Source organism: Homalodisca vitripennis, chromosome 5 (assembly GCF_021130785.1).
Source record: "Homalodisca vitripennis isolate AUS2020 chromosome 5, UT_GWSS_2.1, whole genome shotgun sequence".
NCBI classification, from domain to species: domain Eukaryota; kingdom Metazoa; phylum Arthropoda; class Insecta; order Hemiptera; family Cicadellidae; genus Homalodisca; species Homalodisca vitripennis.
The window spans coordinates 48,365,342-48,505,862 of NC_060211.1; the positions used below are offsets into that span (position 1 = coordinate 48,365,342).

The 140,521-nt window shown below is 34.7% G+C and overlaps 1 protein-coding gene across 4 annotated transcripts; it reads left to right on the plus strand.

Moving 5' to 3' along the window:
* Window positions 1-42,599: 42,599 nt before the first annotated feature.
* Window positions 42,600-121,663, plus strand: LOC124362114. Of its 4 annotated transcripts, XM_046816314.1 has the most exons (34): window positions 42,600-42,735; window positions 50,576-50,758; window positions 53,806-53,905; window positions 54,680-54,759; window positions 55,787-55,939; window positions 59,223-59,342; window positions 61,956-62,021; window positions 64,631-64,708; window positions 70,213-70,299; window positions 71,569-71,661; window positions 73,834-73,966; window positions 75,405-75,532; window positions 76,254-76,342; window positions 78,317-78,478; window positions 78,673-78,850; window positions 80,081-80,156; window positions 80,264-80,363; window positions 86,876-86,955; window positions 89,243-89,439; window positions 91,249-91,357; window positions 94,215-94,351; window positions 95,238-95,785; window positions 100,105-100,227; window positions 102,307-102,506; window positions 103,771-104,179; window positions 104,719-104,905; window positions 106,193-106,321; window positions 107,921-108,123; window positions 108,677-108,776; window positions 112,647-112,775; window positions 113,839-113,946; window positions 116,569-116,646; window positions 116,776-116,881; window positions 121,279-121,663. In XM_046816314.1, the coding sequence occupies exons 2-34, from the start codon at window positions 50,603-50,605 to the stop codon at window positions 121,293-121,295; spliced, it is 4,659 nt and encodes a 1,552-aa protein (XP_046672270.1). In that variant the 5' UTR covers window positions 42,600-42,735; window positions 50,576-50,602; the 3' UTR covers window positions 121,296-121,663. The 4 variants fall into 4 exon arrangements, with proteins under 4 accessions (XP_046672270.1, XP_046672269.1, XP_046672267.1 ...); XM_046816313.1 differs by lacking the exons at window positions 42,600-42,735; window positions 50,576-50,758; window positions 73,834-73,966 and adding exons at window positions 51,459-51,641; window positions 73,675-73,807; XM_046816311.1 differs by lacking the exons at window positions 42,600-42,735; window positions 50,576-50,758 and adding an exon at window positions 51,459-51,641.
* The last annotated feature ends 18,858 nt before the right edge of the window (window positions 121,664-140,521 follow it).

Sequence of the window (140,521 nt, forward strand, 5' to 3'; positions counted from 1 at the left end):
CGAGTTTTCAGTACTTTGTTAAACATATAACAGGCTATAAATTTCATTTATTCTAGTGATAGTATAATAAAGGCTATAAATTGTCAAAACTTTATCAAATATGATTTTGATAACCTCCAGACAAAGCCACCTATCGTAAGAAAAGTGAAATTGTCTTTGTACTGATGATAAATTTACTAACAAATTTGTGCTGATTTTGTAGGCCGAACATACCCTATCTGTAAATTTAAAAAAACTCCGAAAATGTTCTACCTGGTAAAGGAGGCAGACATTGGCTCTGGGGGCCGCGCTAAGACGGAAGGGGTGTTCTAGAAGCTAGGGGAGGGTAGCGTCTTATCGCGGCCGACGAAAGATTGCCGGTCCGCAGCGCATTGCCGGGCCACGCCGCGCCGCACGGCCGCTCCATGCCCCAGTTCTCAATTAACTCGGCCGATGATGAAAGTGAAACCCCAGAGGGAGTTATGTCTGGTACCACCACCAGTCTCGCCTCATCAGTATTTATTACGGGGTAGCCGAGTCTGCGGGGGCGACGCGTTAGCCACGCTTCCTCACTCTCTCTTCGATTGGAAGCTTCTTTTTTGCCCCACCATTGCAATAAACACAGTGGTTCGATGAAATCATCTCTTCGTTTGGAAACCTGTGATTTATGCTTCTAACACCAAGAAGGCAGCTGAAATTACTAGGATGGAGTCACATTTGCAGCAGAAATGTAGAGTGGTTCAAGAATACCTGGACCGAACGTCATGTGTACAATATTAATAGTGGTTAGTTTGATTTAGATTGTGGCAAAACTAAAACAAAGCCGTCAAGTACACCACATTACGTGTCGCGTAACAGGCTTCGCAGGGGTTGCATGCAAAATTGCAAGTATAGATAGCTCATTTCATTTACGAGATATCCTGCTGACATATAGGCAATTAGAACAATCATACAGAAAAGGGATTTCTACATAACCCCTGCAGACAGAAGAAAATTTGTGTCAACCTACTAATTGATAGGGTCAGCCGAATTAAAAGAGTGGACCCGCATCACAATAGGATCTCATTCTTGTCTATGTAGAAATTAAGTCTCATGCCAAGTCTACATGAAATCCTTCTCGAAATTTCTTGCCACATGATACACTCATATTTTGATCATTAAGACTGGTTTCATAGCAGCGTTAATATGATAAAAGTTCCGGTGAGACAGGGAAAGTACTACAACCTAAGAGTGCTCTAAAATCGAATCTTATCTTCAAATTTGAACATGACTTTCCACTCTATAATCTTTTCCTTTTACTCTACGAATGTTACATATTACAATCTCATACGATTGTACTCATTGTATTTACAAATTTATTTAATCTGCTTTTTCTCGGTAGAATCATTGTTAGCCATAATACCGATGTAAAATATTCGCTAACGCAGAACCAAAACCCACGGAGTGTTATGCACAATCTTCGAAACAGTGTTTCCTGTATAGAATATTGTATGCAGGTCAGTTCTTTTTTGAGACAGAAATTCTATTTTTCCAGCCCCTCGAGTGATGGGTTTAGCTAAGATTCAGGCAATTAAATAAAACTATTTGTTTCTTTTTTTAAGTTCATATTGTAGGTGGATGATTCGAAAGGAGGACAAGATTACTGACATTTTCTATAGTTGAATGATACAAAAATAGAACACTACGTTTATAGCATTATACGGCGATAAACTTGCCAAAGTAAAACTTGACAATGGAACAAACTGTTTGTCGAATTTTCAAGTATATGCCTGAAAATACAGAGTGATCAGTAGACCACGTCACTGCACAACACGTTCTGCTCACATCAGAGATGTGAGAGGACTGGGGAATTGATGACAGATTTCGAACATTTTCAATCGTTATGTGATAAAAGCATCGGCCGTACCACTGTATCTCTAATGCATGAAAATTCAAATTTATTTACAGTTCACCTCATCAAAACTTGACACTTAAAGATCAGGATAAATTCATTCCAATCTTCTATACTTATTGTTCTGTAATTATAACACATTTTGTTGGTTTTAATTCACTGTTGAATTTTAAGCTCCATTGGAAAGCAATACCGTACCAACCCTGACTGGTATCGTCTTGTAGTACAATAAAACTGCAGAATTAACAGGAACCCGTTATTGTAATCAAATCGTTCACTTAGACAGGCACGAACCCCGGCCAGGTACTCTGGGATGACTACACTCTATATTTAAGGGCCCGATGAAATCACAGAATTAAGAGGAGGAAAGCGACTCTTGTTGACCCTAACACCAACACAAGAAAGCAGAGTTCAAGGACCAACTGGAAGTACGACCTGGTAATTGCTATGCACCAGACCATCCTCCACACACGAGATAGCTCACTTGCTGTGCGGTCGGCACCCCTCGACTGTGCTTTGTTCTTGGTGTTTCTGGCACTTAGATCACTTTAATGTAGTAAATTAGATACTGGCAAACCATGGAAGTGTAAATTTTATCTCAAGGACCACAAAAAACTTACCTCTGAACTAACAAGATATTTTGCTAACTTTCAACGGAGGTTTACAACACAACCTTTGGTAGGGACACTGCAAATTCCATATCTACCCACAAACGTAGGAATGTAGGAAGTAAAAGCACGCGATGAAAATGAAAATTTTCCATTTTCTTTTTTGTTAATCATGCCATTGAGAAATTAGTAGTCACTTTCTTAATTAGAACAACCAAACCGTCTTGGACTAAATAGCAAATGGGGAAGGGTAAATTTAGCAAATTTGTCGTAAACTCAATTTTTCTAGGTAATTGTTTTAAAGTTCTATCTACTCATCTACAACTATGATGATCATACAGAGTGTCTTTCAGTGGAAATTCGAATAAACATTTAAAAATCGGCCTTGTTGATCTTGACTGGTGAAAAAATGTTGTGTCTGAAATACTTTTACACTCTATTTTTTTGTTATAGAATTATGGAATTTTTCATTTTAAGGAGACATCTCTAACTGACATCATGAAGAAATCTTAAGGGACGTATGCTAAATCAGAGATATTTTAAGAGACATCATTAATTGGCACCGAAAGGGATGTTTAGTTTTTCTATGTAGTTCTTTGTATTTCAGAAAGGTAGTCACACAGTTTGTTTCACGCCACAGTTTAAGTATTAAAACAGTATGAAACTTATCAGTAAACCCAGATAACCAGCGTTTGGATGAGCATTTGTCATATCTTTATAACGAGATAGCTACCATATTCGAGGACCTTTATAGGGTGTAAAGTGGCGACCGCGAATATGAGGCTCCGCTATTATTATGGGGATAAAGTTTAAACGGAGTTATGAATATGAATTCGTCTTAAACCCATAAATGTTTCACCATAAAAGCTAAGATTTTAGTATCTTCGTGCTACAACAAAATGCTCGAGTCTTATCTCCAAATTTGAACATCTGCTTTTTCTCGGTGGAATCATTGTTAGTCATAATACCGATGTAAACATATTCGCTAACGCAGAACCAAAACCCACGGAGTGTTATGCACAATCATCGAAGCAGTGTTTCCTGTATAGAAAATTTATGCAGGCCAGTTCTCTTTTGAGGCAGAAAGATTTTAGTATCTTCGTGCTACAACAAATACGATTATCTGTTAATACCAATTGTTTATCATTTATATTCAGTGTAGGTTTTCCCATCAAATTATCGTCCTATATCTTTACTTTTGTGTTTTTAAAAATCTACGAAAAGTTATTGAAACAAAGATTAAGGAACTCAGTGAGACGTCTGTGTTTGTAATCTTCATTTGTGCCATCGTTCAATTCAAGTCAATTATAAGAGATAACTGTTTTAAAAAGATATGTTAAGACGTAGTCTAAATAGCACTAATTTAACTCTTTTTGAATGCTGCAGTTCCGATTATATTAATTATCCAAGCATTCAGGGCGCGATCCCTCTGTAGACTCTAAATCAATATATCCTCCAGTTGACTGAGGCAAAGGCTACCAATTATTCGCCAAGTCCGAAGGCCAATCTAGAAGAAGTTCGACGGAGGTCTAGACGATGAAGAAATCTGCCGATAAGCATCCGAACTGACAGCCACGGGAGCCTTGCTATTATCCATTCGCTAGACCATACTATTAGTGTGCGCTATTCTCATCCCGGACTTAGACGAAACTTTAATTGGCCCCTTCAAAATGGCGATGTATAATTTCATTTCAATTCGCTTCAAAGTTTTTGCCGGCTGGAAGCAGCGGTGTCGACGTGGTGCGGATTAACGATCGACCCTCAGATCGAGATAGCGCGGCGACGACGTATTATTGATATCGCCTCCGGGGTCGAATTAAGGACGCCCGGGAGCCGATGGTTTATACGCGCGGCCGGACTAATGGGGCGGAGACGTCGCGACTCGGACCCAAAAACCCCGAACCCGCGGCAAATTTCCGAGTTATCAAAAGGAGATCAGAGTATTCTCTCGCTTAATGATGGTTATCTTGTGACAAACCGCAGAAGCGAATGATCACTCAGACCTCCCGGCAGCGAGGTCGCGGCTCGGCGAGCGGGGGTTGATTCCACCCCATCAATCCCCCACCACGGCGATTAGTTACCGACCTGCTCGTTAATAGTCGGGCGGCTCGCGTCCGATATTTCACTGGACGCTAAACGCTGGTTAATTTAAATGGGAGTAACGTACACGGTAAAGGGTTGGACCACCTTCGAGGAGGGGGTGGAGGGGGCGCTTCCTCTGCATTACCGAACGGGCGATTACCTTTCCATCCCCTACGAATTATCGTTCACTGTAATTAAAGAATATTGAGGAAGTAGGAACAGATTGGGAGTTATTAGGGGTTTTTGGTTTTCTTTGTTGTTTTCCTACCGAATTGCGTTGGGCAGGTTATCTTCCGTTAATCATTTTTAGTTTGTACGCTCATTCAGTTTATTGGTAATTTTAATTGTACCTTACCCATCACTTCTATTTGGCGAATATATTAACAAGTCAAGGATTTGTAAATGTTGTGTGTAAAATATGTAATGTATTTTGACTTTTTTATTATTATGCATTAGAATCATGCACTAGAGCACCCCGCACGAAAATAATCCTATGGTGTCTGGTGCGTCTAAATCCTCCTCTACAAATCCGAGCCAAACACTGTTGGCTGTTTTATGGATGATTACTGGTCTATTTCAATACTTGTAGCAATAAAAATACACCATCAGATGTTACCATGACGAAATATACAAAGATTTGACCTCATTCATAATGCAGACGGTAAATTATGACAATAGCACGTCATAGCGGAAACAGCTGTGGTCAGCAGCGATATGAGAACACCGCCTCTAATGCCATTGGACTATTTTCATACTGGCTACTTTAGTAACTATTTAGTAGCAAGGCGAAAATCTTACATTGAATTATAATTAGCATCCTAGGAAATCATTTGGTTCTTTGGTTTGGGGGAGACATCCAAATCAGAAACGTAGACTGTAATTTTCTCTAGTTATTTTAGGAAATGTTGTTTCAATTTCTAAATTTTTAGTTTGATTTTTTCATAACAATCACGTTATACAATAAAATTATGATGTGTAAGTTAGTTATTTATGGTTTTTTGTCGTTGCTAGTGTGTTATTTCTACAGGGTGTCCAGCAACCATTCGAACAAACTTTGCCACATTGTTCAGCAGGCCAAAACTAACTAATAATGCAATATAACAGGTGACCTATTTCGCTTCGTTTAGCGTCTGTCTGTCTGTATGTGTTTTTTGGTAAAAAATTACTACTCAAAAACCACTTAACATAAAGAATTCAAACTTAACAGTTATGTTAACCTAGTGTTGGTCCTTTTCAGTGAAAAAAATAAAACAAATATCTCATTGCATTTCAAAATGGCGGCCGTTCAAAATTTTCAAATTGTATTAGCTTTGAAACGGTTACTTTGACAACAAATTTGCCAGGATAACTTTTTTTAGCATATTTTATTACCAATTCAACAATTTTTGTTTCAAAAAGATTGAATAACAAATAACTGAGTTACAGCACCAAACGTAAAAACAGGTTAAATCCATGCATTGTAAGTACATACAACAATGTAGTGGATTTTTACGAATAAACTTTTTAAGGTTCTTTATTAAAATAGTGAACAATATTATAACCTGAAATTTAATATTTATTTTTAAATTTTTTTCAAGGTAAATTTTAAATAAAGTTCTTAACCAATTGTGAATCCTGGTTTTTAAATCTTAAAAAAAAGTTAATAGGGCTACGTTATGGTTGGGTATAGGGTTTTCTTACATGGCAATTGTGTGAAACAGCGTAATTTCAATGTGTTTGAAAAATTTTATTGAACATGATATTTTTTATTAAGAAATCAATGATTACATTACTGTATTTTACAATTCGTAAAAATCCACTACATCGTTGTATGTACTTGCAATGCATAGATTTAACCTGTTTTTACGTTTGGTGCTGTATCTCAGTTATTTGTTATTCAATCTTTTTGAAACAAAAATTTTTGAATTGGTAATAAAATATGCTAAAAAAAGTTACCCTAGTGAATTTGTTGTCAAAGTAGCCGTTTCAAAGCTAATACAATTTGAAAATTTTGAACGGCCGCCATTTTGAAATGCAATGATATATTTGTTTTATTTTTTTCACTGAAAAGGACCAACACTAGGTTAACATAACTGTCAAGTTTAAATTCTGTATCTTCAGTGGTTTTTGAGCAGTAATTTTTTTCCCAAAAAACACATACAGACAGACAGACGCTAAACGAAGCAAAATAGGGCACCTGTTATATTGCATTATTTGTTAGTTTTGGCCTGCTGAACAATGTGGCAAAGTTTGTTCGAATGGTTGCTGGACACCCTGTATATAGGCTTATATATATAATATATTTAGGCTTAGTTATGTGAGTGTGGTTCTAACATCTCAATCTTTTTCTAAATCTAAAATATTAAAGAAAACGATTGAACTATGAATTAGAATCAAGGACATTTCATATCTGAATAAGGGGCGTAATGTAGATCAAAATTTTAACCATCTTTAGACATTCAACTATTTTTGAGGATTTTGTAATCAAGAAAACTCGCAAGAGCCGCATTGGATTCCATGGTAATTTATTCATCCCTAATGGACTCTAAGGAATTTCGATAAAACATAAAATAAGGCTCCCCCACTGCGTGTGATCCCCTTCACCAAACGTCACAAGGGACCAAAATCCTTCCGGGGCCAGAGACAAAATCATAAATCGCGGCGGAAGAGGTCCGGGAATAAGGCGTCGTCCATCATACTCCTGGCGGAGGAGAGCCCAATTAGTCGCTGTACCCCGGGAATGCGGTACCTGTACATTTTTGCTGAAGAAATACGGTTAAGGAGGCTGCAGCAGATTGCCAGAGTTCGTTAGAAAAGGTCACTTTGTGATTTATAGGGCGCTGCATTCATTCACCGACGTGTAAATTTGATGCTTTAAAACCAAACAAAACAGTAAACATTGGGATATAGAATACTGATCGTCAGCCATACTTGGCTATAACCTGTGATCTTTGATTTCTCAGCACTTGAGTTGGCTGTCATTTAACAAACAATTGTGTCGATTTGACAAAGCTCTTTTGCTAAATTTACTTATATAGTATATATACAATTATACAGTATATCAACTGGTCTCCGACGCAAAAAATGATGGCGAAATGAGTGTTGAAAATATGTGTTGAAAAAGTGCATATTAAGATGGTGAAATCGGTTTTGGTTTTGGAAAATAGATTTTGTGTTAAATTCGTAGCTCTTTACGACAACTTCCCTGAATACAGAAACGGTTACAGAAATTTAAGTACGATATTTAGGCATTTTCGTAATCAGACCCAAATAATACAGCTGAAGACTTACGTCCAGGACGAAGCCATCTAAAGGGTCCAAGGGATCCTGGACTCCTCCTAATTTTCAACATTGAAACGGGCGAAGAACTTTTTAAAGAACAAAATGGGGAATAAGCGGGAATAATTGACTGCACTTGCCTTACTTTCTGTCCACTACGGGAAAATATCAGTCGTCCACCGCCTCCCCAAATGTTTTCCTGACTAAGTACTTAATTTAAGTGTAACATTTTTACAGTATATTTGAGTCCTACCTTCAGAGAGTGACATGTTTTGTTAATAAAATAATAATTTGGCGAAGAAAACAAATAATATGAACTATAGATTATTATTTTAAATTGGAAAATATAATTTCCGTAAGTCAAACTTGAATAAATCCACGTCGCTCAATATTCATGAACAAACTATAAATACTAAATTTTTATCTTCAGCCGTTTCTATTTGGACTCGAACCAAAATTTCTAAACCCCTAAATTTCCTAATTGCCTGTAATTTAACGTAGATCAACAAATACTTTTCTACTATATTGTACTCAAGTTATTTTAAAGAGCTAAGATTTTACATTAATAAAATATTTTACAGATTTAAAATTGATAGGGCCACCTCTAGAGGATTATGTAATGCCTATCGGTCCACGAGAAGATATTGAATCTAATGTATAAATCTGTTACCACGTGAAACGTTGTGTTTTATGCTGATATGCATGTAAAAATAAGTTATTACCCCCTGTAGACAAAATATAAATTGTGCTAGCTTACTCAGCTCTAGGCTTCAATGAGGCTCAGCCAAATCCCACGGATGGACATGCACCGTCATAGCACTCATTTTTATTGGCTCAGAAAATTAAAATTACCTAGCGTTTTAAATGTAATTCATATATATTATGTGACTAATATAATATTCAAACGGAATACAATTGTAAACCAGTATGGTAGCGCTATCTATGCGTCATTGAACAGAACACTCTTTACCGAACATGATTTCTGTCACGCAAAACTCATATGAAGGCAATGCAAGGTCTTCACTCAAAGTCAATCGTAATGATGAACTCTGCGAGTATGCTAATTCTTAAAACCTGCTTGATGTTTATTGATCCGAATTCTTGGTTGATATCTAATTAATGGGGAATAAAAGCTTTGGTTCCATTGTTTTACACCTTTTGTTTTTATCGATTGGTAGGTTTTATAGCCTTGTTTGATCTTTTCGTCAGATTATTTTAACGAAAATAATCAACGGGTTTTATTACAAGAATAAAAGAAGAAACATGAAACTGATTATTTTTAATCGCTTTGAACAGTATATTGAAGCGGTACATTTGTACTTGTAAGTACAGATGATTTTATCTTATCACAGAATTTGATATATCAAGTTATAAACATGATTGTACTATTTAGCTCGATAAATGATTAAAAAAAGTTATTTTATATTTTTAAGATAAATACAACGTAAGTTTAAACTTGACAGTAAACTGGTTTCCAGTTGTTAACTTTTGTTAATAATGATTGTTAATTTGATTATTGCATTCTATCTCTTTATAAACTGATTGTACCTTTAATAATTTTACTACAATTATAAAATACATAATATATCAATAAAATCTCAAATTACCTTATTTGATCACCAATAGCAATGTTTTCACTAGACACGTCAGGACAATTCTGACCCGAGACTTCGAAAAACGGTTGCAAAAAATTATAGGTTCCCTACAAAGTACGGTGGCAACCTTTGCACACCAGTTCTATGCTTGTTCTCTCCGAGAGGAAAATGTCTCATGCCGCTACCGATGCTATTTACTTTAACATAGTTCCTCCTGGAGCCAAAAACAACAAAAATAAAAACTTAAACAGTGTCCTGTAAGAGTTCTTCATTAAGAGGAATGCTACCGTTTCTCAATTTCTGTCAATCTGAGACTCTACTTTATCTCTTTTTACTGGTTAGTTTATTGTAATATTTCTAGTTTTAGAAATTAAGATATTTAGTACATTAGTGACGCCTGAATTTTCTACAAAATTAGTTATTCTTTTTTCGTTCCTTCAGACTACCCATGATTGTGACACTTTCGACATTGCGACCTAATGTCCACTGAATAATAATTATCGTCCTCTTTTTATTTTCCTGTTGTGCTTGAATAAATACTTTACCAAAATGTATTTCAATTGTATTTTCCCCGTTTCGCTCTTGTAACAGACTTTACAAAATTTAAAGTGTATTGCTCATTTCATTGTGATAATTAGGCTACACATAAATGTTAAAATAACGTATGATTGTATTCAGTTTGTTTACAAATTTATGTATTCTGCAATTATTTCGTTTCCATCATGGATACCCATAAAAGCAATGTAAAATGTTCACTAACGCTCAGCCAAATCCCATTCATATATGCACTATCACCAAGTGCATGGAAAATGTCAAGTCTAAAGGTCAATATGTTCTTGAGATATCGTGCGATAGACAGACAGACCAAAATAAAGAAATTAAATTTTCCTGTCCCTCGAGTGACAGGCTTCGATAAAGCTCAGCTAATTAGTAATGTGAAAGTTGAGTTTAGCGCTTCAGCTCACCTTCCTGTTAGTGCAGCGTCTGAGGGAAGGTGCAACAATTAGTATTGTGAATGATGAGTTTAACGCTTCAGATCACCTTCCTGTTAGTGCAGTGTCTGAAGGAAAGTTCAACAATTAGTGATGTGAATGTTGAGTTTAATGCTTCAGTTCACCTTCCTGTTAGTGCAGCGACTGCTGGAAGGTGCAACAATTAGTAATGTGAATGTCGAGTTTAGTGCTTCAGCTCACCTTCCTGTTAGTGCAGCGTCTGAGGGAAGGTGCAACAATTAATAATGTGAATGTCGAGTTTAGTGCTTCAGCTCACCTTCCTGTTAGTGCAGCGTCTGAGGGAAGGTGCAACAATTAATAATGTGAATGTCGAGTTTAGCGCTTCAGCTCACCTTCCTGTTAGTGCAGCGTCTGATGGAAGGTGCAACAATTAGTAATGTGAATGTCGAGTTTAGTGCTTCAGCTCACCTTCCTGTTAGTGCAGCGTCTGAGGGAAGGTGCAACAATTAATAATGTGAATGTCGAGTTTAGCGCTTCAGCTCACCTTCCTGTTAGTGCAGCGTCTGAGGGAAGGTGCAACAATTAGTATTGTGAATGATGAGTTTAACGCTTCAGATCACCTTCCTGTTAGTGCAGTGTCTGAAGGAAAGTTCAACAATTAGTGATGTGAATGTTGAGTTTAATGCTTCAGTTCACCTTCCTGTTAGTGCAGCGACTGATGGAAGGTTGCAACAATTAGTAATGTGAATGTTGAGTTTAGTGCTTCAGCTCACCTTCCTGTTAGTGCAGCGTCTGAGGGAAGGTGCAACAATTAGTAATGTGAATGTTGAGTTTAGCGCTTCAGTTCACCTTCCTGTTAGTGCAGCGTCTGAGGGAAGGTGCAACAATTAGTAATGATGCAATAGTAGTGTTGAACAAATTATTGGCTTAAGTGCCGTGAAGACGGCAATGCAATGGCTACCAAGAGTATAAATTGCGGATCATATTTTGTAGGCGTTCCTACCACGACAGTAACAAATAGTGTTTGGCATCATAATGTATCCGGCTATCAATACATACAACGAAGTTTTCGTACTGTTTTTTAATAAAAAAAACTAACAAATATTAATAATTGAATAATCATTGAGTTATTTATTAGTAAAAAGGAGGACATCGTTTAAAAATTAAAATACATTTTGTGGGACTAGTTTCATACAGCACTAAAGAATTCTTTGACTTGAACTTACTTAGTACATGTGTAATCCTGTTTGTTTTTGAATGGCTTTGTAGACTGCAGGATTTATCTTATTATATCTATTGTTAAGTTGAACACTGTTATTTTATTCTACCTCAAATCTGTCTCTATTGCTTATATGTATATTTTTTATTTATAATTCCATGAAAAGACTATTGGCATGTTTATATGTTTTTTGGTCAATAAAATCTTGATTCTTAACTGCAATATAGGTTAAAATAAGCAAATCAGGTCAGAGGGTTGTGACACGCATGAGTCTGGAAGAATCACAACTATGTTGTGATTCTTCCACAACCAATAACCTTACGCCATGAGACGTATGCCGGCGCCGTCAGATCCTCCGATCAACCAGAGACTTCCAGCCTCCAAACGACACCAAGTCAACGACAGACTGACTCTCGATCGACAGAACGCCATACTTTTTTAGGGCCCCCACTTCGGATCGACAGGCAGAATTGAATATATCAAAACAAAAACAAAAAACTATTGCAAAAGTTCCATTCCAAATTTCATTGAGACTGCTTCACCAAAACGCTCAATTCGCAACCAACAAACTGGATGCACTTCAGCTCAGGTGTGAAGATCTGAACACAGATGTACTTGTTGTAACCGAAAACGGGTTCAACAGTAAACACATTGAGCAATGTAAAATTCCAAATTTTAAATTGGCGAACTCGTACTGTCGTAATCACTCCAAAGGAGGCGGGGTCGCAATATTTTTGAAACAAAATTTCATTTCAAAAACTTTTCCTATTCAAGAAACAGACGAGAAACATTTTGAAGCAGTCGGAATTAAACTTAAAACCCAAAATTCTAAATTAATTGTCATTGGCATCTACAGGTCTCCCAGTGGAAACGAAAACATGTTTTTTACAAAATTAGAAGCCTTACTAACGGACCTGACGAATCATCACCTTGACTACATCCTGATGGGTGATTTTAATATAAACGTCTTGGACAATAACCAGCAAACCACAAAACGATTAGCAGATTTATTAAGGTCATTTGACCTCGAGTTTCTCGTCAAGACCCCAACAAGAGTAACAGCAACGACAAAATCGGCTATTGACAATGTTATTTCCAACCTTCCTAATGTCGCAGTGTCTGTGGTGAATACAGCGATTTCTGACCACTATGGCCAAGAGGCCGTAATTAGTGGAACAAAATTCATAAGGGAGCCCAAATTTTCCAAAACCGTAAGAGACACAAGGCCAGAAAATCTCGCTCTCCTCAACTCTTTCCTTTCGAAAGAAAAGTGGGACTTTCTAAATTTATCCAAACCAGTTGAGCAACAGTTTGAAACTTTTAACAGTTATTTAAACTTTTATTTAGATCTATGTTGTCCAAAAAGAACCATCAAAATTTGTCAAAAAATGACAAACAATAAGTGGATCACTAAAGGAATTCTGATCTCGAGAGAAAAACTTAAGTTTTACTCCGAAATTTATAAACAAACACAAGATGACAATTTTAAAACATTTTTCCGGAAATATAAAACGATTTATAGAAAGGTGATCCATGCAGCAAAAGCATATGATGTCTCTAAAGCGATTATATCTTCAAAAAACATTTCTAAAACTATTTGGGGCATCATTAACAATAAATCAAATCCTTCAAAAATAGCCCAGATCAAAATTGGGGATCGGCTTTTGGATGATGAAACTGAGGTGGCTAACGAGTTTAACAAGTTTTTTGCAACTGTGGCTTGTGACCAAGGCCCTCGGCCATCGGCTCCTCTAGCAAACTCCACGAGAAGACAAATTCCATCAGCCTCTATGGGCTTGGCACCGGTCGACGAGAAAGAGCTCGTCAGTATTATTCAGCAGCTCCCAGCCAAAAAATCGAATGATCTTAATTCAAACTCAATGTGGCTCATAAAAAAATGCTCGAAGCATATTGTGAGGCCTCTGACCGCCTTGATAAATTCCTCATTTCAATTGGGAGTTTTTCCCTCACTCCTGAAGATGTCAAAAATAACCCCTATCTTTAAAAAAGACGACCCTACACTCATGAATAACTATCGGCCTGTCTCTATTTTGCCTATTTTAAGCAAAATATTTGAAAAGTTGTTTTTAGTGCGAATGCTTCAATTTCTGAATAAACACAATCAGCTCTCAAATGACCAATTTGGATTCAGAAAGGGCAAATCGACAATAGATGCAATTGTGGGTCTTGTCGATATGATTGTAGAGGGATTGGAAAGTCGAAATCACACTTTAAGTGTGTTTCTCGATTTATCTAAAGCTTTCGATTGTGTTGACCATATTACACTGCTTGACAGACTGGAATCACATGGCATTCGAGGCGTGCCTCTCACATGGCTTAGTTCATTCCTAAGTCATAGAACTCAAGTTGTCCAAATTTCTAATCATATTTCAAATTCTGTGAATATGAGTTATGGAGTTCCTCAAGGATCCATTCTCAGTCCAATTCTCTTCCTGCTTTATGTTAATGACATAAAATCATCACTGCCACACGGGAAAATCGTGCAGTATGCTGATGATACGACTCTTTGTTTTAACGAATATTCGAAATCAGATTTGGAACAAAACGCATTTGTTGGAATGAACAATTGTGTCCAACATTTTCATAGCCTCAATCTAAATACAAATTCATCTAAATCTAACGTTTTAAATTTCACTTTAAACCCAGTAGACTTTGAGTATGGACCTAGCGTTATGTTAGCGGATACAATACTAGAAGAAGTCTATTCCTCAAAATTCCTTGGAATTTACCTTGATCCAAGGTTTGACATGGAATGTTCACATCGATCACGTTTGCTCAAAATTAGCCTCATGCATTTATGTTCTGAGGTCTCTAGCCAAATACTGCCCAAGTCAAGTTCTGATAACGGCGTATTATGGCTTGATTTATCCACACCTCACTTACGGATTGGTACTGTGGGGTGCCTGTGCAAGTAACCAATTTTCAAGAGTGTTTAAGTTACAGAAGCGAGCGATCCGCACCATTGCAAAATTGAAGTTTAGAGAGTCGTGCAGGTCAACTTTCAAAAGGTTGCAACTGTTAACTCTGCCTAGCCTCTACATTTTAGAAACAACGTTGTATTGTATGTCTAAATGTGCCTTGATTACGGGCCGAGACATTCATTCGTACGGGACTAGAGGCAGAGACAACTACCGAACTGGGAGACACAGGACGGTGGTTTATGAACGCTTGCCTTCACAGGCAGGGGTTCATTTTATTAACAGATTGCCTAATGAATTAAGAAAAGCCTCTACGCTCAAGGCATTAAAAACTCGTTTAAAACGCTGTTTAGCGTCAAATGCATTTTACAATGTAAAAGAGTTTCTGGAATATGACTGGGAGACCACACAATAACAAGACTGACTCTCGAACGAAGTGGGAATTATTGGTGATGGATGAACGTGGAATGAGTGATCAAATGTATGTCTGAATGAGAGCTCGATGTGGTATGTATGTCCAAATTTTAACATATTTGACGTTTGCCATACAAATGTATTTTGTCTCCGCAATAAAAAATTGACTATTGACTATGTTGTGTGTCACATCCAGACACACCATCTCTAAAACATGAACCCTAATAAACACAATTATTAAAATCGAACTAAATAGTGCATGTCACAATTATAGGTTTGTAATAAGTGTAAATAAGTGCCGAAACACTTTAAAAAAAACTTTCAGGAGCATAAAAAACCACACCAATTCTTAAAATCAGCAAATATATTTTACAGATTTTTCTAACTTCTTTTCTAAGGATGCAATCAGTTACAAAGTTATATAAAGCTGTTATATTTCATAGCTTAGCAATTTAATTATGAAGTGGGTCACATTACAGAGATATCTAAACCCAACATCTTAGTCAAAGCTAACAGACCTAAGTGCCATGAGACATTTTACTTAACAAACAACTTAACAGCTGGGGTGATTTAGTGAGAAAGAGCACTTACGCCTGTAAGCGCTGCTTGAACTTACACCACTTACATTCTGTTGGAGACTGTAGAAACTATATTAAACAGTTCTGGCAAATATGTTTCTTAGCACTGCATTGGGCCTTGACAATAGAATATTTAGTAGCGAAAACGTGAAAATTTTAAATATGGCACCTAGTGCCTTTAGATTGTTTTGTGAAAGGCGCAATTTCAAATGATGTGCTAGATGGTGGATTTCGAAATGGGTGTCGCTGTTGCCATAGCTCCTAAAAGTTGCGCCCCAAATACAGACATCCAACACCAGACGCCCGTTATGATTTCTTAGTTCAATTCGACTTTTATAGGGTGTATCCAGGCCTTTGCCTCACATTGTATAAGAGGATGATCACGTGGGCACTTCAGAATCAGAAAGGTCTGTGAACGTCTTGCAAACATATAAGAGTCTTTGAACCAGCAGTGAATGTGTTAATGTGTTCATGAAGAACATCTGACGGCAGGTTGGATACCTACGAGAAAGCCTCGCTAAACCCAAATCTCCTCGCAAAGTGTGCTGCCCCATTTTTTACACCCCGGTAGCAAAAAACCCGCCCAGACGCCATCCCATTAAAACAGTGGCGTTTATTATATCAATTCGGTCCGGAGCCAACTAAGGAGTTCTTGACCCCTCGGATCTCGCGGGGGTCAATCAGTGTCGATTAATTACCGGCCGATTGTTTGGCGTGGAGGGCCTCTGATTACAGTGCGTGCCGGTATCTCACGGGGAGGCTGTGATTATGGGAGCTTTCAGCACTGACCGGTAATCGGGAATCATTTGGCGGCCGGCCCCACGCACTGGCGGCTCATGGCACCTGGGCACGAAGTGCGGCGTGCGGCTCGGGCCGTGGGAGAGATCGTGGAGGGCGCGTGGCAGGAGCCGCTGGAGGTGGAGGTGTGGATGTGCCGTATACCGAGGACGTCAGTATGAACCAAATGGTGGCCTAGACGTTTGAAATCATACTCTACTGGAAATTTTCTAAAGGAAAAGGGGATTGCTGTTGAAGATATACCTACCGCTGCAACTAAACAACGAGTTTATAGACCTTGTATCACGCACGTCACTTTACACTTGGTATAACTTAAAAATGAAAATGGACATTTTCCAGATGTTAGAACATGGAGCTGGCAGTTTTAGATTTAACAAGAGATCCAATTAAAATCGATATGGATGTACTTCCTTAACACATTCAGAAACAGGACATCGACATATGTGATTCTGAAGTATTTGCGGAATCTAAAGACATAGATGTTGAAGATTTTTGGTTAAGTTATCACCCTGTTTATCTGCAAATTACTTTGGAACTTGCACAATTGTTAGTGTAATTTCCATCCACATACCTCTGTGGTCTGGATTTTCAACATTTGCTAATTTAACGCCAAATATCGACCACGACAGGACGTCGAAAGCATCCTGTGCTTTCATTTACAACCAGATATTTATAAAATTGTAAAAAATCAAACCGTGCCAATCTTCTCACAAATTTACGCAGTGAGTGATATAATAGTGCCATTAACTACGGTTTAAAGATTTCATAAAAAAATATTGTGGTAGTTATGTTTTTTATTGATTTATTATTATTAAAAACTTACTTGCAGCATTAAGTATAAGTAGTTCAAATTGTTTTTGAAGTAATATTAAATATTTTGTAATATATTTATTTAATCATTTTAAACGTGCAAATCTAACCTATACCCTAACCTTTAAATTGAAATTTTATACTTCTATTAACCACATAAAGTGATGTCAGTTTACTAATATAGGGTCAAAACCTTAAAGGTTGGGAACCCCTGCTCTAGAGCTGGGAATCGCTCTACATTCTATTCTCCCGAGGATGGATGTTCTTTCGAGAACAATATTGTAGTATGACTATCTTTATGGAATTTCTCTCTAAACAGATTTAAATAGCCTATTACATCAAGAGAGATGTTCATTTTATAAACGTTATCTATACGAAACATTTAAGTGAAAAGGTACAAATCAAAATTGAATTAATGTTCATTGCTCAGTGATATCACTGTTGGTTGTCAGTCAATCCTGGATGAGAATGAAATGATTTCTGTTTTGTCGGAAGATAAATTACGTGTTATTCCTAAAATATCATAAACAATTATTTTTAGATAATGCAATACAGCAATATACATTTTTATCCACAGTTAGGTATAACTAACTTACTTGGTATTTCTGAGAACGTACTTAGTATCGAAAGTTTTATATTCGTGGAAACGAAGAAATTGGTTGGCGTGTACCAACGGTACTATTTGTTTAAACATACTATACACATCGATAGGGTTCATTTATACATCGATTATATATGCACGGATATAGAGCATTTATACCAAATAAGTACAATACACAAAAGTGTCACTTAATTATGTTAGATGGCCCGTAGTTTAGAAAATGAGTTCTTCGTCATTAAGAAATTAATACCGTTAAAAAAACATTATATATGACAATTTTGTAATAGTTTTGTCAAGAAGGGCTTTTTAGTGTTCAAAATTACCAGCTTTAAAAATTATCCTTTAAAAATTATATGAAATTAATACCGTTAAAAAACATTATATGACAATTTTGTAATATTTTTGTCAAGAAGGGCTTTTTAGTGTTCGAATGTATATATAATTGGCAAACATATATATTGTTAATTTGAAAGAATAACACGATTTCTGATATTTATCGTAGTTATATGTTAAAAATGAATTCTGAGAATTTTCTGGAACGCACAAGAAAGGCTTCTTCTTCCTTAATATATTTAATCAACTATTGTGACAATTATACACATATATAGATTACAAATTAACACATACTCAGAATGGATAAACCTTACAAATATGCTTTGGTGGAAGAAATAAGAGAACCAGGTGAATACTGGGAAGTTGAGGTGGACTTTTTAGCCCTAACTTCCCCTCTAACAAAGCCAAGCCTACTCTGAAAACTCTGGTAGAAAGTTCCGAAGCTACCCTGCTCCACTAAGACGAATTTCGCCGACCACCCTCTCCGCCGAAGATGGTATCAAGTCGGTCACCCTCACAGTTGATTACCTTGCAATCTGATAACCGACCGGCACTAATGATCGGCAGTCACAGGCTTGTTAACAAGACATTTCGTGTTGTGGATGGTTTCGTCTTTGTTTCTGCATTTGTCACATCCAGTCCTCAGGAAGACGGCCAGCAACTAATGGTTGTTGGCGGCGATCTACAAGACCCAATACGTTGTAGGGGCCTTACAGACTTGGATGGATGAAACCAAAAGAAGAGAATATTAATACAAAGAAGTTAAAGCTCCCACGTGGCGGAAAATGTATGGTTTGGACATTTATAAACATCGAATCTGAATAAACTTCATTTGTGATTGATGTTTTTTTTTTAATGTTTAGGCTTAACTGACTATATAGGCTATTGATTCTTCTTGTCATATATCTACTTTCTTTAATTAATGAAACTTCATGAGGACCATCCAGTCTTCCCTTAAAATATCTACGTTTGTCGATCTCGTAAATTATGAACCAATAATTATTATAATCCACTAGCCTAATCTCTTAACTTTTTAACAAATTCTTTATCCGGTAAATATCCGTTCGTAACTTAATCTCCCTTTATACTCTTATCTTAATTACTTACATTTGATTTTATACTTTTTTCAGATTGAATCGTAATTCTTCTTTATTTCCGAATTTACTATAGTGATCGGTTTAAGTCCTTTCTTTACTCTTCGTTGTACATCAACATAAATAACAAAACGAAGAAGAATGTATGCGATTCAATTATTTAATTCGTAATTTAAATTCCGATATATTCCAAATGAATAAACAAAATACTTGTTACTAACAAATTTTCATTTCAATATTGGCCTCAGAAAAAAAAATTCGTATGTACTACGAACGGTAATATGTATTAATTTTTACAATCGTATTACCTATGTTAGAGATATATTTCATTGCTAAAACTGAACAATTTACTTGACACAGTAAAGTAATATTTTAACTTTACCTATACATTTAACACAATTTGCAGTTATGTAGTTAACTTACGGAGGTATCACTTAGCGATGGACTGCGTCGATCAGAAGCGAAAGCGGTGCGCATGCGTTGCGCCGTTTAACCCAGGGCGGGTCCAGGTAAGAAGCATGCGCAGCCGCGTCGGGAAGCGTAGGCGCTAATCTCGTGCCTGAGGTGTGAAACTGTAATGCCTGTGGTTAGAGAAGCGAAATTTAGACATCTCGAAGCTCCGGACTTGTCGGTTAGCAAATAGCTCACTGGACGGAACCTTTCCTTTTCGTCTATTACAGACTAAACGTGCTAATCTGTCTTCTGTCAAATATTGGCCACGTTCGTGTTACCAGCATTGCAAGGTTTGGAAGCTGTTGTAAACTTCTACTTGTCAACCACTCTACTCCACTATCAGCAAACAGTTTAATAAATAAATAAATATTAAAACCACAATATTAAATCACTATTGAACTAAATGTACACTATCAAAGCTATCTATGTATCTCTGTCAACGTCTTACTTAACCGTCTTTCCAAAGTAAATTTGAAGAAGGTGTACTGTCTGCTCTCCACGTGTTATACAAATCCTAAAATGATTCAAAATTTAACACGTCAAAAGTATATTTATTGCTAGTTTTTTCATGAAATTTTATATAACACAATATGCTTATACATAAATATGTATATAATATATGTATAAAATATATTACTGTATGTACAAGCAATCTTATGCCCGAGTCAAAAATTAAAAATACCTATCGTGGAGACTAATTTATTTTTCTGAATGTGCTCAAGTTCGCCGTTTACTAGATTCCATCTAGTTATTGAAGGTGTCGTATGGTTAGTAATTATTGAAACCCGGAAAATATCTCAGTATTCTAAGACCGCAACCAGAAATATACGTTTCCAAAAGTACTTCTTGAGATGTCCTGTGGACAGATCTATAGACATTCAGATAATAATTTTTACACCCTCCAGCAGGTAAAAGAGATATTGTTCAACGTAATGAGTAACAGGCTTCAATAACGCTGAGCCAATTTCCATAGTTAGACATACACCATCGTACAACGTATTTTTATCTATGTACAAATGAAGATTCATGCAAAATTAAGATACTTTTGATGAAATATTTCTCAACATAACTTTTCACATGATACATTCACATTATTGTTCATTAAGTCAGGATGTTACTGTTCATATAATAACAATTTAAGTGAGGTAGAGAGGACACTACAATGCAAAAGTGCCCTAAAATAAAATCTCGTTACCAAATAATAACACTGTCTTTCGGCCCAATTATTTTTTTCTTTTACCACTATGAATATAAATGTCACATGTTGAAAGCTCATATGCTTGTACTACATACATAATAAAGTCTACTCATCAAGTTACCATAAAATGATATTGGATGTTTTGGGATAGTATGTTAAAATCTCTTGTAAGTATATTTTGTTCACAAACTTACTTATTCACATATTTTCTCTTTGCCATAATGGTTATCCATAAGCCAATGTGAAAATATGTGCTGATGCTCAGCCAAATCACTATGGAGTGACATGCACCTTTAATGTACTCAGTGTTTCTCGTACACAAAAATGAAGCTTCATGCAAACTTTCAAGTCTGCATGATCTCACTATCAGTTCGTTTCCGAGATATGATAGACGGATAGATAGACGACCTTCACAAGAGAGACAGAGAGAAATTAATTTCTTACAGTCTCTCGAGTGATAGGCTTCGCTACCGCTCAGCCAACAACGAGATTTGTATAATAAGCGTAAGTCCAGATATGTAAGAGGTCAAAGTATCCTGCGCCCCGTAACCCTACTCAACCTTTTCTACAAAAGGTCACTTAGTGAGTAGTTTTCTCCTGATGATAAAGAACAATACCGTTTTTCCAGAACTCTCTTGCGGCGAGATTTTAAAAATACCAATACAATTACACACAGTTATTTACTAAATGCCCAAGATCGAGTCCAATTCGACGTCAATTGTTAATTGTCGCAGAATGGCCTGTAGCCCCAATCTGACAGCAAGAGTGTCCAACAATGATCTCGTGATTTGTTCAGTGTTCCTGGTAGAAGAGGCGTGAATGTTGACACCTCAATAGAACAAAGCCCCTGAAGGCACGAGCCGCCCTTGGACTACAATCAGCGTCAGTAACAACCGTAGCCTTTGTTTGCTTTCCCGACTTTCATCCCTGAACCAGGGAAGTGGTCGAAGCCCCCTGATGTGCTTTCAACCCACCAGCTTTTCACCTCGAACTCTCGCTTTTTGAAAGTCCCAATGTGTTTCCGAAACAGATAACTTCCCTGACAACCATTCTTCTCCCTTTGAATCCGGGATCTGTACTTCACTTGAATACTGCCACTCGTATATCTTAGGATGCATAAAAAAATGCAAATCCTTAGGTAGAATTACACCCTATAAAAAAAAAGATAAAAGGTAAGGTAGGTTTTTTTAGGTAAATCCTATATAGACACTTGGCTATCAAGAGGTTTTAATAGCAAAATCATTTAATAAGAGAATCGCACCATGTGGATAAAACACTAACAAACAGCCAATCATGACTCGTTGCACGTAAATAGAACCTTAACTTCCAAAGCCCCAAAGGGAATAAACTCTTCTGATTGGCGTGAAGATCCAGGTGTACAAGAGGTATAGTCCAGGAGCATGGCTCTCACCTCTATCTGCACTGTATAAGCATATAAACTGATTTTTCCTGAAAGTAAGATCAATTTTACCCAAGAAAAAAATCGATTATTATCCGTCCTAATTTTAGTGAAGGTTGAAATGGGAGGTATCAAAAGGGCTAAAGCTATGAAGTGATCATTATTCTCATATATTTTACGTAGCTTGACAAACTTAAACCCAACCGTCGAATACGTAATAATAAATATTGAAACAGCATTAGCTAACTATGTACAGATCCTTAAAGTTGCTACTCGCAGTCTCTTCATCTAATTGCCTGATGATATGATTATTAGTTACGGTCGGTTTTAAGTGGATCTATCTAAGAAAAATCTAATCTGAAAAATTTTATCTTTTTATATTTTTAACCCTTTTGATAGCTTCACATTTTGACCTCCACTAAGATTAGCACGGCTGACGATTTATATCTTTTTTTTAAGAATGTCTCTATCGATATATTCAAAAACCAGATTAGGTGCTTATACATTACAAATTGGGTCTCATCTTCTAGACTAAAACATCATTTTTATTGCCATATACACTCGTAACACTTGACACTTACTTGATTCTTGGCGGAGCATCCAACAAAAGTGTTGGACCCTCCCCTCCCCCCCCCCTATGCCTGAAATTCAAGCCATAAATTTCCCAATTTTGGAAAACTTCAGAGACCGATAGGTAGTGAAAATTTATGTTTACTGCGGTTGGGAAAAGTTAGGGAATCTTGTAAGCTATAAAATGACATCAGTTTTTAATTTTAGTTGGCTTAATTGTCCCCATTTCCATAGCCAATGATTGTAATTTTGATTTCAGAATATGTTTTTGGTATTTTTAATGGATGGACTCTGTAATTCTGAAAATCTGTGTTTTAATGTAGTATTAGATTGTGAGGTCTTTGCAAATTGGCGTAGACTGAAACCTCAAAGATAACAAACATGGTACACTTAAATTCCCAAGCTAACAAAAAATTCTTTGCGATGGGTACAATGAGGCAGCCTAAAAATAGCCCATTTCCCAGATAAATGTTTCATTCAGATTTGATTCAACTTCGCTTAGCATTAAAAATCAATAGCTCATTTTATTCTCGGGATGACCGGCGGACGGACAATAACAGGCAAACCTTGACACAAATATCAACAATATGAGAGTTCAATATGAGTTCATCATGCAAAATTTAAACTCAATATATGAAATCTTCCTCTACATAATTATCTTAATATGATCACATTTTCCTATTAATATGAATCTCATATACTTGTATAAAACTTATGAACACTTGTTGAAATCATAAAAGTCTTCACACTAAATCACTATAAAATGATGTATGTGTTATGAAAGTTAGGCTACTTTGGTTAATATTTCAAATGTTGACTTATGGACATATTGAGCTATTTACAAACGTATTTTCTCGTTGTAATTATGGTTACCTATAAGTCTAATGTAAAAATATCCACTGCAAAAATAGCCCTTTTCCCAGATAAATGTTTCATTCAGATTTGATTCCGCCCTCTCTTCCCCCGCACCACGACGCAGTACGGTAAGAGACGTATGTCTAAAGTAAGCAGTGGTAGACCGACTTCAGAAGTGGCAGATTTTTAAGATTAGTTAGGTTCTAAAGGAAAAACGCCTTTTGATAATCTAGATTCAATCTTAATAAACTAATCACTCAAGTCCAAACACTCGTGCTCACGCCAAAAAAGTCAACCAGGTGAGTGGATCTAAGCTGTATCTCATCGATATACTGTAGACATCAGGGGTTCGTGAAAATTTTGAAAGATGTTTTTTTTTTACTTATCTGGGTACAGATCAAACAATCACTAGACCCAAAACATATACTGCTCTAATAGATCAGATTATACGAATCAATTAATAAATAATAATATTTCCTAACGCAGGAGTTTACCATAGATCAAAACTTGAGACAACTATTTTCTATAGACACCTCATATATTATTGATAGCCTTCTTTCAAGTCTACAGCATAATAAATATTGTGTAGTGTGTTCCATCATTGGACACAGTGCAGCTCAAAGTGATCCCATCATTTCTTGTGCATAGATTAAACTGTGTACCATGAAACAAATATAATTTTTACAATCGGCGACATAAATGGTATAACTGATCCCAAAAAGATTAATAAGATTTTATAGCCATATAACCTTAAAACTAAATAGCCTAGGTGTGTCGTTTACTTTAGAACAGGAGTAAAATGGGAAACTATGAAATTTCATTAGTATTTTCTGTCCTCCTATAAATCGCTATCGTGTGTAATTTACTGCAGCACGTGTCAATCAGAAGGTCGAATCTCTAGTGTTGCCACGGCGGGAAACAAAGGTCTGCCAACTGCTGATCATTATCTCCCGGCCTCCTGTATCGCAATAACTTGGCGACCGTCGCACATATAAAACTACAGGCCACATTAGGTCCGCTTTATACGGTAGTTTGGGATATATTTTTGATTTTAATAGCGTGATGGCGCCTTGGAGGGTCTAGGTTATGGTACCCAAAGTTGCTATTTATTAATAAACGTTTTTCCAAAGGGCAGATTTAAATGATCAAATGGCCTTTGGAAATAAAAGTTGATAGTCATTTTAAAAGTTTTAGCTGGAACAAAATTAACCTTATCCGTATACACATATACATTTCGCTGCAAAATAATAATAATAATGAAAATTTGTAGGTTTGTATGTGTTTATTTTTAAATGTTTTGATCTTTACCCTAATAAAGATTGGATAAATAAGTAATATATGTAAGTGTTATAGGGTGAATCGAGCTATTAATAAATTAGTTTTAACGTAGTTTAAAGACCTTTTCCGACGAATTTGTAGAAAAGTGTTGCCAGTTTTGCATGATTTAACTATTTTAATTTTTAATAATAAAATAAATTTGCTATTGTCGATGGAAGGATTCAAAACATAATTGGATTATTGGACATTTGCTATCGTTACATGTTACACAACGTTTTAAGGATTGAAATCTATCCTCTTTGTCAAGTCAAAAATACCCACAAACTACTTGGAGTCCGGACAGGAGAAAATGAATTAACTTGCATTCTGTACAGTGTTAAGCACCTGGATTCATTTTCTTCTGTCTGGACTCCAAAAATTTTCCGGATATGTTTGACTCCTTTTCTTTCTTTTCTATGTACTAATTATCTTTGCACCTGGCAAAGAGGGTGGATTTAAATACAGTACTCGAAATGTTGTGTTATAAATTTTGTAACATATAACGATGGCAAATGTCCGAAATACTATTTTCCTTTTAAAAAATAAGGTTGTAACAAACGTCACAAAGACGGTTATGTCTATTGTCTATGTGTCTATTCGCTTATGTCGATTGATATCATGATGGCGAACAGATGCTTGAGAACTTGTCTGTCGATTTAACTCAATTATTTATTAAGCTGGTGCAATCGTTATTCGGTTGGAATTCGAATTCGGTTACAGTCCTCTATGGTACCTTTTCTGAAAGCAGTACAAATAGAAAAATATTTTTGAATAGTTCCATAAGGAGTGGTGGACATTTTAAGCAGAATTTAGAGATATCTTATAATCAGGCTCAAAGAAAAACTATTGAAGATAAATAAGGAAATTAGCTTTTTACAGTACGCAAATAAAGATAACTGGAAGTACAGTAATATCATTTTACTCTAAATAAATATTTTCCTTGAAGAACAATTTATTTTAGAGACGTAGTTTTCTTGTAAGATATTTTATTTTATTAAAAAATATTATCTCCTCAATTCGTAAATCATTTAAATGCAAATCACTCTCTAAATCGTTAACGCAGGTGCATGGTGTAAAAAAATGTATCTTTAACCATTTTTATTTCTCTGGTTACAAAATAGCTTATTGTTTTTATTCCTACAATCCCTCGTGGTTTAATAACAACGTGTTTCAGAGAAGATTTTTTTTAAAAGTATGACTTTAGAATAACAAAAAATTATCCAACAGAAAATTCAGTTTAAACACCGACATTTACCTAGCCCTGTTCAGTCTGTCTTCGATATATCATCACTTACAACCTGTGGTATTGATAGTATTCTGTACATTCAAGGTAGTATCCTAGTATGCGCTATGGCCCATTTGATTCTCGAAATGTCCTACGGTCAGATACACCGACAGCATTATGCAGAAAAAAATGTTTACATTCCCCAGCAGACAAAATAGAAATTAAGAGATTACGCTCAGCCAACTTCTATGGTGGAACATATACTACCACAGAACTCATTCTTGTCCATGTTTAATGGTGTTTCATACAAAATTTAATGCATACAGATGAAAAGTTTCTGTGAGCTAAGGAGTGTATTACACCACACAAAAGTGCGATAAATCAAATCTCGTCATTGAATTGTAACATTGACTTCCCACACGTCACACGTTGAAAGAGATTATATGGTTGCATTCAGTTTGTTCACAAATTTATTTATTCTGCTGTTTTCTCGTAGCCATCGTACCCATAAAGACCAGTGTAAAATTATTTGATACCGCCCAGCCAAATCCCGTGGAGTGACATGTACCATTATCGTACTCAGTGTTGCTAATATTAAAAATGAAGCTTCTATCAACATTTCAAATCTATAAGTTCGTTCTTGAGATGACATGTGGACAGATAGACAAACAGAATTTTTTCCCAGATCCATGAGTGACAGGCTTCGCTGACACTCAGACCATTATGAAAGGAATATTTTATATTACTTACAAGCAGTTTTATCTCATTCACCTGGAGCGTATTAAAACAAAACAGTATCGGATAAGGGGTTTCTTTAATCCTTTTAATAATGGTTTCACACCGATCCACTATTATTTATCAAATTCTCTAAATCTTGGATTAATTTTTGTTGCTGTTGTATATATTTAAATAATTCTCTGTATATTATTTTACAAAAGAGTTTGACTTCATACCTACACGCAAAGATTATTTAACTGCTGTTTATGTAGTTGAATGTTTGCAGATTGTGCAATGTAGGATGGGCTGTTATCATACTATATAAAATCTCGATTTTCACCAGAAGTCTGGCAATCTCTCTTGTCTTCTCTTTGTGGATGGCATAGAATTCAGAACATAATCGCTCACATAAATCTGTCAGGAAGGATAATTTAACTTTACTTTGTGAGGTTCTGGTAGTCTGCGAAGTTGTCCAAATCTTAAGCATCATAATGCTTAAAATGTTTTAGATTTCTTCTTTCTAAAAGACTCTACTAGATTTATCCAGAACAATGAACGATCAGTTTCACGTTGACATACTAAATAAGAATCTCATGAGTTGTCGACCATCAAACTCTTCATCGATTGATTTTCCTGGAAATTGGGTGAAATACGTAACCAATCACATTTTGATGACATATGAACATTATCCAATTTAGAAAAACCTCCAGTTTATCGATTAAAAAAATTAAAAACGTCTATTGATATACATTTTACAACAATTGTTTACTATAAAAATCTTTATTCCTCTCTGCATTTTGGAATCTAAAAAAATCCATTTTGTATGATTAAACTAAAGCGAAGAGGTTTTAAGTTATTAATACGAATTTAAAGAAAGCTATTTCTATACATATTAATATACAGGGTGGTTATAAATTATTGTACACATTTTAAAGATTGAATAAATAAATAACCAATCAACTTAAAAACATGGAAATTGTTTTATTAAATAGCAAATTTAAAACAGTTTTATTACCAATGAAGGACAAAAAAGATTGCTGTTATACTCATACTTTTACAAGGAAACTAAACTAATTCCACGTGCTCTCCGAGGTTTGCACGCAACGTTTGTAGTCTAAATTCAACCTCACACCATGTGTTTCTGAGCATTGCTGGCTGGAGTTATGCTTCCAATAATCTCTCGAACTCTATTCTTGAGTTCCTCAATATCTTGAACTTTTTTGGCGAAGACTCTGTCCTTGACATAGCCCCACAAAAAAAAGTCTAAGGGTGTAATGTCTGGGGAACGTGGAGGCCAAGGAATTGGGCCATCCCCGTCCAATCCAACGACAGGGAAACTTGTCATTTAAGTAGTCACGTACTATCTTACCCCAGTGTGGAGGGGCACCATCTTGCTGCCAATAAAAACATTTGGTTGTCTATGCTCAATTTGCGGTATTGCAAAAAGTTCAAGCATGTCGAGGTATACCTCTTTAGTGACTGTCGGTTCTGCGAAGAAAAAGGGTCCTATCACTTCATCTATAGCCAATGCACACCAAACATTTATTTTAGGGCTATCTCTTTCTTGTTCTCGAACATTATGAGGATTTTCAGTACCCCCCCAAATCCTACAATTGTGTCTATTCACCTTACCAGAAACATGAAAGGTTGCTTCATCAGAAAAAAATTACTTTTTTCAAGAAATTGCTTTCTCCAATGCTTATTGTTTGTTCTTCGAGGTCAAGTAATCTAACAACAAAATCGTAGCGTCGAGGTTTTATCGTTAGGTTTTAGTTCATGTAATAACTGAATTTTGTATGGATGGAGCTTAAGGTGTTTGTGCAAAATTTTTAAGATTAAGACTGTTGATCGAGGTAATCCTAATTCCAAACTTGCACGCCGAGTAGGACTTACCAGGGCTCCTCGTAAACAATTCTCTTACTTGATCAACAATAGCTTCAGAAACTGGAGGTCTACCAGCACCTTTTCTATGTTGGGACACTTCCCGTATGTTCAAACTGCCTATACCAGCGTTTTATAGAATTGTTACTCGGAGGATTGCGGCCATACTCTAAACGAAACCTTCTTTGAAGAGTTATTACAGATCTGCTTTCATGAAACCAAAGAACACACCTTGCTTTTTCTTGCACACTAGCCATTTTGATACTGAGGTTAGTTTAGTGTTTGTTTAGTCAACTGTAATTAACAGCTGGTGTGGAAAGATCCCATTGTTGACCAGCTCACTATGTCACAACACAAGTCATTAAGAAGAATCATACCTTACACCCCACAGTTTAAGTGACATTTTTACTTTCTTTTTATAACTACTTTTTATAATTATTGTAATGTGTGCAATTATTAATTTTCAGTCAGTATATAAAACTGTTTTTAAATTTACAATTTAATAAAACAATTCCCAGGTTTTTAAGTTGATTGGTTATTTATTTATTCAATCTTAAAATGTGTACAATAAATTATATAACCACCCTGTACATGAAAAAAACATTAAGCGTGTGGAACAAGATGTCCTTGAGGTTCGTCATAAAAGGATTGCGACTAATGGGTTGTGGCGAAGAAGACGTTCTGAAAAAAACTGCTGCTGACGTCTATAAAGGAAAAAATATAAAAACTAATTTCTTTTTAAGAAATTTAGCTTTTATACACATATTTTCGGCATCACCACATGATCTTACAGTTTTAAAACTAGAGCTACAAGTTACAGAGCGGTGTTGTAGATTTTATTTATTAGGTTCGACTACGCCGTATGATTTAATAATTATTAATGGCTGTATTCCATCGGAATGATTTTTTACAATAGCGAGGTTGACGCATGAGCGTATAACAGAATGCTTACATTTATCTCAATTTCGTGAGAAGCCTTTGGTTCTCAATTCTACAAGCGTTGATAGTTGAGGTCTCTGAGCTGATATGACAAATATTCCAGAGTCCTTCTGATGGAGGATTTTAGTCAATAAAAAAATCGTAGATTATAGGATTTACAGAGAAAGTTACACAATTTTAATAAGATAACTATAAATAAATTGTTCGAAGTTTGGCAGTTCGGCACAATTGGATTAAAGTTTGACCCCCAGCAGATTACAACTTAAAACAGTAATGTTTAAAGCCCTCACGAAATACCCTTGTATTACACATAGTTTGCGATAAATTATTATGTTGAACAATTATTTCTTCATTTGTTATAGTGAAAATGTAACATAATTTTTTGTATTTTGAATCAAGTATCGACAAGTGTGAGAGTCTCAATAGATAAATTAATTGATACCAAAAAACATCTCATAAGCCCTTATTTTTGCGTGAGTTAAATTGCAATAAAACATTTTTCCTTTCTTCAATGAAATTACTTTTCTCCATTCTTATCTCATTTACAAATTGTAATGAAAATTATGGCACTGCGCAAAAAAAGGTTAATATTTTTTACACTATTGGTAAGTATTTCCAGTTTTTTTAATAACTAACTCTTTACCAAAGGCATTGTACTTAGAGTGAATAAAAATAACAACATGAGGGTTTTCAAAAGTATTTTTCACAAATATTCGGTGCTAAAATCTGGAAAGCTGTACCTAATGAAAATTATTATTGAATTTCTATCCGGTCAATGTCCCAACCAGCGATAATTTTTATATGCTAATTATGTCATTTTACGTATGTTCTTTATATGCCATGACATTTTCCATAGATCTAATATTATCCTTAATTGTTCACTAAGAAAGTCTTTCACTCGTCTTCCTCATACTTTAATCCTTTTTACCAGTATACCATTTTAAATGTTCACAAATAAACTGTTCAAATCCCAGAAACTACAGAAACATGAATGGCGTTTTGTACTATTACATTGTGGCTACATAGAAATAGTGGAAACATTTTCACTATTAGGAGAATCTACTAAAGTTACACAGTTAATCTTTGGATAGCTGAGAGTTTCATGTTATTTGAGAGTTGCAAATCTCGTAAATATATAACGTAAAGGCGCATAAAAACGTCATTCATTAAAATTAACTGAATGGCTAGTACGACTCAATGATTATAATTTAACTTTGAAACATGTTAATGTAAAGATATCATCAGTGTGTTATTCAATAGACTATATTATTATTATTTTATTGTAGTTTATAACGCAGTCACTAAATTATTCAATGCTCGGTTTTGACTGTACCAATTATTAATTTCCAATATTGTGAGTAATAGTCAATTTACAAAAGTAAAAATCAAATTAGTAAAACATTCTATAGATACTTCATTACGAATAAGTTATAGGCACTTAAAACTATTGCGATATTGGTTTATAAACACATGGAACAATCAACTCGTCAAATCTGTCATCGTTCTTTTCACATATCGCCAAACATTAGATACTTTGACGGGTTTGTCCCACACAGCTGGGTCATCCGGGTGATGAAAGGACAATTGTTGATATTCCTTTTATCGTGGTCAGTGTGGTCAGACGCCTCCCAGACCAACAATGGGGTACAAACAGCTTCCCTTGTGGATCATCTGGCCAGTTACGGAAAGGGTGCAAGGACATGCAGGGTGGCCAGTGGTCACTCGATCTATCACCGCAGGCCACCCACCGGAGGCAGATTGAGCCGTTGTCCACCCATCCCGCCCCCCGGGGCCCTATCGAATGATCCAGATGTCCAAACTGGGGCATGCCAGGATTTACGTCCACGTATCTCGCTCGAACCATTGATAAAATTGGACAGATTAGGAAATTTATTCTCCTCACTCCAAATAGATATGTCGTACTGAGGCGAAAAAATATTTCCTTCTCTGGTTACAATACGAGGAATAAAAGTCAGTGGATTAACTACAATTGCATACCTTCATAATAACGTAATTCGCTGCGACCTAAAAGGTCACAGGTTGGATTCCCGGGGAGGTCACTAAAAATTTGAAAATGGGTTTGGACCGTTTTTTATCCTTTAAAACTGTTAATACAGTAAATTATGTAATTCCATTGGAGAAAACCCCCTTAAAACCCTTTTAAAATGTATCATTATATTATCCAGAACCCCACGCAGCTGAACATTAAAAAAAAATACGAGTGGTGAGGATGAGCACTTTTATCCACGTACGTGTGCCATACCCACTTCAGTTGCGTATGATTTGTTGATGCCATCCATAACAGTCCTGGTCGTGAAGAAGAAAAGATCTTTACAAAATCCATAAAAACATCATAAAGCTTAAACGAACATTATCTTCTGAAGCTTAGTTTAACTTGGAGCTTGAAACAGCACTATAGCGTTATAAGCAGCTGTATATTTTTTTTAGTATTAGTCAAGTTTTCTTGACAAAAGTATTTTGCTGGTTGTATACCTAAGGTTCTTGCCCTCTTCTGATTTATGGCATGATGTCCTAGAGAACCGCATCAAATATGTTACTGGACAGAGACCTTAAATTACTGTAAGGAGCAGTTCGAATCATCTGTGAGATCGCTCTCCATGGTAGTTGCCGAAACGATTTTCCTGCTGAAGGTATCTTAACTTAGCCATCTATTTTTATATACTCATTTGGTCTTCACTTTTAATAATCTGTCTGGTTCCCAGTGCAAAATCACACATTTAGGACTAGGTACAGGAGTGATCTTTTAATACCCTCATTCATATTGAACGTAATCGATAACTTAGGTCCAAGTTGTATAATTTCCTTTCCGAAGCCATAAGTGTGCGTCATAGTGAATTCTATTTAAAAAAGAACCGTCACAAAACTTACTAAGCTATGAACAATTAAACATTTGAAATTGCATATTGTTTGGCATAGAGTACACGAATAACAACATTGGAGAAATATATTTAGTGGAAGTATAGAGCAGTCCAATTTTTGACAATGATAAACGTACGTTGTTGTGGATATCATTTATGAAGTACTCGTATAGAAATACTGATCGGCATAATGTGAAATTGAATGATCTTATAAGTTCTACAGTGGGTCTGCTTCTTTTACAAACTCACCCTTACCTTCCTTCGTCCATGTCACATATCTTGCCAAGTTTGGGTGACCTAACTTACAAAAACGGAAAGCATCCAGATGATTTAAGAGAATAGTTGTGCCAAAAAAAACGAGTGTTGATTGTACATGTAGAAGTGCAATTATGGATGGTCAGAAACGGATTTGAAAATCTGCTGCACATGGTTTATGGCGATATCACTGTCCCCACCATATTTGATAATGTAAGAGTCTATGAGAAGGATCTCATCAAACGTCAAACTCTGTTGCCACACGAAACATTGCGCGCTATCTAGAAGCATCTATCTAGAAGCATACGAATTAAGAGGAATGATGAATATCAGAAACTATCAAACTTTTTTATTGATCAGAATGTAATTAATACCAAAAAAAATCCAACACTTATATGTAAATCAGTAACATGAGATCATTATTAGACGATTCAAATGAATATTATGAACCAACTCTTAATACGAGATTTAGTATGATACGGTAGCGTTATCTACAAACTGCCTCAAAGAACTGCTACTTACCTCACAAAATTAACTATCTAAATTAACTAATAATTCTATTTTGTGTTATAAACTATGAAAACACAAAAGTTTAAACAAAATAGCGAGCATTACATCACGATAGTTTACATTTTGAAAACTGCTTTAACATTCTGTATAAGCTACCGTATTGCTTTAAAAAGACATATTGATTATTAAGGATACAATAGTTTATTGCTACAAAACAGTTTTCATCGAAGTTATGTTCATTGAAGCAGCGGTAGCGTGGGATCGCCGATATAACTGGGGACATAAATCAAATCATCGTAGAGATCGTTGGTTAGATATAGCAAAATTCCGTAAACTGTGCTGCGATCGAATATTGTGTAGAGGGCTGTACAAACTATCGTGTAATGAAAATTGAAACTATCGGGCGACGTAATATATTATACTAAAATGAACAGTAGCCAGCGGAAGGATAATAACTACCGAACAGCAGCCACAGGTTATTTTAATTCTAGCAATGGTATAAGTAGATTCTGCTTTTGGGTTCCATATTGCGGTTTATTAAAAAAGTGCATTTAAATTAATTTTATGAAGTTCTTTTGAACTTTATTTTTTAGCTTATATAATTAGTATATTTTATTCATCCTCCAAAATCTGGTGCCCTGAACTTTTTCCTCTTTAAGCCCATATGGTAATGGTACCAGTATGCACTGGAAAACCAGACATCATTAAAAGTGAAGGTATAAATTAAGTATATAAGAATAGAAGGCAAAGTTAAGATCCTGCCATGTGGCGATAAGAGAGGCAATTGGTTGCGCAAGAGAGTATTTGGTCTCTAAAGCAGCATCTCGCAGCTAAATGCAGTTCCAGTAACTGTTATAGTCTTTATTTTGAAATAGTTCTTTCTCTACGTTTTCTTTTTTTTCTAAAGTGCGCACCGATAACCAGCCTTATCTACACTGATGATGGTTTAAAACTGAAGCACGTGTCTGAAATAAAATAATTTTCAAAAAGGGTTTTAGTTGACCATTCATCATTCTAATATCTAAGCATATATGGATAAATTGTATCGTTTACAAAGGTTGATATGTTTTATTCCACTCTAGATCACAATCAAGATGGACACCCAAGATCTTGGTTGCGTTTTCCATATTTAATTTATGGTGGTTTATTTATAAAAATAGGTAACTGACTGGTGTTTTGTTTAAGATGAGTATCAAAATATGTTTAGAATAGAATTAAACAGAGTTTGTTTCTAAAAAAAAGCTGTTCAAGAGTTTTGATGTTACAGTATTCAATTTCTCGGATAACAATAGTTGGTATTTAATACAGGGTGTCCCATGAAGAAACGGAGAAACTGTCAGGACTTGTTCTTACGGTGAAAATAATGAAAAAAGTTCATATACACATAGGTCCAGAAACGCTTAGTTAGCGAGCTATACAGGGTGAAAGATTTCGCCCAGATTTCAGTGCCACCGTTAAAAGGGAACCCTATTAAATTATTTTGGGCGTTACCCAGGACGTAAAATTTAATGTATATTATGCAAATTGAACTGAAAAATTGAATAAAATTTATACCAGACCTCTAGCTGCAGTAATTTTTAAGATATCTGAAGAAATACGCAAAATTCGGTATCCAAAAACAAGTTTCATTTAGGTTTCAAGTAGATTAACTTTGTTAAATGTGTAACAAACACGTAAAATTCTTTAACAAAACTTGTAAAGAATTAATTTCTTAAGATAATGATGTAAAATAAGCCAATAAAAATTATACGTAAACTTTAAGAAAATCAATTTTTAATTAAATAAATAACGTACGAAGAATAGACAAAATCGGTTACACTTTTTTTCTTACTGAATGTACATCCTAATATTTGTAGAAAACATATTAATTATTGAAAACATTATTGAAAATAATTATGTATAGATTTTATTTATAGAAATATTCTTCTATTTTTTTCTAATGAATTACATACTAGTAAAAAAACTTTAGTGTCATAAAATCTGAAACAACAATAATTGCGAATTAATTTACGTTATTCTACAACTTTTGTAACAGAAATATTATTTTCATAGGTTGGCAGTACTAACAGCTGTTCAACAATCACAATTACGAACTTTTTTTGAATATTTTATATTGAAGTGTCATACAGATAAGTTAAGTGTAAATTTTGATACAGTATAGAAGTTAATATGCCGTTTCAGTTTTCTAATGAAGAATATGCCGACATAATGTTCTGTTACGGATATGCTATATAATGGAAATGCGGAAGCTGCTCGAGGTGAATATCAGGAAAGATTTCCTGCAAGGCGGATTCCGAATGCGAAAACCTTTTCTTCAGTGTTTCAGTTTTTAAGAACGAATGGATCATTTCCAACAATGATCCATTGTTTTCGGTTGAACGGCAGGCACATCATCGCGTTAACAATGAACTTCAAGTGATTCAACATATTCATCGTAGCCCGGGTACTAGTACGAGGCGAATTGCGTATCGCACTGGTTTATCGAGAAACAAAGTGTGGCGCGTCTTGCGTAAAGAGAGACTTCATCCTTTTCACCTGCAAAAGGTACAACATTTGCTGCCGACAGATTACCCTTTACGGTTAAACTTTTCTCATTGGCTTCTAGACAATGCTGATAGGGTGAATTCAATTTTATTTACTGATGAAGCAACTTTCACGAGAAACGGGTCCTTCAATTGTAGAAATAGTCATTTATGGAGCGAAGAAAATCCACATGGTACCGTAGAAACCTTTTTCCAACACAGATTTCACATTAATGTTTGGTGTGCCGTTATTGATGAAAAAATTCTAGGACCATTCGTTTTTGAAGGAAACCTTACAGGAAATATGTACGAACAATTTCTAAAAAATGATTTACCGGCTCTTTTGGAAGATATCCCTTTACAAAAAAGATTAAAAATGAATTTCCAACACGATGGTACAACTCCTCATTTTTCTTTAGTAGCTAGAAATCATTTGAATGCTAATTTCTTGAACTGGATTGGGCGTGGTGGACCAATCAACTGGCCACCACGATCGCCTGACTTATCGCCTCTTGACTACTTCTTATGGGGACATATCAAAGCTATGGTGTATAAACGTAAAGTTGATACCAAGGAAGAATTACTCGTTAGAATTCGCAACGCATTTGACAGTATAAGAAACAATCCAGACATAATTCGCAGAGCCACCACAAATATTTTACGTCGAGCAGAGTGCTGTGTGCATTGTGAAGGAGGGAATTTCGAACAGTTACTAAACTAAGGTTAGTTATTTTGTTAGCATTTATTTTTTTTTTTTTTAAATAGTAAGTGAAAATAAAAGTTTATAAAAACATGTACGTTCAGCAAAAAAAAAAAGTGTAACCGATTTTGTCTATTCTTCGTACGTTATTTATTTAATTAAAAATTGATTTTCTTAAAGTTTACGTATAATTTTTATTGGCTTATTTTACATCATTATCTTAAGAAATTAATTCTTTACAAGTTTTGTTAAAGAATTTTACGTGTTTGTTACACATTTAACAAAGTTAATCTACTTGAAACCTAAATGAAACTTGTTTTTGGACACCGAATTTTGCGTATTTCTTCAGATATTTTAAAAATTACTGCAGCTAGAGGTCTGGTACCAATTTTATTCAATTTTTCAGTTCAATTTGCATAATATACATTAAATTTTACGTCCTGGGTAACGCCCAAAATAATTTAATAGGGCTCTTTTTTAACGGTGGCACTGAAATCTGGGCGAAATCTTTCACCCTGTATAGCTCGCTAACTAAGCGTTTCTGGACCTATGTGTATATGAACTTTTTTCATTATATTTTCACCGTAAGAACAAGTCCTGACAGTTTCTCCGTTTCTTCATGGGACACCCTGTATAATGAAAAATCAAAGTAGTATCATCAGCCTAAAGCAATAATGTCAATCTTGAGCTATTGGTGGCATAAATTTAATGAAGAAGAAAGATCATTGATAAACAGAAGGTGTCCAATATAGAACCTTGAAAAATTTTAGAAGTCACTGACAAACAAAACCTAGAAATATATAGTTGTGTTGTTCTGAATTAGGGCACACTAAACACACTCAATCAGATATGAATTAGACTATTTAAATGGGATACCAGGAACAACATAAATTTGGAGTTTATCTAAAAGAATTGTATGATTAACCATGTAAAAGATCATACAAAACCCTAAGAGTGTATGGTCACCAGTATCAGTGACAGCAGGAGTTTGTGCAAAGTAAATTAAATAGCTGAAGAAGTACGAGTATTGCAGTTACACCTGAAACCAAATTGAACAGAGGACAGAATATTGTATTTTTCTAAACAATTGTAAGGTCTTTTATGTACTATTTTTTCCATACACTTGTTGGTGTAATTGAAATGGTTCTGTAAGTATTTAGATAAGTTTTATTCTGGGCTTTCAGTGCTAGAATGTGTTTGCTAGTTTAATATATATTTTAAGTATCCCTTTAAAACGGAAATTGAAAACACATCTTCCGTTACATTTTTTTCTTCAAAAACCATTGATTTTATTGTCTCAGAAAAGTTAGTTTCGTGGAAGAAAAGTTTAAGTTTGGAATTATACTTTTGGAAATGACCGAGGGGAAGCTTTTGTTAAAAGCAACATTGCATAATTTATCATTCAGATCTGAGATGACTCTTAAAGGTATTATCACGGTATTTCAGTTCACACACTCCACCACCCTCTAAGACTATCAGTTACTGATGATGATCTACAATTGTTAATCACATTCCATTTTACATTTACTAGATTATGACTTTCCAAAGTGGATTCTGTGTCCAGATTGGATTTAATAATTTTAATAAATTGTTCACAGTGCAACTCCAGGCCGTGCTGCGTGATATCATGACGTAGTTTGATGCTGTGCAACATGTTACTTTTCACTGTGTAATATTGTAATAGAATCGTTGATATGTAGTAAACATATTCTGTATGAAAATTATTGGTAATTTTTAAACAAGTAGACAAAGAACAAATGGTTCTTGGTCGAATAGCTTTACGTGGCGACTATTTTAAGAAATTTAGTCACCTTATGGGAACCACTTTCTACCAACTCTCGTTTCTATATAATCAGTTGGGGTTACAAGTAATTTAAAAAGTAATGGTGCTTATTCTCAAATCATGCCCGTGTACGAACCCTAACAAACAAATACACATTAACGACACACAGATTCTTTCTGAAGGTGGTTAGTCAACTGTGGCCGCAGTTAACCTAAATTATAAACATCGAGTAATAAGCTGTCAAAACATGATCAAATTTTAATCATCTTAAATTATTTATCACCTTTAAATTATTTAAATTCCCATAAAACTACCTATTGTCTATTGCATCAAAATTATGAACAGAACAAACTATTTACCGTAAAATGGGGAAATAGAAACAGTGGGGTGAATAGTAAAAAACTTTAAAAAACATTCAATGGCTTATAAGAATACTCCCAAAGTGATTATGTCGGGACATTTTGTTATCTACAGGTAAACCTTTATTAATACCAATAGGTAATCTAGTTATTATATGTTGGAAACCCTGTTTGTGTGTTGGATGTGCTTTGAATTTGAGATTACGTTTTCCACATTTTTCATTTCTCCAATAACTTTAATTGTAAGTATGAACCTATTTACCTTATGAACTAAAACAAGTTTGAATGTATTGTATGTAATATTATTACAATAAATTATTTTGAAGTTTATTTTTAACGATGGAAGGAATGTGAAGGGAAACAGGATTTTCCGGACATTTGAAATCGTTCAGTGAAACGACAAAAAATCAGTAACAGTACGTTTCGAGATCTGCAATCTGATCTCTTCTTCAGGTAAATACTAACCTAACACATAAATACAAACTAGGCTAAAATAAACAAATCATGCCATAGCGTTGTGACACGCCTAATAAAAATTAACCATTTATTTAAAAATTCAATACTACCATCTTGTTTCTGCCGTCACGATCGCCATTTACTATTGGCCTTTGGTCAGTCGTAGGTGGTTGCTCGATGAATGCAGACGTATTGTGACCGGTATTCTGTAGTTAAGTTTTAATAATATTTTTTAGTGTTGTATTTAGTTTTGACTTAGTGAAGTTGACACACAACATGGTGGTTGTGATTCCTGACTTAGGCGTGTCACAACGCTCTGGTATGATTTGTTTATTTTAGCATAGTTTGTAATTATGTGTTAGGTTAGTATTTACCTGAAGAAGAGATCAGATTGCTGATCTCGAAACGTACTGTTACTGATTTTTTTTGTTTCACTGAACGATGGCAAATGTCCGGAAAATCCTGTTTCCTTCACAATAAATTACTTTCATTTTTCAGAATCCGTCACGTTACCATCAATGTAAACAACTACAATTTTCGAACATATTTTTTCAGATTTTCGGGGTGAATAGAAATAAAATTATAATTTTTCTTCTACTCACTCCTTGTTCCACACTTCGGATTCTCTACTGTTTTTTTTTTCGTGACAAGGAGTAATGTCACTGAAGATAACTAATATATCATCTAATTATTTTTCATTTGTTTTTTTTTTCACAGATCCTGCTGCTAATTGTAAGTTTTAAGCGGTAAGATGCCTCGGAAGTATGTACGGTATCGGTAAGAAATTGCGCTCACTCAAAACGTGATCCAGGCCAAATACAAGCAGCCCTTGAGCTAATCAAACAAGAAACTAATCCCAGAAAGGCAACTGAAAAATTAGGCATAAATTATAGAGCTCTTTACAGGCATTTAAGAAAGGCGATAATTAAAACAAAAGGGCGGACGAAAAGTGTTGCCTGAGGATGATGAGAAGTTAATTGTTAACAAATTACATATATGTGAAAACTGGGGCTACTCTATAGTTCCCGTAAACTTAAGGATGCTAGTAAAATATATTTTAGACAGGCAGAGCTAGGTATAGTGTTCGAAAACAATTCGCCAGCTCGTGATTTTGTGTTTGGATTTTTGAAAAGACACGGATGTACCAAAATATAAAACGGGCAAGAGCTACCATCAGTCTAGAAACTATAAATTCTTACATTAATGAACTAGAGGTCTAGCTTAAAATATCCCTCCAACTCACATTTTGAATTGTAAGACGAACATATGCGATGACACAGTATCCAGAGAAGTATCCAAGAAGGATGAAAGTATCCACAGCGAGTTATAAACTCGACAAAAGCCTCAATATTTGTCATGTTTGCTGCAACAGGTGATAACAATATTCTACGTGGTTTACAAGCACATAACATGTACGAAAGCAGAGGGTAAGTGGGCTCACAAAATGTGAAAAGTAAGTACTGTTTAAAAAAACAAGTAAAACAATTTTATTTCCACGTGAAAGCCCATACCTGAAACTATGTTTCGACATAGCTTCCACCGATATTCAAACACTTAACGTAGCATGTGATCAATTTGTCTATACCCTTTTCTTAGAGGGTTCCCGCCAAAGATGAATGTAGCCACGACTCCATGGCAGTTTTCACTTCATCGTCTACTTCAAAGCGTTGGCGGCCTAGCTCGCGCTTCATGTGCAGGAACAAGTGGTAGTCAGATGGTGCCAAGTCTGAGCTGTAGGGCGGGTGATCGAACTGTTCCCAACGAAATTATCGAACCAATGTTTGAGTGTCACCAGCGGTATGGGGCCGAGCATTATTGTCATGGAGCAACACAATTCCGTTACTGAGCATTCCTCACCGTTTGTTTTGAATTGCCCGCCTTAGTTTTCTTAAGGTTTCGCAATACCTTGCCGCATTAAAGGGTTTACCTCATGGGAGAAAATCAATCAGCAAAACACTTTCCGATCCCAAAAGATAGTGCACTTAAGTTTTGTGCAGACATTGTCGTCTTGAATATTTCTTCGGGAATTGCGTATGTCGCCACTCCATTGACTGCTGTTTGGATTCTGGTGTGATATGACTGACCCAAGTTTCATCACCTGTCACAATTTTGTTTAAAATATCCACACCATCATCACTGTACCGTGTGAGAAAGTCAAAGCACTTCCGAGTCTCTTGGTTTTGTGCACGTCAGTGAGCATTTTTGGAACACAGCTTGCGATAACCTAAGCGGTCCGTAACAATTTCATACAAGAGTGCGCGAAATTTGTTGGAAATTGTCATATAGCGTTGTCATAGTGAAACGTCTGTTCTCTTGGATTTTCATCAACTGCTCTTACCAGATCATCGGTTACGAGAGATGGCCGACCGCTCCGACTCTCATCATGCGCATTTGTTCGACCGCCATTGAACATTATAACCCACTTTCTCACCATTCCTTTACTCATCACGTCTTCCCCGTAAACAACTCGAAGTTGACGGTAAATTTCATCCGGTTCCACATTCCTTGCGTTCAAAAATCTTATTACAGAACGAATCGCACAATCGGCAGGATCACTAATTGTCTTAAACATTTTAAACGTTCAGAGAAAACTAAAAACACAACGTATAACAACTAAAGTGGCGTGAGTCGATAGCCAGTGAACAAGGACGACTAATACGCATGCGGTACGGCGGTAGTAGAATGAAACGGTACTTACTTTCTGAACACGCCTCGTATTTGATAGGGAACAACCTGTCATCCCACATATTGATCGAAACCATAAAGCTGTGCAGTGATAACAACATCAAATTCATTGTCCTGTCCAGTAATTCGACACACCTGACCTAACCTATAGAGGTTGCCTTTTTTGTTCCTTGAAAATCACGCCAAGAACAATTCCAGAGAAGTGGAAGAAGGGATCTGGAAGAGCAGTGACTTCTATACGTAAAAACTGTTAAGAAAGTTTGAAAGTGCCGTTTAAACATCATTGTATATGTATATTTATAGTTATGACACTCGGTTCTTTTGTACAGAATATAAATTTCAACAGATTTTTTTGCTTTTTCCATTATGTAAATGTCTGAGTTTTTCTTACACCTGATACCTATATTTAGTAATTTATACTATTTCCAACCTATGAGGTAAAGAGATACAGCGCCTTTTTAATTTCCTAATTTTTTTGAAAACTTATAAATGAGTGTGTGAAAATTGTTCCAGAAATGAAAACCGGAAATTGAAGATACAATGCAATGTCCTAAATTGAAAAATAAAAAAGTTACAGAGTCTGTAAATTAAAAACTGTTTCTATTCACCTCAATTTACAGTACCAGTAATATTTGTCTAAAAATTGTATAATATATAGCTTTAAAGCTATTGGCTTTAACAGTTTGAAGAGTAATCATCTGCAGCACAAACCAAAATGATATAATCTGATGTGTTTTCCATGTGAGGTTTGTTTTTCTATATCCGAGCTGTCATCAGTCACTTAGAAATCAGAACGTATTTGGAATATTTTGTGTAGTACTGTTGTTAAGACACAAATTTTGGTATAATATGCCATATATTACCTTTACGAATCTAACTTGTAAGTATAATACGATTCAGATTACTTTAAATTAACATTAGGTGTGTATTTTAGCCGATTATGAATGCTCATTGGTATCATAGAAAAACAACTGCTTTCTGTTAGTATAATTATGTTAGACCAATAAATATTACTTTTAATTTGTAGACTTCTTTATCACTTTCTTATTTTAACCCATCTTTGGCAGTAAGGTTGTTATAGTGTTCCTAATTACTAAATTCCAAAGTGAACTTGTACTTTTGTAACCTATCAGCCTGTGTGGTAGTAGCTTACGTCTTCCAATAATTTTGGTAAATATTTACTTGGATAATATCATTTGATAGGTCACCATGACAATCGAATCATTTATATTCATGAGTATCCAATAATCAACATTTATGAGTATCGAATCCTCCATATTCATGATTATCTAAAACTACTGAATCCAAAATGTGGAACCAAATTATGAATTATGTTATTGGTATTTCAAATTAGGTACAGTATCAGTACATAATGTTAATGGTAGGAGTAGTCAATCAAAATTTCAACGTTATGAACATATTCCGCTCATTCTCCTGAACAAAAATAAATACAGGCTGCAAATCACAAATAATTATGTGTTTTAACAACTGAAATGTAAATATTTATGATTGGTTATATTTGTGTACTGTCGTTCTTGTTATATGTGATTTTGTGTTATCTGCTTCTGGTAGGCCTAGCTTATATGAGTGTTCTGTGGTCAGAACAGCATAGTAAGTTAAAGCATCAACAACCGTCCTGTGCAATAGCCGTCACTGCCTATTAACCGCGGCATGTTAACTTAACTGTAACACATCAATTTTGTTTTGAAAGTTATTTATGTGTTTGGTTGTGGATTACATGAGCAACTTTATTAGGAAATAATTTGATTCCTTTTTGATAGATCATCGTGTTTTTTCAGAGGGAGAGTATGAGTTTATTGTGTGTTATTTTTAAAGTTTGAAGGCTAATTATCCACAGCACAGTCAAAAATGCTATAATCTGATGTGTTTTCCATGTGAGGTTTGTTTTTTTTATCTCTGAGCCGTCATCAGTCACTCAGAAATCAAAACGTATTGTAAAAAGAAACAGTAAATCGATAAAAGCTATTTTTATGTGATCGGAAGTTACCATACAGTATATAAGTAGATAGTACATACATATGAGATTAGAAAGGTGTGGTTACTTTAGTTTTGCTTATTTTAAAAACTTATGTTTGTATTTTACTTTAGGCTATTTATGTTTGTAGTAAGATTGGTTCAATTTGTTTGCATATTTTCAAATATATTTTTATCCACACCGGTAACAAGATTTGTGTTAGTCTATTGCAATCGTCCTCCTGAGCAAAACAACATAAGGTTTTAGGAATGATGAAAATGACAAATAATGAATTTTAGAACATTAAAAGTGGAACTACTACTTTTCTTGCAAGTTAGTAGGAAATTATGGTTAGGTTAATTTACAATATTTGTTTGTGTTGCCGAATTGCGTTTCCTAGTCTACAATTTTATGAGAGTATAACTTTGCAGTCCTTCAGAAAATTTAGTCCGCTACATAGTATTGTGCTAGTATGTAACCTAAGCTGCTGATTAATGTATAATGTAACATTGAGAACAATATTTAATCTGTTTAGTTTGTATTGCAACTGATAGGATTTTTGTAACCATATTAAGAGAACTTTTTCAAAGCCAGTTGTCGGCATTGTAAATGCATTTATTTAGCACCGTTTATGAATTTAAAAACTTTTGACACAAGCTAGTGCCAAAAACTAGTACTGTCATTAGTAGATAGTATAATTATCTGGTTTTAAACTAAATCAACAAAACTCGCATTCAAATACTTTGCTAACTCGAGTTGTGACACAAATCATATATTCGTCTAGGGCTCCTAATTCTAGGTGACTCGGATTTATTCTCGAGTTATAATTGCATTGAATGACTGACTCTGTTCTGACTCTAATTGAAGCTGATTGTATTAATGTATTCAAGTCGACATTTAGTAAATTTGCCTTTCTTTAATGCAGTTACAATTATTATAGTCGTGAATCAAGGGAAAATTATAATAGGCCTACTTTGCTATAGAAATTGATATGTATTTCCTCTAGATGAAACTAATTTTCTTTAATGTTTGTTATTAAATAATATTATATTTGAAAAAAGGGTATCAATTTACATTAACGTGACCATGGAAAGGTAGGTTCATTTTTGTTTCCTGAAAATTACAATTATTCCTGAAAACAATATTGAAGAAAAAATTCGTCGGCAACGAAAATCAAAGGAGCTACGATTTTTTTAAATCCTCTGAAAACTCCGGTTTTGACAGTTTCCTATAACTCCGCGTCTGCTCAAACTCAGTATAGAGCCAGATTTTAAAAACTGATTATCATACCAACAACGAGAAATTATCGTACTTTCATATAAAATAATCGTACCAAACACATTTAATGAAAAAGTATGTTATGTTTTTATAATAAATTAGGTTATAATTTATAAAAACTCATTTTGTGGGGTATTTGGGTGAATACCTTTTTAAGGCGAAATGCCCAAACCTCAATGAATTTCTGGGTTGCGGCTGCAAAACTGTACCCACCTGAACATTAAGGTAAGTGATAAGTTACTGAAATGATGCTGACTAATACATTAATCCTGTCAACGATGCCTGCCCGCTGCGTAGTGCTGCGCACTGCTTGCTTTTTTAGAAAAAAAATTAACTCGAGCTTGCAAAAGTCGAATCCCAGATCACGTGATGCCCCTGCTCCTTAACGCAATAATGTCCGAAAGTCATCAATATAATACAATAATATACTTTCCCCCCAGTTCATATGCACCTGTGATAATAATACTTGGCTATAAATGCCCAACCCATGAAAAAAAGTCCATTTTCCATGGTCACGCTAATGTAAATAAATACCGAAAAAAGTATACTGGTTGTGTAAAAAATTAAAAAAAGAAATAGAAATATAAAAAATTAAAATTGTAATAGCATAGACACATAATAATTTTAATGAAAAATACTTTGTAAGTAATTTCATAACCTAACTTTAGTTTAATGACAGATGTGAGATGAGAATTTTATAAAAAGTACCGCCAGCATCTAAAGTTCAGACCAAGTTCAGTTTGAGTTGGGCAAGTTCATTTCAAGTCACTGTAGCTCGGACTGAGCTGGCAACGAATATTTATTTCAAGTTGAGAAAAATGAATTTAGTACTTTGCTAGTCGGGTGAGTAACGACAGAGTCAGGTGAATTCGTCTAACGAGTCAGTCTAGTTTGTGCTGAGCCACTAGAGTTCAGACTGGTGTAGCAGCAAATATTTATTACAACTCGAGTGAGAAGGAATAATTACTTCAGTAGATTAATACAGTAAAAGTATTCAAATTTTCCTATCACTAAAAAAAAAACACCTACTCCAGTGACATAATATAAAGAAAACAAGTTAAATGTTTATTGTTGTTATACTATAATTAAAAATGGTAATTATTATAATATTTATTTACAAAAAAAGTTTTACAATGAAAGATCTTCAATTACCGTTTGTTAAGGAAAGTGATAAAATTTATTGTTTTAAATAGAAAAACAAACTTATTGATTTCACTAACATTGTTTTGCGATGCAAGTGTTGCTGCTGCCATCTGATTCGACTTGAGCAGTCAACATGTAAATATGTGAATACTGATTTTGGCATTTAATGAAGCTAAACTCAATATTTGCATTAAATCAACCCTTCCCTGGATTGTGTTAATATATATCTATAGCAATCTAATTCTTTCGCAATGCAAGTGTTGCTGCTGCCATCTGATTCGACTTGAGCAGTCAACATGTAAATATGTGAATACTGATTTTGGCATTTAATGAAGCTAAACTCAATATTTGCATTAAATCAACCCTTCCCTGGATTGTGTTAATATATTGATTGAGATATGGCCTGCTGGTCTGGGGCTCAGCTACACTAGCACAAATTAATAGAGTGTTTGTGTTGCAAAAGCGTGCTGTTCGTGTACTTGCTGGACTGAAAAAACGAGAATCGTGCAAAATTGCTTTTAAAGAATTGAACCTCTTAACGCTACCGTCATTGTATATTTTTGAAACAATAATGTTTGCAAAATTTAACAGTGTAGCAGTTACTGATGGATCCGCAGTACACGAGCACAACACCCGGGCTCGAGTAAACCTCCGCCAAACTCCACACCAGACAGTTTGGGCAGCGAGTTTTACCGCACAATGTCGGTGCCAGGTGCTTTTGGAGACTTCCTGAACCGCTGAAGTGCATCCAAAATAAGGAAGAATTTAAAAGAAAATTAAAGGAGCATTTAGTGGCGGGTTGTTTTTACACGGTGGGAGAGTTTCTAGTATAATGATATTTTTGTTTTATTGTTTTGTTTTTCTTGCATTATTAGTTGGAATTTGTAAACTTATTTTTAATCGGGCATAAACTAACAAGTGTAAAGTTGTGACTCGTTTTAAATTCTAAATTTTAAGTTTTTTTTTTTTTTTTTTACAATAATTATAATTATGTAGACTAATAAAAAAATATTTAGTATAATATTTACTGTTGTATAACCATTGTATTTTTATTGTTTTACTTTATAACCTATGTATATACAGCATGTACTTGACTCTGTCATACAACAAAAGTTGTCTTACGACATTAAAGGAATTTGAATTTGAATTTGAATATATCTATAGCAATCTAATTCATTCTAGATCTCAAGAATAATGTTGTTGTGACCAACAGGAGTTGGAACTGTATCACTCCTCTCTAATCATTACACTCATCTTTTCTTTCATTAAAAAAAAGAAGAGGCCGATCCTCTTTTAAGCTTTAGTCTACCAGTCTACTGACCTGTGCAAGGATGTAATCAAAGAAAATAAGGGGGAGTCGATACGGTACAAGGTTGACAGTACTGATAAAATGTGCTATAGTCACACCCTGTGCTATTTTCATTTTTTTTTATTGTATTAACACAGTGTTTATTTTATCTCTAACACAGATCCAAATTCCAACGCCTTAGACTGCTTGGCCATCGGCTCTCCCATTCGAGTATTCCAGTATCTATCTGCATACTGAAAAATTTACTTTCCTCTTCCGAGCTGCTTCTTTTAACAATTAAAGTAGATATTCAATCTCTTTCAGTTTAATTTCATGAACCATGGAAAATTATATGAGGTGTAAACAAAATGCTCTCTCAATATCTTAAACTGCTCCAACAATGATTTCTCTCCTTATGAAATTATCTTTTCTACTCATCATTCGGTGAAGTATTGTCTCGTAGGATTTCTTCTCTTGGTAGACATTATTAATTACAATGAAAGAATTCACTGTTGAATACACCTTTACAATTGTAATGGTTCACAGCCCCTTCAGTTCCTAAAGTACTGAGCAATCTGAATGATTGGGTAATTGAGTAATTACAACAGCTAAGGTTTGGAATAAACTTGACTAATTGGTTCTCCAGGACTGGAAACAAAGCCAACATACACAATAAACAGTTTTACAATAACAGTTTAAAATTTGTGAAGCCACTGAAAATCCCAAGAGTTGTGAAGTGCGGTTGGTATTAGGGTTTTTGTTGGCTAAGCACAATAAACCAATTGAGATTTATTACCAACCAACTCTGTGAAGTTTATGGGAATGATTTGATTACATAAGGTGGAGAGCATCAGTGGTGCATTAGGTTTAAAGATAGCCGAACTAATGTGCATGATGACAAAGTACATGTCCAAACAATGTGATGGATGAAATTGTCTCTAATGAGAAAATTAAAGAAGACCACCAATTCACAATGATAGAACTCTCACTTAGTTTATCTCAAATTTCAAAGAGTTTGTTGCACGAAATTGTTACACAGAAGTTAGGTTACCATACATTTTGTGCAAGTTTGGTACCGAAAATCTTAAAAGAAACACATAAAAATCGGTGTATGGTTGCTTCATTGACATTTTTGGACACTTACGAAAAAATAGTGACTCGGTGCTCGATCAAATCATTACAGGAGTTAAGATTTGGGTGAAACGCGTGAATTGCGAAATCAAATTATAGTCTATGGAGTGGAGGCACACATGACGACGTGGAACTGCAGGAGGATGTGACTACCTGGTTGAAGTCTCAGGTGGCTGAATTTTATAATGCTGCAATTTCAAAACTAGTTCACCGCTAAAATAAGTGCCTAAATCTGTATGGTAACTATGTTGAAAAATAGTATTTTAGTGTCACTTCTAAAATGTATATAATACAATTTTGTTCTTGTACTTCCGTTTTTTATTTATATAAAAATGTAATTTACTTTCTGGATACACCTCATATAACCTGATATGCATGTTCCCAAAATAAGACTTTACAGCTACCAGAGAAGAAATTAAATCTTCCAACTGATAGACAATAGCAATTGTCATCACCAGAGGTAGATGTGAAATACTATGATGAGAAATATGAGATAGTGTACTTTAGCCAGCCAATGGACATTGCCCACATCATTAGCTGTCCTTTATCAACTGCTGAACAAAAATATTAGCCTTAAGAGCCTTTTTGTTGTAATTGATTGAAATTAATGTTTGGTCTACATTCAGCACACAAATTTACGTACACTGTACGCCTGATGAACTGAACACGTTTATGGTTCTGCTCAATCACGACATTGAATCAATTGCTTGTTGGGCAAATAAACATGGGCTGAAATTAAATGAAGACAAAACGCAGGCAATGGTATTGGGAAACCCAAGACTGATCGACCGTTTGGACTTCAACGTTGCACCAAAACTGAAACTCAATAACCACGTACTAAATTTTCAAAACAAACTGAAAAACCTTGGTCTTACTATGAGCTCAAATCTTAAGTAGAGTGACCAGGTTACGGTAACGTGTAATAGAATATTTGCTGGCATTCACAGTTTAAAGCGTTTTGCTTTATATCTACCGTTCAGTGTCAAGGTTATGCTGGTTAAAACTCTCATACTGCCACACTTCAACTACTGTGACGCTGTGATCAGTGACATGACTGTTGAGCTTTCGGACAGGCTTCAACGTGCTCAAAACTATTGTATCAGATTTATTTTCAATCTCAGACGTTATGAGCATGTGACTCCATTTTTCAAACAGCTATCGCTTCTGAAACTTCAACAACTTCGCCAACTTCACATTCTTTCAACTCTACATTCAGTTATCAAAAACAAGTCACCTGTTTACCTGTCCGAACATTTCAAATTTATTTCCGATATAAGTGAGCGACCTACGAGAAGGGGATCCACCTTACTGTCAATTCCTGTTCATCGATCGAACTTCTTCAGTAAGTCGTTCACTGTTCAGGCATGTCGCCTCTGGAACTCTCTTCCTGATGATATACGTATTATAGAGGGCCGAGCTCGTTTTGGGGCAAAGGTCAAGGACTTGTTGCTGGCCGGTCTGTGGGGGTGACGGGTGGCGGTGCTCGTGGCGTGCTTGTGGTCGGGCTGTGTGTTTGAGAGAATGAATGTAGTAATAACGAGAAATTCTTTAAAAAGTAATCTGTTAATTTAAGTTTTAATTTAACTTTGTTTGAATTTTTCTACATATTAAGCTGATAAATTTTATTTTTAATTATTAAATAGTATGTATATATTTTGGTTAATTTTTAAGCATTTATTTTAATTTAAAATTTGTTATTAGTTAAGATCATTCACTGTACATATATCTGTATATTATGTGAGGTTGAGTGGTAGAGAGGGCTAAATAGCCCTAACTCCGCCTCTTAAATAAAGGCATATTTCATTTCATTTCATTTCAGCACACCAAATAACAATTTATGTTATACATATTTGTTACCTACCTTGTATGTAGTGTGTGAATGATTCTTATTATCTCATGTTACAGATTAATACAAGTCTACTGCAGCGACTGATGGCACCAGGCATTGGAGGTAATGGTAGCGGAGGTGGTGGAGGGCGCCAGACAGGGACAGTACCCAAGACAAAGTCACACAACGAGTCCACGCGCGAGTACAATGGTGCTTCTAGACGTGACTACCAACACTTCAACCACATGCCTAATAATCTGGTACTGTTTGGAAGGCAAAATTAAATAAATATATTTAATAATGAGTTTCAATTAGGCTCATTTCTGAATCACATAAATATATAACTATGGCTGTTACTAAATAAGTTAATAGTCAAACTTTGTTTTCAAATACATTTGGGTATATATTTTTCAAAATTGACATTTTATAGATTGGTTTAGTATGTTTCTTTTAAATATTTAAACAATGAAGTACGAAACAGTTGGAATTAAAATTTAAAATGCCCATTAATAATACCTTAAATACGAGACTTTCTCCATAATTCTTAGGCTAAAAATAAGGTCGTAAAAGTTTGATGCTTAACATTGTTCTTTTAAGGACAAAATCAAGTTGGTCGATAGTAAAGCAGCCCTTAAGACTGGCAATAATTTTGATCGTAAAGTTAAGAAATATTTAAAAATTAAAGCACTATATGGAGAATTGTTCTCAAATAATTAGTAGAAAACTGCTTAAAAGCTGATTAACTGTAAATATTAGTTCTATATTTTTATAGATATTGATGCTGTTCGTATATAGTTAATATGTACATTTAATGTATATTTTTGGAAGTAATATAATTCTGTCTCGATCTCTTTTCTTAATTTAAAGTTTAAATAATTATGCAAACCACCAAATTCGTTACAAATAAAATATTCCCACAATAACTTGCATGAGTGGGTGAAGAAAAATAAGCTGACCTTTATCGATAATTGCATTATGACGAGGTGTGGTGTCATGCATGTATTAATACTTGTGCTGGCCACTTACCAGATAGATTGTGGCTCTATTATTAGTGCTGGCCTAGAGCCAACCATAGCCACATTGTTCCTGTCATGTCGGTCGGGCTGGTGTTCTGACGATCACATGGCTGCCGAAACTGAAACGGTATGGTTTTTGTTTTAAATATTTGAATATTGTGTTTCTTTTTTGTGAACCTAAGAATAAGTTAACATAATTTTATTACATTTCTAATAATAGCTCTTTTGTAAGCTTTTTAATCAAGTAAAGAGTACAAAATCAATCATGTTGGATATGTTTTGAACAGTTTTCAATCATTATTTAAAAAGATTCCACATGTTCATTTTATTAAGATTTGTCAAATTCAACATATGTCACATATTTTCGTAGTCTCTAAAGAATATAGACCAAAATTGGAAAATAACAGATGAACGAATTGGTATTATCTTGAGCTGATCTATGAGTGCTAAATATAAAACCCACTTTCATAGCACACCAACAATAATTTCTCATTGTAAGGGTTGAGTTCTCTCAGTTTCCATGGGTGTTATGTGTTAGGGCAGAAATTTCCAGCAATATTATATTTTTGACTATTTATAGAGTGTAGTTATGCAAATAGATCTAAATGTCAGTGTTATATTTTGGGTGACATAAAATGTATTAGTAGGGACTTATAGGCTTTATTATTGTACTATTTTATGATATTATGTAGAATAAATGGCTACTACTATCAGCATTCAATAATGTAACTTCGTAGGATCCTAATTATATAAATGAAGTGTTTATTTATAGAGAAAACAACATTATAAACCAAAATAGGATTTTTGATCTGGTACTTTTAGGTTCCGACAGAGGAATTGGATGATTTAAAAATTATAGTAATAAAATTGTCTCAAGATACACTAAATTTATTTTATATAATAAAATTCATCATGGCATTTTTATTTCTTATAATAATAATAATAAACAAATGTGAAAGTTTGCTCTTTACATGTTATTTATTTACCACCACATGCTGTAGCAACCCGTCCATGATATTAGACCTCTTTAACATATCTCATTCAATATTGGTTATTTCTTTTGTTTTTGCATCCTTGAGTTTGTCAACAATTTTGTTTGTAGACAAACATACCCTTCAGCAATCAAATTAACACTATAAGAAAAAATTGCTTTTGTTGAGATTTTATGACTATCATTAACTCATATAAGTGCAACAGACTTCTAAAATCCGAATTCCTGGAATGGGGATCGAACCCGTGCTGCCAGAGGTTACTACTATTCTCCTTGTCTATAGAGTAGCCCCTTAGGCCAGTCTGCTATTGTGCATTGTTGCATAGGTAGCCTACTTGACTGTGTGTAAGATATAATTATTCTTTGGCTGCGTATTTGTACTCATGAAGTATAATTTTATTCTACGTCCTTTCTGGCTCTTACTATGGATGTAGAAGACTGCTTTAAGTTGTGCTAAAGAGGCATTGTGGTGTTTTCTCAATCATTTTATGAAGTTTGAGTTTTCATCATCAGGTTTTTTTTGTCTCTCAGAGTTTATGTTCCCATGGTCGAGAGTCCAGCCTGTCTTGTCTAAGCAGGTGTATATTCTCCTCGTAGTTAGGAAGTTTGTAATTATATTGTACCCAGGGAAACGTTTTTTTACTGATTGCATTAGTGACCTGGAATGATGGTTTGCCAAGTCGTTCCCTAGACTCTTTTTTCGTCATTGTGGTAGTGTCCGAACTGGATGGCAAGAGCGATGTGACCGATAAGTTACAAACACATGAAAAGTAATGTGAGTAGCTGAGCAGTAGAGGAACCGTCGTGAGTGTCGGTCGCGCTGCAAGCACTTCAAGATACAAACATGTTTGTTTTTGATAGCGCTACACCGGTATCCATCACAGCTGCCTCAGTCATTGTCAGGTGATGATGCGCCACGTTGTCACGTGGATACGCATTATGCCGCAGAGAGCAATGACCGTTGCTGTTGTAGGTTATGCCACTCTTGCCGTCCAGCTAGGATGCCACTATAGAATTAAGAAGTGGTTTGAAAGCACCTTCATAAAAAATTTGGATCCTTCTCCTGAGTGCTTCTCCAATAACACCATTAACTGATTCCTGCAGCTCATGTTAGTTCAAGTATTTTAACTGGCTAAGAACTTGTTACAACTAAGATGAGCACACTTAAACCAAGCTAGTTTATTGCAAATATTTATTTTATGCAACAAATGTTATATCAACTATACTGTAATATTTTGTTGGTGGCTAATGGCTGTATACTTTAATCATATTGTATATAATTATTTACTGCATGATATAGAGCTCCCTGGACTGGCAGCCTGTTAATGACTCCCTGCCTCACACACGTACGCGGAAGGAATCCAACACATCTGCTTCACGATACTCTGAGTTTGATGCAGGTCTGTATTGTTGTATTAGGTTGTACTGCTAGTAGGCTACATTTCTAAATCTATATGACAATCTGTTGCATGACAATTTGTTAAGGTTTTCCAGCTCAAATGATAAACAATTTTTCAACATGGTTTTTAATCGGGAAACCTTGAATATTGTCATGACACCTGCCACATAAGTCTTAAGAAATAAAGTCTTGAATATATTCTATTAGTAAAAATAAAACTTGTTTCTTTTAAATAATTTTCTAAAATTACGCTTACTCAATACTAGAGCCTAATCAAGTTTAAAAATAAACCATTTTTAAGTATGAGCTGCTGAACTACAAAGCCAAGTACATTTAATTTTTGTTGTTCAGTAGGCTTTAGTAAAATGATCTTGAGTTTTCCACCATAAGAAGAACGTTAAACCTCGTGTTTTAAAAAGTTTAAAATTGCTGCACTAACCCTTGCCAATCAGTCCACGTTTGAATGTAACTTAATTGAATAATAAAAGTACTGTTTTTAATTAAATTTTTTACTTTGGAGGATTTCAACTTAGATAGAGTGTACTTTTGGAAAGGTTTTATGACAAAAAATAAATCTTAGTTAAATCTTTAGAATACATCCTAGAACTTAATTCTATGGATTTAGTTGCACACTGTCATTTCTTGTAATAAATTTGTATTAAAACAATTTCTATGTTGTATGTTAGCAAAAGTGATTGTGAGGAAATTATAAATATTAAAAATTTATTGTCACTGTCAAGTTTGAACCAGTTCTGACATGTTATTTATCATACAGAAGAGAACACGGTGTCACAGGACAATCTGTGGTTCAACTCGGCTCAGCGCAGCCAGGCTTACAACAGTGACGATGACGAGGTAAGTCAGACAAATTGACTGTTGTATAAAGTAATCTATATAATGAATATTTTAATGATTAAGTAAGTTTTTATCAGCTTGACTTTTAACATGTTGAGCATTGGTGGTGAATCAGTAAAACTTATATAGAGCATAAAATCTTCCAATACAGTAAATGAACTGTGGACTAACAGTAAACAAATTCATAGCACTGGAGGAATTGTCTCCACACAGATGTAGGTTGATCCATGTTTAATAATATGTGGGAGGGGGTTTATTAATACCAAGTCATCACAGGAGTTCAGAACTAAAGGCAAAACTTAAACAGTAGCACTATTTAGAGCTAGAGCACCAAATGGGAGGAACTGCGAGAGGACATCGATAATAAACCATGGGGACTAGGTTACAGAGTTACCTTGTGTAAATTTCATGCCTACACGTCTTCCCTTTTTACCCTTTAAGTACTGAGTTTCAACGGTGCTGTCACCCAGTACTGCTGGGTTTATTTGCCGTACACAGAGCTGCACCATAATCAGCATACATGTAGCATGTTTCTAGTCCACCATGATCAACTTCAACTACATCTTCAGTTACTAAACTGCCACTAGAATCTCCTGCTTTGTCTCTTCAGATCATGGTTAATAAATCTTCATGCCCTAGTATATTGGAAGAATTGGATGAGTTCTTCTTGTAAGTGTGAAGAGAGGGTGCTAAAGGCCAAGAAATTAACGCAGCATCTAGCAAAAATCAAAACAGGAGTTTCTGGAGGACTAGGATCTCTTTCATTAATGCAGAAAATTTGCCTGGGTTAATCATTTACACTTCCCAACTTATACTGTGAGTGCCGGCAGTCCATTAGTATTGTCACCTCTAAATAAGAGGAGTTAAAAAATGTATAATATATTGAAAATACATCATCTTTTTAATGTATAAAAGATTTCAAATTTTGTTTTACTATTACATGCAATTTTTGTTTTGTATCATTAAAGCAACTTTTTTGTAAATAACTCTTATGAATAAAAATTGTATATTTAAAAATTTGTGACAGGTCTCCCAGGCCAGCTGGGCCGAGAACAGGTACAAAAGTAACAACCTAGGACTGCCCGACAAGTCTCAAGTAGCCACCAGACTGCACCAGATCCGGGACTACGTGAGCCAGACCATGAGCATGATGGACAGTCTGAGGGCAACCGGCGGGCAGGTATGTCCAACCACTGATTGGTGTGGAAACTTCTATTAGAATTAGCAAATTATTTATTATTATTGAGGTAACACATTGCTGAGTTGCATATTTTAACACATCACGATAAATTCAAGCCTACATAACATTTTAAACGACAGTTTGAGGTATTGCTTTGATGATAAATTACGGATGCTTAAATTGAAGTCAATGATTCTCTGCGTCAAGAGCATCAAATTGATTGATCATTATTTTGTTATTAATGTGTTTTTACTAAATATATTCTGTACTGTCTGTCCATGTTTTAAAAAAAGGTTCTTTTTGTTAAAAATTAGCCAGATCTCTATTATTTTCAGCACCATTTACTACATATTTGAGTTAATTTCTACAAAAAATAGCAAAACATTTCCATCGGATACACTTCATCTTTCACAACTGCCATTTTGTAACCAATCGGGTACATACCGGGCTTTTGTAAAGCGTGTTGTGCGCCCGATGTAGACATTACCATGAATTTCCTTACTGCGTTTTTATTGTTTGCCTGTCTTGGTGGTTTGTTAAATTTAATCAAATTTAATCCCGTTCTTCAATAAATACTTCAGACTATCGTGTAACCTGTGGAGCGCATGATTGCATAATTTTTTAGGTAAATTAACTTTTTAGGTATATGGAGGAACATTGAAAAAACATATTGTTATAATTTGTTTTGTGCAAAATTGCAAAGCCTACATACATTTCTCCTTATACTTCGATATTTAACGTAAAAAATACGATTATGGGTTTCTACCACTATTATTGAAATATTCATTGCCAACCCCTAGAATCATTAGTTCTAAACGTCTGTTTCAATTCACTTTTTCTTTATAATACAATTCTAATATTTGACGTTTTCTAGATATATGCCTAAACTCATACTATATGTAAAGATTACAGCTTTCATAAATTAAGTAATTTTAAAATATATTAATTCATACTTCGTACTTGGAAATGAAAACTCTTTTTCCCTTACTAGCATATTTGGATATTGTTTTAGAGTGTATGTCTCAAAAGTATGAAATTGGGGATACAATTTTCAAGAAATTAAAATTCTGAAAGTCAAGAGTCTGCTGAATTTAATTTTTGAAAAATATAATGTTTTCACGATAAGTAAAATAAACTTTTACAAGTTACAATCTCAAAGATGCACAATTTATGAGTAAAAATGGTTAATTAGGTAATTGTCATTTATTTCACGATTCTATCAATTGGTATTGAGGCAAAATGCCATTTAATACTATTATAAAACTTGAGGAAAGTTTTGTAATAGAATAATAAAATATTTTGTTATTAAAAAATTCATAATTAACTATGTGCCCCAGTAATTAACAATATTTGAACAATACATTTACAAGCATTCAGACTATTGCTAATGAAATAGTACATTGAATGGATGTTGGCCACAAAATTGAAAAAAGAATATAGAACAAGTATTAGATAACATTAGAAAACATTAGTTAATATACACATGTAACACCTAATTAATGCATGAACTACTCACAACAAAAAGTATAACACAAAGGCCAGGTATTTGGAGACATGTAGGTTATTGAAATGACTTCTATACATTATTTCAAATTTATAGACTCCAAATTATCCAGTATTTTTTACATAACCTAACTTACCATTTAATTTGTAGCACTTTTGGAATATTGATTTAAAATTGTGGTGTGAAATATATCTCCAGCCATTTAAAAGGTATTTAAAGTATATCAAGTAACAGTGTTACTATCATCAGTTATCTATAGTGAAACTGTTGTTGCATTATGATTGTTTGTACATAGGTAATTTATTTGTATGGTACATCAGATTGCGTCTTTGTACTGCGATCCTTTGTTAATATGTCAAGTAACAGAATGGTTTGTGTTGTGGTCTTTTTGCTTCGACAATTTGTGTTTGTATTTGTACTAACAACATTTCATCTGAGTACATTACGTTGCATTATTTCGTTAGTGGCATACCATACGATGTGGACAATGACTTTTTTAAATGGAGTAACTTCTTAAAAATGTTTAGAAGTAAATAAATTTAGAATTTGTAACTGTGCAGACAGCCTATCTTATGACCTAACAATCTTTAGAGGGTGCAGTACATAGGGTGGCTAACTAAAACAACGGCCATATGAAACCCTCATCAAAGCCTTGTGTGTAAGAATGTACCTAAAGTTAAGTAAAATATATTGTCTCCACGGTAGTTCAATATTTTCTTGCATTGAAAAAAAACCAGAATCATCTTGTTAAAAGAATGGCATTGATATTGCAGGTTTAGATAAAAATAAGTGTGCCATTTTATTAAAACTATATTAGCAAGGATGGTAAAACAAAAGACATATTTTAAAATTTCACTATTGTGTCATTAGTTATTTTATGTTTTGAGTCAGATAGCAGGTGTTAAAATTAAGATATTTTGAGAATAAGTACTCACTATTCCTATTTCTTCAAATTAGTTTTATTAACCCTTAAAGGGGGGCTTACAGATTTGTCCTCTCTATTGGAATCACGCTAATACCGGTGTATGGAAATCTCTGTATTATCTTATATAATTTTATTGTTCACATTAAAATTAACTAAAGTGCAGCGAAGGTGTTGTAATGTGTAAACGTATTGATTTATGACCGACGTGGAACTGGAATGTGTGTCATGCCAAAAATAAATCAGACCCAGTGCTATTGTTTTATCGTCGTTTCATCTGACAATGCGTGGCACACCATGCGGATATAATTATAATAGGCACCTATATATAAAACACGGCCATCAGTATTGGCAGCATTAAAAAATGTATACTTATTGTATTATTTATTGTTTTAGAAACTTAAAATAAATAGAACAAAAGACAGAAAAAAACAGAAAAAACAGAATTGTTTTAAATTTCTAAATGCACACTATTTATTTCTAGACCAAATTTTCTTTAGTGCTTTAAGGGTTAATTGATATAATAATTAAATTACATAAAGCATTGTAAAAGATACTTTTTAGTATCATTACTGATCAAATTGTTTTATTAAAAACAAAAAGGGGAAGACAAATATAAAATCAAGGGTATACAAATTTTATCTGCCCCTCTTTACACTTCAAAATTTGTAATTTAGTAGAGAGTGTACACTTATTTTAATTTTTGGAAATGATTCAAACATTTTTTTATTCAAAATATTATGATTCTTTATTTTCTTAATAAAGACAATAACAAATGATTCTACTGAATATTTTTATTGGAAATCATTTGTATAAGTGATACACCTCACCACATAGTGACCAGAGTGATGTTGTAGCGTAACATGGCCCAACACAATAAGTTGGCCAACATGCTGGAAGGGTTGCGAGACAGCGAGTTGAAGCTCCAGACCCTGTACGAGAGACTACAACGCATCCCCCCTCCCCCCAACACTGAGGTACAACACCTCTTGTGTTTGTGTGCATGGCATTGTTGGGCTTGGCTTTATCCTAATGATAATTGTTACTGTCTCAAAACTTCTCTGAGTTAAAATGATGTATATATTTAATGTTAGTTTTACAAGCATAGACAAACGCTAATGAATATTAGTACTGTGTTATATTTACTGATTTTCAGCTAGTTAATTTGTATTTGACCTTTTATAGAAATAGACCTGCATTAATCCAGTTAAAATGTTGTGTGTATTAATTATCAATTCAAACTGTTATTAATTTCTGAAAATGATTCATTCAATTCAATTCAAATGGTAGGTTCATTAGTAGGTGCTTTATCCTTCCTCTGATATTTTAAATCAATTAAAAATGAAAAGTATTTGTTCTATTTCATTTTATGAATATGTTCCTTTACATTCAAAATAAACTATTTTTGTTACATTTTTAAGCATTTTAAATTTAATTGACCAGTTACAGAAATAACGTGTATACAGGATTGAAAATATCTTATTTATTTGAATATATATTATTTTTGCTCTTTATAGTTCTCAAAAGAAAAACATGAATTCAGCTCCATAGTGAAATATACCACACAAGGACATTTTCCTATTATAAACAGATACAATGGAGTGTCAAAGATCCCGAAAGACTTACAGCTCAGACTGACAGACTGCCATTTGACCTTTTGACCCTAAAATCAATGAAGTTCTTCCTTAAACCAAGGGAAACTTGTGTAGTAGTTTCAAGTCTATAGGATTACTCTATAAAGAGTTATCGTACAGACATACAGATGGATGGACTGCCATGTCTTTTTTTTTTTTTTGTTTTGTTTCTTTTAAAAAAAGGAGAGGTCGATCCCCTTTTAAGCCTTATTCTGTCCGCCCTCATGGGCCACTGGCCTGTGCGAGGATCTTATCAAACAGAATAAGGGGGAGAGTCGATACAGTACAAGGTCAATGGTACTGATAAAAAGTGCAATGGTCACAGACAGGATTTGAACCTGCGTTATCTCTAACACAGACCCAAAGTCCAACGACTTAGACCGCTCGGCCATCGGCACTCCATGTCACCTTTCAATCGCAAATTAACAGGATTCTTCCCTGGATAAATAGGATAGTTTTGTAGTATTTCAAGGTTATAAGAATTTTCTTTCAAGAGTTCAACAGATGAACTAGCAATGACACGATTTTAAGAATGCCATAGTAAAGATGTTATCTGCACTTACTCCAGGTGCTGCCGTCTCTGTCTCCGATCAGAGACCTCCAACCTTTGTTGAAATTTTTAGCGTGCCTCATGGGCTTCACCATTTTTTTAAGCAGTGATTGTATAAAAGGAGAACTGTAAAAATAAATAGCACTGTGAATTTGAAGTAAGTCAATATGAACCATAATAAAAACTAATTTGAATACATCTCACTAAAGATATTTTTTGTGAACATAAAATTAACAGCAAAGTGGTTTATTTGAAATTTTATTTGTGTTTTGTAGGTTTAAACATGATGTTGAGACAAAAAATGTAAAATATAAAATAAATAAGTATGAATTTTTTTAACACAACAGTTTGTTAAAAACTAAAAAATTAATTCTGTTTCATTTGTAAGTTCTCCATCTCAATGCTAGATTTTGTCTAAGTGAAGCTTTTATTCTCCTTCTTGTCTGTTTGTACTATAAGGTTCATCCAGAAAGTGAGTGAGTTCTTATAAAAAATCATTAACGCAATTTTCAAAAAATCTTGTTTCACGCGATTCCTTCATTATTTGATCTTTCTTCCTTTTTCAACATAGTTTTCATTTTAGTTTAAACGTTTGTCATAACGTTCTATGAGCTTTTGAATTTTGATGTCGTAAAAGTCTGCCGCCTGTGAGGATAACCAATCTTAACGGTTTCTTTCACCTCGTCATCAGTGTTGAAGCACTTACTGCCAAGAAACTCCTTTAGGTAGCGAAACAAGTGAAACTCGCTCGGCACCAAGTCTGGACAGTAAGGCGGGTGGGCAATCTTCGACATTGACCAAATCTTCTGTTATCACTGATGGCTGGCCAGATCGCGGTTTATCATGGTCATTTTCCCATCCATCTTTGGAAGCTCTCACCCACTTCCACACTTTGCTGTCACTCATTGCATTAGGGCCACTTCACTTATCTGTCTATGAATATCTGCTGCTGAAATGTTCCTTGCTGTCATAAACCAGATAGCCAATCGTATTACACAGGTGGTGAGTTGATCAACTGTTTTGAACATCTTAAATTTGCACATTAAACAGCACTCTACACTGATTTCAAATAGCAAATGGCATAATTTCGTACACAAGGCATGCTATGAGCCGGCGCACATGCGCATTGCGCTGTTCGATCACCTCTCAAATAGGTACTGCGAAACAGACCTTAAATTCTGGATGACATCAGTACTTCACCTATCATGTAATTTTTTGTGCTAAATCAAATTTTGCTAAGTTATTTTATTATTTTTCATGTACTTCAAGCTGCATCCTCTGTTTGTGCTGATCCGTTTATGTTTGTTGTGTATATATATAACGTCATGAGATATCATATGCTTGCACATAATGCGCTTATTGATGCAGTAAAGTAGTGAAGTTATACAAATCAGTTTTGTTTGCAGGGAGATCCGGAAAGTTTTTCAGCTCACCAGATGTTGGAATCACCTCGAGAAAGGGCTAATAAACCTGTAAGTATTGGCTCTTATTACTTAAAATTATTACTTGATAGGTGAAAGAATGTTTAAATTTTGTAACATGTTTACAGGAAGTTACAATTCTATGTCCATATTATTTTCTAACTAGCTTTTTCCCGCGGCTTCGTCCTCGTAGTACCTACCTATATTATATATACCTGATTGCTCTGGCGTCTCGGTAGCGCACTGTGAAGCCTTGTAGGAAGTGTGATGTTGTCGTCAGTGTTTCGTTTGTTCCGGTGTTTCGGCGGCTATCGAACAGCTTTGGCGTTGTCGCTGTTCCTCAAGACGGGCCTGTGTTTGCTCCGGGGTCTCCGACACCCGCTGAAACGCCATGTACATGGAGTGTTGTTGTCGTGGGTACTCTGCCTGCTGTGGTGTTTCGGCGGCTCTCAAACTGGATTGGCGCTGTTGCTGTTCCTCAAGACTGGTCTGTGTTTCCTCCGGGGTTTCAGACGCTCGCTTTGACGCTATGTAGGAAGCATGCCGTTGTTGTCGGTGTTCTGCATGCTCCAGTGTTTCGCCGGCTCTTAAGCTGGCCTGCCGCTGCACTTGTTCTCACAACGTGCATACAATTAAATTGAATTTTGAAAATAAATAAAAAAATATGATCCTTTATTCCTAGTACATTCGTACTATAGGCATTGGACAGTAGCCATTAATGAACAAAACTGTTATGAAAATCCGGAATTCATTTTTACTGATTTGGAAATTAGGTTCACTCACTACTTTGGAGAGGCATACAATTAGCAGTGGGCTACTATATGCTGAAGAAAAAGAAAAAGATAACTCATATTCAGGAAAATCTTTTCTACAAAAACTCATACCTGAGATTGATCTGGGGTTTCAGTCGCTCTTCGAGATGCCATGTAATGGGCATGTTGCAGTAGCAGATGAGATGCCTGCTCTGGTGTCCTGGCATGTCTCACAGCTTCTAGTCGGATCGCCTGTTCATTTCTCCTTCGCTCAGTTTCATCAAAGGTTTCCTGATTTAGAGTTTTTTTTTTTAGAAAGTGATTGTTTTGAGCTTTGTGAAAAATCTGATTTTCTTTTCTTTAGCATATTTAAAGTAGAACTTGAGTACCTATTAATAATATTCATAACATTTTAATTCACAGTATAAATGTATTAAAAAAATTTAGTTTTTGTTCATATTTTTGTGTATAAGCTCTGCTTTCATACTGGCAGATATTAACTCAATAAAGAAATTACTAAAAAAATGAAATGATCATTTACACAGATATTTTCCTTGAATCAAGTTTTTTCTACTTTTTGGGTCCAAAGGAAAATTCTGAGTGGGAAAGTAATTCCAGCAAGTTCTTCTTACCAAGGTGCACACTTTTTACTGCGTTTTTTCGATAATAATTATAAAAATATACTTACAGAAAGGCGTGAAAACATCCATTCGGACCACAGATAATGAAAATCCCAAGGAGTGATACTCGTCTCGACGTATTTTCAGATTTTTCACTTCTTTAACTCAACATTTTGTGACAAAACAAACGCAAAGTTTTGGCATAATAAGTCACCCGCCATTATCTTTTTATTTTCATTAGCAAGTTGGTAACACCGTTCGAAAAAAAAGATTCAATTGTTTATTGAAGAAAAATGGTTATGCAACATTCCAAAATAATCGTTATTAAAGTTTTGCATTACACTTGTTTTTTGGACTGTAGCCAGGGAAAGAATGAATCGTTAAGGTATTTTAGTATTAATTTCTCTGTTTTTCCGTAAGCCATTGTTAAAATGTAATATCACAATGTCAAGGAAGCCCAGTTTAAAGTAACTTATGTGAAAACATTCATAACTTTGTTCATTAAGGTTAGTTTTATAACAGTACTTAATGCATTAGATGATTTTAATTCGTCACTGGCGCAATCTGGAGTAAAATTTATATATTAATGTTTTATTTACTATCTGTATTACACTACCGATCAAGCACTGTTTACTTATTATTGATAAAATTTAAATGTAAACAGATATTTCAGAAAGTTTGTCGAATTATAGCTGTCAACAGCTGTTTAGTGCCAGTTTAATTTGAATTATGAAACGTTATTACGTTTCGTTCTTATCATAACATTCGAATGTAAACAAACTAATTTTTCAATTTGAATTCGACTTTATTTGGTGAAATGAATGTGTTATGGGTGGTAAAAAGCACTCTAAATGTTAATTCAGACCAAAAGCTATACCTGTTCCAAATTTCAGCACAATCCGTATAGCAGTTTCAGCGTGATTCGAGGACAAACCTCCAAACATCCAAATATCCAAACATTAAAACTTTCGCATTTATAATATTAGTGGGAAGATAATAAACATTACACTTGTAGCATTTAGTCAAACTCATGACCTCAGTTCCTCGATGAATGAGCTACTATATAATTTTTGTGTAATACTTTAAATAATTTGTTAGTTGAATTATTCTTAAAAGTTTTACTTAAATTTGTTTAATTCATTGTGAGTTAATATGAGTTTATTGCCCTATAAACAGGAGTGTTTCACTAATATACAAAGTAATACAAAATAGTTTCTAAATATGTTTTACATGTTCTTCAACATATGATTCAAACATGGTTGTAGCATAATTTATTTATTTTACACAGGGCCAGTCAACATCAAAACCATCGGAGACAGCAAGGCGGAATGAGCTGAAAAAGCAAGTTCAGGTGTCTCAGCTAAAGGTAAAGTGTTAATTTTTTTAAGCAAATAAATTGTAGTTCTTTGCCTAAATGATAGTGGTGCAAGCCTTTTAAACCTTAAATATGTTGATATTTTAACATAACTTCAGCAAAGTGCTTGTATCAGTATATACATTGTTTGATGCCACACTTGTTGTGTACCAGTCAGCTAAGAATTTGTGCTACACTCTGATACAGAGTTAGTGTAGTGTAGCAAGTAAGTGTTAAATGTACCACTTGCTTGCTATTATTTACAGCACTGGCTGAAGTGACACAAGTGATCCAAACCGAATAGAGTGTTGTATAGAGTACTGATGGTATTTTTGTTCATAAAACTATATTATGACTATAATAATCTGTGTAGTCATTGCTATTAACTACAAGGGGAAACAACTTCTAGCCTAAAACAACTAAAATCAAATTTTATAGTATGTTTGTAAGGACAGGAAATTTATTTTTATTATTAATGAAATTTTTTTAACAGATTGTTCAGTTTGGAGTTGAAAGGCCACTTGTTGGAGTGGTAGATTGGTAGAGTTAGTATTGGCAAAAGCTAGACATCCACATCATTTTGAATTTTTCCCAAGGAACTCATTGTTATTCTGAATAACTTAATGTATTTTAAATAAATTTTTGGAGAAAAATCTTTAAAATTTGTTTTTGTTTACTCTTGTTATGAATTTTATTTATCCCAGTGCATTGATAGGTTACCTTTTAAGATCTATGATTACTAGAACCTCCCACAGCTCTATCAAGGAAAGAGTATCGAGGATCTTATCCATATGAATCAAGTTATCCTGGCGGTGGTTCACTGGTCTTGGAGGACAGAGACCATTGTCTTTTTTATATCTGATCAAAATATCAGTTAGCATTATCTTCTAATTTAAAATATTTCCACTTTCCATCTGTTGATTATGTGGGTTTGTAACACCAGTTTTGTTGTTGTCCTCCTCTGTAGACTAATGGTTATAGTCTCAATAGTATAACCATACAGTCTGATATAGTATAATGGTTATAGTCTCGGCTCTCTAACCAAGAGATCACAGGTTCAAATCCCGGGGAGGTCCAAACATGTAATAATAATAATAAAAAAACCAGTGCACTTCGAAGATGGCATAGCTGATGCTGAGGCTTAAATGAGATTTAAAAAAAAGTTTTGTTGTAACCAGCTGGTGTACTTCTTCCCCTTTCTATCAGTTCTGCAGCTCAGACGTATAACACAGCAATTATTATACGTATAGGGAATAATATACTCATGAAAAGGACCTAAATGTTTCAGATATCCAAGATAGTTTTCAGCTAACTCAAATCACTTTGGCTAAGTAGAATTATTCAGCCCTTAGAACATTCAAACGGTCTGGATCTACGTATAACGTTTTGTACTGTAATGTGGTCTGAGGACAGATGGAACATCGGAACTGAATCTGTGCAGAAGGTACATGTTAAAAGTGGTACAAGCAACTTGAACTCTGGAAACAGTTCAACTTCAAAGGAATGCAATAACCAGTTTTTTGAGAATTCTCACTTTGTCCCGGTTGTCAGTATTGTGATTGGTTGTCACTGTGCTTCACCTTGGAGAGTACTTTACTTCCGTATATCAATCTTTTGATGGTGACCAAGGGCTGAAGAACGTTAGATGATTAATATATCTGAACATTAAGTTATCAAATGTTGATATTCCTTCTATATCAGTTAACGTAGTCTTGTCTTCCATAAAGAACCTAAAAATTCACTCAGCTTATGGAGTTTATGGTATTCCTGCACTCATAATCAGAGGTATATCTTATACTGTCTGTTAAGCATGTATTCAGTTTAGGTGGAGTTTATTTCAGCAGTTAATTTTATTCATTATGACTTAGGCAAGTTTTTTGTACAACATAAATGTAAAGTAACTGGTTATTCACACACTCAGTGTGTTGTATGCTTAGACCTCAAGACCTATTTTTGGACACTTGGATTTTTAAGAGAACTGTTGGTTAGGTGCCTTTAACCAGTGGAAGGATTAGTAAGGTGACAAAGTCAGTGGGATTCAAAAATAAAGTCACAGTGCAAATTAGATATTTCTAATTTTAATTTTTCTCTTTGAATGTTCACAGTAATATCTATAAACTCCTTTTGAAGGAAACATCATTTTAATGGCCAAAATCTATTATTTAACATAAACATACTGAATAATATATATGTTATTATGTTGCAATAGTTAGTTTTGTCGTAACAGGTAAAAATATGCACATAGTCCAGTAAAATAAGGATGCAACCTCGGAATGAAAAAGATAATAAGCTAAAATTTTGCATACGTCTTTATTTTGATGGTATAAAACTTACCTCAAAAGTCTCATATAATCAGTGTACGCGTCTTTAGATATTTAAGGTTAAAGTTCACGAAAAATCAGTTTTTGCAATATCTCGTTTCCCTTACGCTAAATGACTTTGAAGGTGGTTAGAGAAATTGTAGAACGGAAAATTTTTATAAAATTTTATGTACGTTCAACCCTTTTTGAGATACAGCGCAAAAGAGTAGGGGACCGCTTACCTGTATATTACGATAATGCGAGGTCAGCCATTAGAATACAATAAATAAAATGAGTTACATTGTTAATTATTCACTTACTATTATTATTATTATTACTTAATACTATTATTATTGTTAGCATTTATTATTCATTATTATTACAAATTTTTTATTATTATTTATTATTTAATATACCATATTTATAGATATTAATTATAAATTACATATTCTCTAAAGAATACTTATTTTATTTTTACCAAACATACAATATTAAAAAGAAATATTTCAAATGAATTTTAATTTATATATTTATTTATTGATCCAATAATTAATTTATTAAAATTACAAATATAAAATATTTGTTATCATTATTAATGATTAATATTTTTGTTTTAATTTTATTCTTGTTCATCATCTTTTTCTTCTTCTTCTTCTTCCTCTGGGCTGTTTCAATATCGGATTCATTACCATCATTCTCGTTTACTAAAGTATCAGAATAGAAAGAGTGAAAAATATCAGGTGCATATTCACTTTCTTCATTGAAACTATCTGAAGTTGATGAAGCGTTGAGGCATGATTGTCCATTACAATGCCCACAAATTAAAGTGCATCGCAATCTTGATTTCCTGCATCCGCAGTTAGAACCACAACCTTTCTTGCAATTGCAAAATAATGTATTCAGCAGTTCTTCTGGTGCTTAGGTGGTAAATAATGTTGTTACTGGTTCCAGTTCATTTTTGCACTACCCCAACCGAATTCCTGGGGTTCTAAATCATTTCCCAACCAAATTTGGGTCTGATAATAGACACGAAGGATATGCTGACGACCTGCTGTACTCAACAAACCAGTGCAGTTATCAAGTCTTGTTGATTTGATTAACTGGGTGTATCAAAAAGACTTCTGATTTCGGAGCATTATACGTTGCTAAGAAAATACGTACTCCATTTTCAAATAATTCTTGTACAGAGCAGTTTTTTTTGTTTAAAATAATTGAGCTGATTGATTTAAATCGTGATTTTTTTCGAACATTTTAATAAACGATATTTTACCTTCTTTTATAAAGCGCAGAAGTCGTATCAAATACACTAAACGCGTGCAAAAATAATATGTGTTTCTTAGAATGAGGGTATTTATCAAAAACTTTTCGATGAATTCAGTTTTGTCTCCACATTACCCTTACCCATTTTTTTGAAAAAAAAATTCTTGTTGATGTGATTGAGCACGTTCCTATCAAGATAACTAGCAAATCAATATCTTCTCTTACAATGACAGAAGTTTTTTTTTAAGTTTAGACTCTGCAATAGCTGTTTCTACAATGGGAACATCAGCGTCATCTCTGGCTTGTTTTTGTAGTGATATTAACAGTTTTTAATTTGTTGATAAGTATGTCTATAAATATTTTTTTATTAGATGAATGCGATAACACTTTTTCTTGGCTGATTGCCACTCCATTGTTTCATCAAAGCGGGAGTTCGTAAGATTTTGTAACACCAGCAGTTCTTCTTAATTGTTCCATTGCTTTAATGTTCTTAGTGTAGTCTGAGTAACCATCAAAACAAACAAACGATACTTGACCCATAATGTGTTTTGTAAATATTTGACGTATTTATTCAAAAATATCAGAGATAGTATCATCTTTATTCCATACAACGCGATGCAAGAGAAATCCCACCATCGATGATATATGTTGTAGTGGTTTCGTCTAGGCATATTAAATAATAAATAATAATAAAAATGTAATAATAATGATAATAATGCTAACAATAATAATAGTATTAAGTAATAATAATAATAATAATAGTAAGTGAATAATTAACAATATAACTCATTTATTTATTGTATTCTACTGGCTAACCTCGCATTATCGTATATACAGCTAAGCGGTCCCCTACTCTTTGCGCTGTATCTCAAAAAGGGTTTGAACGTACATAAAATTACTTCATACAAAAGTTGAAGAGGATTTTCCGTTCTACAATTTCTCTAACCACCTTCAAAGTCATTTAGCGTAAGGGAAACGAGATATTTGCAAAAAACTGATTTTCGTGAACTTTGACCTTAAATATCTAAAGACGCGTACACGTGATTATATGAGACTTTTGAGGGTAAGTTTTTATACCATCAAAATAAAGACGTATGCAAAATTTTAGCTTATTAATCTTTCATTCCGAGGTTGCATCCTTATTTTGCCTTATTTTACTGAGTTAACAGTAATTAGGTTAACTTGAATCCTGCAGCTCTGAAAGGAAACATTTGCAAACATACTTCCATGAGAGGAATGTATTCAATTGTCTCTTAGAATGTGCTACCAAGAGGTTATACTTAGTTCAGGAACATCAATATGTTATTAATTAAGATCAAAAAGTATTGATGAAAAATAAAAAATTTGCCTCGCCTCTCCTGCAAGGATCTCTTGACAGCAGCACAGATGCTTCTTCTTCTTCTATGAGGCGGCCTATTGCCATACACTTAAGCTTCAATAGCATTTTGCGCACCCCGGAAGCACACCACGAGGCTTACCAGTCTACGGTTTCAGCAGTTCCACAAACAACCGAAAACAACCTATCATGTCCTCCTGGAGAAATGCATCACCCTTGTCCAAACTAACAAAGAGTGCATACCGCTCCCTTGCTATTGCAGGACAATCAAAGACCAGGTGTTCAGCAGTTTTCCTCCTGTTCATCACACATTTTACAGAGCGGATCCTTGCAAAGGATGCCGACTCTGTAAAGATGCTTCCTCAGGTGACCATTTCCGTGCTACAGATGCTACCCTGAACACAATATTTTCTAAGAACAATTGCACAAAAGTGTAATATTTGTTTGTAAACTGACACAAGGAATGAATAATATTGCCTTCCAATTCAAAATTTTGTTATAGAAGTACAGTATAAGTATTCTATTTTTAAAATGTATACTCTATATTGTAATAATCTGGAGAAAAAGGAATGTGGATATTTAGATCTAATCAGTTGGTATTACTGCTTCTGTTGGTACAGCTGCAGGAGCTCCAGGAGCAGCAAGCAACGCTGAAGGCTCTGAGACAAAAGGCTCAGGAACAGCTTAACGAGGCAAGGGCGGCTCAGGTGAGTCTAGTTCCTCCAAATTTGGCTCTTAAGTAAGAGGTATATGCAGAAAGTAAGTTTATTGAGGCTCTCATGGCTGGAGGAATTTTTTTCAATATGTTGGCTACACTGCCACGTAGCCTGGTTCCTCTCCTCAGTAACGAGACCGGTTCTAGATCATTACATTGAGAATTGTCTATGTGATAATACTTTTTGTGAAAAATATCAATGTAATCTTCCACCAAGTGCAAAATACGTGGTGTCATCCTGTATCTCGTCTCAATACAAATGTGTATCTCCAATAAGTGTATCTCAGCAATAGAATTTCAGTTTCCAAAGCTAGATGTTTGGGAAATTTAAGGTGATAGTTTGGTTTATAACAGTATATTACTAATGGCAAATAGCCATTAACAGGATCCAATACTGGTCAAATGTCGGTTTTGGTTATATACATTCAGTTGACAAGGAAGATTTTTCTAATCACCATATAGCTGTATCCTTATAGTGTAAGTTTAAATGTCCATGAAAAGTCTTGATCCTTAAAACATTTTCAATAACTAGCATGGTTGAAAAAGAATATAGCAATTTTTTAAGGATCTCATCTTCATTCTATAGAGACAAATGAGATATTGACACCGAAACCTGTGAAGAAAGTTGTAATGGTATTTTCAATCAGTTTTTGTAAGTGGTTGTGGTTGATCTTTGTGTGGGTAATTATAGGTGTGGGTAAATAAACAGTTCTGCATGTAATAATGATTCAAGAAAACTATTATTTACAACCAAATTTGTGTAACCTCTAAAATTTATGTGTTAGTAATAATTAGTTATAACACTCACGTTATGATTTTTTTAAATTTATTTAATAGTTCAAGAACTATTAGAAAAATTAACAGTTTACTTTTAAAAGCGTGTGCTATAAAATATGAGTGATGAAACTCTTTTTATTTAATTTAATACTACAGAGTCAATTTCATTACTGGTCAATTAGCACTATACCAATCTTCAATATGGGAATTCATTAATATTACTAAACATTATAGATCCATATTCACTACATCTACCAATACATACAAAAAGAGAAGTGAAGAAACCAATCCAAATTTTATATATTTTAAACATTAAAAATAATAAGGAGTATCAGTTTCAAAATTGAGTATAAAGATTTGAGGAATTAAGAATGTATTGTTACAACAAAGAATGAGGTAATTTTATTTGTGGTTAAAATTGAATTATTGCTAGTTTGGTTCTTGCTATAACAATAGAATTATAACGGTTTTAAAATTGTTGCAGGGAGTTCTGATGTCAGCTCACGGCATCAATCCAGACAATAACATTCAAGAAAGGCTACAAAACCTTCATCGGTTCTTTGATGCTAGGCATCAGGTTAGTGAGTTTCTTTTTATATACATTGTAAAAGAAGTGGTTAATAAAATTTTCATAAAAACAATTGGTCTCTAATTCATAATTAAATTTATCACATATAATGTCCACAGGATTCTTTATGATCATTTGAACATGCATTAATTTGTTTGCGAATTGTTCCAAAAATGCTGACTAACAACTACAAAAAAATCAAAGGTTAATGGTTTGTGAGTTAATTTATGCCAATGCGGATTTTGTGAAAAATTTGTTACTGGAGACAAAACATGGTGTTTTCTTTATGACCCTCAAACAAAACGTAAGTCCTCTAAATAGAAAACCAAATAAAGAAAACTTTCGCTGGGAAAAAAGCAAGGAAAAAGTTATGCTGGAAGTATTTTTGACTAAAAAGGTTTAATTCACTAGAAGTTCATTCCAGAGAGACAAACAGTGGCCAAAGAACTTTATGTGGAAATCTTTTGGCACCTAATAGATGCCATTAGAAGGAAATGCTCTGAAAATGGGTGGGAAGTAATTGGTTTTTGCTTTTTGGCAATGCCCTGGCACATCGGTCTTTGTTAGTGCCTAATTATTTAGACAAGTACAGTGTTAGCACGCTACAATATCCACCCTAGCTAATTTCTTCATGTTCCCGTGGTTGAAAACATCGTTGAAGGTAAAACAATTTCCAGATGCTGAAGCTGTCAAGGATATGTTAGTGAAAACAACTAAAGAACTTTCACATAATGATTTCCAAAAGTATTTTAAACCGTTGTATGAACATTGAGGCAAGTGTGTTGTTGCAGGATTAGAGTATTTTAAGGGAAATAGATTTGTAAGTTTTTAACTTTGTTAAATATATATAAACCAGTTCTGGAATTTTTTTGACTCAACCTTGTATTTCTTTTCATATTTTAACATCTATTTCATAATTTCGCGTCGCATCATGTATAAACTTTTCCCAACATTACATCTGACTTTTTAAAACCTTAGGTGATAGTAACACCTGGTTGGAAGTTACTGCATTTTAAAACCTCCCACCAGGTCTCTTGTTAAGATATTGGTTCCTTATATAATAGGGTGTGGACTATGCAGTATGCCTGTGGAGAGTTTATGTTGGCTAAATTATTGCAATGCATAATCTTAATTTCAACTGTAAATTCAAGAATGGATAAGATGAAATGGTTATTATCGATAAACATTTTACACACATTTACTTTAGAAGGTGACATTTGCTACAGTAAATTTGTCAGAACATAATTCTTTGTATAGTGAAACAAGATTCAACTTGTTTGACTACTCAAGATTTAGTAAAACAGTCTGTAAATCTGTAATTAAATCAGAATATGACAGTAAATGATTTGTTAGTTTCGAATTTGTTTATGGTATTCAGTTTTCTTACAGCACTGGATATAAATTTCTTTATTCCTTCCTAGCTTACAATTACCTTAATAAAATTTATTTTTAATTTTCTTAAAATTATATTTGAATTATAATTTCTAAAGTTATTACATGATGAAAAAATAAAATTGTATTAAAAAAAGATTTTTATACTTTTTACAATTAAATATGTATATAAATAAAAAAAAAAAACATGGAATTCATTGAAAACCATCAAAAAACAATCATACAGTAATGTTTAGTTCTAAACAATGTTCAGATGTAATATATAATACTCAGTTCAACATAGGAACAGATCTTGCACACAGATCTCTAGAATTGCACTCTTATGCACACAGAAAAGACATCAAACATACCAGTATACAGTGCAAAATGGTATTTAGTTGTTATGACAAACACTTTTGGATAGAGAGGTGGCAGAGAAAAAAGAAAAAAACACAGCTTTTGTCTACCACCTGTTTACATTCCAACACATTCTGCAAGCCAGAAACAGCACATGGACCAGTTGCTTGCTCTGTTCTCTAATAACATTTCAGGTGAACATCAGTCTGGTTTGTTCAGAAACAGCACATGTACCAGTTGCTTGCTCTGTTCTCTAATAACGTTTCAGGTGAACATCAGTCTGGTTTGTTACAGCTGGTCCATGTAGTACAGGAGCTAGATGAGGAGGAGTTGGAGACCTGTGAGATGCAGAACAAGCTGGACGAGCTGCAAGCCAAGAAACAGCACATGGACCAGTTGCTTGCTCAGTTCTCTAATAACATTTCACGTGAACATCAGTCTGGTTTGTTACAGCTGGTCCAGGTAGTACAGGGGCTAGACGAGGAGGAGTTGGAGACCTGTGAGATGCAGAACAAGTTGGATGAGCTACAAGCCAAAAAACAGCACATGGACCAGTTGCTTGCTCAGTTCTCTAATAACGTTTCAGGTAAACATCAGTTCAATTTTTCCCATATCCCAGTAAAATAAACTGTTTCTTGTTTATATATTCCCTAATACGACCAGAGCTGTAGGCAGAAAAATCTTTGGGAAGGAGTTGGTTAACAATGAAACCTTCGTCTATGAAACAGAGCATTATTATCATGCATTTTTGGAGGGGGAGGGAGTCGAATCCATAACTTCCCCCACCCACTGGCCGTGACTAACCCTTTACTTAAATCCATTAATACAATATTTTTTGTCACTATCATTTAATAGTAAATTAAGTGTTTCTTTAATAATGTTATTCTTTTATTGTTATTGTGGTAATATTATATAAGTCTTTTTATATTTTTTGCACTCACTGATAGAATAGTACATTTTTAGTAGGCTTATAGTTTAGCAAATTGATTTTGTAAATGTTCTGTCAGTCCTGAGAAGTCAGGATCAACTCTTACATTTAATTTTTTAGAATATCTGGCTAATCATTGATCATTATTTTATGTTTATTATAATTAAAAAGCTTTCAATTCAATCGTACCATTCAGTTTCAATCCTATTCTGGCTCTTTCTTTTATCAAATTAACTCATAGCTATCTAAACAAAGTTACGAGGGTTATCCAGAAAGTATCAGACGTTTTAAAATAAAGAATTAACAAAGTGAAAATAACAATTTTTACTATTTACATTTATATGGTAAACTCTTAGGATATTTTCCTACATAATCACTATTTAAATTAAGACATTTGGCTTTGATATAATGATGGCTTTGATATGATATAATGTGGTGCTGCAAGCTTTTCAATACCCTCTCTGTAGAATCTGCCACCTGCAAGTTCAGCCACTGGTTTAAACCGGCATGCAGTACAGCGTTAGTGTCAAGTTGTTGTGTAGCGAGCCACATCTACGTTGCTGGAAACCAGAGCCAAATCTAGCTGTACAGTGGATGACTGAAATTTGGGGTTGATGTTCTAAGAGTTCCGTAATCGTGAAATTACGATATTCACAGATTGTTTCATTGAATTCACCACCAATTCATCATCCACAAGACTAGCCAGCCTTACCATTGCAGTGCTCATCGTGAACACTGGTTTGTCCATTTAAAAAACTCAATACATCACTGTCTCACTTGGCTTTCACTTATTATTCTTTGACTGTACACATCACAAATCTGGCAAAATTTTCAATTGGTTTGTGATTTTTGGCCAACAAAAACCTTATCACAGATCACACTTTTATAACTGGCAGGATTTTCAATTTCAACGCATAATCTACCACGGCTGGTTGCGTACTGAGTGTAGGAACACTCTTGATGCCAAGATAGTGGCGCTAGTCCTGCACATTGCCGCACTATGTCAAAACATCTTTTACTTTCTGGACAATCCACATAGATTAGGCAAATTTTTTTCAGAAAAAACCAAAACTTATGATGATCTGTTACTCTACAGAAGATCTGTCAGCGGAGGAGTGTGAGAGAGATGTTGAGAACAAGATGGCGGAACTGAATGCAATGAGAGACACCTTGGCTATCCTGCAGAGTAACATTTCAGCTCAGCTTCAGCCTCAGGCTTCTCAGGTATCTTACCATCATACGTATTGTCTTGTGTAGTATTTAAGGATCTGTCAGTGGAGGAGTGTGAGAGACACCTTCGCTATCCTGCAGAGTAACATTTCAGTTCAACTGCAGCATTAGGCTTCTGAGGTATCGTACCAGAAATACATATTATCTTATTTAGTATGTAAGGATCTATCAGCGGAGGAGAGTAGAGAGATGTCGAGAATAAAGTGGCGGAACTGAAAGCAATAAGAGTTACCTTGACTATCCTGCAGATTAACATTACATCTCACCTGTAGCTATCATACATATTATTTTGTATAGTATGTAAGGATATGTCAGTGGAGGAATATGAGAGAGAGATGTTGAGAACAAGATGGCGGAACCGAATGTAATGAGAAATTTCTTGGCTATTGTGTAGAGTAACATCTCAGCTCAGTTGCAGCCTCAGGCTTCTCAGATATCTTGCTTATTATTTTGTGCAGTACTTGAGGGAAAGCAATAATTATGTAGAAAGTTTAACATAATATTTGAGAATTACTTTAATAATCAGGTGATTAGTATGCATGTCCTTTTCCTGCAAGAATCAGTTGGTTATTTTGTGGGGTTTTGCCACATTTTAAATTCTTAATGAAACCGTAGTTACTTTTTCTACACAACATTAAGTTTGAAGTCATTAATTTGGTTTGTGACTTAAGTGTTAGTGAGTCATTTGGAATAAACGGCAGATTAATTTTTTCAGGAGCGAAGTGTGAAGAAAGAGCCTCAGTCTCGCGCGTCTGTGGAGAAGTCCAACACGACTACTGGGCAGACTCTGATGGCTAAGACTCAGTGAGTTCATATTTAATTAAAATTGATGTTAAAATCTTGGATTTGTTGTTAATTGTGGTCATGTTTATCTAATATTGATGACAGTTTTAAATTCAATATCAAAATCACGTAAAAGTGTCAATTTCCAATATAACAACATTGAACAGTAAGCTATTATTGATTCTGGTAAACACTCATTTTAAGAAAATACAATATGTCAGCTCAAAGGGTCCCAAAACATTATATCATATTTTTCAATTTGTAGGGTGTTACTATGTGAGGATATTATTCATTAAATTCTACGAGGGGTATCCAAAAAGTAAGTTTCCCTGTTCTGTAAAAAGACGCGTACGTAACACAGCGTGCAGCTGTGGGCGGGGATATGTAGCGTGGTTCGGTTGGCAACAGGTGCGCCGGTCACTGGCCCATTGTCACGCTTCTCAGTCAGTTGCTGCCCAAACATCATGGAGACTCCACTGCGTTCTGCCGCCAGTTGCGAAGTCCGTAGTGTTATTCGTTTCTTGACCGCCAAAAACGAAACTGCCGTTGAAATTCATCGTCAGTTGTGTCAAGTGTATGGTGAACATGTTATGTCCGTTCAGATGGTCCGTCATTGGCGTGCAATGTTTTTGGAAGAAAGAGAAAATGTTCATGACGATGAGCGTAGTGGCCGACCGGTCAATTCTCGGCAACCTGACGTCATTAATGCTGTACGAGCAGTTATTGACAATGATAAGCGAGTGACTCGATGAAATTATGGATAAACTGCCGTCAAGTGTTGAAGTTAGCCGGTCATCTGTGCACAATATCATGACAGAAGATCTTCAGCTTGCAAAAGTGTGTGCAAGATGGGTGCCTCGCTTATTGAGCAATGCCCATAAACAACAACGAATGGCTGCTGCCCAGTCTTTCTTGCGATTGTTTGACGATGAAGATGAAAACCTTTTCAGTAGAATAGTCACTGGTGATGAAACATGGATTCACCACTCAACTCCAGAGACCAAACGCCAGAGTATGGTGTGGCAAAAAAAAGGAGAGGCTGCTCCTCAAAAAGCCAAAGTTTTTGAGTCGGCAGGAAAGGTAATGGCTACAGTTTTTTGGGACTGCCGTGGAGTGTTATTGATTGACTATCTTCCTCGTGGCGAAACCATAAATGCAGAAAGGTATTGTGAAGTTCTCACCAGACTTCGGCGGGCAATACAGAATAAACGGTGCGGACTTTTGTCGCGCACGGTTCTGCTTATTCAAGATAACGCCCGACCACACGCTGCTCGTGCAACAATGGAACTTTTGAGGAAATTTAAGTGGGATGTTTTTAGTCATCCTCCATACTCACCAGATCTTGCGCCTAGCGATTTTCATCTGTCATCTGTTTCCGGAGCTGAAAAGACACCTTGGCGGAAGAAATGTGTTTCAGTTCAGTTATTTTTTTTGAGTCTTTTTAATTTTTTCATAATTAATGGAAACTTACTTTTTGGATACCCCTCGTAATAACATAACACCCTTATAAACATTTGCTTTAACCCTTCGTGGATGGCTAAAAATTTGCAGAATACGTCAAATTGCTTGAGACAAAAAAGTTGTGTTATATTTACATGTGTATTTTTTTTTAATTTGAAACTCGTGTGTGAAATAGTTTTTTGTTGTTTTATAACAAAGAAAAGGCATACTTCATATATAAGATCACAGTGTTTTCAATTCACAAAACAAATTTCCCTTACAAATAATAATTCAGTTTGGTTTAAAGAAATATTTTGTTTATTTTTGTAAATTGCCTGAAAAATATGATTTTGAACAGTTTATTTAAAAAATAAATTGGTATGGTTTTGCTCTGATTTTGCGGATATATCAGCAAACTGTCTGTGAAGGGTTAAGCAGGAATTTGTTTCATAGACTTAAAATTGTATTCAGTGCAGTCCAGGCATACAGACAGGAATATTTTTGTATTTTAAAATTCCAACAAGAATTGAAATGTTATATTCAGATGTATTACAGGCAGCTCCACGAGGCCAAGGCCAAGCTGCAACAGCTGCAGAATCTGCTGCGGACTGTGGAGGAGCTGCGGGAGTCAGGCCAGCCAGTACCAGACTCTATCCTGCAGCTGATGGGCAACTCCCATCTGAGTGACCATAGTTCTAGCCCTACACATCCTGACAGGTACACTTGTAAAAATATTTATTTGAAAAGAGTTTTTCTTGGAAAAATAAATTTTTGTTATTAACTGGAATAATTATATTTAAAAGTATACTATGGTATATATTTAAATAGTTTAGTTGTATAGAATGAAAAGGCAATCCAAAATCATTTTAATCAAATTTTAACTTGAAAAGAATGTGTGATTCAATTTGTAGGTCGGACATGTCATCACAAGAACTGAATGTCACTCAGCCAGTGGGTGAGCGGCTGGTGAACGCATGTGAGCGCAGTGAACTATACTCTGAACGTGGCTGTCGCTCGCTCAACTCTTGTGAGCGTGAGAGAGTCAACCATCAGCTGCCAGCCAATGCTGCCAAACACAATAACCAAGAGGTGAGCAGTAGTGCCAACTCAATGAATAATCTAAAGCTCTGAAGTAGGAAATTGTTAATGAAGCCTTATTGCATTCACCTAATTAGGTCCAGTATTCATAAATTAATTTGCATTGATTATGCTGAATGCAATTCAAGTTAGATTTTAATTTAGATATTTAAGATTAAGACCTACCCAAAGTGTGTTCGAGGTAATTATTAGAAGAAATTAGTATGGGGACTATAATGACCATTATAAAGTTATATTATCCATTATTTTGATTTTCATATCCACTCTCAAAACTAAGTCATTATTCACAGCAACAGATCTCCCATTTCGTGATTTGTCATGAACATTTGTCTGCCCTTCACTGAACTTCCTTTCACATCATCCCGTCACTCGTTGCACTTCACTGTAAATCTCTATAATCTGATAATGGATTTCGGCTGCCTTTAGATTCCTTGTGTCCAAAAATCAAATAGCAGACTGAATCTCACAGTTTGCAGGATCGCCAATTGTTTTAAACATTTTTTACAGCTACAGTAAACAAAAAATACAAGACTAACTAACTGTAATGCCATCAGTGTGGAGCTGATGAGCTAAAGAAACAATTGTGCATGTACTGAATACAGTACAATAGTGCTACGGCAGCTTTACAGAGAATTGGTATTTTCTTTCTGAACACACTTCATAACAAAAAGTAATGAAATATGAAAATATTATAACCATGTTCTCCTTAGAGACTGCACGTCTGAGTGTAGAGAAGAGAAGTACTTAAATTAATAACACTTGTACAGAGTGATTCTGTTTGTTGAAAACACTATTACTATTATATTTTTGGGTGGATACAATGTAGATGTGAATATTGAGTTTAGCTCCATTTCACTTTTCACTTAGTGCAGCATCTAAAATGGAGCTGAACTCAATATACCCTTCAATCAAGCCTTCCCACAATAGCTTATGTTACAAAGTAGGGGGGGTTATAGGATATTAAAAAACCACTTAGGGTGTGTTATATTATTTCAAAAGTGTTGTGCTATGTTCGTAGTTAGTAGCACTATTGTAATTAACTATATCAATAATTTATATTTGTTTGAATGCAGATAGTTATGTGAAAAGAATTATCTACAACAGATTAATCCTCTAAAAACACTCTAGAATCTATGTAATGGAATTAATAGTTACATAATCTTTACTAGTTAGAGATGCACTGTTTTGACTGCTTAGTATCAAACTTTGTTTTTGTTTCAGGACAAGCTGGGAACAAAGATGCAGCTAGAGGAACTCTTGCGAAATCAAGACCTGAACATCTCACAACCCCTCCAGAGTATGTATTGCACAATTCAAAAAGTAAAACTGAACAAAATAACATGTTTGTGGATCCTGGAGATTTAGTTTTTACAGTGAAAAGTGTACGGTGTGGTGTGTTTGCAGGCTCCAGTTTCCAAGAGAACAGCACCACCACAGGCACTTGGGGCAGTTCTACACAAGGCACCAGCACCATGGATGACAACTTCAATCTGGAATTTGCAGGGTACTAACAGTTACTGAGCTATGCCTATTATTTTGAAGTGTTCTCGGAACGATGTAACTACACAATTATATAGCTGGTGAAGCTTACATAGACCATGGCAATGAATAATTTATTTGATTCTCTTGAATAACTTAAAGTTGGAGATATTTGAAAAAGGCCAATTTCTCACCACATACAAAAACTTATATGATAGATCACACAATGTATCAGATTGATACATTTTGAATAAGACTTCTTTTTTTATCCCGCTGTAGTTCAATTACAAAAATAATATATAAAACAATCCCTCAACCATTAATGAAATGAAAAATATGCCTAACAAATAATTTTATTGAAAACATTGTTTATTACTTAACCCTTTGAGTGCCACGGGTATTTTCCAAAGGCATATGCATAAAGTGCCACACTGTTTTTTTTGCATATTTGTAAGCTTTTGGGAAAAAAGCTGTTGTAAAATAACTACCAAACAGATTTCCATCATTTTGTTGTTGTTTTTTTTCTTATTAAATGCAGAATATGATACATATTGTTACAAGTAAAATTTGAATTATAAAAATGTCAGTATTTATAAAAAAAGTTTTTTACTTTTGTATAAAAAGTTAAGTTTCAACCTAATTTGAGTGTATACGGTTTTTTTTCTTTATACCATGGTAAAGACCATATAATTCTAAATAAAACCCGTGTGTAATATCTTATTCTAGAATTTTAAAAACATGGCATTATATGCTGCTGCCCGGTACCGACATTTTATAAACTGTACTTCATTTGTCAGAGTTTAGAAATTACTTAGTAATGATGTAGTTTTCCAAATAAATCTAATAAAACATCAATATAACACAAATAAATATGATTAGTAAATGAATAAACAAATACTTGCTAACATATTTACATACAAGTTTACATTTACTAAATAATAACCCTAATAATGTTTACACTGAAAATTCACGTTTTTTGCTTGGACACAACTCAAATCACTACATTACTTTTGTAAAGAAATACAGTAAAATACTGTATAAGTTACTATTTTATTTTGTATTTACTCAAATGCTTGGTTATCGGCACATAAACAACAAGAAAGGCCGTTACGCAACACAGTACTCCTCCGCTACGTCGGTCGCGTGACTGGGAGACAGAATCATCGCACAGGCACTTCGGTATTATCACAGCCCACTGTTTTTGGATGAGTTTTCCTTATCAGAGATCAAAATAAACTTCATTATAGTTCCTTCTCCATAATGAATAAAAAAATACTCGACGAGTCATATTTCCTATCTAAATAGACTCACGAATGACCTGACATTTTAGAATAATGAAACGTTGTTCTTATAGTTTTTGATTTCATTGATTGTCGTAATAACTTGTAAATTCCAAAATAGGTTAAATAAAGTCAGTTGTTTTTAATACTGTAAATTATTTTGTCCCCGATAAGGAAAACTCGTCCAAAAATAGTGGCTTCGTGATAAGTACTAAAAACAACATAAGTTTCACAGATAAAATAGTAGAGAAACAACATAAAACTCGTATTTACTGATAGTTTGGAACCTATTGAATACAGCTGTTTGGTTATTAGGCCAAAATAATTTTGTACTATATAAAATATTATCGAAATACGACAATATTGGCGACGCTGGCACTTTATGCACTTTTCATACCATCAAAATTAGCGACGCTGTGGCACTCAAAGGGTTAAGTATGTTAAAACTTTGCATTTTATTAGAAATATAATTTTGAAATTAACTTTAGGTTTCTAATACATAAATATTATAGTAGATGTATTTATACATAATTAATATAAAAAGTTAATATTTTTAGGGTCATCAGAAACCAATGTTTTATATATTTCTTAATTATTTTTTTAAGTGCAACATAATGTTGTTTGAAAGAAATCAACATTTGTTGAAATTCCAGTGCTATGATAGAATTGTTGTTGAATTGCTTGTGGAATTGAAAGCGATGACTTAGTCAAAGTCAAGTTACCTTTATTTATATTATGCACATGCGGACAATAAATAATATCAACTACAACTAAGTTACTTTAATAATTAAAGTAATGCATTTAAAGTATAAATATAAAGTAATGCGATAACTGACACAACTAAATTGTTTTTTCTTTCTAATTATTTAATATGAAGACAAAAATGGACAGTTAGTGATGGACAAAGAATCAGGGGTTAAAGTGTGGAAAGACTACTTTGAAGAACTCCTGAATTGTGACCACTGTACAAACAGAAGTGTTGACGATAAATTAAATTACCAACATGTACAACCGGAGGTGATGCCACCCTCTACGCAAGAAGTAGAAGACGCGGTAGCGAAGCTTAAATGCAATAAGGCTCCTGGTGAAGACGGAATTACAAGTGAGATTATTAAAAGTGGAGGAAAATTCCTGATAAAAGAAATACATAAACTTATTACAAAAGTATGGGAAGAGGAAATTATACCGGAGGTATGGAGAGAAGCAGTGGTAATTCCTCTGCACAAAAAGGGGGATAAACAATTATGTTCTAATTATAGAGGAATATCTCTTTTGAACACCGTCTACAAGATATTTTCAAAAATATTACTATCAAGATTAAGTCCTTATACTGAAGCAATAATTGATGAACAGCAATCAGGATTTATGAAAGGCAGGTCCACAATAGATCAAATTTGCCTACTTAAACAGGCAATCTCAAAATATTATGAGTTCAACAAAGGCTTCTATGGAATTTTTATAGACTTCAAGAAAGCTTATGACAGCATAGATAGGAATGCTCTATTCAAGAAGATGGAAAAACATGGAATCCCGCAAAAACTAATAAGACTATCAAAAATGTGTATAAGTGACTCAAAGGCCAAAATAAGAATAGATGGAGAAATGTCGGAAAACTTCCTTATCAACACTGGAGTAAGACAGGAAGATGGGATTTCTCCCACTCTCTTCAACCTGGCTGTGGAAGAGGCATTACAAAAAGTTAAAAGACTACAAAGAGGGGTTAAATTAGGAGTGGACCTGAACGTAATGGCATTTGCGGATGATGTAGTGATCTTGTCAGAAAGTTTGGATGACCTCTCCACACTAACAAAAAGTTTTATTAAAGAATGTCAAACAGTAGGCTTAGAGCTAAATGAAGATAAAACTAAAATTATTCATTTTGGAAGACATGCTGGAAATGTGAGAACAAACTTAAGCATTGACAACTACTCGATTGGCTGTGTAGAAAGTTTTAAATATTTGGGTGTAACAATAAACAGCAAAAACGTGGAGGATATAGAGATACAAAGCAAATTAGCTAATGCAAATAGGTGTCTTGGGGCGTGTACAAAACTCTTTACGTCAAGATTGTTGTCACAATGCTCCAAAATAAGAATTTATAAAACAATCATTCAACCAGTCCTAATGTATGGAAGTGAAACATGGACATTAACAAAGAAAAATGAGGGGCGGTTGATTGTTTTTGAGAATAAAGTTCTCCGAAAAATATTTGGACCAATATGTGATGAAGGGGTGTGGCGAATAAGAAAAAATAGAGAATTACGCAATGTATACCAAGATCCTGATATTGTGGCTTTGGTGAAGGCAAAGAGAATTAGCTGGCTAGGACATGTACATCGGAGACAGGAGGGCACAAGGTTAAAAGAGGTCTACCAGGCGGCGGTACCGGCAGGAAGGCGCCCTTTGGGTAGGCCAAAGATAAGATGGTGCGATCAAGTGGTCGAAGATGTGACCCGGTGTGGAGGGTCTGTGGATCTGGCGGAAGACAGGGTGGCGTGGAAGAGGCTCATAGACGAGGCAAAGAATCGACTGAGATTTGTTACGCCTCGGCAGTAAGTAAGTAATTATTTAATATTGTATTTTTGACGTCTATGTTAAATATTCATAGACCTCTATGAATTGCGCAAATAAAGTCTATTGTCATTAAGATTTCATAACAATGTCAGTGTATAAAACTGTTGAAATGAAAAAATTCATTTTTTATTAAATATTCTTTTAATTTTAGTTTATATTTTTTTGTTAAATACTTTAAATTATTTTTAGGTAAAACTAATTCATTCTTATTCCTAGTGTTATAACTATGGGTTTCAAGTCCTAGCATACATAACACATTCTAAAATTTAAAGACTACTGTTAAAATGTTCAGTTCAGTAAAGTGATTTTTAACTGAATCTTTCTTCCTAATTTATAACATCGATCACAGTGCTCTTTTTTGCAGTATCTATTTAAGTTTTTGTTTGTAGACCCTCCATACATATCTATTCTGTGTACAATATGGCCATGGAAAACCATCTTTAACCCTTTGGCTGCTATGCAACGATATATTGTTTTCGGTAATTGTGCCGAAAAATGCTATGCAACGATATATCGTAGTTGGCCTTTGTTCCGGAAAATGCTATGGAACGATATTTCGTTGTTGCGAATTTTTTTTTTCCAGCACTAAATATTACGTTATTTACACGCGGATTGCGGTAAATGACAGTTGAATAAGTTTACTTTTCCTTAAAAATAATAACAACACTTGTATTTGCTGGGTTTTTTTTTATAGTACACTAACGGCAAAAACAGCTGTGATCTAGATAGCACAGGGTAAGTTTTTTGTGTTTTTTTCATTATAGAAGTAAAAATGTATATTTTTGCATGAACATTTCAGTATGTACTCAAAACAACATATGGTTTTAGGTAAAAATGTATTTAAAAAAATAAAAGTTAAATTTAATTATGTTTTTCTGTGTCAAATGTTGAAAAAAAAACAAAAACAAAAAAAAATCTGTTTACATAGTTTTGTATTTTTCAAAATGTATTATTTTTTTATTTTCTTACATATATTATACTACAAAACAAAACATAAATCAATGAATAAAAATAATAACAATACTTGTATTTGCTGGGGTTTTTTTATAGTACACTAACAGCAAAAACAGCTGTGATCTAGATAGCACAGGGTAAGTTTTTGTGTGTTTTTTCATTACATGAGTAAAAATCAATATTTTTGCATGAAAATTTCAGTATGTACTAAAAACAACATATGGTTTTATGTAAAAATGTATTAAAAAAAATAAAAGTTAAATATTTAATTATGTTTTTCTGTGTCAAAGTTGAAAAAAAAAAACAAAAACAAAAAAAAACAAATATATTTATTTATTTGTTTACATAGTTTTGTATTTTTAAAAATATATTATTTTTTATTTTCTTACATATATTATACTACAAAACAAAACAAAAATCAATGAAATGGGTTAAAATTTGAGGAACTTATGATTTTTTTAGTAAAACTCTACAAATTCACCATTTTAGGCTTAGCACGTTTGGGATAACATGTCAAAAAATTCTTAGCAGCCAAAGGGTTAAAACCGGTAAACTGCACAAATAAGACAGCCTTTTAATAGCATGAGTTCCAGAATTAATACGATTAACTATTCACACAGTGTGCAAATTCCAGCTAAGGTTATGATGAGATCTAGAAATTTTATGTTATTAACTTGATCCAAATAGATATCATTTATTAACATATTAGGACTTGAATGTTTTCTATCTTTTTTTGTACTGAAAGAGATGAAGTTAGTTTTTATTCTGTATTTAAAACAAATCTATTATCAAGGACAAATTTTTGTAATTTTGAAAGTTCCAAATATGCAGTTGATATTGTTAACAATTTTTCATTAGTTGCTTGCAAAAACCTGTCAATTTACTTTGGTTGGTACAGATCTTAGACACTCATAAAAAAGGTACATATCCGAAACATTTCTAAATGTTGTGTCATCTGGCTCTAGAAAAGACTGAAAGCAACACTCTTTGAATATTGTAGTTTCTTTATGTATATATCATAATTTTAAATAATTTTTTTACAATAAGAGTTACATTACATTCTAGAAACACCATTAATAAATATACTTTGTAGTTTTTACATTTTAAATTTATCTATTCTATTGTTATTAACCCCATAACAGCTTTAGCAGAATTAATTTATCACTGACTTATGACTAAAGAAGAGCGAACTTATGAGTTAATCCGTTTTGCAACAATGGCCGAGCAAAATAAATGACAGTAGTCGTTGACTGTTAGCCACTAGATTGTGTGGACTTGCTGATTGGCTCATGTTAAGATGTGTAGTTGGCTCAATGCATAATGTGCGCCAAGAATCACGTTACCGGTGCAGTGATAGCGAAGTAAGTTTGTGCGTGGCTTCTTGCATCAAGATTTTCCATACCGTACCGTAAAAACTATTACAACCAGCGTTCACAAACAAATGTGTGGAAAAAAGTGTTGTACTTCAATTTTCATTCATTTCACACAAAAGACCTGTTAATTCAACAACAAAAACAAGTCAAAAAGGTGTTTTTCCACATTATTAGTTTAAAACAATTATTTGACTTTTTAGTTTATTTTCAATAAGTCTTTAAGAGGTTAAGAATCTTGAAATGTTTGAAAATATTAGTAGAAATATTGTCCATGTTTCCCACGTCTATCAAAGTAAAATACAGAAACCAGTGCATCCTTGCTGGTAAAACACAGTTGACATAGCTCGATGTTCCAGGGACCTGAACGAGTCAGCCAGCATTAAGAATGCCACCGGAGCTGTCCAGCCTCACAATGTTTGGAGGAAACCTTCCACAGGTCAGTCTTGTATAAAGGGTGTTTCAAAGAAATTTACAACTTTGAAAATTCATATAAATTTATTCAAAAAAGGTACAGTGCTGATTTTAGTGTTGTTTTAAAGAAAAACACATCAAGTTTTCTTTACCTTAAACTAAAGATGTTCTATGTGGCTTCCGTTGGTTATCTTGCAGACATCTCATCGGTAGTCGATTTCTTTCCAAACTAGCACTAGCTTTGCAGGTGTAACTTGCTCACCGGCGATATAGATTCTTGCTCTTAAGTTTCGGTAGAGTGGCGGGCAAAGGAGGTACATAGACCATATCGTTGATGAAGCCCCATAACAAAACGTCTAGAAGTGTCAGGTCTGAGGAGCGTGGGCCATGCAAGTGGTGCAGCACGGCCAGCTCATTGACCTGGAAAGCTGTCAATGAGAAATTCCCAGACATCATAGTCTGATAGTGTGGTGGTGCGCCATCTTGCATGAAGTAAACGTTTCATTCTCGGTTATCCTTATGGATCTATGGTATCAAAAATTGTTGATACATATCTAGGTTCACCATTCCATTGATTATTCTCTCTTAGAAAAAAGGGGCCATACATTTTCTTCTTGCTCAACGTTCAAAATATGTTCAGTTAAGGACTATCATGATGCAATGTTACATGTGTATTTTCCTTGCTTCAAATCCTACAGTTATGTGTGTTCACATTGCCACTTAAGTGAAAAGTTGACTCGTAACAAAAGATTATGTTGTTCAAGAAATGTTTATCATCATCCAATCAATTTAACATATCTGCAAAGAAGTTCTTCAGGGTAATTTTATAAGTGTGTTTAATTGCTTGTAAAAGTGACAAATCTGTACATTTTCTCAACGCATGTTAAACTATTGTATGTAGGACTTGCAGCTCACGAGATTTCACAATATTGTCGGGTTGATTTCGTAAGGCTGTTGACAAAACTTTGCCTCATTTGCTCAACAACTTCATCAGTTGTGCTTGGATGACTTGATGATTTCTTATGTTTTACTGAGTATCCCGTTTAAAAAACATTTATGCCACTCAGGCCTACTAGGAAGATTTTTAGCGTACTTGGTACGAAAATTATGCTCAACTGTTTTTGCCGACTTTGATTCTACAAACTGAAACACAACACACAGCTAGCACACTCCAGTCCAGTAAAAGCAGCCATCCTTAACATAACTGCCGCTACCGTTTGTGGTGCGATTCTGTACTAGCGAACTATACGAGTCAAAACTTGGTGTGTTTCCCTTTAAAACAACAATACAACCAGCACCGTACCTTTTTTGAATAAATTTATATGAATTTTCAAAGTTGTAAAGTCCTTTTTGAAACATTTTGTATACCTGGAACTAAAGTACATTAATCATAATAATGTTTTGATTTTAAGAACCATAATATACATTAATAAGGACTGAAATTTATATTAATCCAGAAGATATACTCATTATACAGTTTGGACATTTTAATGTGTAAAGCTACCAGTGTGAAAAATATTCCAATTGTCTACACAATATTACTTGATTGACCCAATTCATACTCCTCACTTGATTAATATTAAAGCCACATACTGATTTTTTACAGACACTACACTATACTACCTCCAATTCTTTACTACATGTAAATGATCATGCCCTGTGTTAACCCTAGATGTGGCACGCAAACTTACTGTAGTGGTACAGTGTTTTAGAGTACCCGATAATATATTTTTTAAAGCTTATTTTAACTAAAATAAGTGCTCCAAATGTAAACAAACTATACAAAATTTTTCTTTCAAAAGACCACAGAAACATGTTTTGTTGATGTGTTTTTGTTTACTTTTAACATAATTTTTAATGCTTAAAAACTATATGAAAACAAGTCCTCACTTGAAATACATAAAAGAAAAAAAGAAAAAATACACATTTGATCCCAGATTTTATGCTCGTTGGAAATCTGATATTTGATAAGATTTATGTGGTTGCTCTTCGCTACTACATAAATTTTATTGCAATCAAATAATAATTACTGACTTAAAAAAGTATGTGATGTGACGGTATGTTAATGCACCGCATATGCGGCGCATGCTACTTCTGATAGAGAGGACAGGACAGGTCTACCTACATTTCACTCCATCAATAATTAAGCCAAGGAACAAATAGCGTTGCTACTGCTTTGATGAGCAACCGCTGAGCAATTGTATTTTTGTAAACGAGAACAGCCTACACATCTTAATTTCATTTGGTAAAATAAAAACTAAACTTTATAATTCCAGCCAAGTATTCAAGCACTAATAGAGTTTGTGATGTAGGGAGTGGAACATCACGACTCAGTTGGACATCACCATACGTACCGCAGGACGTGAGGAGGCAACAGCACTCGGACACAGGAGCTCGGCCACGCACCTCACCACCACCTCCTCACTCCCCACCTACAACTCGGCCACACCCATCGGCAGACACAACCCTTCAGCCTGACAGCCATTGGGTTGTTCAGCAGATCAGTCAGGTAACCTTTGTTACTACCAAGAACCTGCATGTCCTTTGTTTGAAGGTTATTTTTGACGATGGAAGGATTGTGAAGGAAACAGGATTTTTCCAGACATTTGCCATCGTTCAGTGAAACACCTGAGTGTTACTGATTTCTTGTTTCAGTTACCTGAGTGTTACTGATTTCTTGTTTCACTGAACAATGGCAAATGTCTGGAAAAATCCTGTTTCCTTAACCTGCATGTGTTACTACCTATTTATCCTGTTGTACACCACATGTTTGGAAAGTCCCACCCTTTCCCTTATCAACTTTTGAACAGAAATATATTAACAAATACCCATAGCTTTATAATCACTATCGTTATAAGACTAACATTCATGGTTTTTGGGATATGGGAACTTCAAACTCCAAACCTAAAAATGGGGGATTGGGGGAGGAAGTGAGTTGAAATAAAATGTAAACCCCTATCAAGTGAAATTTCCAATTTGTCCCTTGTAAAATAAGAACAAAGCCGCAAACCAGAGGTCTCTTATCACAATCCAGTACAAAATGGCAGCGTGTCAAATGTCAAAATTTTAATTTAAAAATATGCTAAATAAAACAATGCTTTTGTTTACAACTTTGAAACTGTTTATTTAGTAATGTTAAAAACTCAATAAAATTAAAATCTCTTTTTAACCTTTTGTAAATTCAAAAACAAAAGTATTGATTTCAGTGTATGGAAGGTTTGCATTTAAAAATTTTACGTATTATTCAAAATAAACCTTAAGTTTTTATACACTTTATTTTGAAAGCCAGTTTATTTCTTCCAAAACTTCAATTCAATGATTCATTTCATTGATTGTTTTTAATATTATTTACAATCTTAGATAAATTTTGTTTGAATTCATAATGTTTTAGAAAATTGCTTTTGAAGGTTCATATTATTTTGTAGGAAAATAACCATGATTATAAAAAACCTCAACTAAATATATTATTTTAAGGTTAAGTAATTTTGTTGTATCTAAACAAGTAGCAGAATAACTTACTTACATTAAAACATAAAACCAATATTTAATACTTTTATTTATTTTATTTTTTTGTGAGGCCTTTTAATGGCAATCGAAAGGCTAAAGGCCTCACAAAAAATAAAAGTGTTAAATATTGGTTTTATGTTTTAATGTAAGTAAGTTATCAGTAACCAATATAAGCTCCATCTACAACAAGTAGCAGAATGTTTTTAATTTACTAAAACTTGTTACCACATTGATTGATTGGTTGTTAAATGCATTTCCTTCAACTAAACTAAATTCGTTTACTGAATTTTAGAAGATCTATAGTTTAAAACATAAGCATTCAAGCAGCAGTGAAATAAGAATTCTTCTGGTTTCTTTATTAATAATAATAAGAGTTTGTAACAGACAAAACATTTTGACCAAAACAATGCTTGTGTTATGAATCTTGCTATCACTATACAGTTTTAAAAATCACTAAAGACTGTACTAGAGTTTATAAACTTCAGTTTGCTTTCTTAGCTCTTAGGCTACGTGGACAGAGTCATAACTGACATCAAAGTGTTCTCGTTCACACCGCCTCAAACTATGCTTTACACAATCCATTCACTTCTTAAAGATAGAGGAACAGGAAGCATTTTTTGTTCACTTCAGCATCAAACGGTAGATAGACTTGTGCCCTTATTTTAGCCCATTCACTGTGCAAGGCCAATAGAGAAGATGGACCAAATTAATGCGACAAGTTTCATCTGTAAACCTTTTGATCCTACTATTAGGTACTATTAGGCCTCAATTAGGTAACACTGGTACAATATACTAATATATGTCACAACAGTTGCAGAACCAGCTGCAGCAGATGACAGGGCTTTACAAGAACTTTGTGGAGAAGCAGCACAACTGCCCTCCCCCCTGGATGGGTCCCTCCAACATGCCAACTGCTCTAGGTCAGTTCTTGTTTAGTTAATTGATTAGGTAATAATATTCGCTGAATATTCCCTCAGCCAGGTCCCTAAGACAACGAGGTGGTACTGTAAACACTATACACAAAAATCTAGTAAAATAGCAGAAAATAAATATAACCTAGGCACTGTTGAAGCGATTTTTAATGAGACCTCAAAGGGTTAAGGAGTCCGGCCAGAAACTAAGCAGTGTTGCTGAAAAAAAGTAACAAAGAAACTATTACAGTACAGTAGAACCCCTCATATCCGACCCTCACGGGACCGGGCCATGGTCGGAACGGCCAAAAGGTTCGATAAGCCGAGGAATAATAAAACACCCACGTTTTTCGGGTAAAAAAAAAGCCGTATATTGCACTAAACTATTAGTAACAGAACTGTACAAAATACCCACTCAATACACATAGTGCTGCTTAAATTGTAGTTACGAACTGTATCCAATGCAAAATTAATTTAATACAAAATTATTTTTCAGTACATTTTAATAAAAAATAACAGTTTTTTTTATAAAATGGCTAAGTTTCATTTTTATATTACAGTAACAACGAAAAATATTATAAATACAGTACTGTACTGTTTAATCAAAAAGGCAAACAATTACATACAGTGTGTACAGTACAATTGAAGAAGTCCTTAATACTCTTTTGCTTAAATTTACTCAATCTTGATTTAGCTGAAAAAATCACGCCATTTTTCTTTGCCCACAACACGTCCATAGGGTGTAGCTCTCTCGGGTTCTGCTCCAAATATTTCAACACTACGTCAAATGCGTCTTTAGCCTCTGAATGCGTCACTCCAGTATCACGATCAACTTCTTCTTCTTCAGCGTCGCTGTCTTCATTATTTGCGCTTTTAACTGCAGCAACTATTTCGTCATCATTGAGTTCTTCATTTGTAGACTCAGCCATGTCAGCTTCGGTCAGCCACTCCTCCACATCTGTCAGCTGCAGCTGGACACCGTGTTGCAGTTCCTGCAGGTCTTGAAGAGTTTCTTCTGCGACGTCGTTTTCTTCAGCTTCAAGGTCAACTCTTCCATTGATGATGTGGGCTCATCATCGTCCTTATCAGCACTATCGCTTTGTTTTAATGATGGCCAAATTTTCTTCCACGATTTTTGAAGAGTTGTCTCTTTGATTTCATCCCATGCAGAAGCGGCGGTATAGATGGCGTGTTTTTATGTTTAACATCTTCATGGCCTCCAATAGGTGAGCAGCCTCCTTCTGTTTTGTCCAAAAGAGACCCAACATATTTTTTTTCCGGTACCGTCTTTTTACCCACTCGATTACGCCTTGGTCCATTGGCTGGATTAATGGGGTGACATGTGGAGGTAAAAACATCGCTTTTAATGTTGCCTTTCTTCAATTCATGCTCTGCGGGATGGCTTGGTGCATTATCCAGCAACAACACAGCTCGAAGTGGCAGGTTTTTTGATTTTAAAGTGTTTTTTAACAGCGGGCACGAATTCAAGAAAAAAACTATTCTTTAAAAAGAGCACAATCCATCCAGGCAGAGGATTGATTACGGTAATACACGGGGAGTGTTGACATATTGAGATTTTTAAAAGCCTCTCGGCTTCTTCTTAGATTTACCGATAACAAACAACGGCAGTTTGTGACTGCCACTGGGCGTTGCTAACACATAGCAATTGTTAGTCTATCCTTAGCTAGCTTTGTACCCAAAACAGGCTCATTTTTTAGAAGCAAGAGTAGATTTTGGCAACATTTTATAGTTCATCTCCGGTCTCATCTACGTTATATACTTGTTCGGCTACAAGATTACTATCCGACACCAACTTTTGAAACTTTTCTACAAAATCTTTTGCAGCATCATCAGCAGACAACTTTTCACCCGCAATAACAACATGTCTAATGCCATGGCGAAGCTTCCAGCGGTGAAACCAACCTTCGCTTGCCTGGAAAGTCTCAACATCTCCTCCCAATTTTTCACACAGCTTTTAACGGCTTTTTCTTTTACAAGAGGCCCCGACAAAGGAGTCCCTTTCCGCCGTTCTTGGCAAAACCAAACCCAAAGAGCTTCGTCAACGAGTTCTAACTTAGGTTTTTTTTAACATTTTTCCGATTTTTAAGAGCATCTTCCGTTTCAACGGTCATAGAATAGGTTTCGATGTCTTTACTACGGTTTTTTCTGCAGTCTTTAACTGTTGTCACGCCGACCCCCTAGCTAATTTTACTAGTGACTCACCACGGTCCAATCGTTGGAGCACTTCAAGTTTTTGTTTAAGGGTAACGCACACACGCTTACGTTTTTGAGTAGCCATAGCTAACGTTCACTAATTCGCACAACCACAGTTTTTTACACAATCACAAACCAAAGATTGTACAACAATCACGAAAACAAAACAGTCAAGTAGAGCAACGTTTACGTCGACAATCAGAACGCATCTGGCCGTTTAACAGAGAAACAATGCACAGCGCTGATGAGTCATGTTTCACGTTGAGACTTGTCGACTATAGGCAGCCTTTGTTTGGTCGGGCACATGGTCGGATATCCCGAAGGTCGGATATGAGGGGTTCTACTGTATTTGAATATGATAAACATTCCTCATAATTTTACAGAGAATAAATAATGGCAACTGATTATCCATCCACTCTTCAGTATATGTGTAGAATAACATAAAAGTCTGCCACGTAATCTATCCGAAATTATTCAGCGGTACTATTTGAAATGGAAAATGAAATTGAGTATATTAAGCTGCTTTTGATCTACCATTAATGTAGTGTATCATAAACATACTTATTACTCACATCAGGGTAAATATTGAACACAGTAAAAATATGACCATTGTAAAATTTATACCATCATGATGTTTTTTGTTGCACCGTAGGTCCGTATTGCCAGTATATAGCATCAGCCACTCAGTGGCAGCAACAGCAGTTGCTCGTCCACTCTCTCAACCAGTGTTGCCAACTGATCTGGCACCAACAGCGTGAATTAGCAGCTCTGAAAGAGGCTCTCAGATTGGTATGTACAAAAGCATTTCTAGGAAAGAAAACTAGTACAGTGTTCTTTTCTAATGGGCTTAATATGAAAATATTTAGCTGTGTACAGTATTACTCTGTTACTCTGTGAGTATTATTACTCTAAGTCTAAACGTTCACATATTCTGAGTTAATCTCTACTGTGTATGAGAAAGAGGGATTAGCTACAAGTTTGTGATTTTTAGAAAAATGCAGTTTTAAGTTGATAACTGATAACCTAGTAATGATCTAATTAGATCGATGATTTGATAGGATTTTAAATTTACCATTTACTTGGCATATCAATGCTCAGCAGAAGATGTGGTATCTGACGTGTTATCACATATGTCTGTGTGTGTCAATGATCACGACCACCAGAACACAGAAGACAAGATGATAAATAATAATCAGTATGAATTATTTTATTAAATAATATCAAAATATAAATACATTATATTTAAAACACAGAAAATTTTACAAAGTATTGATAACGGAGAAAATAATTAATGTTATTCTGGGAAAAATGAAATTTTAATATATAAAAAATGAATATAGTAAATGTAGAATATTTTTGGTACAACAACTTTTAGTTTTGTATTTCAATATTTCCATAATTCTATTGTTGGAGGTCACTTAGGTATTACATACTGCAGAGAAAAATAAATCAGTATTATTAAATCCTTATACTGCATAAAAAAATAAACAGCTGTGTGTAACCTTTGTAAAATGAGCGAGTGCACTCAGAGGAAATATTATGGTGAACGTAGATAACATATATTCATTAATATATTTTAATTGTGTAAGAAGTTTATCAACAATATTACAAGATTCTTAAACATTAATATTTAGTATGACCGAAAAGAATTTGATTAATTATATAAACTTTTCAGTTACAGCAACCTCAACAAGAAGGTCACTTCCCAACTCAGACAGACGACCCGAGTTCCCCCCACTCCAATCTACGATCAACGCAGCAGCAGTCTCGTCACGTTGCACTCAAGCCCTCCCTGAGCGCTGGGCCGTCACTCGCTCCCCCTACCGTTGTCTCGAGCGCTCATTCCCTCCCCAACCTGGCCTCCCCCCAGACCACCCCTACTTCACCTACGCCTCTCAACAACCGCAACCTCCTCTCGTCCCCCACCGCCACTGTCCTGTCCCTCCCTACTACCCTCAACAATGCTCCTGTCCCGGCTCCCACCCATAACCCTAATCTTTTTTTCAACCACAGTTCCCAATTCACAGACCCGAATTTCATAAATCTATATCCGCCTTACGGAAACAATCTCAATTTTGAGTTTCCCTCCCCAGTTAACTTCTTTCCCAATCCTCCAGAACCGTTTCTGACATGGGCCTCCTCGCAACCCCAGCCTACCACCACGCTCAATAACCAGGTCCCTCCTGGCAATAGGGCAAACAACTATTGGGACAATTTCCGAAGGTAAACTTCATTTTTGAAAGTATTTTTGTAATAGTGAAATCAAATTTAGACAGAATTCATTGAGGAATACTTTTTTAGTAAACAGTTTGTCATGTATATGTAATCGTAATCCGACTGTTTATACAAAGTAAGAGAAATAGGTATGAACAATAAATGATATAGAATTTTATATCATTTAAATCAAATAAATTATTTATTTATTTGTTATTAGTAAAAATATTAACTTCTCCTTTATTACATTATACTCCTCAGTTTGATATTGAATGTGTTGTAAAAATTGTAGAACATTTTTGTTTATGTGTGATTCTAGTAATTTATCTTTAAAGACAAACTGGTTTTTAATATATTTTGTTAACAATTTTTTACTATTCAAAATTCATTTTATGATATTACATTTTTTAAGTTAATTTGCACTTTTATCACCCTCTCTCCTTTATTTTTCCCTTGTCCTCTTCTGCTGTAAAACACATGCACAAACACCGGATCCCTATAAAGGTTCGTCTAGTTTATGTTTGCTGCGTTTGTTTGGTTTGTGCGTGTGTTTGCACAGCTTTATTGGTATCACTTCATGCTTGCGTTCTGTACATTAGTTGATTGTAGACAAACTTTAGAGCACTTGTTGAGATAAGGTTTTGTGAAGTTCCATTTAAGAATCAAAACATTCTTGAAAATAAATCTAATTTTTTTTAAACGTAAATATCATCATTGCAATGTGGACATCAGGCTCTTTATGCACTGCGAATACATCTTGCATCTTGGCATTTTATTTTCAATGTGTTGATTCTTAATGTGTTGATTCTTATTCTACAATTTCTATCCATGTTTACATGGCATTTTCAATGTAAAGGTGGATGCGAGAACCACTTGTGTTCATTCACGTAAACTGAATGTGTTCATTGCCTGAGGGATAAATCTTATGGTTTTCCTATGCAAAAATTCAAATTAAGATTTTAATGTGTTCAATGCTAATTTTAGACATAAAATGAACAAGTATAATAAAAGTATGGTGTTTAAAAAAATTAAAGACAAGTACTTCCTACTACTCTATTTAAAATTATGTCAAGGGCTAAAACATGCCACTCCATTGGATTGCATTTACATGCCGTTACCAGTATTGGACTGCACACACATCATTAATTCACTTTCTACTAACAGAGGTAGATCAAGGGCAAAAGGCAATAGGGCAACATCCCTTCTCCAAACCCTCTGACGTATATTTTCAAACAATTAATTTAAAGTTCATTTAACAGTAACAACGTTTTAGAAAACTGAATTGTGAATAGTATTTCAGCCCTGTACATAAAAAAGCAATCTGTCAAGCAAATGAGTAGATCCAATAGGTGCAAGCAATTTCCAAGGAAGTGTTAAAATAAGAGCACTGAGAGGGGCTTTCTCAATCAGCTATGATGAGTAGTAGGCAATTTGTGCCATCATAAGGTTTATAGATAATTCCTTTACCCTATTAACTTCTTTCCATAGATATTGCATCAGACAATGTATAGAAATTCCAATTCGCTCATATTGTGGATATTCTTTAGGGTACTATTTTTTTTAATCAACAGGGTGTTTTTTTTTTAACTTAATATAAATACAGATCTTTGGCAAACTTCCATTTCCGTAAAATTGTTTATATAAAAACTCAAATCCCGATTCAATCAGCTTCATCCCCACTTAAAACATTGAAAAATTGCAAAGTACTCTTTTGATAATATCAAATTCAATCAAGGGAATTGAAAGAGAAACTGTTTGGTTAAAATCAAAATTTTAATGGAATGAATCATTTTTGAGATATTAGGGCATTTTTATATGAGTGATTAATTTTTTTAACAAAAATTAATAATTGTTAAATTGGGTTGCATATGAAATAAGTATTCTAATATTGAATTTAAAAGATTCTTATCAAGAGAACAAGAAACTTAAGTGTTAGAACTGAGTTAATTGTAAATATTTGAGAGCTATAAGACAACTAGTACAACAGATTAACAGAAGTCTTACTTCCAGCCCCTCAATCCTCTTCTCTCAGTTAAGTTAACCAATTTGTAAATAATACTGGAAACACTGGAATTTTTATTGTTATGAATTGACCTTATCCTGGCAACAAATGCCCTTAACCAATTAAAGTTCTTTGCCTTTTATAGTAACAAAACATTCTTATTTTATAGTGAGAATGACTAATAATGATTTACTGTAGATTCATTAACTCTATTGTAATTCATTATCTGCGGTATTTTGTAATTATTTAACTAACCCGAGAATGTAATAATTTTAAAAGAATTCAGTTGGATAGGATTAGTGGGACTCTACTTTATTTAGACCATCGTAATATAATGTCCATTAAAGTTTGAATTGTCGAGTAACACGTAACAGAACAATTATGTGTGTTCATTACATGTAATGTGTAATAGCTTTCACTCATTATATAACTTGTTAACCGTTAGAATTGCTTTGTGTTTAAATTGTTGTCTGTGAAAATTTATCTTAATCGAACAAACTTATCTATCAATCACACTTGCAAGGTTTGGCACGTAATTATGATTTGTCATAATGTCAATTTTGATTTGTATTACATATATTTAAGTCACATCTATATATATAAAAATGAATGTTTGTATGTTTGTCCTTTATGGAATCGTGAACTATTGGACCGATCATGATGAAAATTTGTATATGTATTTTTCCACGGAGAAGGTTTATAAGCTATGCCCATCCCTTTCCCGATTCAGGATTCCGCCCCACTGGTTACAGAAATACCCATAAGAAATGCATTGCAGCAAACATATGTTAACGTCTTTTCAAATTTTTAATCAGCTGTTCTTTGTAAACATATATTACACTTATAGTTTTAAAGCATAGAGTAAGCTTAAGAGAAACGACAAATTTTGTTTAAACTGTTTTTGCAATCACTGTTAAACATAGACTTTACTATCCAGATAATACAATTCAAATTTGACGTAAAAATTCACCTTTAACTGCAATATTTATTTAATATAAACCATGCTCATGCTTGATCAGAAGAGTAATGCAGATATCATAATTACTATCTTACGTTGGCTACAAATATAAAGAATGTTATAAAATCAACCTTAGTTGTTTTTTTTGACAGAAGTATGGTTCTCAAAAACTCTGTGTGTACATATTCTCTCGATTGAGACAACAAAGCAAGCTCAATCGTGGCATCGGAGATATAACTAATTTAATCTAAAATTTATTATAGTAAAAAAAAAAATTTACTAAGTAATATAAGGACTTCGGTTCTTAAGATTTGCGTGCAAAGCCGTGGGTAACAGCTAGATAGAGGCAGGAATATGGTACATACCTTCATAATACGCCCAAGAGGCTCACGATGGAACGACTATCAATTATCTCAGCAATGTTTAGAATGTGATAGAAAAAGAATAAGTGAATATAGTGTACTGTTTTCAACGGGAAATTGCGTGCGAAGCCGCGGGCAACTTTTGCAAAAAATTATTGAAATGCGCAGAAAAGCGCGCCGGGCCCGCTAGTTACACAATAAAAATAAAAGTTAAATTATTACTAACATGTTATAGAGCCAAGTTACTGTAAGCAAAAATATTATCTAGAGGTTTTTACCAAGCGTTCCTTAAAGAAATGAAAGTACTTCCTGATTGAATGGAGTCCACCCATTCAGAGCATGCTATGACTGTTATGATTAGGCGAATTTACAGTAAATATTATAGAATATGTTTTTTGTTCACTTTAAGGTAGTCATCAATATCGAGGGAGTTATGTCTGGCCAGCGGTACGCAGTCAAAGTCAATGGCATTGGCACACGCAACGGCAATGCGCATACTTAACCTGTCTGTGAGGCTCGTTATTACTCACTCTTACCTACTTTTTATCTTGTGTTATTTTTAGCTCTCCTAAGCATTTATGATAGACCCTCTAGAGTATTTATGTTGTACTGATCTGTATTATTTTGAAGAATATTTTTAATTTATTTCCTTCTGTGCTGATGCCCGAAGGCATTACTGTTAGCCCGTTCAACTACTAGTTCCTTTTAATTTGTCAGGCTTTCCAAATATATAGATCCACAGCATGCTCTGAATGGATGGCCTCCGTGTAATCATAAGTACCATAATAAGCAATAATTATAATAAATTAATCATGACTCTTTTGTGTTTAGTGGGTAAAAAATATTGTTATCCAATAAAGAATGCAATGAAAGATAAGATAGATGATAATATACTGCTCAAAATTATACCAACAATTAAATACAGTTGAGTAAGTAATATGCAACTAGTTCTAAGTAAAACTCTTACATTATAAAATCCTTAACAATCAGATGAATTTTGTGACAGCTATTCTAGACAGAACCTGCTGAGCAACAGCGGTAAGAGCAACGATGGACTGCCACAGCCTCAGGCGCAACGGACACCCTTGGAGAGGTTCCTGAACACGGACACCCACCAGCCTCCTGTCAGGTACATTATGAATTAGATTGACAGTGAAGAGCACTGGGCTCTTCAAGTAGTCTTGAGATTGATTGTTTCATTGTGACGGTACTTTTGGGTCGATACCATCCGATTCGGTCTTGCCTCGAATTCCCACATAACTACAGTCAGGTGGGATCGGTTCCAGGGGTGGGCTGATTTATTTTCACGGAATTTGGAACTTTGCGTTCTGCTATGTATAGGGATCAAAGCCATTCTGTTTACTCTGTGGGTAGTTGTATGTGAGGAGGTAGCTCAGAAGTCAAACTTGTCCCTGACTCAAAGCCGAAGCCCATGTCGGATGGCGTGCTATCACTACTCCTCGTTGTGAACCCAGCGGTCCCACTCCATCACCCACAAGACTAATGACTACCCAGGTGAAAGCTGCACCCTTTCACTGGACACTACTAAGCAAATTACAACAAGCAAACTGTATTGTAGCAGGTTTGCTCAAGGGAACTACACAAGCAATGTATCCGGTAAAATGGCTATCCTAACTCAGATACCTAACTAAAGAAGTCTTAGGAAATAGACAAAGGCTAGCAGCCGTCGCAGATTGTTTATCCAGGATCGACCATATATGCTTACCTGAGGTTAACTCAGATGGCTGCAGTACATTGTTATCGTGGGGGTTATTCGGTATGTTCAAATTAGTCAAAAAGGAAAAAGTGTTTGATCTCAATTTTCCATTGTAAAGACTGGAGCACCACAAGGTTCAATACTGGGTCTCTCTCTCTACATTTTACATCAATGACCTCTCAAAAATACTTTTATCCTCACTAGATCAATATCATAACAGTTTATCTGTGACTCTTTTTGCAAATGATATTAGTTTATTCTGTAGCCACCAAGACTCCAAAGTTTTATGTAATACAATTAATTCATCAATAAACCTTCTTTCTCCATGATTTTCCGTGAATAAATTTTGTCTTAACTTTTGAAAGACTCAGGCAATAAGTTTTAACAAAAGAGGTGATAATTAAATTAAGAACTTTTTCAGATTTAAAGTTCATTTTATCAGTTAATTTTTTAGTAGTACAAATAGATGACAACATGAAAAGGAAAACTCATGTAACGGCTTTGTTTTATTAACTTGACTCTATAATATTCGCACTGCTGTGCCTCTCAGATTTTCTCTCACAGGAGACTCAGAGTGGCATTTTTGAGTCAATATGGTATAGCTTTCTGTGGATTTTGCGCTCTTCAAAATTTTAATAGAATTTGTGTTCTGAAAAAGAGGGCGTCATGGATCGTCTGGGGCCTTGAGCAACAGGAGAGTTGCAGGGATTATTTTCCGTCAGATAGCGTATTAAACCTCCCCTCTTCATTAATTTATCACTGTGTTTATTTAATTTTCAATAACCAAAATTTTTTTAATTCCAGATCATAGATATGCACAACACTAGAAACAAAGTCAAAGAGTAAAAATATTAAAAAATTGAAGTTATACCATTTTAAAAATTCAACTTTCTATTTTGACTCTAAGTTATTTAACTCTGCCTCTTCCAATTAAAACTGCTTCAAGTGTAATATAATTTAGGACAAAGTTAGGATGTTATCTGGCCAGAAAAGCTTATCTTTATGGCTTGCATGTATCCCTCAAAATTATTTCAATATGAGCTTACTTTGCTAATAATTTTTTTTTATTATTGTCAACACATCGATTTAATCTAAAATATATATTTTGTTTTGGCTTCTTCATCAGTTTTTTTCCCAATTTGTAAAATGAAAAAAAATTGTAAATAAATAAATCTCAAATGAGGCCAGATAAAGAGATCTCACAGCTATCCTACTATCTAGCTTTTAATATAGAGCCATAAAAGCATAATGTTTGTAACATTCTGAGAAATCTGTCATGTTATTGACATTTTTTTTAAATCTTTTGTGTTTCTGCTAAATGTAATATATCTTAAGTTTTACATCACAGTGTAACTCCTATGTTTTAATAACTTTGAGTCAGTATCTTGATGTGTGTCCTTGTTTAAAGTTGTATTTAAATTCATACTTTATAGTAACTTTGTAAGTGGCAGCTGTTAGTGTTAGCAATGAGTTGTTGTCGTGTTATTACAGAAGCCGAAAGGAACGACTCAACGCCCAGAACCGACAGACTGACAACCTCTTGCTGTCGGGAGCTCCACTGCTGCCCCCTCCGGAGACTGTGGGGGATGAGGGTGACCTGGGTGAGGCTAGTGGCTATCATCCCCACTTCCCCTTCCAGCACAACCTGTGTGCGGAGCCCACTCCCTCACTTGGTGAAAGCAAGACGCAAGGTATCACACTGGCTTATGTATTTTTATAACCTTTATATAAACAAAGTAACAATAGTATTATGTAATAGTCCTTCCGGCTCAGTTTAAGGTAGGTATCTACCTTCCTTAGAAGAAGTAGGTAGATTTTGTAATAGCTGAAATATATATTATTTATATATTCTTATGGGATTTAAGTGTGCTTAATACTTTGAAAACCGTTTTAGTAGTGAGATACAAAAAAATTTTTTACAACAAAAAGTTTAGGAAATTTTATTATAAGCATTCTCCAGAACACTTTCTTTTTTCTCCAGCATCATAAATAACAAAGTTGTGATTTTTTTAAGTTTAAATGGTAATAATGGAACAAAATGGCGTATCAAGCTGGCCAACGAACTTAGCCAAGATATTTATAACATCAATTTTTTGTACTGTTTCAAATGTTTTGGACTTTTTATTGTAATTTGTTTATTGTTATTTTTTCACATATGCGTCATGTAGCATATTTTTGAATGGGGGTTATTTTGAGCTCTGGGGGTCATGTTCGGTGGTCATAAAGAAATTATTGGCAAGTGCTTTTATGAGGACAAGTTGCAAGAAGCTGATTTGTTTATACACAAAACTATTTAATTAAAAAATATAATATAATATAATATAAATAAATATAAACAAAATATATAACAAAAACATCATAGTGCAGCAAAGAGAATAATGCTCATAACAAATGGCCAAACACGATTGCCAGGACAAAACTGCAGTTAGTAAGTGTACATATGACTGTTTGATCTTCCCTTCTTCACTGCCTCTCATTCTCCTACACAACACTTAACTCAATGCAGATCTTATCTGTAGGACATAAGAAATTACACAGTTCACCATCTGGTATCAACACTTTAATCTTTAAAATGCACCTAATGCGATATTTTCAACAGAACATTATACAGATTATTGATAATCTGTATCTTTGGCATAGAAGTTATTGACACTTTACCATTGTTGTTATGTTATATTTCCATTAATTAATTGTTGTGTGGAATTTATTTGAATTATTACTAAAGATTTTAATTAAGGATTTAAATAAGTCAGTGTAAAAAAAGTAATTATAGATTTGTTTGAAATATATTTTTGTAATGATTTATGATGAGTGTGATAAATTATTAGTTTTTAGTCATAAATTCTCTTGCTGTAATTTATTTGCAAGAATTAAAATATTGATTTGATTAAATGTTTAGTTATCAAATTAATTTACTCCAATACATTTATAAAACATTATTACTTCTTTTGACAGTAAGGCATCAGGTGTACTCACCTCACAGTTTCCAGCACAACGTGTGTAACGAGACAGAGTCACAGTCATCACGGCTGGTGAACCACTGCGAGGCTCCCCGTGGAGCCAACAAGAGGTGTCCTGTGGAAGGAGACAGGAAGGCGGCAGTGAACAAGCGGAACTACATCGAGGTGACCCCGAGAGAAGCTAAGATCAGCCAACTGAACAACTATCACACAGAGAGTAACTGCGAGGCCAACGCGGAGGCGGAACGACCTATCAACCTGGAGTGTAGCCCGCACGCACGGCGTAACCCACGCAACGTCAACTGCGAGGGCAACGATGGGCACTGTCTTATGGCCTGTGACAAGGGAGTACGCAGGAAAGACAACAAGGGGAACGTCGCTAAGGAGTGCAAGACTGAAGTCAAGTGAGTAGCAATTTCCCCATCAGAAAAGCCCTTCTTGAATACAGATTAAAGTAGAACTTTTTCACCCACATAGTCAACTCTCAGAGGAGCTCTGCTTGAATATAGATCAAAGTAGTACTTTTTCACCCACATAGTCAACTCACAGAAAAGCCCTACGTGAATATAGATTAAAGAAGAATTTTTTCACCCACATAGTCAACTCACAGAAAAGCCCTACGTGAATATAGATTAAAGTAGAACTTTTTTACCCATACAATCAACTCACAGAAGAGTCCTTCTTGAATATAAATTAAAGTAGAACTTTTTTACCCATACAATCAACTCTCAGAGCTGATCCTGCCAAAGGCATCTGTTACATAAGTTGGACTAAGTAGGGAACAGTGAGTAAATGTAGATAGGATAGATTATATTTGGCTGTCATACATTATTATATAAGTTTAGTTCTTTATCAAAGCAAATTTCCCTCCACAGCAACAAAAGTTAAATTCAAATTCATAGCAAAGTGAAAGAAGTAATGTGAAGTACGACTGTGTGTCTAGTGGTGGCGGAGACTCGCTGGAGGAGTGTGTGTACTCGGAGGTGGCTGCGTTGATCTCTGTCAACGAGTGGCGGCCACAGTTTCTGTTGCAGTTGTTCAAGGACCTGCGGCTGCTCAGTTCCTGTACTGACCCCAACATGCAAGCGGCTCTGTCCTCGATACACACATTGGCAGCCAGAACTTCTCAGGTGAGTCGTACAATTGGGCATTGAATAGCCATTAAGAAAAGAGAAATAAAGTAGGTGACATACTGCTCATTGACATCCACTGGATAGCCCAGATGTAAGTGGCAGTAATAGTTTTTTTTTTTTCTCTCTCTTAGGACAAGAAGCTTATAAATTTCACTTAGTCCTGTAAGAACCTTTGCGCTGCTTCCGGAGTGACAGGATATTCAGGATGGGTAAAGTTAGGGGGTAGGGGCCGCCTCCTATCGAGATCCATGAGGAAGAATTAGGGCGCTAATCTCAAAGTCATGTCCCCCAGGAAGAAGGGGAGGCCAGCTCGGAACCAGCCTCTCCAGTCAAACCAGGCAGGGGGTGGCACACCCTTGTTGAGGCTAGCAAGAACCTCAGATAGTTAGGGAACGAACCCCACCGAACTCCAACAGTCATCTCTCGCAGTAGACTAGACCTATCGAATTGCCCTTACACCCCAGAATCTTGACATTTGCGGTTAGTGATGTGCCGCTCCTGGACATCCATAGGGTTGCCCAAATTTAAGTGACACATCGGTTTTTGCTGTGCCCAGTGGTAGGTTCAACTGGAAGATAAAAAACCAGCCAAAAGTGATCTTTGCTGAGTAATGGTTGTTTTACTTATTGTAAGTTCTAGTGGCAGCTAGCCAGATGTGAATTCTAGTAGTTATAGCGGCTTCACTTGTCATAAATATCGCAGAGTGAAATAATTGTGGAACGCCGTCTTCATAAACTTATTCAATCTATCTTTACTATCATTGGGTTTGTTTCTTTCAATTAGTACCTATACTAACTATCATACAATTACATTTACAGCCAATTTTTAATTTTTGTGTTTTTATTTATAAATTTTAAAATCATGTTTATGTCACACCCACTTTCATTTGAGCATTCCTGCACTCTCATACTACTGGTCTAGCACCATAAAAGCAACCTGAGTAGCAGATAGTATTAGGTATTCAGCACCTTTTGGCTCATGTTTCAGTTGCCAAGCTTGAAATTCTGCTTCAATACCATGGCATGTCTTCCTAAGAGCACCACCCATATACCCAAACCCAGCCCTCGAATCCAGGCATGACCCTCAAACATAATGTCTGAAGTTGCCACTATGTTTTAAATAGAATAGATTATTTTGAAGCAGTACTATGATGCTAAACTCTATGATCATAGAACATTTTAAATGTATCAGAAGTAAATCACTAATTGATTTGGGTGGATTAGTCTGTAAATGATATATGTTACTAGGTGAAGAGAATAATTAAAGCAGATAATTTGTACACAGGAAGAGCGAGGAGGTATGAACGATGAGGCTGTTAACAATCAGATGGGACTGACGGAGTGTCTGCTGGACAATCCTGGACAACAACCTCGCAACTGGAGTCACAAGGAGGCACCGCCACAGCTACCCACGGTCAGTACAACACCACAGTTCATGTATTTAATGTACTACAGTAACAAACCTTATATATCTACTTTTGGGAATGGGTCAATTACCATTTGAAATTTACTGAAAGCAAAGAACTTATCACCTGTATAAGGGGTGTGTTCAAAAAGTAATGGGAATTTTCATTTTTTGAAAAAAAATGTTTATTTATTTGTCTAAATTAATGTTGTCACCTTCAAAATAGTCCCCATTAGATATTATGCACTTGTGCCAGTGCTTCTTCCAATCCTGGAAAAATTTCTATAAATTTAATCTGTGGGAACCCCTAGCTCTTTCAGTGATGCACTTTTAATGTCATCAATGCTTGTAAAACAACGGCATAGAAAATATATAAAAACTCACATGAAGCATATCTGGAGAATATGGAGGATTTGAGGAATATCGTTAAAATACTGTTACTGACCAAACATTCACGAAGAAGCAATGAAGTGTGAGCAGCTGCGTTGTCATGGTGCAAAAGCAATGAATTGTTTTACCACAAATCTGGGTGTTTTTCGGATTGCTTTATGCTTCAGGTAGTACTCCTTTTTGACTATTCGACCTTGTGGCAAGAATTCATGATGCATTATTTCATTAAAATTTAAGAACACATTGAGCATAAACTTCATGTTTGACTGCACTTGTTGAGCCTTTTTCGGTTTCGGCAATCCAGAATGCCTCCACTGAGATGATTGAGCCTTAGTTTCGACACCATATCCATAAACCGGTTTCCACCTGTTACAACACGTTTCAGTAATTTTGCCCTGGAATTAACCTGTTGATTAGTTCAAAATTCAACAATTTTAGAACAAATTTTGCAGCCTCACATTTCATACCCCAAATATTTAGAAAATTTCATGGCATGAGCCAATTAATTGATATGCCAACACCATAAGCGACTTCTCTGGTCGTAATTTGGTGATCGTTCATAACCATTTTTTCCACTGTTTTTACGTTTTCATCAGTTGTTGATGTGCTGAGGCATCCAGAGCATTCGTCCTTCAATGTCTTCACAATCATCATTGAAACATTTATACCACTTGTAAACCCTTATTTTACTCATAGGCCTTTGTTAACATTTCCCCTCACTTTGTTACACTTTACTTAATTTTTCATATAAAGTTTGATACAAATTCTTTGATCCGTTTTTTTTTAACAAACAAAAATCGCTGAGTTCATAATACATATCTAACCTGAAATACATGTCTGGCAGATGCCACTGAAAAAGTGAATAATGAATTCAGCTAGAAATTGTATTATATTTCAGGTGCATGAGTACCTACATAATAAAAATGTTGACAATCGAACTTTCCAAACCAGTGTAACTTAGTAAATTACTGTTACTTTTTGCTTTCTTTAAAGATATGATTTAATACAAAAGCCATACCTTAAATCGTAAAATAAAAGTTTACTGATCAGTTTATTAAATGAAACACCATTAATCCTTTTTTAAATATAAAACCACTGCTCTTTATTTAATAGTTCATTCTTCCTAGTTTCGTTTTTAAGTAATCATAAGAATCTAGTTCTCTTATCGTCCAACCAAATTGATTTCACAAGAGAAGTCTTAGATGATTTCTTGTCCAGAACTGTGCCAAACTGGACTGGGAAGTGCGCAGTATCCTGGTGGAAATGCTGCCATTCATAAAGTCCCAGCTATCAGAGGTGTGCGGTCCTGCCTTACTTGAGGCCATTCGCAAGCTGATCCTGCACCTGGTACCCTCTCAGTCCACCCAGGAGCAGTTAGATGCACAGTTGGAGGATGCCCTGCACAAGTTCCATGGCTGCAGGTATATCACTAAAGCAGCTATCTTAGACAGTATTCAGTCTAATTAACCCTTTGAGTGCCATAGATCATACATTTTTTACATTGAAAGAGTGCCAGATGAAACTATGCAGGTATATACAAGAAGTGCAGGCCATTTTTGAGTAAAAACATAAGACGTTAGTAAAAAAGAGCTGTAAAAATTACTTTTCCAACATATTTCAATGATTTCTTTTATGTTGGTAAAAGATTGTTTTAATCATCATCGGTCACATACATTTGCCTAACACAATTCACAACAATTACAATTTTTGCTCTGTTACTTTGACAAAAGTTTAAGAGTGAAATATGTTGAGAAAAAAAGATTTTTTGTTTAAATTATATTCATAACATGGTTAGCTATTTCTTTATTTACATATTATTAGCTTTTGGATACAGTATAAACCAATGAAATAAAAACACTATTCTGTAATAAATTAAATACAAAGTCTTCTGCTACGGGAGACCCTGGCAATATAAGGGTTGATTATGTAATGTTCTATTACACTATTTGATGCTTCCTTTGTTTGCTGTCGCAGACTGGGGGATGTGTACGAGGAGCTGCTCACTGTAGTTGCAGATGTCCTGATCAGTGAATTGACTTTCCTGCGCCTTGTGAACACAGTGCATCATGCTTCAGTAAGTCTTCTACACCTTTATTCTCATATGTATGTAGACTATGCTTGATTGTGCTATGTTTATGTATACATTTAACCCATTGCGGATCGTATTGTTTTGGCACACGGGCACCAGCGGGCACAAATTAAATTACGGTCAGCGGCCGCATGAACAGCAATGGTGCGCCACATCGTATCGCTCGCTATTGTATACTAGAAAATTCTGCTGTGAAGGTATTTGTTCAGATGGAACATGGGCCTTCTGGGGTATCCGTGATGTAAGAACGATAACACGTGAGCAAGGTTCCGGGGTGGCAGGGATGATGTATGAATGAATCATAGTCTAAATAAAGCGGCTTGGGCGAAGCGATTACAACATCCGGGCCATTGTCTAGACTAAACCCGCCAACACGTACGTCTGCGTCGTTTAGTTCTGTGTCACCAACCTCAAAAGTATTATAATAACAACTGAGGAAACACCCAATCAGAAGCGCTAAAAAATAGAGAGTAAACTCATATGAATGATTTTTCAACTTCGACATACAACTGCGATCTGTAGGATATTTATAAAACTTTTGAAAACTCTAAACATAGATCGTTGTTAAACACTCTTAGTTGACTAGTGAAGACGATCGCCCGATCTATCAGACATTACTAGAACTATTTGGAGGGAAACTTAAAAGCAAACCGCTTTTGCGACCTGAGTTCGTCATTGTGCCGTTAGGCCCGGCCGCTGCGTGACGAGCCCAGCTCGTCAGTGATCCGCAATGGGTTAATTCGTTTACGATTGATGAAACATAATGATTTTTTCTAAGAACTATAACCCTTGCTTTTCTTTCTCCGATCAACACTTTCTAGCGCATTCTATTTGTTACTGCTAGAACTTGTATTTCTTGTCTGTGCGCACTTAACTTTGATTGGTGAAAGTTAGTCATGAACGTGAACTACAAACGCTAAGTACAGATCACTTTACAAGTTTCTTGACAGTGATATAAATATTAAGAGACTGTCGATATTAAATATTCAAAGTTACGATAGATTAGGATGAAATTTCCATTACTGTTGACCAAAATCGGATACGGAATAGATGTTGTCAAAACACTGCCATGATTTCAAGTTGTGCTTTGTATCAACTCTTTAGACAATAGACAATATCCTTTATTACAATTTCTTCAAGAAATGTTACAGCGTCAAATTTAAGTCAAAATTAGTATAATAGATAAGCTTCTTCAAGTGTTATGTGGGGTCTCCCCAAGCAAAGAATTCATTTAGGGTGTAGAAAGCCTTGTCTAGCAGCCATCTCTGTAGCTTCCTCTTCATCAGCACAGGGCCTCCAGCTTTCAAGTGGTCTGGTATCTTGTTTAGCATCTTCACTCCTGCATACAACGGTTTCCTTTCATACATGGCTGTTCTGTGACCTGGCAGCACATAGTTTCCTGCATATCTGGTGTTGTATTCATGCACGTCACTTTGTTTAGGGGGCTCTTTGGTCACACAGTAAAGGACAGTATCTAGGATGTAGATGGAAGTGACCGTCAGGATGTTCAGGTTCTTGAAAACATCTCTACAGCTTTGTCTTGGACTTAAGCCTGCTATTACTCTGATTGCCCTTTTCTGCATACCCAGGACGCGGTTGAGATTGCCCATAGTGGATCCACCCCAGACAGTAATACCATAGCGTAAATGGCTTTCAAACAATGCATAGTATGCAGTCCTTGTTGCCTCAGGGGTACTAGTTGCCTTGATTCGTTTTATGGCATAGAGAGCTGACCCGAGTTTTAGGCAAAGATTGTCCACTTGATTATTCCAGGATAAATTTTCATCAAGTATGACACCTAGATGTTTGATTTTGTCAGCTGCTGTCAGGTTGGGCATTTCAGATACTGTAGACTTTTTATTCCCAAATTACATTTGCTTGGTCTTACTTTCATTGAGAACTAAGTCATTTTTCATACAGTAGTGTCATATTGAAGGCAATAAAAGTGTTCACTTCTAGTTGATCTACGTTTCTGTTTGCAGTAAGCAGCACAGTGTCGTCCGCATACATGACCATCTTACTGTATTCCTCTAGATGTTCTGGAAAATCATTGATAAACAGCACAAACAGAATTGGCCCTAGGACAGAGCCCTGGGGAACTCCTCTGTTAGTCGGTACCAATTCAGATCTGACAGTATTTGTAAATCCTCTTGTTGTGTGTTTTAGTTCTACCATTTGGCTTCGTCCTTTTAGATAACTTGCAAACCATTTTAGTGCTGTTCGTTGGATTCCTACATTTTGTAGTTTAGCTAGAATAAGATCATGTCCCAGGCAGTCAAAAGCCTTGCTTAGGTCAAGATACAGGCTGGTGATAGTGTTGCCATTTTCTATGTTCTCAATTATATACTCAGCAAGGTCTATCAGTGCAGTTGTGGTTGATTTTCCAGTAACGAACCCATGTTGGCTGTCTGTCAATGATTACAACAAAACAAAAAACAAACAAAACATTTATGAACCATAAAATACTACAGATGATATAATGAGTGATTACTCAAAAACGTGTATCTCATCAAAACCACATAAGGAGAAAAAAGTTGGAAAAAAAAGAATTGAATGGAAATTAACTTCATAGATAAGGATGTTTGTTCTTTACTAGAGTGGTGCTTGTTTGTAAATCAGAACATTAAAATATGTGAAATAATCACCGATAATTCCAAATATCTGCTATATGCTTTATATATGATATTTTAAGTTCTGAATGACCCTACCATCACACTAATGGTGATATTAGTTAAAATTATACATAACAGGGTAAAATTATTAATTAAGTTCTTCATCTCCTTTAGTGTATCATTGTTGTTCATATGCCTGGTCAGAGTGAATTGATTTGTTACAGCAGTTTAGTTTGGTCGTCTCTTTTGTTGTAATTGATTACAAGGTTCTTAATCTCTCATTTTTTTCAAAAAGTTGACCTTTCATCTAATTTGTTATTTGTGAGATGTGTGTGAGTAAGGTTATGTGTTTAAAGAGGTTCATGTTATTTTTGCAATTTATGTTGGAGGTGAGGATTTCTAGTCACATATTTTGCACGAATTCTCTTTATTTTCCAACTAAATTGATTCAACAATGCTTCGAAGTTATTCTTAGCATTTATTGATCTGTGTTAACAGTATGTTGTCACGGTTGTATACTTTTGTAAAATAGTTTATGGATAATCAGAGAGAGATTTGTGATCAGTATTTAACTTCTGTTTGAATGAGAAATTCATTGCTTATCTTGAATTTTCCCAAGATACTGTGGTAAAAAACTGTTTAGGTAATACACTGTTGAAGGTTTTTTCTTTTTTTTAGTAGGAAGCAACATTTAACAAAAATTCACCATTTTAATTTTTCAAAATTAGATTATCGTAAAAAATATTTTTTGTGGTCAGATACAAGTCTTCTCAGAATATGCTGACGAAGAATTGTGTATTAATACTCATCTTCTTAGTTTATCATGTCTGATGTTGATGTTATCTTTTATTTTAATGTAGGTTGTAGTTAATATAGTACTTAAAATAAAAAATAGTACAGGTCCTAAAATTGAGCCCAGAGGAAAACCTAGTTGACAGGAAGAGTTTCTGAAAATGAGACATTCACACAATGGTATCTATTGTACAAGTAAAAATGGCTCAAATTCACACGTGATCTGCTAAAAGCATAAATAATAAAAGTTTAATCAGCAGTATGCTGTGCTCAACTGTGTTAAAGGTGGTAAAAAAGTCATAAGACCTAAATTTTACCATATTTTTCTTTTCAAGGCCATCAGAATAATCATTGATAAAAGCACATTCCTGTTCTGGGAACTCTTTTTGGATATTTAATAGTACTTGGTGAATATTTAAGACTAAACCGTCTCACCAAATATTTGTTCCAGGATCAACCGAATGGAGAGGAAGCTGTAGAAGAGGAGGAGGAAGAGGGAGCAGTGGGGGGAGAGGTGGGAGATCCCTTACCTCCAGCTTTACTGATAATGCATCCGGCCAACCAACCTCGAAGAGCTAAGGTTGAATTTCTTATCTTTTATATCTACAGTATATTTATCTAATAAGTCCTGTTACTTGTAGTAGATAATGATAGTGATTCTTTTAAACTACTGTATCACTAATTCAGAATCTCATTCTCATTGATTTTGCATTATAAAAGATAAACATACCACTACAAGTGCAGTAGGAGCTAGTTAGACCTTTGGTAGTCTGGCCCTCTGTTTAGTTTAATTTGGCTTTCAAAAATAGTAGTAATGAATAAAACAGAGTTTTTAGTGTATACAGTATAGTCAACATTAAATAGTAGTTCTTCAAAGCAAAAATAGCTTATCCATAATACAAAAATGTGTGTGAATGGTATAACGGATGCAGACACATTTTATTTACTTACGAAAATGGTGGGAGATTTCAGTCAGGAAACAGGATTAACGTCTTTATTATTATCAGGATTAACGACAAGCAAGCTTTTTTTGCACAAATGTAGTGGCTTTGTTTTCATCCTTATACATTACCATATACTTTAATTAATTGTCCTTTTAATCTTTACAATCATACTTCTATTTAGTTACAGTATTTATTTTTGATTTATAAGTTTACTTTAGTGTTTTAAATGTAATCTTTATGTTCTTTGGAAATATTTTTTATAAATAGAGCTACTTGATAATTAAAGTGTTTTCTTTATAAAAATGTTTTTTATATGATTAAGCCATATTACATTAAAATTACTAATTATTTCTGCAATATGTGCTTTGATTTTTAAAGATTTTATCACAATAATAAGCTCATTTAATTCCGTGTAGTCTGGCTTTTAACGTTCGGCTTGATCTACCACCCTATGAGGTCTATGTTTGCCTAATATTTTAAAACAAAGAAAGATATTCGAATGCTACATATTGTAATTAAACAATCCAATAAATTTAATTTTGCATTTTACACGTGCACTCCATGTAGAATAACAACTTATTTATACATCCGTTACCATGAAAGAAAGAACTTGCAACAAGTTAGGACAGGCTAGCTAAGTACGTTCATTCATTTCTATAGCTTTTTTCTGTTTTAACGTAGACGTTATTTGTATGACAGAGCGAGACAGTCTCAGAAGCCGATCTGGCTGAAGCTGACCAATCACGGCACACGGGCAGTGTGGGTGAAGAGGAGAGAGGGGACACAGCCGAGGGCACTGACCAACTGGTGAGTATCCGACAGCTTAGTCACAAATCAGCTGATACCTCAGACTGTCATTATAGTCACTTTGTAATTGTAACTCAATAAATGCAGGATTTTCAGTTTGTCTTCAGGATTAGCTGTATAACTGTAACATTCCTTACAAGTTTACTATTATTGTAGATTAGTGATGATCACTCGATAGTTATTCTGTACAATATTACAAAGACAGTTGCAGCCTGTGTACAACGTTTATGTTCAGAGAAACCCACCAGTTTCTAACATGTTACCAGAGGAGGGTTCATCAAAAACTCGCTGGTCTGTTTTAAGGATTGCATCTGTTTTGTGGAATTCAGAGGATTTTCATTATCTGTGAATAAACAAAGCATGCATTTACTATATTACATTGAAACTGAAACAATAATAATAGTAAAGACAATGGTTATCAGAGAAAAGACCATAAAAAACTCACTTTGTTCAAAGAATGCTTTTTCACCAATGAAGGTTATTATAGTTTTTTGTGTCCAAGGACTTTTTGTCTTTTTGAAAAGGGCAACACATTTACAGGTGTATATTAATGCACCTTTAACGGAATGAATGTAAAAAGAGTTACAAGAGAAACATCCCCTAAACAGTTCTTTCTCTTTACAAAAACGAATTAGTTCCATTCAGGTTGGGTTCCAACACGATCCATACTTACTTACTCTTACTCCCAGGGCCATATCTTTCATAATTTCTAGATTTGCCTCCCTCTGATGATGAACTTTTCCACAATATAAAAATTTGCCCAATTAAAATATATTTGGTTCAAAAAGGATAGAATTTCAGAATTGAGTGGTCTAAAGACATTTTGGCTGGCATGATTCTAAGACATATGATTCTAACAAGTGCTATTTTCTCCAAGAGATTCTACTAACTGAAAATAGTACACACACACAAACACACACATACACAAATCTCACTCTGTTATTCCCACTCTTGTCAGTACAGTTATATTATAGTCCAGAACATTTATAAAGGCCTAGAGCTCTATATTGGTTAGACCTTTCAGTCATGTACTTCAATTAGTATTCTCTAAATTTCAGAACAACTTTGTAATTTCTTACCACAAACTCTAATATGGTCGCGTATTATTTATTTGTCTGTGACAAAAACAAATATCCTTATTATAAAATAACCAATAGAAAAGGTGTTTAATCTAATTTAGATCCTGATTTGTACGTTGATCTATGTACAGGGCTGCTACGCTCAGGATAAATCTGGAATTTGTTAAATTTCATGTTTAAAGGTGGAAGGATTCTCGTCTTGGTTAAAAGTAGTTACAGGTCGAATTCATCGAATCTCCAACAAAAATTTGACTTCAAGAATCGATTAACGGGTCTCGACAATAAAATCTGCGAAGATCCAACACGTAATTAGTTAACACAAATTATCAATCACTAATTAAAACCTGTTTTTATCATACTTTCTATTTGAAAAAGCCGTGTGTAAATAGATACCCAAATTGATGCTCATACTTTTGTAAATAAAATTTTGTTTGCAGTTCTGTATTTATGTAAATGCATCACTGTGAGTCTGTTGTGTATTTTTGTGGACATAGCTGTTAAGAAGAGAACTGCTGACAGAACTAATTAATCATCGGTTAAAAAGAAAACTTTACTTGAGGAAACAAAAATTAAAATTAAAGCACTAGGGAGGAAATTAAGTCTGTAGCTAAATAATTAGCTACCATAAGAAACTAATTAGCTAGTATAAACTAGGGGCTTTGATTTTTTATTTCTAACTTACTAACATTGAACTTTGTGTTAGTAAATAAACATTTATCTTCTTACTTTCCTATTTTGTAAGTACACTTATATGGTTTAATGTTGTAGACATTGTGTGAAAGTACTATTATGGTTTAAAGTACTAGAAAAAGTTGTTTTTCTTCCAATTAGATTACACTAATTAATTGATATTTCTGTAAATTCCTGTAGTTTGGAAGGAGTATTCCCCCTGTTCACTGCGTTGGCAGTTGTAGCTAAATCTTGATCCATTGTAGTCATTCACCTCACTCACAGAATTATCTGTATGGCAGGGATGTTAAGATCAGCCGATATATTAGTCCATCAGCCATTGTCTGTCTCTCACTGGGATGCCAAATCGTGTTATTTTATACTCCATAGTTACTTATCCGCCATGTTTCCTGCTGTTGAGATTGCAGATATTACAACAAACAAACATGCAAACTGTTGCTGTACTGAAACTGTTTATCATTTCCATGTTTTACTTGTAGCCCAAGATTTTTACTTTCTCTCCCATTTACACATACAGCAAGTGTAGATCTGTTTTATTGTTTATTTCACTTTTTTTGTACATTAAATACACACATTCACACTCATATCATGGTACGGTGTAAATTACATGTGTGTTAATATTTTCATTCAGAGAATATAAAGCAGATTTTCCTACTAAAATGCAAAATATGATATTTTGGATTTCAATATTTCCTCCTGTATGTACGTAGAAGTGGAAAAATTATATTGTTTACAATTTTAATAATTGTATTAAATTATTTTACTTAGGAAGCATCTAATACATATTTATTTGTATAGGATGTTATTTTTTTTTTAAAGACCGGATTTGAAAATTTATGAAATATTGTAACAGGAGGAAGAAGAAGCCAGTGGACGAGACCTGGGTATGGGCAACTGTAATGGAAACATTGCGACTGAATCTAAGACTGAGGTATTTAATTTTCTATCTGTGTTCAATTTCTATTCTCAAACTTGAAATGATTAGTATGTATTGAATGAGTAGTCAGGAATGGTGGCAGTCTAACTATAGAGTTCTGATGTGAAGCATGGGTGTCCGCAGGCCAGTTGGGCAGTGGAACAAGACAGAGAGTTGGGGCTGGACCAGGTGCCAACGAGACTACACGACCCAACCTGTCCGGAGACTGAGCAGGACCACTCCAACCCTGGTCAGTACGAGTTTCACACTCTCCAGGAACTAACTACACTACTGAAACCTATTAATATGATGCCCTGTGTTAAAATGCTTAATGGATACACAATCTGAAAAAACACACACACACACACACATCTAAATTGGAAGGTATTGTTTAAAAAACTTTGTAGCTTTAAAGACAAATTTAATGTACTGTTTGCCTGAGAGATTTTAACATAAATAAATTCTTGCAGAACACAAGCTGAATATTTTGCAAACCACATCAATTCAAAGAACACACTAGAGTTTCCAAAAAGGAAGGAATGCTTTGTAGTCTGACACAAACCACCATTAATAACTCTGCTGTTTTGTTTTTTTCTATCACAGATAGAACTCACACAAATGCGTAAATCACTATACAACAGGAACTGCAAATCCCGAGTTCTCCGTTACTAATCCAAAGATCTGTGCTTTTGGGAAAAATTAAGTTCACAATGTTTGGTATGAGTTGTTTAAGCTTGTGTTGTTCTGTTTTTAATAACAGGAAGCATAGGATCATATATTCTGACAAACGTGGCATCACATACTGCATGTGTGGAAATTGTAGAGTGCCCCAAGGTTTAGTTTTTGTCGAACCAGCTGTAAAGGGGGCGGTGTGGCTATTTATACAAAATTCCTCAAAATTAGAAGATTTCAGGATTAAAAGCAGTTCGGACATGAATTTTGAAGCTGAAGGCATCACAATCTTCTCCAACTCTTCCGCAAGAATAACTGCCATTGGGCTGTATAGATCCCCCAATGGCTCTAGAGATTCTTTTTTCAAGAGCTTGAAACACCTTCTGATTGGTCTCTCCTTTAAATCAACAAGGTTTGTAATAATTGGCGATTTCAACATTAATGTTTTGGATCACACCGACCCCCTTACCCAGCGGCTTCGCAATCTTCTAAATTCCTTCAATCTAAATTGGTCCGTGAATTTGCCAACACAAGTGACAGCCACGACGCGTACTGCCATCGACAATGTGATCACCAATATTCCTAACACAACGGTCTCTGTATTGAGTTCTGCGATCTCTGATCACTTTGCGCAGGAGGTCGTGATTCATGGATGCAAACTAGAAAATAAAAATTCAAAATTACTAGGGCAATTACTTCCCAAAACATTTGCCACCTGAATAGATGTTTAAAAATCGAGTCTTGGGCGTCTTTGAGCGGGTGTGGAAATGTTGATGACATGTATCAGTCACTTAGTGACACCTTCAGTCACTATCTGGATGTTGCATGCCCGTTCAGGAAAACAAAAAATAGTATAAAGCTGCAAGGTTCATGGATAACCAAAGGAATTCTTGTATCTCGAGAAAGGCTCCAATTCTTCTATAAAATTTTCGTCAATACTCAAAATTATGATTTCAAAATGTTTTTTAGAAGGTATCGGAGAATCTATAAGAAGGTCATAAGAGCTGCAAAAGCCTATGACATCAATAGAGCCTTGGGTACCTGTGAAAATGTTTCCAAAACGGCTTGGAAAATAATTAATAACTTTTCTCGAGATGGAGGTTGCAACAAGTGTTCCAAATCTATTGCAATCCAAGTTAATAATGAAATTGTTGAAGATAAATTAAAAGTGGTAAATGAGTTCAATAAATACTTTTCAACCGTTGCTTTTACGAATTCGTCATTTAAGAATCCTCAGTCTCACGGAGGAGAGACTGTGGGACCTGTTGCGTTCATGGCTTTGGCTCCTGTGTGTGTGAGGAGGAGGTAGCACGTGTCATACAGAGACTGAAATAAAAAAAGACCAGTGACGCCAATGGGATGTCAGTATGGCTACTCAAACGATGCTTCAAGCATATTTTGAGTCCTCTAACAAAATTGATCAATTTTTCATGGGAGACTGGAAGTTTCCCATCTCTTTTAAAGACGGCCAAGATCACCCCAATTTTCAAAAAGGACGATCCTTGTCTTGCAAGCAATTATCGTCCAATCTCAAGTTTTCAGTAAAGTTTTTGAAAAACTTTTATACGGCTTGAAAACTTTCAGGAAAAATTCGAAATTCTGAATCCAGAGCAATTTTGATTTAGAAAAAAACAGATCCACAATTGACACTGTGAACAACCTTTTGGACAATGTTGTCGATGGTTTGGATAGGCGAGAACATGTGTTTAGCATATTTTTCTATCCAAAGCCTTTGACTGCGTGCACCACGAGACACTGTTGCACCAGTTGGAGAAATGTGGCATTCGTGGTCTCCCACACTTACGGATCGGTTCTTACCTTAAGAATCGACATCAGTGCGTGGAGATTTCGAACGTCATTTCAAACAAAATTTAAATAGCCCACGGTGTTCCTCAGGGTTCTATCCTTGGGCCTCTCCTGTTTTTAATTTATGTTGGCGGATTGAATTCAGTTATCCAGCATGGAAAACTGGTTCAATATGCCGATGATAAGACTCTTTGTTTTAAAAGTAAATCAAGACAAGAACTGGAAATCACCTCTTTCATGGAACTGAACACTTGCATTCAGTATTTCACTAAAATGAATCTGAAAACAAATCAGTCAAAAACAATTGTATTAAATTTCGGTCTTCGTTAGCATGATCGAGTGGTGCGTCTGGCCATATTTATAGACGACGACTTTCTCGAAGAAAATAACTCCACAAAGTTTTTGGGAATGATTCTTGACAAAATACCGACCTGGAGTGATCATGTTGACAGGGTCTGTGCTAGCGTTACCTCAGGTATATATGCTCTGCGCAATCTAGCAAAATTTTGTTCCCCAGAAGTTTTAAAAATGGCCTACTATGGCCTAATCCATACTCATTTTGCGTATGGGATAAGACTTTGGGGAAGTTGTGCAAAAAACAAAACGCAGTGCGTCTTTAGACTCCAGAAAAAAGCTGTCAGAATCATTAAAAATTTGAATTATAGAGAGTCGTGTAGGGAATCTTTCAGGGGGTTGAGATTGCTGACTTTGCCTTGCCACTATATTTTTGAGGTGATCATGTATTGCAGATCAAGGTGCACCTTGATTCGTGGCAGGAACATTCATCAATATGAAACTAGAGGCAGGGACAACTTTCGCACGCATCAACGCACATCGACATTAGCACAACATCTACCGCAAGAAGTTGGTGTCAGATTAATCAACAGGCTCCCTGAAGAAATCAAAATTTCCAATAATCAAAATCAATTTAAAACACGTCTCAAACTCCTTTTGGAGTTCAAGGCTTTCTACTCTATTGATGAATTCATGTCAAGCCGCTGGGATATTTGAGATTGCTGGATCTGAGGTCAATGCGATTGTGACCTGAATGATTGTAAGAATTGTGAGTATGAGGTTGTGTGAATGTGTGGATGAAATCGTGTAAATTGACTTAAATTAATGACGATTGCGATACAATGTAAACATTGTTAAAAGAATGCAATAAAGAGATTATTATTATTATTATACACACTCGAACGATTTATAGTCCACATGATAAAAATATGTATATGGAGTTAATCATAAAAAAGGCAACACAATGGTTTTCAATGAATATATACATGTTTTAATATATATATATATATATATATATATATATATATATATATATATATATATATATATATATATAAATTTCAATAAACATTGAATCACAAAAAGTACTTGTTCCACTTGAATCCTGATCTCTCATTTGCCGGTTGAGTGTGCTACCACTACACCGCAGAACCCTTACTTTATACTATTCAATTATTTTGTAATTGGCCGTTTCTGCCACATATATGTTTAAATAACCAAACAAACATATGATCGGAAGACCAAACAGCTATCAAACGACTTTGATTTACATAATAATAAATGCCACTTACTCTACCAATATTGTAATAAAATGATGTTTCTTATGCTGATGATAATTTTTTAAATTAAATTGGCTTAAAACTTATTTAAGTGAACATTTAAATTAAAAGGCTGACCGAAGCGACAGGAGAGTGTTTGCACACTCTCCTGTCGCACTGTCCTGTAGTGATAATGGTACGGGAAATGCAATTAATAATGTATTCACCAGGTGCTGGCCTCTTTTGTTTACGATACACAACACTTGTATTTATTTTCAAAAGAAAGATAAAGCTGATCTTCAACTCATAATCGTGAAGGACGATAAAAAAAGACATTGTATTTCTATGTTTGTGCTACAGTTACTGTTATTCAAGTATGTATACTATTGCATTTAATTAATTTCAAATATATTTAGCAAAAACTGGGTCAATTACGTGGAGGTCAAGTATGGAATTTGCAGGGATTCACGTAAATGACGTACTGAAGATAAATTAATATTATTAATCACTAATTTAAATTGCTGAATCCTAAATGTATTTTCTGAATAACAATTAATTAACAACAGTTAACTTTTACTGTGGAATGATTCTTAATTTTGTTTTTTTTTTTTTTCAGATCCTAGTCCAATATGATGGTTCCGTCTTCTGCATCTCAGGGTGTGCTCCTTGCTCTAACCTGACGACCGGCTGCAATATATTATTTTTGTTATTTTAGTGATTGTTTATTTTCCATATAGTATAATGTGCCTTTATACTGTTAAATTATTAGTAGTAACTAACTTGCCCCCTCGCTATGTATTTTCTCCTCTTATCTGCTAAACCGGTATATTTAGTAAAAAAGACAAACTATTAAAAAATTATTAACTGGTAGCTGTCTACTCAGTTCATTGTTAATAGATACTTATTTTGTTATTTATTTATTTAAACTTGTATATGTACAATCTGGCCTACAATCTTACTTGTCTCATATAATGATGTGTAATAAATGGATATTCTCTTTTGTTCTTGTGTTTTCATTAATTTTGAAAGACTTTCACTTTATTACTTACAAAATAAGAGAGAATCTTGTGATGTTAATACAGTAAAATTCTTGTTAACTCATACACACTTCTACGGAAGTTTGCAACACTTGGATTGTTGACAAAATCTAGACTTACCTCTTCAGAAGAGTATGTTCACTTGGGCATGCCCTTTAAAAGAGGAACATGCAAGACATTGTAAAGATTGCAGTAATGTTTGAAATTCACCATCCATTTTCCGCAATGGATGTAATCATGTTGATAGCTAATGGGCTATACATAAACTGCTTTAAAGTTGGCTTAAAAGCCATGGACAAATCAGTGGGAGTTCTCAGAATAAAGTTGTGCTGGTCTGAGCAAGCTCTTTCCTTTCCAACAATGTCATAATCAATAAGAGAAATGTTTCTGTTTGGCCTCCTCACACTCTTCCACAGAATTTCAATTACCAAACAGAAAGATTACCTTCAGAGATATTTACAATATGAGTTAGTACATTTCCTCTGGCCCTTTTCAATGAAAATAGGAATAGTAAAACTCAAAAGTCAACACCAAAAAATTATATTGCTACCAACAAAATTGCCTTAGGGTTTGCCTACATGTGACCTATTCGTCGATGTGGTTCCCTATTCCATAAAGTGGTTTTCACAGTATCAAACGAGACTAAAAAAACTATGTTTTTCGGTTTAAGATCTGTGTTTTATGACTCACCTCAGTGAGGCTCAAATATTTCAAGGATTTTACTGAGTAAACGTTTAAATGCGATATAAACCAGAAACTTAGTGAAAACCATCTTTTGCTATAAATTGCAATACCAATAAAGTTGAACAACTACAAATTAATAACAGTTGACGATTTAGTAAGTCAGATTCTTTATTTAAAGCAAATTGGTGGTAATTAAAATGATGGTATGTAATGTGGAATTTAAATTATAATCACAAGTTCAAGATACAGTTCCACATGTAGTACCGTTCCGATTCTTACTGGTACCCGCAACACGAGGTCACGATAATTTCTGAATGCAGTTGAATATTCCTGATTTCTGTGCAGTCTTCAGTGGAATAAGTGAAACAAACTTGCTTCATGTGATACAACGATATGAGGGAACTATGACATGAATAATCCATTATATTTCATCATAATTTTATTATAAACTATATAAAAGTACAAAACACAAACAACAACTATTATGACAACGAAGCACCTAAAAATAATGCCACTTTTTGAACACAGAATGGTGTACTTACATGTAACAGTAACAATACTTGAGGAATGTGGCCAAACAAAGAAAACAACTTTGTAATACATTAACAAAAAATTCAAATAAAACTACTAACTTTTATTCTAATTTAACAAAAATGTGATTATGAGTTCAAAGTACAATGACATAAACTATAATATGTGATGTTTTTACAATGAATAACTTTTTACATATTATGTGTGTAAGTCTTTGAAATTACAAGGAACAGTTTAGTATATATTTTTTTCACCAGTATTACAGACACTGGTAAGAAAGATCCTGAATCCTTGTAATAATAATTTATTATTCATCAACTAGTCAAACATATTTTTCATTCCCCCTAACACAACTCTCAGAAATTTACTTATCCAACAAAAATTATAAATTCATCAATTGTCACATTAATAAATAATGAGCCATATTTTCTATTCTAAATACACAATTTTAATCACAACCGTACAATGTTCTGTTCAAGAACTACTAGTAACTACTTTCTTCTAATGAAATAAAATTAATAATTAAATGAGCCACCATTTACTACTGTTCTATTTGTGACTATATTTTAAATATGTGTATTTCTGAGTATCCCCTTAGTTGAATACCCACGTATTGGCTGACCAACACAATAATACAACTGGGTGAACAATACATTTCTTTAGTATGCACAGATTTATCTGGCCACCAGCAAAAAGCTAAGAATAGATGTTCTTTAAGATGAAGTCAGACAAAAAACTTTTTATTAACCTGTTGTCCATCCCCATCACGTTTAAGATTCTGAGTCAGACAAAAAACTTTTTATTAACATCTAATGAGACCTTATAACACACTAAAATTTGAAATGTTGAAAATGTTTAACAATCCTAGTATAATTGGAGGAATATTCATTTTTCCAATACTTTAAATAAGATTTTAATTTTTAAATTCAAAGCAGCGAAAATAGTTAACTTATTTATGTAAAGGTTTTAAGTGTTTTAACTAAACTTACATAACAAGAGGTATTTTAAATTCATCTATTCAAATAGAGGTATTTGGAATATTTACACAAATTAAACTCAAAGTGTTCTAGAAATAATTTTCCAATTTAAAAATGTAGATAGTTACTATACAATCTTTAGTTAACCCTTTGACGTTGTATGAACGAGGCTGCACATTAAAGACATCTAGTCAGCATGGCTGTGTGGTCTAAGGCTCTACTTTCGGACGTGAGAGTTAGCCTTGGTGTCGCATATTCGATTCCCACGCCTGACGTTAAGGATTTTTGCGGTCTGTTGTACACTTATGAGAATCACTGATTTGTAGTAAAGCCAGTGGGGGAGAGGCAGCTCGCCTTAAATTACGGTGGTTGGCTTAGGTGGAAGTTGACGGGATCAGTAATTTTCTTATATTAGTGTACCAGACTCAAAACACCCGTTTTGCATTTTTTGTCTTCACTATAAAAAAACTACTTGATTTATATTTATTTATACTCTACGAGGTATTAATTATTGAATATGACCATAATAATAGTTTTTGAGAATTAAAAATCATTTATCACTATAAGTAGCATGTCAAAGGGTTAAAAAGAATAAAACATTCTTAGTTCTATTGACGCTGTAAAAGAATCATCTTTGAAGATTTGGAATACAGTATAGTGATTATCCTGGTTAAGTTATTATAAAATTAACATAATCATTGACTTTAACCCTTTCCCATGAAGGTGTGCGCTCTAAAACCATGATTAATGTTTTTTAATACGACATAGCAAACATTTGCTAAAGTGAAAATCATGTGGTAAAATAAACAACAAGATAAGGTGGTACCTACTTGCTCGAGTACAATACTTATCACATTGTATTGGTATTTATTTAAAAGTTATATATTTTTAAATAAATATCCATTTCATTGCCTATATGATTGACAGTATTACTATTTCTGCAAACTAAGAACTCAAAATGACAAAAATAAAACCTGCACCTCGATACACAGAGAAAATCACTGCTGCCAAGAAAACGTTAATCTATCTTTACAGTTTTGGATAACTGTCTATAACCCTGATAAAGAAACAATGGTGAACTTATTACTCTATACTCTATAATGAATTTTTACTGTCACAATGTATTTGTCTGTTATCTGGAAAAAAGTTGAGATGATTTGTTTGTTAAATATAAAAATCACCTAATATACAGAAGTAACATTTCTTCTTCTATCAATATTTTTACGAGAATCACTCTTCTACCAGATGTAATATATTTTAAACTCTTTTGTGAAAGTTCTTTCACAGGTATTAAAAAAAATAATTTGAATTCAATAAATCTAAATCAAATTTAAATTTCGGACTAAAAGTAATGAAATGTAGTAAAACTCTATTTACAGACCACTCGAGGTTCTCTTAAATCTAATGTGCTAATAGCTCGTATACAACCTGTTAAAAATAGGAACAATACAGCAAGGAACAAATATTGGTCATTTTTACCTATTTTGATTAAAGAAATAAAGCTTTAAAAGAAACTTACGACTAAAATAATTAAATTTTTAGGCTTTAAAATTTATACCTTCTTTGGTGATGAAGTCTGACAGAGAGTCTGAGTCATCCATGTCCCTCCATTATATCTCAATCAAAAACATGGAGGTTTTACAGTTGCCACAAACATTAATGGAGTGCAAGAAAATTGTCTGAAACACCATTTAACATAAACTGTAGCAAAGATATTATTACTAAACCAATCAATCAATCATTTTCTTTATTTGGAATTTCGTAGAGAAATACAAAGGCGTCAATATGTTATAAATTATACTAAAAGTAACAGTAAACAATATGTCAACATAAATTTTAAAGTCATATGGATAACAGTACAGTGGAAGTGTCCGTATCAGTTATTGGGTTTTAGAAACTCTGCTAGACTGTAGAAGGGTCGGTCTGTAAGGCCATCTGCTCAGCTCCCTCCTCAAGTCCTGCCCTTTAAGTCCTCTAATGTTGTCGGGAAGGTGTGATTATGAAGCTTGCAGCCAATGTAGAGTGGTTGTCTTTCATACAAGGTGAGTCTATGTTGAGGTGTCACGAAGAAGGATGCATGCCTGGTATTGTAGTTATGTATTTTGTCATTACGTAGATGTTCATGTTTGTCAGCATACATAATTGCCTCTTGTATATATAGATTGACTACTGTCTTGATCTTGAGATCTTTGAAAGAGTTTACGGCAGGTTTCCAATGGTTGTGTAGATCCGCAAGAATCCGTATGGCTCGTTTCTGTAAGATCAATACTCTTTCCATGTTGCCGTGGGAGGTTCCGCCCAGACAATTAGTCCATACCTTATGTGTGGTTCACATAGGCCAAAATATGCTGTTCTTGCAGTATTGATGTCGGCAACTTGTTTAAGTCTTCTCATAGCATAAAGGCCAGATGACAGTGTTTTGCATAAGTTATCTACATGAGGGGTCCACGTAAGTTTTTCTGTCAATGGTCATACCAAGCAGTTTCACCTTATCTTCAAGAACTATGTTTTTCGAGTCCCACTGTTTCAGCGTTGCTCTTCCAAAAACAGATCTGCTTTGTTTTTGTTGTGTTTGCGACTAGGTCATTGTCTTTACAATATTTATAGGCCTTATGAAGGCTCTCTGAGCAGAGCGTTCTTTTAAGTTGGCAGTTGTGTTCTCCACTTATTATCAGTGTGGTATCATCTGCAAACATTAAACATGTGCTCAAGTCACCAAGTTGTTGTGGCATGTCGTTGGTAAAAAGAATAAATAGGATTGGTCCTAAAACCGAGCCTTGTGGCACTCCCCGGGTTATTTCCTTTGGACTAGATTTCACAAACTGAACCATGTTGTTTGCTGTGTATTTTATCTCAACCACTTGGCTACGTCCAGTTAAGTAGGATTGGAACCATGATTTAGCTGATCCTTTTTATACCAAGTGCATCAAGTTTTGAAAGAATGAGGTCGTGTCCCAAGGAGTCAAAGGCCTTGCTGAAGTTCCAGTAGAAGTCCAGTAACTATCTTTCCATCTTCAAGTAGATCAATTACATTTTGTATAAGACTAGTTATTGCAGTTGTGGTAGATTTTCCTTTGACAAATCCATGCTGCTTGTCGGTTAACAGATTGTTGTCTTGTAAGTGTTTTAATAATCTTGCAAGGACCACTTTCTTTATTAATTTAGAGAAATTTGAAAACCAATGATATTGGTCTGTAATTTGAGGGATCTGTGGGGAGCACTTTTTCTTGTATTTGGGGTAGACCTTTGAGCATTTAAAGTGCCAGGGAATAGTCCTTCTTTAAATGATTTATTAATTATACTTGCTAATGGAGAAATCAATTCATAGGCGCAGACTTTGATTATTTTGGAGGGAATTTCATCCAGTCCTGCTGACCATTTTAGGTTTAAAAGAGGCAATTATTCTTTGTAGCTCTTCTGGGTTGGTAGGAGTTAGTTCAGAGAGGTAATATGTTGCACCCAGCGATGTTGTTATGTGTAAACTGCAGTCATTATTCATACCAATCATAAGTATGCATTTGATGTAATCTATATAATACAAGGTTGTCACACCGCATGTTACAGACTTCTCTGAGGTTAGATGCAAAAATCCAAGTGTATAGTTCATATAATTATAGAGAAGTACTGCAGACAGATAATCATATGTAAATAATAGTAAAAATCATCTCTATAAGTGTCTATATAGCTATATAGTAAAAGTTCTAGTGAGCTAGTGAAGGTGCACTACAATGTGCAATCAAGTCTTGTCACCAACAACTATTAACGTTGATTTTCCACACTTTTACTTTTTGTACTGTTTGAATAAGCTACATGTGTTAATATGCCACATGTTAAATCACATATGAGAGTTTACAAATGTATTTATTGTGCTATTTTCTCGTTCCGATCATGGCTACCCATAATATAAAAATATTTGCTATAGAGCATCCCATGAAGTGACGCACTATCAGCAAACCATCAATTAAATAAAAATCTAATAATGAACAATTTTGTATAAAATTAAAAAGTAACGAATATTGCACTTATAGTACAGTTCACTGTAGAATATCCAGAATTCATGCCTCTTCAGTCCCAATCTGTTACCAAGACATCGTACAGCTGACCGCATCTCTATGACTATGAATTTTGTTCTGATACTTAAATGTTTTATACACATAACGCAGCTATGGTGGGAAGGGTTGATTCAATGCGAATGTTGAGTTTAGCTCCTCTTAAGTGCAGCACCGGAAATCTGATGCTGAGACTATATCACACATATTTTTTACTTGATTTCAGTTTAAGTGTGACAATTTGAAACAATTTTTATTAGAAGTCTGCTCGAAAAGTACAATTTATCAAGCAGTGCCCTGGTACAATTTTGTAGAACGGTCCAATGGGAATGGGGCCCATTGTCAATTAGACAAGGTTGGATATGATCAAGTTCCAGCAGAGACAGATGACGAGTCCTCTTTTTCAGGGTACAACCGATCCAATCTTTCAAAATTCACCTGGCTGCATTAGCGTTCCAACATGAAAAACTCTACAATCTAGTGTGTGTGTCAATACCTTTCGGCTTCACCTACAGCTTACCACCACAGCAACTCGAGATGTACTGTGACCATTCGGCTCCGCCTACAATTTTCCACCACAGTAACTCGAGATGTATTGTGACCATTAGGCACCACCTACAATTTCCTACCACAGCAACTTGCGATATACTGTGACCATTCGGCACTACCTACAATTTCCCACCACAGTAACTCGCGATGTACAGTGACCATTTGGCCTTGCTCACTTCTCATATTTACAAAATAGGGGTTACTTTCAAGGACATACAGTATACTGTTATGAAAAAGTGTCCACAGATAATCTATTCTGGGATCCAAACAACATTATTAAGTAAATTGTATAAAGCATTGTAATTACAGGGGATTTCAATGCAAAATCTCCGTTCTAAAGCAACAAACAAAAGACGTGAAATTGACATGAAGTGGATATTTGGTGATTCACTATTTGTTCACAATTGTGGTTCAAAATCAACTTTTGTTCGTAGAGCAAGTGCTTCATTCATTGACTTGACATTGAATAACGTTAGAGCTATGTCAAGAATAGGGAATTGGAGTGTTCTGGCTGAAGAAGAAACCCTAAGTGACCATCAATACATCACATTTGACATAAAAAGATCTAAGGAACATGAACAGTCATTAAAACTCAAAAGGGAAGCAACAGGATAGAAAATCAAGAAAGAGCAGCTGCACCAATTTGAGACAGAACCGAATGACATGTTGCTGACATCTGATAATTTGGATGCTAACATACAGTATGTACCAATGCTCTAAGAAGTGCATGTGACAAAACTTTCAAGAAGAAAAGGGCAAGTAATGGAAGAAAAGTCGTGTACTGGTGGATGGATGCCATTGCAGACTCTATGTCTGGTAAACAAAATAGTTCTGACCCACACCAATAAGAGAAGGAATGCCACAAATGAGAAGCGAGCAAGTGCATGTGAAGAATATGTGACCAGCCATAAAAACCTAAAAAAGGCCATATTTAAACAGAAGAAAACTGCATGGAAGGAATGTATTAGAGAATTTAGACAATGACATAATGGGTTCAGGGATACAAAATAGTAATGAAAAATTTTGAACTTGGTTGGTGGAGCTCAACTCCCCTTTGCAAAACAGCTTGAAATTGGCAGAGAGCTCTTTCCTGCAGCCACACATGAAGATTGGCCGGAAGTAATAAACATAGGAGACTTTCAAAGCTTCACAACAGCAGAAGTTCTAAGTGCCAGCAAACGCATTAAAGAAGGAAAAGCTGCTGGGCCTGATCAAATTCCTCCTGAGATAGTCAACACATTTGGAAAGAATCATGTTAAAAAGTGCACTGAGAAGATTAATCTTTATCTATGTAAAGGAGAATTCCCTAATTTGTGGAAAAGGGCTTGTCTTGTGCTGCTGGAAAACCCCAAAAAAGTAGGACAGGACACCACAATGTATAGACCATTCAGCTTTCCTACGACATTAATCAAATGCTGGCTGGCATCACCAAAATCAAAGGAAGGTTTTGAGGTACAAATAGAATGGGCCCTGGAGAGGGTAAGTACGGCCATGGAAAGAATGAAGCTGAAGTTGGCACCAAAAAAAACAGAGGCAGTGCTTCTCTTTAGTAAAAGGGGTATGCTAGAGATTACTGTAAGGCTGGAAGGTGTGGAAGTAAGAACCAAAAACAAATTAAAGTATCTTGGAGTGTGGATAGCGAAGGACATGAAAGGAGGAACTCACATCAAGATAGTTTCAGATAAAGCTGAGAGAACAGCACAGTCTCTGTGCAAGATGGTGCCAAACTTAGAAGGACCAAGAGCCAGCTTCAGAAGGACAATTAGTTTGGTAGTGCACTCAATCATACTTTATGCAGCACCTGCATGAATTAGTATAATGCAGTATGAAAAGTACTGCAAAATTCTTGACCGAACACAGAGACAGCTTGCCTTAGTGCGTACCGAACCGTATCAGGTGAGGCAGCACAAGACATTGCAGGAATTGTACCCATCGACCTACAAACTTAAGAACGAAATAGGAATTATAAGAACCAGAACAGGCAAGGAAACCGAGACCGATCTTTTCAGCACATGGCAGGAACGGCTCACTGGACACAAACTCTCATCAAGGACATAAGAAGTTGGACAGAGAGAAAGCATGGAGAGATCGACTTCTACATGACTCAGTTTTTAACCGGCCATGGTAGCTTTGGCAGCTGTTTGAAAAGATTTCACCTGACAGATGATGATGGTTGTTGGTACTATGGAGAGGTGGACACAGCATACCACACATTCTTTCTATGCCAACGATGGGAGAAAGAAAGGGAGCTCTTGAACAACTTGACTTCAAATCATCAACTAGCCCCAGACAGTATTGTGCTCCATATGTTGAAAAATGAAGACACATGGAAATGCAACCAGGAGATTATTTGTACATGACATTTTCCCCAAAAAGATGAAGGATGAGAGGCTGAGTGGAGGCGTATGAAAGCTGTGACAAGATGCCCGTCTAAGTAAGCTTACAGAGGCTAGAAACTTCTAGACTGAAGTAATACTTAAAGTGATTCCAGCTTAGAAGAAGAAAGAAAAGGGAGGTTTTTTTAGTCTGTAAGAGTACGGCACATCTAGAAGTACGGGCATCTGGGTGTCCATGAGGATTCTCCAACTCCTTGCGAATAGGGGAAAAAAAAGTAAATCGTATAATAAAATGATTGGCCTAATCAACAAATTTTTAAAATTAGGCCATTACAGTTTGAGTGGTGACCTGTCTTTTATCTTATACTGTATTTAATATCCTATGTAATTTTGTATAGGTACCAATTCCACTTACTTTGATATTATTTGGCCTATTATAATACAAGAGGTGATTATCTATAGAACTGCTGAGAATTATAACATTTCATAAAACAGTAATTTGTTGGTAAATGTTTTATTATAAAATATGGGTAACCATGATGGCAACCCAAAAAAATAGTAGATCAGTTGAGATTTATGAGTATTTACATAAACATTTTTTAATTTAGTGTACCTAAAAGAATTTTTTTTATTTAATTTTTCTTCCATTACTACTTTATTGAGATTGTCCCCCAAAGCAGTAGCCTCTCTTCTCTGGGTAATACAGTAAGTTTTATGTATAAAGAGATTAAAGTTATATTTCAGTGATGCTGATAAACTGAGACATACCTCTAACACGTGAGTAATCTAAATTCCGCTTTCGAGTTAGTCCTAAAAATAGAAATAATATTAACTTTATTGATGAACTTAATCACTTATAGCTTAAGAATAATTATTATTTCTGAAAAGTTGTAAATCGGGAGAATGCCTACAAACTTACATTGGGATGTGCGGGACACACACACCTCATGTTGCTCTCTGGCACCATGAACTTGGAACCACACATGCGGCAGATGACAGTTTTCTTTGGACGATTGCAGCAACACGTGGAGGGATTTTTTTGAAGTGAGATCCTATAGGTTGGGTACCAAATGTGGCTCAGCTGGTTGAACATATCCTTGCCATTCGAAAACATGACTAATCTGTAAACATAAAATTAGATGTATTATCGACATAAACAAGTTGTTCACACATGGGCATTCTCAAAAGAGTTATGTTGTTAATGAGTAGTTTTTTACACCAGAATATAGTATTCTACACCAGACCACTATCATACATTAAACACCCTGACCCCCACATGAAGATTTGCGTTAATTATATTTACACTTACTGAAGAGTAACAAAGACACCTGGGGCTAAAAGGGTTATACGAAAGAACTAGTAAAAGTAAACAAAGTTACCTATATAGAAGTTATGAACTAGCCAAAGTGCACTATGTTAAATAGCAATATTGGACTAGCTAAAGTGCAAAATGTTATATAGCAATATTGGACTAGCTAAAGTTCACAATTTAAAACTATCAGCCCCACGTGAAAATTTGAATTAATTATATTTATACTAACTATACTAACATAGATGCCTGAAGCTGAAAGTGTTATATAGCAATATTGGACTAGCTAAAGTTCACAATTTAAAACTATCAGCCCCACGTGAAAATTTGAATTAATTATATTTATTCGAACTGTACTAACATAGATGCCTGAAGCTGAAAGTGTTATATAGCAATATTGGACTACCTAAATGAACAATGTTAAATAGCTATACTGGAATACTGGACTAGCTAAAGTGCAAAATGTTAACATTTTGAGCCCCACGTGAAAATTCACGTTATTCATATTTTCACCTACTGTAGGTTTACATAGATGCCTGATACTGAAAGTGTTATAAGAACATTGTCTCATCGGGAATACAATTGAGAGCACTATGGTGCTTTAAACATGATCTCTAAACACGGTGGAGCAACCAAGTTTTCTACATATGAGTATAATGTAGCCACTATGGTAAAAGGGTTGATTCACCATAGTTATGTTATGTATAAAAAAACTCGCTCTCCACCATGCATAGAGATCGTGTCTTAAACATCGTAGTGTACTCAAATGTGGATCTGATGAGACAATGAGAATACCTCTTCACCTAGATTACACTTTAAATCAATACGTATCTCTGATGTCGAAACGATGTAAAGACTTCATTTTGAGCTTCTTCGTCGCAAACTTTTTTTATTTCTTCAGACAAACATGACTCCATATTCCTGGAGTCAAGTCTGTGACAGCATCATCATATTTCAGATGCTACAGTAAGAGGAAGATGAACTGAAGCTAAACTAAACATTCCCATAATTCTTATGTTTCCACATCTCTATGTACAACTTGTATGTTTATATTAAAATGTATTGTACATGTTTTATTTTTATGGTTAACATAGTATAGTTTACCATTATTGTGAATGAAAAACTGAATACATCTGTAATTTTATTACTTATTGACCAGTAGGGTTTGGAATTGGAATGGTCCAAATCTTATAAAAAACAATATATTATTGGTAATTTATAAGTAATCGCAGGTGAAGTTGATGCTGTCTTTGGTTGTTAGTAGATGAAACTGATACAAGTTTATTTGTCAGTTCTTAATAAAAATCCTCAAGAACTGGGAATGTTTCTTGTCAATTTCCCTTGTTGTAGGGAAGGGAGCAAATAGCTTTGGTTGAACAGATTTAAAAGGCATTTCCTAATGTATTCCTACCTAGAATTGATAGAGTACCCAATTACGAGGCTGACCTTCATTTGAATTCCTATTCAAAACCTGTTTTTAACCCCATATCCGGTTCCTTTAGCTATAAAAGACATCTTAGAGATCGTGGCCTGAAGAGTGCATAACAGTGGTTTAAGACTCGGTCTCAAGGATCAACAGATTCCACTAAAATAGATCACTTTACAATGTGGAAAGGTCTCTTCTACAGCATGTAGATTGCAGATAAACTGGTAGTTCAAGAAGAATTGGCAGAAAAAACTATAAATCTAATTCACAATTTTGCATCATTTAGATCTTTCCTCCTATTTGTACGAACATATTTTAAATCCTTGGGTGTGGAGTGGTTTAGTATTAACCTATGCCCCCTATATGTTGGTGAGGAGGTTCATCATGTGGTAAAGCTTTGAACTCATTGTTCTCATTCATTGACAGCTGCAACAGCTAATAGACTTGTACTACTGAAACCTTAATGCCGCACCCCTTGGGAAAAATATGCACAAAATCAAGGTTTTTTTCGCTAAGAGTTAGCCAAAATGGGATAAGGCACACTTTCAAGTGAAATAATCCTGTATTTATACTATATGCTCGCAGTACATCCTCAAACTGTAGACCCCATACGTAAAATTGTCTCTTTAATCAACTTTCCACTTTGTACCATTATTTAGTTTCACCATATATATGGAACTAAATTCTTGGTTGAATAATAACTTAATTGGTATGCATAGTAATGTTTCTCTCTTGAACTTTGTAGCTGAAGATCTTGCTGCAGAGCAACTCCTCGTGCACTTTATCCGTAAGTAAAATTTACATTTTTGTATTAAAAATTAGCCCTTTCATGCAAGACATCTATTTTGAATGTAATATAAAGTAAATTTGTAAATGGTAAAGTAACTTATATATAATGATGTTTTACTTGCCAGATTAATACAAATATAGTTGTGATGTTTTTCTGTTGAGACTACGTTATCGTGTTTATAAGTTGTCTCAATAAATGGTTAATACTGTCACGATTTGGTTTTAGGCGAGACCACGTACCAAGTACTTTAAGTAAAACTTCACGACCAAGTTCTTGTTTAACTTTGAGTACTTCCAGTATTCGTGCTCTAACTTAGACTTCTAGTCTCTCTAATCTTCTAATCTGCCTTTTAGTGACTACAGCTCCAATGTCGAGCCAAGATGCTGACGCCACATTGTGTGAGTCGACATCAACGTGAAGGGAAGTCAATTTTATGTGTGAATCGACATCAACATGAAGGGAAGAAAATTTAAAGTTTTATTAAATAATTAAGTACGTAGGCAAAATTCCATAGAACATTGGAACCAATAGGACCACCCCCAAGATATCATTTTAGTTCAGTATTACTCTATTTTGGCAGCAACGTGACAAGACATTATTTTAACATCTTAAAGTGGTACTTGTGAGTTTTATTTGCCACAATTAACTTATAAGTAAGCTTTGCAACTCAAGTATTTATTACTACGACCTCAGAGATCTCCAACCGCATTTGTTTCGTCCATTCGGTACAAGTTCTTGACCCAAAGATCTAGACTCTCAGAATCTTATCGGTCAGCTACTAGTCTGCTAACTCCTTCACAAAACCATCAGTTTCGTTGTTCGTCTTAGCTCTGCTGTTGGCAACAAATGGGAACTGTTTAACTTTGTATTCCATTCCACCGTTCTTGAGGTCCTCCTCCGAGTGTGCCACACAGCCCACCTCGGGATTTATGTCGATGACTGAGGGTACACAGTTGTCTATATGCACTAGTCCACCTACAATGCCATCCACACAGATGATTCCCTCCACCTTGTGAGCCAACATAGACCATTTGATGCAATCTCAAATAGCAAGAATATAAAAACTACAATAGATCAACTGGCACCTCAAAATAAATGTTTTTAACCCAATATCCAGTCAAACCGTGTTCAACATGCTAAAGGAAGTTTAAGAAAGGACATACTGTCATAAAAGAGACTAGATAGAGGTACAGGGAGTAAATTGTGAAGAAGAGGTATAATCATAAGAAATGTGGGAAACTTAACGCATCCACTACAAACAATAAGAACTAAGTTTACAATAAGAACAGTCGGAATACTAGTATGTTGCGTCTATCACAGACAATCTGTTAATGTATTTTGTAGAAGTTAACAGCATGTTATGGAAACAGCACATAAACCAAATAATAATGTCCCACAGAATTTAACTGTTTCACGAGGAAAAATGTATGTTTCCACTTTTATGTACTGTTTGAATGTTTATATTTAAATTTATTGAACATGTGTTTTTTACTTCAGTTTTGTTAGTTATTAACAACAAGTACTAACAGTATATAATTATTGTGACCAAAAAAGATAATACATTTTATAATTTTACTGTACTTTTATAACCTTAAAATATAAAAATAATAACATAACTACGCAACATTATAACTACCGGTATTGATTGTTCGGTAGTTGGATGATCGGAAAGATCAATAAATCGATGTGTTTGAGGCTACTTTTTTTATTGCAACCAGCGTATTTAAGCTTTATCTATTTAATATTAACCCATCCTATTGCTAATTAATTAGATATTAAGTATACCTGGATTTTGGTTCACAGTTGTAGACACAAAATCCTGCTTCGCTCCGTAACCAGCGATCGATTAGCTAAAACAGTATAGTGGTTTGGCGCGTAATTCATGCACAAACACATAAAATAATATATTCTGCAGTTGTCTACTACTACAGGTTATCCAACTACTCAATTAAAGCTGATAATCATTATAGTGTCAATATACATATCTGCTGCCTGTTCCAGTGCTTCATCGTAAACAAGTATTTTGTGTCACAAAATGCAAATTAATTCGATTATGATATACGATTATTTTTTCTACTTGGTGTTGTTGTAATTTATAGGCTATTATTGTTTGGTAAACGTTAAGTATGATCATTGCAGTACAATTATTATGTCGTTACCTAAGTATTTACTCATTTTTCACCCAAAACATAATAGAATCCATCAGCATTAAATACATCCTGTAATTGAAGAGGCCAGTTGGGAAATGACCAATTTTTAGTAAAACCTTTGATTCTGTTAGTAGTTACACGGAAAATAAATCGTTCATACGGAAGAGGTGTATTTCTATTCTATCAAATACACTGAGTGCCGAAAAATTACGATAGATTACAAATTACAAATATACTACTCTCCAAACTTAAAGTCCGTTTACTCTAGTATGGTATGGTCAGTAAGTTGGAATATTTTTCAATCGTCTTTAAACAAGTCATCAAAAAAGTGTATGACTCTGGCGTACCTATTAATCAGCGAAAAATGGCGTGCGAAGTCGTGGGTAAATGATAAAATTATACGAGTAAATACAATTTTTATAATGTGCTCAAGGTGTGTTTTATATAATTGTACATATAGTTTTTAACATAACGATTAAAATCAGTTGGATGAAATAAAATACAGGCTGCATTATGTCATACCCTATTATTGTGATAGGTCTACATATTATTGATGTAAAGCTTTCAATATTGTAAGTATATTAATATTTTGGACTTAAGATTAATTTTTAACCAAAGTATGTTTAATTTAATAGAGTTTCATATTTCTTCCAGTATTATTATTACAAAATGAGAATAAAAGATCTTACCTTTAACATTTTTTAATTAATTATATAATTGTTAAATAGCTGGAAACTCTGGCGCATAACGACCAGAGTTGGAGACCAGAAGACTAACTACAGTCATCATCTTTGACGTCCATTTAGACAAACTGTTTGAATTATTCAAGACATTATAACATAGATTCTTTTATAAACAAGGATAGCTGGAATCTCGAGAGACTTGACAATGAGTCCCATGAGCCATAGGTGATCAAGGCTGGGATGGTCCCTTCAAGTTCGCTGCACGGGCTTATAAACTCCGCTCTTTTGAAATAATCAATTTTATAGTCCCTAGAAACTTTGAAATACAATATGAAGCTTGGCCTACTTTACTTTTCATTATTCCAAACAAACAAATATTGAAATTCTCTGAAGCGATTAGTAGATTAAATAGACGATCTTCTTGGTAACGAAATGAAACTGGTTTTATCAACTTAGAGAGATAGAAGAGAATATAGAAGAAATAGGCTAATTACAGATATTATCGTAGTGATTTGGAAAAAAAACGAGTCAATTTTATCGGAGCAGTATGTAGTTTATAATTAATCAGATCGAAAAAGTTTCTTAACTTTTTGAACAAAAATGTTTAGAACAAATAATTAATCAATATAAAAATGCGAGCTTTAGCTGTATATCTTAACAATTCTCCGTTTGTATGAGAGATTATTGAGTAACGGAATTAATTGTGCAATATTAAATTAATTCTAGTGCTTAAGTATTTCAGATTAAACTAATGAAGCATGGTAATTGAACCATCAAATAACATTTAATAGTTATTAAGAACTGGACAAGGCTTTCTTAAAATTGTGTTACTGTCCGTCCGCCTGCTCTACGTGCCGTAACCCTTGATAGAAAGGCCGTAAAGACTTAAATCTTGGTACATATGTTCCTCATGGCCTGTCCAAGGAAGAATTATATTGGTTTTAGGGTAAAAGGGTTAAGCGTAGAATGTCAGAATAGCGTAGCACAGTATGTCCACATATCCGTGCGATAACTTCTAAAGGTCACAGATGTGAAACTTTTTGCAAAGGGTTCTCTTTGTCTAAGAAAACCCTGCATTTAGGTCAAAAGGGAGTCCGTCTGTCCGCTTCTGACCGTGCAGTAGATAGCACTTTCAGTTATGATTTGTCGGGTATTACGATACTCCGTTGTATCGGTCCATTTTAATTTATGATAAAGGGTTTTTTTGTTTTACCTCAAACATTTTTAAATTATATGTCACATTTATGTCAGGGAGATCTCGTAGTTGACTCTGTCGTGTGTGGCTTATCACCTATTATACGTGCGTATGCTACGCTTTCTACACGGTGCTGTAGATAGATAAAAACAAAGCAGCACGCTTGAATGAATGAACTCTTAATTTTACCAGGTGAAGAACATTAATACGGTATTTGACAGTACTGATCATTACAAATATTTCGTAGGTTTGAAATAATTATTCTGCTAATAAACGTGTCAGTGTGCTCACCTGCAAAGATATGAATAATGGATGTACTCCTTTACGGTACTTTATTTCTAATCAGATCGTGTTAAATACACAATTTATTTACAGTCCCTTAAAACTTCGTAGTGTTTTACGACATGATTTCAAAGAATAGTTCTTTTACATAAGTTGAAATAATTACGTATAGTCTATTGTGATCGGTAATATGCAATCAAAATATCACAATCTCGGAATATACATTATTATATTATTATTAAATTACAACATAAAATATAGAGGACCAAATTATTTTTAAAGGCAACATTGTAGCACACTTTCCCAACAAAAATGAAATATTTAAGAAAGAAATACAATGAAAATTCACTCCTGAGACTAAACGAAACAAGAGCCCGCACTGAAAGGTTTTACACAGGTGCTCTGTAAGCCGTATTTTAATGTAAAAACGCCAAACAGGTGGTGTCATTTAACAATAAATGTCAAGTTGAATGTGTTAATTATCTGAATTCCGCTCTTTTATTAAAATCACAGTACAGATAAGTTAATCTTGTAGTTTAAGTAACCTTCTGGAAGCCATTGAGAGAAAATTGCCTAGCTCTTTTTCTGCACTCCTTGCTTTTGTAATGTAGGTAGCGATGTCCTTGCATCTACGAGGCAAAGTGAATACTGGGATTTCCCAATAGAATCAGACATTCTATTCAAAATTAAAAGTAGATTCTTAGCTAAGTAAACAGCGGCACAAGGGCGGCTCCCTTTGATCCCTGGAGAAAGTTGGGCCTCACACTTTGAGTTTAGCTTGCTGAAAACCCTACAGTGGTCTAGGACCATCTTCCTTCTGTACGCCATTGTAAATCTCTAATATGTCAAATAAATGTACAAACGAAACCAGAGGACTGTTTGACACCATTCTTGGATTGACTGTGATTTGTGAACGTTGTTTGCATTACTGCAAAATTCAAGACACGAAGTGCTACTTGATCTTCTGTATCCTGTTATCTGAGGTAATTAATTTAATAATTTTAAAACTATTATAAAGTTTATCTGGTATGGATAAATTAATATTAATATTTTACACTTATCGTTTGCGATTAAATTATGAATGATACATAATAGATAAAGTCTATTATTTCGTACTAATTGTGAAATCGAAATTATGTATGTCATCCATCTGAAAATAACTGATATAGGCTACAATTAATTGTTTCATATATCAAATAGCAATACGTTTGAATTTTAACATAAACATGCCGTACCTTACAAATAACGAAAAAATAATAAGAGATTTACACTTGTTAACATCAAATGAACAAAACTCAATGTTACTTAAATGGTTACACGTAATCTAATACAACTTTTACATTTTAAACGTTTCTACAGAAACATTATTTTCTTTATACTAGTTACAATACATGGTTTAATTTTGTAATACTATTTTCCATACAAACAACTACCTGTAGTGAACATAAATAACAATTACAAGACGATGTTGATACTCATCATGCCAATCCGTACACAGCAAGATGTTTCATGTAATATAAAAAATATACATGGAAATGTTATTATTTCATTTTAAACATACATTTCTATTGCAACCATGATGTAACTTTATAGTAATTCGCAACATTGCGTTGTTTAATATTATATATAATGTATATGAGTACAAATTTAACATATGTAATAATTATAGTTTTGCATGATGGTATATTAATTACGGTAAAAACTACGCGACTCCATAAACCGTCAGCCATAACAAAATTTCAGTAATTTAGTTTTTCTCACCGGGTTTATTAAAAATGTTCTGTGTGTTTTGTTTGTGATATCGTTTGGTAAACTGTGCTGATAAAGAAAGCTTTGTGAGTGAACAATTTCTGTTTATTTA

Excerpts from the sequence above, each read along its gene's own strand:
- LOC124362114 (XM_046816313.1), top strand. The coding sequence starts at position 51,474 with ATGACGAGGTGTGGTGTCATGCATGTATTAATACTTGTGCTGGCCACT. Across the intron at positions 51,642-53,805 it reads TGGCTGCCGAAACTGAAACG|AGCTCCCTGGACTGGCAGCC; the intron begins GTATGGTTTTTG and ends TGCATGATATAG. Across the intron at positions 113,947-116,568 it reads CCGAGGGCACTGACCAACTG|GAGGAAGAAGAAGCCAGTGG; the intron begins GTGAGTATCCGA and ends ATATTGTAACAG.